Source organism: Lissotriton vulgaris, chromosome 4_1, assembly GCF_964263255.1.
Source record: "Lissotriton vulgaris chromosome 4_1, aLisVul1.2, whole genome shotgun sequence".
In the NCBI taxonomy this organism is placed as follows: Eukaryota; Metazoa; Chordata; class Amphibia; order Caudata; family Salamandridae; genus Lissotriton; species Lissotriton vulgaris.
The window spans coordinates 557,129,637-557,273,815 of NC_141691.1; the positions used below are offsets into that span (position 1 = coordinate 557,129,637).

At 44.0% G+C, this 144,179-nt stretch overlaps 1 pseudogene; it reads left to right on the forward strand.

Moving 5' to 3' along the window:
• Positions 1-26,364: 26,364 nt before the first annotated feature.
• Positions 26,365-100,728, forward strand: LOC147722251 (uncharacterized; annotated as a pseudogene).
• Positions 100,729-144,179: the final 43,451 nt, after the last annotated feature.

A 144,179-nucleotide genomic window follows, 5' to 3' on the forward strand; every position in this document is an offset into this window, starting at 1 on the left:
GATGCCAGGTCTAACAGATAGGTAACTGGGAGTTCCTAAAAACGAAATACAAGAGAACGTAAATGTGTTGAAAAATACAGCAACACCCAGACAGCTTTCTGTGTTTGAAAATAGCCACCTTAGGCTGACCAATATGGTCTTTTGTGTATGATAAGCATATTTTCTCCTCCATTTCTGTAGAATGAATATACAATGTGCATCAATATATACAAACATGTGCAATGTCCTATTAAGCATCTATTCTGTCCCTTCACGGGAACCCTTCGCAAGATATACAGTACACGATTTAGGAGTAGGGTGAATTATAACCCACCTAATAGAGTTAAAAAAGTAATGTATGAGAAATAGTTACAAGTTTGTTTTAAATCACGCAAGGCTTACGGGACACTTCTCTATAATTCCAAATATCCATAGCACAATCGTTTAGGAAGCTCAGTGTCTTGGCACACGAGATCAAACAACAATGAATCAAATTCCCAACTCCAACAAAATTGTAACTTGATTGCCTAGCAGGAATGCGTTGACCTTGAGGAAATGTATACTTGAAGATCCAAGATTCGGACAGTGTCTCAAGACACAGATGAGTTCATATCCTTCTTAGAGGTAGAATATCCCAAACGGTTAACCACCAGGATTTCATATAGCCACCTGGAAGAATTGTCGAGTTTCCAGCAGAGACAAAATATGGTACCTGCATCGGCCGATAGCTTTGAATTGTATGATAATATTATTGTCTAAAGGTAGAGCTAAAGGCAAACAAGGGTAAGCAGAAACAGGCCCAAGCAGAGGTAAGGACAGGAAAGCTTGGTTAGACAAAGACTGCAGACTCCGTAAAAGGTTCACAAAAGAAGAAAGGAAGAACCTTGAGTAAAATGTGATTATGAGATGGGTACAAATCTCGAGAACCTTAACAGAAAAAAGAAAAAAAACTGATCAATGACTAAAAAGGGCTCATAACGAGGGGTATTGGAAAAATGCTAGAAGCTATTTAAACACAAAACACAAAACACAAAAAGGTTATGGCAGCTCGTGCAACTAGGCTGCAGAAAGTAGACGGCTCCTTAAGATGTGTATGGAGTAGGCCTGGAGGAAGAATACAGGATAGCATGGTCTGAAAGAGAGGAGGAGATGAAAGAACTATTCCCCCGACAAATATTAAAGATATCATAGGGGCCTTGAAAGTAACCAGAGAGGCTGGGCCAGGAAATCTACCCGGCATTATAATGAAACCTAAAATTAATTGGTGGGCGATATTTTTCCATTGCACATTTTGGGGGATTCTTGTCCACTTGCAAGTTCCATGAGACGCGGAAGGGCTCAATTATTAGACCTTTACATAAGAAAAGTGATACAAAAAACTCCCAAACTTATAAACTGATCAGTCTACTTGATGAGTGGAAAAATTGTTTGCAAATGTCATTTTAGGAAGCCTTAAGGAATGGCTCGAACTCCATAACATTGTTCCACCACAGCATGGGGGATTCATGGAAGGCCTTTCAATGACAGACTACTGTTTTGTCTGTGATCATGTGCTAGTAAGGCAGTGGTACAAAGTGGTACATTGCTCTGTTGCTTCATCGACTTCTGCACAGCATTGGATTCAGTCGATCGGACATGCCTATGGGAAACGCTGGTTAAAATGAAAATCCCCCAAGTCTTCTAACAATAATATAGGCCTCAGTTGATTATCGACACAGATGGCAGATCAACCTGTAAAATTCCTATTGAGAATGGTTGGGTTTTGCCCCCCTTGCTCTTCTCGTCATTGCGGACTTGTCAGCTTTGTTAGCTGAAGCAGAAGACCTCACCCCAAAAATGGATGGAACCCATATGGTATGCTTCCTATATGCCGACCACCTGGTCATAATGGATATGATGGTACAAGACTTAGAAAACAAATTGAATTTATATTTATGGAGTATTGATATAAGAAAAAGCTTGTGATAAACATGGATAAGACCAAGGTTTTGGCAATTGGTAAAAAGATCATAAAAACTGCATGGCATTTGGAGTATAATAAATTAGAAACTGGGAATAAATATAAGTATTTAGGGGTCTGGCTTGAAAAGAGCCTGACTTGGAAATAACAAATTGAGTCCCTAAAAGAAAGAATTTTAGTATCAGTAAGGGGCCAAAAATGAGAGAAGTCCTTACAACCAGTGTTGACTGCTTACATGGCCATGATTTCATTGTGGAGTTCAATTACTATGTGTAAGTGGTAAAATGAATTGGGAATACGAAGAGGGAACTTGCTTGAAAAGCTTGCTGACACTTCCGAGATCATCAATGAACCAGGCGATTAGAATAGAAACAGGATTAACATCCTGGAGGCAACATCTGGATAGGGAAGAAGCGCTAAAGTTCTTGTTGAAATGCAAAAATGATATCCTGCAAAGTGAGTTGAAGTGCGCCAAGAGTGCCAAAGAAATCTGGGCAAAGTATGGGAGATCCTGGGGCCAGTGTGCCTCAACCAGACTCTGCAGACAGGGATCACAAAGGGCACGCTATGTCATCTGGATAAGAGCAAAACCAGATCACAAGATATGCAGGATCTCCAGGAGAAACTCTTTGTCAAATTCATGTTAACATCCTGGAAGCATGAAGATTCGTTTCTGAATATTGATACTCCACCAAATCCCAGACTAGGAGTGGAGATCTTAACAATAAGAATTGGAACAGACCCTGCCACATTAGTAGTAAAGCAAAAATTGCAATGAACGATAAGCAAGGAAAATGATCTTGTGGGTTACAGGTAAAGTGTGACTGCCTGCATATTCTTGTAGATTGCTTGAAGATGCAGGTACCTCGGAAGGCAGTCCAATAGCCACTCTTTTTCAAGTATGGTATTATGAACGGAGGCATGCTGTAATCTTGCTAACTGAAATGCGCTTTTTAGTTGTGACACACTCCCTAGGAAGCTTTGCGGTAGCTGTCAAAAGCATTTTATTATTTTTTAAATCGGGTGTCGCTCGGAGGCTTATTTTGTGAAGAGACTTCTTTTGGGGCATTGATCTAGTACCGGCAGGACTGCGAGGACCGGCAGCCCTTGCGGCAACGTTCCGTCCTCTTCCCGCCCCCACTGCACTTGGGAGCATAAAGCAGCGCCTCGCGGCTCCCGCTTCGCGGGAGCAGCTCGGAGGCTTATTTTGTGGAGAGACTTCTTTTAGGGCATTGATCTAGTACCGGCGGGACTGCGAGGACCAGCAGCCCGCGCGGCAACGTTCCGTCCTCTTCCCGCCCCCACCGCTACTTCCTTATATCATTGGGTCTGCATCCCGCTTCGTGGGACAAGCGCGGGCGAAGCCCGGGCCAAGGGCGGGACCCTTCTAGCCCATTACAGACCGAGCAAGACCAGACCGGGCCCCCCCTCTTGGCCCATGCTTCTCTGGCTGGCGGATCTTCGTGGATTAAGGACCATGTCAACTCGGGAATTGAGAAGCAGAGCCACAGTGTCGAGTACCATGGTGGCAGGTACTTTGGACAATTTTTTGATAAGAGCGAACTCACTGGTGACTAATGAACTAAATATCTTAGAAAGACGCCTCTCACAGGGAATTGAAAATGTTAGCAGATCTTCATTGGGCCTAATTGCTAATGCTAAATCCCCTGAAATGGTTGAGGAATCTCCCATTGCTCTTATTAATACCATTGACCAAACAATAACAACTGTACTTCAAGAGCTGAGGAGTAGCCCTGTTACGCATAGAGATTCCCTCGTGGTTATCCCTGAGGTTATTCCTGTGCAACCTAATGATAATAGTGTGTTACAAGGGGATAGGCACGATTCCAACTCTCTTCATCTACAAGGAATCCGGGAAGGGGCTGTCCCAAAAAGAAAACGTGGGCCACAGGCAAGGGGTGGAAAAAAGGCGGAATTAGATAAATGTTCTACTAATAAAGATTTTGCAGGCCCCATAGAAGATAGCGTGGTCCCCCAAACTACTAACGTTATTACTAATCCACCATCCAAACTATTGCCAGTTGTACAGCCATCTGCTTTCAGATTTGGAGATGATGCTCACGCCGGGGGTGATCAGTTTACTCTCGCCCTCGGAAACACCTTGAAATCTTCGATTGACCCTCTTGTTGCTAGACTTGATCGAATTGACCTTAAGCTGCAAACCATAGAAATGGCCACTGTGGCTATGGCAGACCAGCTGAAGATACTGGAAAATATGCAGAGGGCTTCCAATGCGACTAGGGAGGTTCTCTATCAACTAATCCCCCTCCTTTAGCAAATATTCCTGCTCAAGCAATCCCCATCGTTCCAGTACAGAACATCGAGTCTGTTGCATTGACTAATTCCCATAGGCCGGTCAACAAACCTACTGTGAATGATGAGCGAATTATCGTTGATGGTAATAGAGCGAGGCAAAAAAAGGTAATAAATCTACCCCCTGAGGCTGCTCCTCATGTAGTGGTTCTTGCTGGTGTCCCTGAGCTTAGTAACTCTACGGAAGAATCTTTTCCATCTCTGAGGAATAAAGTTGCTAGCTGGTTGAACATCTTCCGTCCCCTTCCCCCCCCCAAGCCTCAAGTGAAATTTTAATGGTTAGAAGGGTTCCCTGGGTGGGTCATAACAACAAAACAATCAAGGGTGACTGTATCCTGGGGAATTTTAGGAACCCATGGATTATCTCCCATATCTGCAACTGGCCGGACAGTAGTGAAGACACTGCAATCCAGTCGCTCCCATTGTCGTTCTTCTACATGCCTGCTAACATGCAACCTGATCCTGGGCTCGAAGATGGTTGGACAAGGGTGGGATCCAGGTGCCACACTAGAGGGTATAGGACCAATTTGTTTGAGCCCTTCATGACTACCCACTACTCTCACACTAACAGGTATAGTTGCTTGGACCAGGTAGACTGACTACACTAGTGTGGGGAGCCGTCCTGGGAGGAGGAGTGCCCTGAACCATCATAGCAGTCAGGAAGAAGACAGTTCGAGGAACACTCAACCAGGCATATTGGCGGGTGCATCATTTGAGCCTCCTACTAACAGAGAAGTTAGGGGGCAAGCAAAAACCAATAGGGTTCCTACTCCAGTCATTGAGGCTGAAGTCACTCTGCCAGCCCAACGATTGAGAGCAGATTATACCCCATTAAAAATCCTTTCCTGGAACATGGCAGGTCTGGGTAATAAATTGGCCTGCCCTAAGTGGGATTCTTTTATAGACACGAATGATGTCTGCCTCTTCCAGGAAACCTGGGCTAAGGAAGACAAATTTCGAGCTGGATTTGCATCATTTTCAGTTCCAGGCAGGTGAGGGGGAAAGGGCAGACCGTCAGGAGGGCTAATAATCTGTGTGGGAACCCATTTGGGGTGCAGTGTGAGGGTCATGGATACTAGATCAGAGGATGTGCAATGTGTGGTCCTAGAGTGGCTGAATGGCTCTAGACTCGCTCTGGTCAATATCTACTCTAGACCTCTCCTCCTTTCTAAATAACATCCCAGAGGGGATCACAGTAGTGATAGGGGGTGATTTCAACTCTCGCTTTGAGCCACTTGTGGGCTTAACGGAAGGTGTAAGCCTGGAGGAGGATGAGCACTGGAAAATCCCGCTAGTGGTGGGTCAACCTCCAAGGACATGGGCGCCGTTGGCTGTGCAGATTATGGCCCTGACCTTGAATCATTCCATTAGGGCCTGCAATGGCCGGGTAAAATCAGATATCCCCTCAAAGTGCACTTACAATAAACCAGGGTAAGAATCACGCCTGGATTATGTTTTTATTGAGTGCTGTGCTTGGTACAAAAGGTGGTACCTAGGGGCAAAAGTGATCACAATGCGTTGATCCTAGACTTTGTATCCCCAGGTATCCCCATGGATTCCAGTAGCGAAGAGTACGGATCAGGCAACAGGGCTCTCCTTTCAAACAACAGGCGTAGGGTTAGATGGGACAAAATGGTTACCCATCCGGAGCCAGTGGCAGAGCTGTATGCTCAGATAATTCCGGTATTGGAAGGCGTTTGTGCCTTAAAGCTGCAATACCCCCCGCATGAAGTACATGTCAAGCCAGCAAATTTAACGGCGAAAACAGAACTCCTTGAGGCGGTGAAACAAAATAATAACAGGGCACTGATAAAGCAAAGAAAGGTAGTATATCGTCAGCTAATCCATCATGCCAAGGTTGAGTGGGGTAATGAGAACTGGGCAAACTCAACATCGGCTCTGTCAACAAGAGATGCCCGGAATCTCTGGCTGATTGTGATTACGGGACCGGCTGACCCTGTAGCAGCTGTAGCCCCCAACATCTCGGCGGATGTGTGGGAAGAACATTTTTATACTTTGTATCAGGGGGAAAATCTTTCGGAGGACCTGGCACAAGATCGACTAGTTCCTAGTTCTAATCCACACCTGTGAGAGCGGCGAGAGCAGAGCAGAGGCACAGCAGAGGCGAGACGCGGAGCGGTGTTGCCGGAGCTGCCGGGGGCTGTGGGGATTGCGAGAATCGGAGAGGCCGAGGTGAAGGCACCCGTGGCGGGTAGCAGCAAGCGGCAGGAAGCGGCCATCAAACATGCCGGCCCACTTGAGCAAACAATTTTGGATTTCGGGAGCCAGCCAAGGAGCTGCTGGGAAGCTGCAAGGGGGCTGTGAGAGCTGCGAGAGCTGGGCGGAGTCGCCGTAAGGAGCTTGTCAGTTGGAGCTTGCCTCACCGCCCGCTCGTGTGGCAGCAGGTACCCACATCTGCACCTAAACCCACACCCACACCCGCATTTACACCCACACTCGAGTGGAGGCCGGAGGACCCGAGGAGTAAAGGAGCAAGGAGCCCGGATTTCCATTCTAAGCCCCGAAGATTGAAGTCCGCCCTCCCTCCATGGTGTCAGTGGCATTGGAAGTGGCGAGGCTTTCGGAGAGACCTGGAGAGACAGCAGTTGGGCGACAGACAGCCGGATTACAGTATCAGCAGCGTGCATCATCTGCACAGTGGCAAAAGACGTGAGTAATCTTAGCCACAGGCAGCGAAGACGCGATAAATAACCTATAAATACGCATAGTATTCAAGAAAAGCGTGACATGGAGTAAAACAGGGGGGGTAGGGCAGCTAGAGGTGGTGAGAAGCCACGGGAAGCTACGGGAAGTCCCCACCTTTACCAGACGTTATATTGGAGTAATGGAGCAAAAAGGAGGCGCTGTTGAGCTAGTGCCCCGGTAGCATTATAGTTTTGAACTGCAATCCCCCCCTGAATGAGGAATACATACTCCAGGCGCCAGGACTTACCGAAACATCTGTAACATTTGAGAAATTGGCAGCACTGGTCAGCCAACCAGAAGGAACAAGATTGACTATACAAACCAGGACTATGCGGTCAGGCAAAATTCGACAAGCACCAATATATAAAAACAAGAAAAGAGGGGTCAAAAAAGACCAAACCAAGGGTCCAAATAAGAAAACAAAGGAGACTTTAAGCACGGAGCAAAAGAACTTGATCCCAGTCCCCACGCCAGAACCATTTAAGTTTGGGGAGAACACTTTAAGGCATAAATTTCAGTTCCTAAAAAAACCCATGGAGGTAATCTATGCGTCAACGGAAGAAGAAAAAAGTTTACAAAGCCCAATAAAACCAATAAACTTAATTACACCAAACAAAATGGAAGGAAAAACCCAGGCACAATGGGATTCGCTGAAAGAAAAACCACACCACTCACAACAACCACAACTGCAAAATGAAAATAGAAAAGAACAGGAGGGTAACACTGGATCATTGTCACAAGAAAAATTTGCAATTAAGAATTGGTTGTTAAAAACTATAGCACAGATTCATGCACCAATTGCCCAACTTATGTCCACACCAGACAAGGCGAATAAAGAAGTAAATGGGAAAAGTCTGACTTTAAAAAACGATCAAAATCAAATCGGATGTCAAGTAAAATGTCAGGGAAGCGTACAAAAGACAGTCTGGTCAAGATCTTTCTCAATTTCTGAGGAAGAGGAGCTCATGAAGGTGTTAGAAATAAACACACAAAATGATGAGGATAATTTGGGGGTAAATAGAAAATTGGAAAACATAGATATAGACTCACCGGAAAAAAGGAATGAGGGTGAAAAATGGGAAGTTATTTTAACCCCCATAAAATTTACTCAGAGCCCAACCCGATTGAATGGACACAAAAATGGAAAAAGTGGCCACTCCCAAGGAAATATAAAAAAACAATCGCCAATCACAATTTCCTCCACCAGTGGTTTTGATTCCATGACAGGGCGCACTGATGCAACCAAATTCCACACAGTCAGTTCCCTGGAGCGAACCGTTATTAAAAAGTTTACAACAAGCAATCGATGTTTTGAACTTTCAATCGAATAAACTAGATGTCCAGGTAGATTTAATGAATTTAATCGCAACACATATAGTGGGAATAAACACCAAACTGGATACAATTTCAGCCCACATTTTAAAAGGAAGAATCAATGAAATCGAATCAAAAAAGAAATTAATTGATCAACACCGTGTTTGCGGGAAGATAATAGACAAACTGGCTTCACTACCAGAAATACTGTTAGAAATCCTATGTGTTACTGGTACAACAAGGTCATCTGGTGGAATCCTCACCCAAGAAAATAAGGGTGAAGTCTTAAATATTGAAAAGCAAAACAAAACAAGTTCAATTATCGACTTGGAAACTGGTACAAACTTGGCGGAACAAAGTGAAATAAAAGAAAACGGACAAGGTGAAGGAAATACATTCATGTTAACAGATAAAATAGAAACACAAACTAAAAGACAGCAGAAACGAGCACGGAAAGCCAGAAAGAATATTATTAGAACCAAACATGAAAGTCAAACTTATGCCATATTTTCTCAAAAGAGGTAAAAAGTACAATTGACCAGATAGAAGAAATCGATCAAACAGAAACAAATAACCAAGAGGCATTCACATCAGAAAATACGGGATCGCTTAGAAACTTTAGCCACAAAATGACACCGTTAAACATTAAAACGCAAACCAAAATATGAAGACAACGCAGGATTAAAGAAATAAATAAAATAAAAAGCATATCGGAGGAACCAGTAAACAATCAGAAGGTATTAGACCACAAGCAGCAAATATCCCTCGAAAATGATCAAACACAAAAAACCCAAGATGTTTTAAAAACGCCAGATCATGCAAATCCAACTGCAGGTGGAAATGATGAAATACAACAAAACCAACCTAAAAAAGAAATCAGCTTCAAGACTGAAGCAGAGCAACGCATAAATATGAACACCAACTTAAAAATTAAAGTAGGAAAAAATAGAAGGACATGTAATGCACTGCCAGGAAATACACAAACGGACATGGGGAGACCCATCATGAATCTCAGAACAGTTGATCCAGAAACATGGCACTATAAGGAAGAGGGGATTACACCGAGGTCTAGCCCATTAAAAAAACTCTTTGTCGAATGCTTAAGACAAAACAACCCTTGGGATAAAGTAGAGGAAAAAAGTGAACCTAGGCAGACCAGAAAAATCAAATGTCTCCAATAGAGTCGGGTTGTAAATTATTATTCAAACCAGAATATCAGACAAAAAGAAAGACACGCTGAACCAGGGTAACATATTGCGGTTATTTGGAGAGATTCCAGAATTAAGGGAAATAACATTGTATGATCTCATAGCAGTAGAATTTGTTCAAATGAATAAAGATACAGACTGGGAAATAAGTAGTACAACGTGGGCATCAAAAGAGATAACCAACCTCATCTTCTCAACAAGACAAGTCTTTGCAACATGGGGTATAATATTGGCATACCCAATGCCCACAAAATACCCATATCCACTGTTGAACAATGTGGCACCCAAAGTCCCAAATGTAAAAGGAAAAACATCCTCTATTTTAATAGGAGCAAGAAGTAGGTCAATAAATTGACAAATTAGCAGGGAATCCAGGCTCAACAGTTCAAAAGGACAACTAAACTATCAGTCCGAGGAAGATCAGGATTGGTCTTGGATACCTCATGCACTGAACCCATACCGATCCTGATGGAAAAATCGGGACCGAAAAGAGTAAAGTGAGAAACATCCATGTACAATTGAAATGTGAAAGAAAAAGAAAAATCTGCTCCTGGAATGTCCATGGTTTCAAAGAAATAGAACAAGATCAAGAAACCATAACCTTCCTGTGTAAATATGATATAATCCTTCTGCAGGAAATATGGAATACCACCCCAAGACATATTGTCGGATATGAGGAACATCATGTAATGGCGGAAAAGATCTCTAAGTATGGACATTCAAGGGGGGGTTATCTACATATATAACAAATGAATTCAATTGGAAGACGGAGACAATGGATGCTGAAGTAAACTGGATATAAGTTACAAAATTAGAAAATAATTAGCCTATAAATGGAGTTGGGTGGAATTTGTTGGTTTTAAACGTATACATACACCCCGAGAAGCATACAAAAGTAAAAAAACTGTCAGAATTAGTAAACATAATAAAAACACTACAAACAACACATCAACATCACGAGATGCTCATCACAGGTGACTTCAATTGTAATCTGACAAGTACCAAGGGAAATAAAAGCAATATCCATATATCATGGAACAATTTAGAATCGCTGGGATTAGTGACACTAAATGGAAACATGAAGGGAGATCAACCTGCAAGTACCACCTTTTCGCGTGGAAATAAAACCTCCACAATAGATTATACACTAATCAGCAAAGAGCTCATAAAGCTAACTGATCAGTTTAGCATTGTATTACGACCGGAGAGCGACCATTTTCCTCAAGAAACCATACTAAATTTGATTATCCTTAAAAAAATTAGTACAGCATCACTGGTAACAATTCCGGAAGTATTCAACCTAAGGAAACTAAAATGGAAAGGAACCATAATTAATGAGATAATGGGAACAGTGTATATGTACGTAGAGAATACAGCGTTCCTGGAACACCATTTACTGGTAAAAGATTGGGAGAATTTACATACATTGGTGCTAGACAAATTTCCTGCAAAATCAGTAGAGACTCGTCCACCCGATTCCAACAAAGAGGCATGATATACCTACAAGCTAAGAGACAAAAAAGGGAATATCGATAAAGAATTGAGACAAAAGGCCGCATTAAACAGAATGGGAAAAATATTTGACAATAGTGAGATACAAAAAATGAGAAAAGAATATAAAGACGAATGCAGAAAAGCAAAAAGGGTACATACAGAAAAACTATGTGAAGACCTGCTATGGACAAGTAAACTACCAAATAGCAGTGAATTTTGGGGCATAATCAATAAATTATCAAAAGGAACACGAGTGCGGCAGAATATAGGAATTAGTGAAACAACATGGCTACAATACATCGATAGCCTGTATAATACTCACACGGACCAATTCCCAAGCAAAGAATCAAGAAAAGACACTCCATTGGGAAATGAATTAAGAAGCGCAGTAACCTTCACAAAAAAACAAACGAACAGGAAGAAGAAATAACGAGCTGGGACCTGGAAGACCAATTTCCAATAACAACAGTGAAACAAACGCTCTCTTTGATTAAAAAAACTGAAAGCCGGGGGCGCCGCAGGCCCAAATGGGCAACCAAATGCCCTATTTAAACAAGATCCTGAATTCTGGGCAAGTTATCTCACACCACTCTTTAACCAACTGTTTCGGGACAATAAGATGCCACGGTCCTGGAGCGGAAACCTTTTTCACCCAATTTACAAAAATTGGTGCAGAATGAAACCAGAGAACTATAGGCTAATAGCCCTTATTGATGTAGAGGCAAAACTTTTTGCATCCTGCATATTACGTCATCTACAGGAATGGACAAACATCAATAAAATAATCCCAAAGTACCAAACCGGCTTCAGGGAAGGCATGGGCTCTATCACAAACCTTTCAGCATTGGCAATGTTAATAGAAACCGCAGAAAAAAAGAGGGTAGGATTACTGGCATGCTATATCGATTTAAAATCAGCTTTTGATAGAGTACCACGAGACCGCCTGTGGAAAAAATTGGAATCATGGGGTCTCCCGCAGAATTTAATAGAAACTATAATAGCCTTATATACGGAAACATGGGCCAAAGGAAAGTTAGGGGACGGGAAAAGAATATCATCACAAATAAAAATAAGAAATGGGATAAAACAGGGCTGTGTGCTCTCTCCAAGCTTATTCAATCTGTATCTAGTGGATTTAAACACCTACCTGCAACACGTAAATGGTCATCCGCCAAAATTGGCAAATGAGCCAATACAATTTCTGCAATACGCAGACGATATTGTTGTAGTAAGTCAAACTCCTATAGGCCTGCAAAGAGTCATAAATAAATAAATTGATTATTTTGACATATTAGGTCTGGAACTCAATAAAACAAAAACCAAGGTAGTGAGATTAGCGGGCCCAAGACGAGGAAAATTTAAATGGTACGCAAAGGACATACAAATTGAGGAGACAACCACATATAAATATTTGGGTGTTCAATTGAGCAGAAACATGTCTCCGGTGCACCAAAAAAAGGACATCACAGCCAAAGCCCAATCGTTCACCTTTGCCTACAAACAGCTGCAAAAGAAATTACATTGCCCCTCATATGGACATCTCTTAAAAATAATGGCAGCTCAACTGCTACCAACCCTGTCATACGGGTTGGAAATCTGGCACTGGAAATAAACTAATATTTTAAACAAACTACAGATAAAAGTTTACAAATCAGTTTTTAATCTTTATAAAGGATCATCCCAAGCACAAATACGTTTAGAATTCAGCCTACAAAACCAAGATTACCAAAGGAAAGCAATTTTTACAAAACGGTGCTGGAAACTCAGAGCATCAGAAAAAGGATCATTAAATATCTTATGTTGGCTAGAAATCAAGATACAATATGAGCAAAAAGAACCAAACACTTGGGGCGATTACTTGCGAATTGCCCTGGAAACATTAAACATCGAGGAAGTTTGGAATAGCCAACTGGAACGAACATCATTTAATAAACTTTGTAACTTAAATGCAAAATTGTTATCCCTGGCAGAGGATAAAAGGATATTAGCCAAATGCCGCCATGCATGGATTGTAATTAATTCGTATAAAAGATTAAAACCCAATTTTATCTAGAAGCTCACCTCCAGTTATCATTAAAAATGAAATTCATGGCATATAGATTGGGCGACCACTGTTCAAAAGACCTGATTCCTTCCTGGAAAACCAAACAGCAAGCCAAGATATGCCGCCTATGCGGGTACCAAACGGAAAGCTTGCTCCATCTAATGTGCACGTGTGAGGCAGTAAAAGAGGAAAGAAGAAAACTGCTGAAACCAGTGCTAAATAACCTAAAAATTCATACATGCAGACAGGCGGTAACAACTTGGATGGGTGCCACCTCGAACATTCTAATATGCTGAGGTGTAGAATTTATGACATTAGTAGAGACTTTACTCTTAAAAAATGAATAGTCAAAAGTTGGGAGTGGAAAGATGATTTTTTACGAAATTGCAAAAACTTTAAAAAAATGTATTTTTAATTTTTTTAATCTAGATTGTCATTTTCTTTTTTCTGTGTATACTTTAGGGTTGTGATAAACCAAATAAAGTAAATTTTTGGAACTTAGTTCTAATCCAGAAATGACAGAGCCAGAATTTACAGAGGGAGAAGTGAGGGCTGCTATTTCTAAACTCCCACTTGGTAAAGCCCCCGGGCTGGATAAGGTGCCTGGCGATCTTTTTAAGCACAAACCCAGGGTCTGGGCCCTTTACCTAACGGTAATTTTTAATGCCATTCTGGGAGGCATGGTGGTCCCAAGCACTTGGCTGGGGGCAGAGATAGTCCCTATCTTTAAGAAGGGCTCTCCTCTGCTCCCAGACAACTATAGGCCGATCAGCCTCATAGATGTCTCGCAAAAGCTATTCTCGAGGCTGATCTTAGATCGCCTCCTAGATTGGATGGAGGAATTTGACATCTTAAGCCCATATCAAGCGGGGTTTAGAAGGAAAGTATCCACTACGGAGCAGATCTTTCGCTTAACCCTGCTTTACTGGAAAACTGTCAAGATCGAGGGCGGCTCACTTTATACCATCTTTGTGGACCTTCGTGCGGCTTTCGACTTAGTCCCACGTCGGAAATTGTGGAGTGTGCTTTCGGAGTTGGGCATTCCTTCCGCTCTCTTGAATATAATAATCCGACTGCACACTGACAATTTCGCACAGGTCAGGTGTGGGAAAAATGGTTCTTTGTCATCTAGATTCCCTGATGGCAGGGCGGTAAGACAGGGGTGCGTTTTGGCACCCACCCTGTTTTGCCTTTTTGTCAATGGGGTAATCTCCCACCTGAACGCGGTCCCCAATAGTGATGCCCCAAGACTTCCTGGGTTCGGTGTCTCTGCGATGATGTTCGGGGATGATACCTTATTGCTCTCTAAGACCCCCATGGGTATCCAGCGAGTCCTTGATGGTTTTGTGCTTTTTTGCAAGGACCGGGGGTTGGAAATAATACCATGAAAACTAAATACATGAATTTCAACCCCCCAACAACAACTCGTTCAAGCCCTGTGATAGGTGGAGTCCGGCTTGAAAGAGTCCAGACGTTTGAGTATCAGGGTCTCACATTAAAAGAAAATATGACATGGGGGCAACATCAAATAAAACGGCAACTTGAGCTGTCCCAAAAAGTGGGGGCCATCACTAATCTTTTAAATAAATCTGCCGTTCTGTATGACGAAACCAACTTATCTGCTTGTCTAGCGAACGCCCAAATTGGTTCGCTGTCCGCCACGTTTTTAATGATTAAAGACTCTTATAAATTCGAGCCTGTTTTTGACGATGTTAGTCCTGCTGCTTCCAGGAAGTTGTATTTTCAATGGAGACACGGTTCTCTGCCAATCGGAGACTTTACGAGTAAGTGGTGTCCATCGTCACCGAAAAACTGCCCTGGATGCACCTCGGAACTTGAAAATGAATTGCATGTCATGTTCTTTTGCCCTGTCTATCGAAAATCCAGAAGGAAGTGGATTATTCCACTGTGCAAAAATCTGGGGATCATGCACTATCTGCATGCATACAGAATAAGTAAAACGGATCTCTCTCCTCTAATTGTTTTTGCTGTAACAAAATTCTTAGCAGCTATGTGGATAATTAGAAGGAAATTTGTGAACTCTGTATGAAATATGATCCAGTAGAAATAACTGCATAGATCCTAGGGACCATGATCTCTGATTCTAGATGGGCAGGGCGTTTTTAGCTGACAATGTACTTATTTATGTCTTTTAGTATTTTTTAGGCTGTGATGAAATAGTTCCCTGGATATGTGATGACATTGATTCTATTTTTATAGTGTATTTGAATGTAAAATAGCAACTTTCTTTTCTAAACTGTTCAATCAACATTGTCGAAATAAAGTTGGAACAGATTTTATTGTTTTTTAAATATCTTTATGAAACGAAGGAAATGTATGTCTAGGTGTGCAAAAGGTTTTTAATAACTTTATGTTAGCTGAAATTGCATACATGTGGTTTTAATCGTCTTTAACATGCAAGATGACAAATTTAACTTTCATGTAAGCTGATGATATTGTATAAAATGTGGTTTATATGTTTTAAGACGTTGGTCAAAAACAAACATCCCTTCTGGGATACGTAATTAAATGCTGCTGCTCTGCGTTACAACACATTCTTAGGGCCTGAGTAGCCTGAATCCACTCACTGCCAGTACTCAATAGTGACCTTCAGCCTTTCCTTCTCTGAAAGGCACTCAATGCGGATGGTTTCAAGGTGCTGCTTTCTCACACTCAAACCAGACTTGAAAGTAAGAGGCACCTCCGATCGCATCGTGAGAAAAGGCCAGCTCAGGCAATGGAGTGACATCTATCACTGCTCCATCATAGCAACTTCTTGGTAAGTTGGTGTCCTTTCAGAAAGTAGCTGTCCCAACAACGAGAATTCAGCATATGGACGTGAGAAGGGAGAACTTCCACTGGATACTGCTGGGTCTACATGGTGTTGCAGACAACCAGGGACCGTACTCACTGAACGGGTGGTGGAGCAGGGTGGTCAGAAGAGGTTTGTTAAACTTTGATCATGTAAGGGCTTGAAGGGTTGGGGTTACACTAACTCCTAAAGAGAGGAGAGTCCAGCTTTCTGCTACAGAACGTCTTCCTCTGACTAGGGAAAGTATGACATATCCAACAGACACAGGGATCTGTGCCAGATTGGAGGAATCCTGAAAGTCTAGAGGAGACTAGAGTTGCTACTGTTGTCTTGAGGAGAAGTAGGGAGATCGTTATTTTTTAATAAACCGTTGGCATTGTGTCCTGGACGAGGCCCTTGAAGATGTGTGGACATATGGAGCATTTGTATAGCCAACATGAAACCGATGAATATTCATTTTTCCTACTGCTATCCAAAAATTGATATTTGCGGCACAAGAGTGTATTTTGGCTTTAACGTTTTTTTCTAAGAACTACTTTTTTTGCCTTGTTTTACTGTAAAAAAATGTATAACTGTCCACCAACACAACTGTTTTTTGAAAAGCACAAACAGACCATTGCTGTGTTTCAAATTTTTGGTATTATTTCCTAATCCCTGCATCACATTTGCTTCAATTGTATGCCATTTTATCCAGTGAATTGTTTTCCTATTAACTCCATCAGCTTGATAATTATTTGGGAATATTGCCCTTCTATAATGTTGTCTTGGGATATTTTTATGTCTCATGCACATTTCTCTGAGGAAGACCGGTCTGCTCGTACCAAACTCCCAAGGCTGAGCTCAAACTCCCATAGAAATTCGCTTTTCAACGCAGGTGTCAGCAGCAGTGCAACATTACGTTATAGATAATTGTAAATAGAGGTGTACACAATTGCTAAGTTTTTTTTACAACACTCACAAATGTCTATGAAAAAGGTTGAAACTTGAGAAGTTTGCAAAGGTTTTGCCTTTTTCACATAAGAGTCATACTTTTTCTTATACTAGTAATTGATGTACTTATTTACCACTAACAAGATCTTTCTGCAATAATATATACTTCCTCTAAAACAAATAGGTCCGCAATACAAGTGGCTCATAAATTCCGATGGGCTAAGTGACAGGGTTTAGGCGGCTTACTGGAATTGTAAGTTATGTGTGACTCTGTGGGAACATGGATTGATCAGGGCGGAAACAGCTATTCCTGCATTCTGTTCCCCAAAATGTCCTAATCCACGCTATTTCATCGACCCCAGAATTAATAGGACACCCGTATCAGTAATAACGCTATGGGGAAATAACAGGGGTTTTAACCAGCCCCTCATAATGAGGACTGAAGTGGTCTTCAGTAATAATGTCATTGTGCATCGAAAACATCTTCTAATTGTAAACCTACCAAAATAATTTCTGCACATATTTTCTTGGCGAAATCTAATTAGAGGAAATGTTTTCTTGCTACTTGATCAAAATAATCAAGCAGAGTACACAAAAAAACTTGCACAGTTGGAGGTAAACTAGGAAACTTTGCAAACTTCATGAAAAGTGAAAGTATATTTGAACTTTGGCAAGCATTCCAAATGAAAAAATAGAGTAGCACACCCAGCATAAATTTCGTCAGGCACAAATGAGGTCAGGCGTCATACGACAGTTTGATAGTTCGTTAGCAGCAATAACACAAAGTGTAATACGACAGTCTTACGTGTTTCGTTAACAGTTCCCCCGCTATGGATCAAATGATGACACAAAAAGTACTGCTTCCCAATCTGGCCCCAGTACTGCCCTGTCTTGGGTCAGCATGGGCCGGGATCCGAGCCGAAGCAATGGCTTGCGCTGCTGACTGAACCGGGAGGCCGAGAAGGTGTCCCTCCAGGCCCGCACCCCACCCCAGGTGTTGATCCATGTTACTTGGGGGGGCACATACACTCTCCTCCCCGGCATAACCGACTTGGGCCTTGATCGATAACTCCGTCATGAGCTGCGACAAACTCGGGCCGGCGGCTCAGTTCTTCTTCCGAGACTCTCCTCTTCTCTGGTGCTCACGACAATCGGGCGCTCTTCACCAATGCTCCACTTGTACCTCAACATGCACCTTGCGCATTTGAGCCTCTCTTTGTCTCCCGGAAGACACAATGTCCAGGCACTCTTCACCAATGCCCTGGCTGCACCACAACATTCACACTTCCGTGTAAGAGTCTCACCTCTTCTCCCGGTGCACACTATGTCCAGGCGCTCTTCCCTAACGCCCTGGCTGTACCACTACATGCACTTTTGCACGTCAGGGACTCACTTCTTCTTTTGGTGCCTACGAGGCCCCGGCGTTCTTCACCAACAGATGTGCTGCACCACGACATGCACCCAGTGCGTCTGAGACTCATTCCTCCGTTGGTGCACATGATGTCCAGTTGCTCCTCACCAACGCCCTGGCTGCACCATGACACGCACACTGCGCGTCTGAGTCATGCTTTTTCCTTTGGTGCACACGAGGCCTAGGCGATCTTCACCAACACCCGGGCCGCACCACAACATGCTCCCAGCGCATTTGAGTTTCACTTTAAGCTCCCGGGGCCCAGGATCACAGGGCACAACTTGCCACGGTCTCAGGCTAGACAGAGCACGTGCACCCACGGAGTATCTGAGAGTCTTCTCTAGAAACGTTTATGTTCCTGTGTTTCCAAAGCAAGGAGCCAGCTCACCTCAGGCCCCTGGGGTTACAAGACACAGCGCAAAGCACAATCTTCTTCAAGCATGGGGATCCAGCGCTTCCAAGCACTGTCCCAACAGCCTCTTCCTTAGTTAGAACAGCAAACTGCAGATCAGCCCCAGATCACAAAGCAAGGTCCAAGCCTTTTCAGTCTCAATCCATATCTGTTTCATTTCCCGTTCAGGGGATTCAGCTCTCATAGGTATATCCCTTAACGTCTTTGAAGTTTGTATGCGCTCAGGGGTCCCTGCCCCTCCTTAAATCAGTTCTGGGTGTCTCCCTCCCAGTGTCACCTCTCTCCCTTTGATATGTGGGGTCTGGATCCTTAATCACTCAGCAGGGGATGGGTCAATTGGTTTATAGCACCAGCCCAGGCCTTTTCACCTCCTGGGCTTCTCCTCCCCCTACTTTCCAGATGCAGGTCAGCCTGATGCCATCTCAACCCCTCCCTGGGTCAAGACCTCTCCCCGATCCTCTCACCTTTCAGTTCCAGACAAGCAATCCATTTCAGAGACACACAGAAATGCACAGAGCATAGAACTCAGCCAGTTTCTAAACAAGTGCTTTATAAACACACAGTGACACAACTATCTTCACAGAAAGATGCATTATGACTCTGTGGGTTCATACATACCAGACTTTCCCTCTCCATTATATACTAACATGGAACTAGGCTAACAAGCACAACCCCCAGCCTCCTCCATTCTTTCCTATGGGCAGAATGGCCTTTCAGCAGTGAAAAACGAAATGGAGAGTTTTTCACTGTCAGAACATAACACATACCTCAGTTTATGTTCGGGCTTTTATCTACACTGAACCCTGCCCAGAGGTTACCTCAGCTTTAGTGACTAATCCATGGAAATGCAAGACTATATTCCACTGCTACCATGCCACCCTTTGTAGAAGCTTTCACATATGTTGGAAAGTTCCTGAGAGTCCATCAGTCCATGGGCACCCAATGCAATTTGCAATTAATAGCTGATCTCTCATTAATGATTTGCTCAGTTACAGGTGGGGCCTGATAATCCACATCAGTGTTTCATTAATATGACCTATTATAGGAGCTGTCGCGTAGACAGAAACTTCCCTGACTCACATATCAGAGCTTGAAAACACCAGAGATCATTTACCACTCTCTACGAAAGTTGGCACTACCATATTAACCCTTCCCAAACTAGAACCATATGGACCCTTTTCATATTGGATGGGTATTACCGCCAACAATTAGCTGCGTTGCTCTTAGGGCATTCTTCACAATCTGTTACTTTAAAAAAAGATAAGATTGAAAGAGAAGTCAAAGTGTCTTTATAGTATGTATTGATTTCCAATTATCTTTTGGTTTAACCCATCCATATCAACACTACAGTTTGTTATGAGGTTTTCTTGATTGGTTTCTTTTTTTTGTGTGTAGAAACACACAAGATATGGGCACAATTGATTAACATTCATTTGAGACACCAAGGAACTTGTAAGAACAAATAGGTGAAAGGGCCCCAAGATTTTTGGGATCACAGCTACTGGTGCTGACTTTTAGCACCCTATCATTCTGCATCCTTTTACTGGCATAGTTTCTGTAGACAACTAAATAGATAACTAGGAGAGAGGGAGAGGGAGAGAGAGAGAGGGAGAGGGAGAGGGAGAGAGAGAGAGAGAGAGAGAGAGAGAGAGAGAGAGAGAGAAAGAGAGAGAGAGAGAGAGAGAGAGAGAGAGAGAGAGAGAGAGAGAGAGAGAGAGAAAGAATGAGAGAATTATTAGGATTGACATTCTGCCCCTCCGGTTACTTTTAGGGATCAAGATGGGCAGTACTTTCGGCTTCTCTCTGATAGCGCAGACTCTGAATGAGGGAGACAGCTTTTATGCATCTCGCGAGTCAGGGTAGGGAGAATCAAAGATGGCCACTGTGGCGTCAGTGAGTTAAGAGCGCAGGGCCTCACTTGTCAGATGTATTAACATCTTTACAGATTTTTAATGGAACAGAAGCTCTCCTTCCTGTCTGCCATGTGGGGGGGCCACCCCCAGTACAGAGGAGAGAGCTTGATGACTGGCAGTGTCAGCACAAGCTCACTTGCTTACGCCAAGGGTGTAGTCACTCAGCTTTGTAAGGTAGGAAGAGTCCAGTGTGTTTCCTCACCTCTCGGAACACTGCCAGGTGTCTTGGGCCATTTTCTGCAACATTTGTATGTTGTTTAGATACTCAATTGAAAGGTAAGAGCCACTCCCATAGAAGGGAAAATACCTGGCTTGATCCTTTGCTGTTTGGAGTGAGGCCACCTGCTTACAACTCTAATTCCCTGCAGAGTGGTTAACTGTCTCCAGAATGGCCATCAAGGAGGGCACAGGCCAGGGTACCACAGCAAACCTTTCTCATACTAACATTGCTGGGGGGTAAGAGAACTGTTGCTGGGAAAATGACTACCTGCAGTAAGTCTGCGAAGGTGGAGAGTATGAAAACCTTCAGCCAATCTGCTGGTCTGGCCCTATTTGCTTCCCAGTTGGAGCTGCCCAAGCTGGACGATGGTGGTAAGGCACAGAGCACAAACGAATGATCCTGACAGGTCCTTAGAATACCCCGATTTTCCCAGGTACAAGCAACATGCACCAGTCCTCTGTCAGGAAACTATGGTTCAGTATATATGCCCTAATAGCGCCACACAAGCAAAAGGCCTGGGAGTGGCTAAATCTTTGATAAATCAATATTAAGTATCAGTGCTGGTGGAATTGAGGTCCTAGCTATTGGAACTGCCCACAGGCCTGCACTTGGAACAACCTCTGCAACTGCGCTCAAAAGACTGTACATTGCAAGATGGATTTAAATTACAAGGCTCCTACTGCCCCTCATGAGTGTAGGGAGAGTTTAACTGGTGTCAATAGGCTAGAACTGATTGCAGAAACCGAAGCGGGGGTGAGCCTTGCCTGATAAGTGGGCTGGTGACTCAGTGCACTTTGGAGAATTTGGAGAACATGTATGGGTTAACTTTTCTGCAGGGGGATGATATTTGTTATGGCGTTGGTCAGCGGGATATTGAGACTGGTGCAATTCATTAGGCAGGTTGCAGTTCACAGGAAACTGCTTAGAACTTTTATTCACTCTCAGAATTGTTCAGCTTGTCTAATTCAAGTTATCTGGAGCCTGACTTGGCGTTATCTGGAGCCTGGCTTGGGCGATAAAGTGAATTACTTGGAATCACAACAGAGTGGTACAAGTGGAACAGTTGTAAACAGCGTCATTGGTACTAATCCAACTTAGTTATGAGCGGGTCTCTACCAGCAATGGAGCTGGAAGTTTTGGTTACTAAATTTGTGCTCAGAGAGGATTGTATCCTATCTTTTCCAAGAAGGAAGAAGAGCTGCTATGAGACCCAGGTGGTCTGGAACATACACCAATGTAACCTACTTCCACTCACTGCTCGCAGGTAAACTCAAAACTGGAATATCCTCATTGGGTGACTCTCTGGGATGGTGCAGAGTAAGAACATGGACGTAAAAATATTGAATTGCACAAATATCAAGGTAAAAATATTTACGGGTCAGAAATATTGTCAGACAAACTATCGTGGTCAAGAATATCGATTTTAGGTAAGTAATTTCGATGTAAAAAATATCGAAGTATTTAATATAGTTTGTAAAAATATAGGGGGTCATTTCAAATTTTATTTAACATTTGCGTTTTTAGTTCCATAGCGGGTTGTGGGTTTATAGGGGAATAGGGTGGGAAGTAATTTAATTATATAACATGTATTGACTCATTTTAATTATTAATATTAGTTTAATTGTGATGTTATAGTGTTAAATGTGTAAATTAATGTATTAATAATTGTTTACTATTTAGTTGTGAATTAATATAAAATTAGTTAATTAGTAATTAATTATGGTAATTTTGTAATCCATTTTAGATGTGTGCTGTGGTGTTTATAAGTGTAAATGGAGTGAAGGGCGGATTAATTATTAATTATTTGTTAATTAATTTTAATCAATTAATTAGTAAATAATTATGGCGGAACGAGGGACCAAATCATCTCCTGTCCAGCACATCTTGCAGGTATTCCCAATTCACTGTGTCAAAGGCCTTTTCAAAGTCCATGAAAAGGAGGGCCAGGTATGGGGTTAGCCGCTCCCGGTGGGCCAGGGCCAGGTGGAGGCGACGAATGCAGTGCCGGGTACCTCTAGCCGGCATGAACCCGCATTGGTCGGGGTGGACCAGGTCTTGCAGGGGGGGGTCGGAGTCTCTGAGCCAAGATGGTGGCGAAGAGCTTAATCTCCATGTTGATCAACGAGATCGGACGGTAAGCCGCACAACTCAGGGACGGCGGCTGTGTCTTCTGGATTACCACCTGACTCAGGTGGGAACATGCCCGTCTCCGCCACTTGGCGGAAGAGATCCAGCAGATGGGGGCCCAGAATATATCGGAATACCGCATAATATTCCTGCGGGTACCCGTTGTGCCCGGGCGTTTTACCAGGTTGTAGGAGAGAGATGGCATCCTGGACCTTCTCGAGGGTGAAGGGGCGGTCCAGAGTGTCCGCAGATTCCTGAGAGGGTTGAAGGCAGCCGGGTACCAGTTTCGTCCATCAGAGCAGCCGGGGGTTGCTCACAGTAAAGGTGCTCGTAGAAGGGAGCAAAAGTTTGTGCTATGGCCACGTGGGGGGTCCCATCATTCGAGCGGACCTCAGGAATAATACGGTTGACTTTGGGTTAGGAAACAAGGCTGGGGAGGAGCTTTCCGTTCTTATCCCACCATCCATAGACGCGGGCTACCGAGGAGCACCAAAGCGTTTTAGCTGACTCCAGTGAGATTCAGCGGATCCCCTCATGGACCTCTGCCAGTTGCCGGGAAGATTTTTCCCAACCGTCAGAGAGTTGGGCAGTCTCCAGCTGTAATGCTTGGGATTCCAGCTGTACGAGCTGGGACCTCTGTTCTGCATGCTTCGCATGGACTAATCCTCTGGCCACTCCTCGGATAATGGCCTTGCCCGGCTCCCACAGCGTTCCTGGTGAGGTAACTGGTCCCGCATTGGTGGAAAAATAGTAATTGAGTTCCTGGCCGAGTGACTCCACTAGCTCCGAGTCCTGCAAGAACCAGGCGTTCAGCTGCCAAACCGCTCATGGACCCTTCGGAGGAGCCCCCAGCCAGAGGGAGATGGGAGAATGATCCAAAAACCCTCTGGGCAGAATCGTGGCGTCCAAGACCAGCTGACAGTCGGCTGCCGGCAGCAGGAGAAGGTCAATGTGGTAGTGAGCATGGTGGGACGCCGACGTATGGGTGTACTGATCTTTGCGGGGTGCCAAACCCGCCATGCGTCACAGAGATCCAGGGCCGGGGACCAGCTTGACACGGATTTAGAGGAGGTGAGATAGGCCTCAGACGGGGTCCCCTTCGTATCACGCTTGGGCTGCAGAACAGCATTAAAATCCCCCCCAACCACCGTGAGACCCCGCGGAAGGGAAGAAATCACTTGTGTGAGGTGACGGAGCGTTGGAGGCAGAAGGGCAGGGGGAACATGGAGGCTCAAAAGGTTTAGGAGGCGTCCCTCCATAGTACACGAGGCTACCACATATCGGCCCTGCACATCTGTCTCGGCAGCAGCCAGGGTAAAGGGAAGGCCTTTCCTAAGTAAGATAGCCACCCCTCGGGATACCCTTGTGAAACCGGAGTGCCAGACCCTTTCAAATCCGTATCGGGCTAGGAAGTTACATTGTGTACCCAGGAGGTGTGTCTCTTGAAGGAAGAGGATGTCCGGTGTGTGGCGATGGGCAGCGCGAAGGACAGCTGTGCATTTGATGCGGTCCAGGAGGCCATTGACATTCCAGGAAAGGATGTGGATGGGCCTAGTGAGAGTGTATGTCATCGGAGGGGATGGGATGGGGAGGAACGGATAACCACAGGGGACCACTGCCCGCTAGAGGATGATATCCACCCAAATGCAGGCTCGGAGAGGGGGCACCGGAAATGATGATCTGTGCGTCACTAGCAAAGGTCCAAAGAGAGGAGGGGGAACCACTGCCAGCAGCCATTTCCGATGGTGGGCCTTAGGCGGCCAAAAATAACAAAGTGGTGAAGGCAATGAGCTGTGTGTCAGCTCTGGACCTGCCCATGAGAAAAGGCTACTTTGGGGAACAGCAGCCCGTAGGCGGCTAAAAATAACAAACTTGCGGGAGACAACGCCCCCCCCCCTCCAACCCACATCTCCCCAACTCCCCCCACCCTACACTTCTGAATGGAAGCATCTTTCGCCCTGTAAAGCCCCAACTTCCAACTGCCCCACTGAGAGGCGATGCACTAATCTAAAACGGTTAGCAAGAAAAACAAACAAGCAGGATCGTGGCTAAAGTGGATCCCCCTTCATGTATACGGATGAATGCCAAAAGCTGAATAAAACAAAATGCAGAACTCTATGAGCCACAGGTGAACACAATGAATTAGGCTCGGCACTGCATTGGAAGGATGGGCCTTCAGTTGGGCCACTCAGTGGAGCTAGGTAGGACCCCGCTCCCAGGGGCAAGAGCAAAATTGCTGTGGAAAGTCGTGACATGTGGAACGCTACTTGTCCAGTGTACAGCGTCGGCTACACGCCCTCCTCTCCACCAGAGCCAGGGGACTCCCAGACAGGTCTGAGTCCAATAATGCCTTTCACACAGAGATATCCGGCCCGGGGATACTTCCCATATCCAGCTAGGAGGAAGCCAGGGTGGATGAAGAGGCGTCCTGATTCGTGGGCTGAGTGTGGGACCATCGGTGTTGCGCCCCCGGTGAGTGGGAACCCCCTCCTCTGCGGTTGCCCCGTCTTCGAGAGCTGGTTTGGCACCTCTGAGCCATGGGTGGTTCGTGAGTCGGCTGTACTAACGGTCTCTGTGCAGGGGAGGGTACCACTCCAGGCAGGAGGGGATGTTCCTCCGTGAGCCAGGTCCAAGCCGCCTGGGGGGTGTCAAAGAAGTATGTCTTATCTTGGAAGAAGACCTTGAGACGTGCCGGTAAGAGGAGGCCATAGCGAAGTCCCATAGCCCTGAGTTTTTGCTTGACCTCGTCGAAGGATCGGCTCTAAATCTGAACCTCTCTGGAATAATCCGGGAATACCATTATTTTGGAGTTCTGGAATAGCAGTGGACCCCATTCCCTAGCCATTCCCAGAATTGTGTCCCTGTCCCGGAAGTTGAAGATTCGAAGGATTATGGGACGAGCCGGGGCCCCAGTTGGGGGTTTAGGAGCAAGAGAGCGTGGTGAACCCGCTCCACCGCGAACCAGGGGGAGAGTTTCTCTTTGGGCATCCAGGAGCAAATCCAGGACTCAATGAAGGTGTTGGTGAGGCCTTTCTTCACCCCCTCCAAGAATCCCAGGAGGCGCAGGTTGTTTCTTCGGGCCCTGTTTTCAGCATCCTCAGCCCTGTGTGTAACTCCGAAGTCTGCGTCTGGAGGCGGGCCACCTGGGACTTGAGGGCACTCACGTCATCCTCAACCGTGGAGATGCGGGATTCCGCTTCGGCAACATGTGCCATGGCATTCCGGAGGTCCTGCCGAATCAGGGCCACGTCCGTCCTCACCTCCCCGATCCTACTCTCCACCGAGGCCTGGAACATGCTGATTGCCTGCAGGATAGTGGAGAGATCTCCCTCGGTGGCCCCACGGGCAGGCGGAGGCACAGTCTCGGGATCCCGGCCGGACATGGTGAATTGGTCCATCTTGTTTTGGGTCGTGGGATGGGGGTCTGAGTGTTCTGATTTTTGCCCATGGCCCCGAAGAGGAAGAGAGGGGAGGGACCAACGTATGTGCCACCTGAAACGATGGCCGATGCGCGGAGCGCAGTTCCTCGCCTGCTGACAGTGGAGAGATGCAGACCCTCACAGCTGCCACCCGGGACAGGTCGAGGAGTACAGGTACAGTACAGGTAGCGAGGGGGCCGTGCTGTGTCAAGAGCTCTGCGACTCACCTCCAAAAACAGCAAGACAGTTACAGGCCGGCCACCCTGTTCCACTCAGTGAAGGCAGGACTGCTGCACACCCCCAATCCGGTGTGTCTTGAGATACACAACTGCAGGTAAGATGGCAGCCAGCAAGGGTGTCACGCAAGTGTGGGGTAGGGCGTGCAGGTCTCACCCCAGTCTGTGCAGGGCCTCCAGTCTCAGGAAGCAGGGCAGCAGAAGCGTGGGACCAGCCAGGCCACCGGTCAAACCGCAGTGCCAGGTCAACCACCACCCCCAAGCAGAGGGACAGGAGTCACAGCAGCATGGGGGAGGTCAAGCCCCCTGTCACCACGGACTTCCTCCCGACCGCAGCAGCAGTTCCTCAGCGGCAACCAGGGGGAGGGGGAGACGCAGCGGCTCAGCCCACCACCCGGAATGGTGGCCGATCCCCCCTCACACCGCAGCTAGCATGAATGAACAGGGAGTCTCACCGGCATGTCGTCAGAGGTCCGGCCCATAGGATGGGCATGGAGGAACACCTGCGGTCGGGCAGAGGCCAGGACAGCTCCACGCCCACTCCCGGGGGAACTCAGAATGGCCAAAGTCCACCTGGCTCACACACCCAATGAAGCCAGCAGCTCCTCGTGCTCCCACACCGCGTTCTCAAGATGGCGGAGGGCGTGAACGTCCAAACATCCAAGAAGAGAATGCAGCCTCCATATGTAGCTCTTCGCCGGTCAGGATGGAGGAGTAGACGACTGTCAGTCTCCCGCATCTCGGCCCCTTGGCCCCCGGGGACAGCCCGCTTCTCAGGGCACCACAGCTCGGGCAGCACACATGGGAGGATGCACAAGGTTGAATCCCCTCTCTCAGCTCACCCCGCAGGGAGGGCGGGTATCAGTGCAGCCGGTGACACCGGTGAAACTCCTGCGGTGCAGGCAGCCTGCCGGATCAGGTAGACTCGGCCATCCCTCACCGCCTCCCGGGCAGAAGCGACACCGTTGGGGACCGTGTATGTGCCTCGGACAGTCCCGGGAGCTGGTCTGGCACCCTCGCAAGAACTCCACTGCCCCGGGGGGACCAGCGCACCTCTCCTCGTCACAGGGCGCCTCCACCACCCGCAGGAATCGCCTCTGCCGCCCTTCGGACCCGCCGATCCGGGGGGACCTCCACAACAGTCCCGGACTCCGGGACGAGTCCGCCGGTCCCCAGATTAGCCTTCCGCCACCAGGTGAGTCATCAGCAGCTTATCAGGGAGGGCGCTGGGCCACCCCGGCGGGGATTGCAGGGCTCAGGACAGGAAAGCAGGGGCCCACCATTTTGAGCAAGCGAGGCCTCAGAGGGAGAGAGGCTCAGGGGAGGCAGCAGATGCACCGAACAGTCCTCAGGGGGAATCGAAGCGCAGCAGGGTAGATGAGGAGTCCCCTTAAGTAGAAGCAGGAACCTGATGGCAGCTTTGAGAGGCAGATTCAAGGCGGATAATGGAGGGGGTCCAGAGCACTCTTAGAGTGCGACCGCCATCTTGACGCCTCAAGCCATGCCTCCCCACCATCAATGATTTTACCATCAATATTCTATCAGTGAACCCTATGGGATACTCTGAGCCTAGCTCCTTGGAGAGGTTCAGAGCTAATACCAAAGAAAAGGCTGAATGTATTGCCACAACTTCTACTCCAACCCCCCACACTAACTGCTTTTTACACACTTCTCCAGATCAATAGGGAGAAGTATAGAAAGGATACTCTATCCCTGAAAAAGGTACACTTGAAGATGCAGGTGGTGTTGAGAAAGATTTCTTGGTAAAAAGGGGCTAATTCCGCCCGCCATCATTGCGGTGACACCACTGCAATCACAATGAACCCGCCAGTATAGTGGGTGCATCCAGGGTATTTAACTTTGCCGAGGGTGCTCCTGGCTGCAGCACCATGCGCAATGTCAAAATGTAATGCTGATCATTTCCCTGCACTACGTGGCAGGCACCATGTTGTGCCTACCACGCTGTGCAGGGAAATGCAGGGGGTACCATGGGTACCCACCAGTGCAGCAACTCTTCCCCCGAAGAAAAGGGGGGCCCGCAACGAGCCCCCAAACCCAATCCCCGCCATCCTTTCCATGGCGGTTTCACTGCCAGGGAAAGGCTGGCTGACCACTCCGCCAGGTAATCCTAACAATTCCCTGTGGTGGAAGCTTTGCAGGCAGTCTTTGCACCCGCCACAATTGCGGAACGATTCACCCAGTTATCGTAATGTGGTGGAGGGAAATTAGCAATCAGAGGGCCTACCACCGCACAGCTGGAGGTGGCGGCCCTTCTGCAATCCTAATGATCCCCATAGACATTCTCCATACTCGTCTGGGAGAGTTAGAGGCATGCCAAAGGGATATCCAGAAGATGGCCAGAGAAAATAAAACTGATTATCAAAAGCATGAAACCCACCTGGAAGGACTTTCTTCTAAATTGGAAAGATCTAGAAAATAGAGCTCAGAGGAAAAATCTTCAGGTTCTGGGCATACCTACGTGAATTGAGAAAAATTATCCAAGACGCTAACACATCCGTCTCTTTAGAGGAGCCTTTCCTGCATTAAGTGATTGGGATATTGACACCATGATCCAGAGGGCGCACCATTTTCCATTTCGGCAGTCGAGGAAGGATGAGATTGCTCTTTACCCATGTGTGATTTTAATTTATGTGAGGAATTTTAACTTGCAGCAATTACGTTTCCAGGTGGCCCATCCTGGTCTCTGGCCAGAGCCTGTGGTGTGGAGTTCTTCCTCCAGTCTGACTTTAGTCATATTATAGTTACACTTAGGAGGTCTACTGTGTTTTGTGTAATTAGTTTAGTTGTATACTCAGAACTGCCCTGAGGGGGTCTCAGGTATTCTATATATATGATGGGTGAGGTTTTGGATCAGAAATTGGACGTTGAATTTGAGGTAATATTGATTATGTGGGGAATGAGTCTAGGGTGAGATTGAGGGAGCACTCCTGCTCTCTGCTGGACCAAGCCGGACTGAGTAACCACTTCTCCCTGATTGCTCTCTTCACCACCCTTAAAGCCTGCCAGCCTGATTGTGTATTGGAACACCCTAAACTGCCTTGATCTTCGGCAACAAACCCCTGACTCTGTCAAAGCGGATTTCCGGCATTGCCAAGCAAACCAAGCCAAAGTCTAAGTGTAGCTCGGATGTACTCTTCCTTTCCTGCCCTCCCACTAACCCTGCCCATCTCCCTGACCAGCCCGCCCTGCATAAAATGAAGTGTGCTGCATGGCCACAGTGAGCACTCCTGGTCTCTGCTGGACTGGGCAACAAATTATCTCTAATTTCTCTCCGCCGCTCTCCTCAAAGCCTGTCAGCCTGATCTTGTATTGGAAGGCCCTCAACAGCCTTGATCTTAGGCAAAAAGAACCCTGACACTGATGAAGTGGATCATCAGGGTTGCCTAGCAAGCCAAGCCAGATCCACAGTGATCATCTGACACACTCCTACTTTCTGACCCTCTCGCCCAAATCCCTGACCAGCCTACCCAGCACAAAATGAATCTCGCTGTGCGGCATCACCGCTGGTGCACCAAAGGCAAGCTATCCGCACCAATCCGGGCCTGGGTTCGCGCCTAGCACCAGGACCCCTTTACCTTACTAGAGAATCTGCTACTCGAGCACCGCACTCAAATCCCTGAACCTCAAAGGACCCAACACCACTTGCTGCTCCCAAACACCAGGAAACACAGAAGGTCCTTTCATTTTCCATCGATGAGGCTTCACATGCCACACCTCCAAAACCACATTGACAACAACCAAACTCCAGAACTGGTTACATTGCATGCAAATAAATGTCAGATTCCCCATCAAGCATTTCATGGAAATTTGGGACACCATCAACACCGCCAAACCAGATGCAGTCTTCATCGCTGAAGCAATTTTCTGCCTCAGACATAGCCTCCGCAACCCCCAATGCCTACCAAATGATCCATGAAGACCGCCCATTCAAATCTGGAGGAGAGATGGCAATCATCCACAAAGACACCATCAGACTCACCACCACAGAGGACACCTCAACCTCATCATGAAACACCTCAACTTCCAAATGCACATGAACCCCAACACAATTGTCAGGGTAATCCTTGCCTAAGAGACCCCCAGGCCCCTGCCCAGCATTCCGCAACGCAGGTGCCAAAATCATTGCTCCCCTGGTAATTGATTTCAATCAATACCTCTTCCTGGAGGACCTCAACATCCAGCTCAATGACCCGAAGACACACACCCATCCACCCTCCTGGAAAACATGCCCAACAACCGAGCCACACCCACAGCGCCATACACACCCTTGACCCTATCTACACCATCAGCACCAGAATCTGTTCTAGCCACACCTCAGAAGTCACCTAATCAGATCACAGCATTGTCCATTTCACCATTTCAGAAACACTCCAACACATTGCCACACCACACACGCCTGTCCAAAGCAGCTGGAAGAAAGTCTCATAAAACCAATGGATAACCGCTCTCAGTGCCCCAACCCTCCACACCACTGACAACGTGAACCACTCCACCCAAAATGTTTCCTACTGGATCACCGCCAGCACCAACAGCATGGCCCACACCAAACCTCCCAACACCAAGAGGTCCAACAAACATGCAACATTGTTCTCCCCAGAACTCCTGATATCAAAAACATAATGCAAATGATTAGAAAGATGATGGTGCTCCAGCAGAAACCCCACAGACCACTCCACACTAAATTCGGTTCTCAGGAATTATCACCACTCCCTCAAAGAAGCCAAAAACAATGCCATAGCCACATGCAGCAGTAACCACGCAAATTAACTTTTCATCATCATCTGGGAAACATTTCCCCCAACGGCTGTCAGAAACACATCCCCACCCACCCAGGACCTCTGTGACGCCCTTTCAAACTACTTCCACAACAAGATAGCAGACATCTATAGCAATTTCGACCCTCAACCCATGGAGCTCACTCCACCTACAACGCCTGCCAAAATCCAGCACAAAACCCCTACCAACTGGACAGCCCTCAACACCGAGACCACCACGATCATCATGACCTCAATGCAGTCTGGCACCCCGATGAACCCCTGCCCACATCACACATTCAACCTAGGGCAGGAGATGATCTGCCCTGCACACACACACTTCCTCGACTCAGGCATTAGCTCCGCCGCCACCTTCCCTGAAACCTGGAAGCATACAGAAGAAGGAAATCTACTAAAGAAATCCACTGCAGACTCCCAATGACTTTCTTAACTGCAGCCCCATCTCTCTCCTCCAATTGCAGGTAAAAGTCCTTGAGAAAGGCATACTCCACCATTTCACAGATCACCTTGAGAGAAACAACCTGCTGGATGCCTCCCTATGAGGTTTCCGCTCAATCCACAGCACTGAAACAGCCTTCATAGCCACAACAGGTCATGATCAGTGTCCAGTTGGAGATGGTGGGCAGGCTGGTGTCTTTGGGGGGCAGGGGGTCGGCTGTGTCGTCTGCTGTATGATCAACAAAGCTGTCATAGAGGGTTTTGATCTTGAGGTAGAAGTAGGTTCCAAGCTTGTTGTAGAGGTCTTGGGATGGGGTGATGTCTGTGGCTTCGCTGAATGGGTTGGTGAATTACTGAATAACACTGAAGAGTTCCTTGGAGATGGTGGAGTTGGTGTGGATTTTGTTGTGGATGAAGTTCCTCTTGGTTGTTCTGATTTGGTTGTAGTAGCCCCTCATGGCGTCCTTGTAGGTGGAGTCGTATTCGGTTGTTTTGGTATTTCTACAGTTTTTCTACATTTGTCTGCAGGTGCAACTGGCTTCTTGGAGATCAGTGGTGAACCAGGCGGCTTTCCTGGGGTGCTGTTTGTCAGGTTTGCGTAGCGGGCGAGCTTGTCTGTGCATTTCGAGGTCCAAGTGTGGAGTTCTCTGGCTGCGATGCTTGCGTCGGATGCCCAGGTGTGGTTGTCTCAGGTGAGGGTGTAGTTGAGTTGTTCATCTGTAACCTTGCTCCAGTTCCTTCGAGGTGGACGTGGGGCTTGTTTGGGTTCCTTGGGTTTGTTGACGGTGAAATGTACGCAGTGGTGGTCGGTCCATGGAGGTTGCGTTGTGTGGCTGAAGTGAATGCTGTTTCCTGCATCGAAGATGGGGTAGAGGGTGTGTCCTGCTTTGTGGATCGGTGTGTTTATCAGTTGTTTGAGTCCAATGTTGGCGAGGTTGTCACGGAGGGTGGTGGAGTTGGGGTCGCCAGGGTTGTCGAGATAGAAGTTCAGGTCTCCAATCAGTATGTAGTTCATAGATTCAATGGAATGGGGTACAATGAAGTAATTGATGGTGATGGCGAAGGTGGGCCTTGGGCCAGGGGTCTGTAGACGAGGGTTCCTCTGAGTGTGACATTGGAGCTGGTCTTGATCTGGAAATGCAGGTGTTTGGAGGAGGAGAGAGGGTGCTCTTGTGGGCCATGGTAAGGGCCCCCTTCCAGGTGGTTGGAGCGGTCCTTCCTCTGGATCTTAAATCCTTTTGGGATGGTAGTGTTGATGTCGGGGTTGGAGGAGGTGTTAGTCCAGGTCTCTGTGAAGAAGGCAATGTCGGGCGAGAGAGTAGGTTTCAGATTTCCACAGTGTGTTTGTGTATGGAGCGTACGTTAAGGAGGATGCAATTTAGGGTGTCGCCGTTGCTGGCATCAGCGGTGTTGGAGGCCGGGGTGGCGGTGAAGGTCTGGCAGCAGTGGAGGCAGGAGTATTGGCTGTGGGTTGTATTCAACAAGGCCTGTTGGCAGTGTCTGAGTCTTTCGGGGGTGAGTGCGAGAAGGGTGGCGATGTCGTAGCGATGGATGGTCAGAGAACAAGGGTTCCTGGTGCTGCTAGTGGTCGGGTCACGGGTGGGCGCAGACAGGCTTGCATTAGGCGCGCCTTTGGCGCACCAGCAGCGCACCTGATGAACACGTCTGCTACACAATCGTGCAGCGTCCGCAATTAGGTAGGGGAAGGGCCGCAAGGGCAGCAGCAGCGGGAATGGAGGCAGGGAGAAATGGAAAAACGGGCACAACAGAGAGAGACTCCCACTGGAGTCTTTGACAACAGAATAACAGTACAATTAGCAGGGAATTTAAATAACACAACAAGCTCTATGGCTACAGAAAACGACACAATTAGCAGGGAATAGAAATGACACAACAAGGTTTATGGTGACAGAAAATGGCACAATTAGCAGGAAATAGAAATAACACAAAAATACCAGAGGCAATCAGTCAGAGTCACCCAGAGGAAACTGCAGGCAGGGGGCTCAAACACCTCCCACGAGGAGGCAAGAGGCTCAGCGGCGGTGCAGTGAGGCGAGGAGCTGCTGGGGAGAGAGTATGCCTTTTACCAAGGGTCAAACTATTCACTGTTAAAAGCAGGTACAGATCCTGGGTCTTATGACCTCATGAAGAATACTCTCATTGAGGGCTTTGTACTCACAGCTGAGGAATATAGTATTAGATTCAGGGGGGCTCACACAATCCAAACCAAACCTGGATTGACTTTGTTGACTACTGAGTTAATACACTAGATGGATCGTTAACTGGAAACAATGTGCATGATTTCAATGGACTTTACAATCTTTTCATGAAAGAACATATTTTCAGTAATTGCACAAATGAAAAATTACATCAACATATGGTAGACCTAGACCTTGGTACCAAATTTCTCAGCACATTAAACCCACACTGATGCTAGTGTGAGATTTAATGAAAAATGCACTCAGGAGGCCTCTTTGAGGTGCCCCCTGAAAGACGACCTACCTCTAGTGTCCTGGCTCAGTGGCTGCGCATCAACTGCCACCACCAGACATGTTTCTGGACTCCTGGGTCAAGAGACTGCCGCTCTTGTGGTCCTGAAACAAAGCACATTCTAGGGCGAGGTGCCAAGCCTCCTAACCCAGGAAGGGCAGGTTCCACAAAGGGGAAGCTTTAAATCCTTGCCGCCTTTGTGAGCTAGCCCCGCCATTTGCTGCTCCTGGCAACTGGCCCCCACCGGTCCTGATCCCCGCTTTGGGTATGAGAATCGACAGGAAAACCAAAGTTAGGCGGCGAGGTATGCCTTCCTTTGCCAACCCCACCCCTCAGTTGGGGTAGGCAAGGCGAAGCCCAACTCTAAGTCCCTGCCATCTTGCAGATGGGGGTACCAAGCCAACCAGAGTGAGACGTAAACCCCCCTCTCACTGGTGAGAGGCAAATTTCAAATTTATTTTATTATGTTTTGGCTCTCAAAGAGGGCCACATAAACATGTACATACAAAGCAACACAATCAATAAAAAATTGCAAACTTATAAAACATAGTATTCAAGCCATAATAGGTACACTGCAAACCATCGGTCCCACAAGGCCAGAGGGACACCGTCTTCCAGAAAATTTAATAAATAGCTAAAAATCTTTTAAAAAAGTTAAAAACATAGGCGCAAAACATTTCATTAGGTGGGCAGTAAAGTGCATGAAGGAAATCTTGTAAAGTGACGATGCTGAGGCGTAGACAAATTACTTTAAGCCATCGATTGCGCAAGCTACGTAACATAGGACAAATCAAAAGTACATGCATAAAGTCCTGGTTATTCAATTTACATAGGTTGCACAGCGGTGAAATGCCATGCCATTTGGACAGCAACACGTTAAGAGGAATTAAGTCGTAACGTAATAAAAACCAGAACCTACGTATCCCATGTGGTAAGTTCCACAGGGCGTACGGTTGGGGCTGTTTCAACCTATAGGATGAGATAAGCAGCTCCACATTCCTTTTACCACTAACTGTTTTTTTGTCAGATAGAAAACAATACTCCCACGAAGCCTCCTTGAGGACCTGCTTTAACTGCGTGGGAGAGTAGGAGAAAAGAGCGCTTTCATCCAGTCTAAGGATTTTCACCGCCCCTCTAAAATTGCTAACGAGTTTGGAGAACTCCTTAAAATTGCCCAAAAGCTCATTTTTGAGTAAAACTCGCAGGGTTCCCTCACTTGCTCTGGCCAAACTGGCTACCCACCTTATTAAGGCGCACAGCCCCTGAACCCAGGCACTCCTGAGTCCAAAATCCAACCTACAGGCAGCCAGTGGGCAGGCATTATTAAGAGTCGAGAGGGATCTCAGGAGTTTTCCCTCAATCTTGTGGCAAAAGTCCCAGTACTTAATCTCTATTATTTCTATACCATACAAAACGGTAGCGGGGATTTTAGCTCTGAAAACTTCCAAAAGGCTAGAAAAATGTCTTTTCCCCGTTGCCAGGTATAGGGACTTTAACCCATTGCCATGGGCAAGAGCTTTGCGAGAGCAATGCTCTATATGGAGATTCTCGCTCATATTGGCCGAGAATATTTTCCCCAAAAAGGTATAACAAGTTACGACCTCCAATCTGTGCCCTCCAATGGCCCAACTAAAGTTTGTCGAGCGGCATTTCTTCCTACCAGCAATACACATCACTTTACTTTTATTAATATTAATCTTCATGAAATGCTCCCCAGCAAAGTCCTGAAGAGCCTGAAGCCGATTTGCCAGACCTACAGGAGTTAAGTCAAGCAATAACACATCATCGGCATACATCAGACAGGCTATTGGCACTCCTCCAAGCATCGGTGCAATCCCCTCACTGTGAGACACAACTTCAGGGAGGTCAGATGTATAAAGGGAGAACAGCAGGGGCGCCAATAGGCAGCCCTGTTTCAGGCCATTCTGAGCTGGTATTTTGGCTGAAAGCCCCCTTTCACCCCCCATTAAGACCCTGCACCAGGTCTCAGTGTGCAGAGCCCGCACCAATTCCAACAGGGGAGTAGGGACACCCAGCATCGCCAGTTTTCTCCACAGCGTTCTCCGATCTACTTTATCGAACGCTGTGGAGAAATCAATAAAGGCGGCGTATACAACACCCCCCCTCACCTGGACATATTTATCCGTAATAACCTGAAGGGCAGTCAGGTTGTCCAGAGTGCCATGTTCCCTTCGGAACCCAGTCTGTTCCATTGGCAAGATATTGCGCTCCTCGACCCAATCAGAAAGAGAGCTCAGGAGGCATTTTGCAAAGACCTTTCCGATGGAGTCGAGGAGCGCAATCATACGATAATTACTGGGGCTGTCTCTTGCCCCCTTTTTAAAGATAGGGACCAGAATGCTTCCTCTCCACGATGCAGGGACACATTTGGACTGGTGGCATGCCCTAAACAGGGGGTACAGGATTTTGCTCCAGATTAAAGGGTCTTGTTTTAGGACCGTCATCGGGAGCTCATCCGGACCCATGGCCCCAGAGGGTCGCATATTTTTTATGGCTAACTCGATTTCCTTCTCAGAGGGAAAGAAGACCGAGTCATCAGGGGCAACGTACGTAAAGTGATCCACAGCTGTGGGGTCATTCTCTGCATATAATTCACTAATGTGGGAGGACCATAGGTCTTCTGGTATAGCCATGGGAGTAGGGGAGTGGCGAGTACCACATCCTTTCCCTATTATTGCCCAGAAATCTTTAATGTTGCCATGCGCAGCAGATTCCCTTAGTTTAATCCATACTTCATCCTCCCTATCCCTTTTAATTTTTAGCTTAAGTCTGCTTCTCTTTCTTCTTAACCTAGCGATATCCTTCCCACGTTCCGGTACCCTTACGACGTACTGTGCACGGATTAGTTTGTTTAAATCCCTATTCAGTTTACGGAGGGTCAAAGGAACTACCCCTCCTTTTTTCCTAGGGGGGACAATTTTCTTAACATTCCATATAATCTTTTGCATGAATTCCTCAAAACAAACTATTTCTTTTCCGTGCCACTCTTCTATTTCCCTGAGGGTATCCGTCAGTAACTCCTGCACCCCGTTAATGGCGGCATTGTTCCAGAAGCATCTTCCAGATGTTGGGTGGAAGGTGACCTCCTTGCCGTTAAGCGACCAGGATGCCGTATTCAAAGACTTTACCGAAATTGATAGTAATAATATACTATGGTCGCTCAGAGTGGTGAGTATGATCTTTAGGTCAAGAATCTGGGGAAACAGACTATAGCTGGCGATAGCGTAGTCCAAAATGGATGATCCGAAGGGGGATTTATGCGTGTAATTTGCGGGAACGTCAGATTGAAATCTTCCATTTAAGATAATGCCATCCCCGATCGCAAGTTCTTTTAACAGAATCTTCCCCCTTTTATTTGTTCTTAAATTTTCAGGAAAAAGCGTCTGGGGGATGCAATATGCTTCCTCCTTAGCTTTATCCCTGAAGAGTTTTAGACTAGCGTTTGACACTTTACTATTCAAATCCCCAATAAGCAGAATTACTGGGAAGGGAGGTGAATTTTTTACCTTATCCATATACTGGAGAACCCGCTGCAGTTTATCGTTAAAACATTCCTCAGGCGGAATATACACATTAAAAATTACCAAAGAGTATTTTACATTGTCATGAAACATATTTTCCAATGTTATTGTGTGAAAAAGTCTACTGGGATCGATATAATGGGAAAACCTCCATTGGAACTTATTTGATAGTAAACAGGCGAGCCCCCCCCTAGCATGCCCTTTCTTAGAGGGCGCAGCCGGGACTTCCAGAACATAGAAATCATTTAAAGGCGTTAACCTATCTATGCACCATGTTTCCTGGATGCACAGTATATCAGCCTCCAGAGTAGATAAAAAGGCCATTTTCTCCGGGCTGCAATGAAATCCGGCCGCGTTCCAGGAAATTATGTTTAAGGCTGGGTTAAAGGTGTTGGAACAATTTGGGGTTATCCTTATTTTTTGTGGATAATGCACTATGAAGCCAATTCCACCGGTTATTATCGTCATTGAGTGTGGAATTCTCAACAAGTGGGAGAGGCTTCACGTGCGATACTGAGCGTTTTCCCCTGGAAACCCAAATTTTCAGGTCTCTCAGAGGAGAAGTAACCCCATTTTGCTCACCATCCCTCAACCCCAGATTACTGATAGGATTTGGCTTGCCTGGGGTGGCGATAGGCAGAATATCAATGCCTAAGCGTTGAAAATTTTCAGCCTGTTCAAGTATCAAATTTGTTATAATAGGGGAAAAAAAATGTCACCCGAATACTCAAAACCCGACTATCTCCCAACAGAGTCACCAGTTCTATGTCTCTAGACTGAATATGGTAGAGACATTCAACCTCGCTAAAACGCTTAAGAAGCCAGGCTCTATTTAGTAAGAGGTCAGTATCAAATAATGGGACAAAATCTAGAATACGCACATCCGCAGGTGCCTTAGACATACTTGCTCTAGGCCAGACCGGAGGGCAAGAATTTACAGAGTCAACTGTTACCACAAAGGGAGGGGCACAAGGGTTTAAGGTCCCGGGGGGATGAGAGAGTAGTCCTCCTAGTGCACTCCGAGAAGGAGAGCCTGGTAAAGAGTCCCCAATTTGTGGAAAATCTTCTTGGGAAGGCAAGCTGCCTTGATCATTTTCCTCCTCCACAGATGTTGATGTGGTTAGGTTCACATCCATGTCCACTTTTAAGGAAGTAGATGAGGGTTCCCCATTCCTTGTTTCATTCCCCCTTGCCTCTATGCATTTTTGAAAAATGATTCTCCGTTGCTTCTTCTTTCTATATTTTCGAACTGGTTTCCTCTTGCTGGCTTTGGTACTTATTTGTTTACCATTTTTTCTCTTTTCTACAATGACCTCAGGGTTGTCGGCCAGGAGATCTTTTCCGCCATCCGGGGCAAAGATAGGAAATAACTCCTGAGCCGGTTTGAGGCCGGGCAAGACTTTATCCTCCTCCTCTATCTCCAGGACTATATTCTTGATACAGTTAGGTGCTGCAGTATGAGGCACCTCCTCGAGAGAAGCCATAGGAGGCACTTCATTATTCCTAACTGGTTCGCTTCTAGTGGCTTTACATTTCCCCTCCAGTGCGGATTGTTCAGGCTTGGGGGAAGAGGTCTTACTTAGGTCCGGCACGTTCTGCAGCAATAATTTTAAGATTTGGGTAACTGATTCAAGGATACAGTCCGAGCTGCCTACAAATTTCCCTAAAAGCAGCAGAATTGAAGCAAGCAGTTGTTCCAGCGCGATCATAGACTCTGAGATCGGCTTTTCTCGTGCTTCCGCCGTACAAATATTATCCAGGAGATTGAGGTCGGGGCTCTTGGAGGAGTTTAGCAAGTCAGATATTTCGTGTCTATTTAACAACGGGGTGCTACTATACAGCATTAACCCTGAGGGAGTGGCACCCCCCTGAGCTTTAAATTGCTCCAGGGATTCCACTTTAGCAGGGCTTACGTAGCGTCCCCAAAGTTCCAGATCAATGGAGAGTGCAGACAGGTCCTCCCTCGGCCTGTCCTCGGTGGGTAACTGAGGGATCGATGAAATGTGCACTGGTTCACTTACAGTCATCAGCTTCTCATCTGAGTGGTCCCGAATGGGAGACCCCCCTACCATGGTTTGGGAGGCCCCCTGCTGGCCTTGGGGGGATCGGGGCTCAGAGGTAGTTGGTAAGTGTACTTCCTGTACTTCCAGAACTTTCGAATCAGGGTTATGTGAAGTCGCACAATTAAGTTTTTTTATAACAGATAGATCCCAGAGTTCAGATAACTGACATTGACCTTTCAAAGGTGGATTGTTTACTGACTTGGTTCTTGTGCGGATTAGAGTGAATTTCCGGGTAGGTTTTTCTCCCACTACCCTTCCAGATCGTAGAGTTTTAGACATTTTCCACAACAGCAGTTAGGAATGTAACAATTTAAAACGGCTAAAAACTGGAGTCAAGTCAGTCCCTGGCGAAACAGGTAGGACCGGGGTGCAGTGTATCTATCACAAGACTTGCATCAAATTACCCTCCTACTAAGATGGGCACGGATGCAATTTGAATCACAGAGCGGAGAATAAAATGTAAGGGACTGGGCCCAGCCCGGCCTACCTCGGTCACTGAGGGCCACAGAGGGCCCGCCCTTTGCCCGGGCTTCGCCCGGCGTCCCGCTTGCGTCCCGCAAGACGGGCTCTCCTTTGGTATTATAGAATGGCTGTGGGGGCGGGGCACGCAGGGGGGCGCTGACCGATGTCACGTGGTCATGCAGGGACTCCTGGGATAGTGAGTCCCTGCGCGCTTACCCCTGCAGCCTCCTCAGGTGTTAGTCTCCCTCAACCGGCTGGTGCAGTCCGCTTCGGCAGGGCAGGTCAATTTCTCCTCACAAGGGCGAAGCGGCTCCCGCGCAGCGGGAGCGGCGAGCAGTGGTCAGCAGGCAGAAAACGGCAAGCAGAAAGCGGAAATTACTCCCTCGTGGTTCCAAACAGCACAGGCAAGGGTCACAGACAGTCAAGACCCAGCGTCGCTTTCAACAGTTTGCCGGTGGGGGCGGGCACGCAGGGGGGCGCTGACCGATGTCACGTGGTCATGCAGGGACTCCTGGGATAGTGAGTCCCTGCGCGCTTACCCCTGCAGCCTCCTCAGGTGTTAGTCTCCCTCAACCGGCTGGTGCAGTCCGCTTCGGCAGGGCAGGTCAATTTCTCCTCACAAGGGCGAAGCGGCTCCCGCGCAGCGGGAGCGGCGAGCAGTGGTCAGCAGGCAGAAAACGGCAAGCAGAAAGCGGCAATTAATCCCTCGTGGTTCCAAACAGCACAGGCAAGGGTCACAGACAGTCAAGACCCAGCGTCGCTTTCAACAGTTTGCCGGTGGGGGCGGGCACGCAGGGGGGCGCTGACCGATGTCACGTGGTCATGCAGGGACTCCTGGGATAGTGAGTCCCTGCGCGCTTACCCCTGCAGCCTCCTCAGGTGTTAGTCTCCCTCAACCGGCTGGTGCAGTCCGCTTCGGCAGGGCAGGTCAATTTCTCCTCACAAGGGCGAAGCGGCTCCCGCGCAGCGGGAGCGGCGAGCAGTGGTCAGCAGGCAGAAAACGGCAAGCAGAAAGCGGCAATTACTCCCTCGTGGTTCCAAACAGCACAGGCAAGGGAGAGAGGCATAATAAGGGGGTGTACCCACCCCAAGGAAGGTACCCATTAGTCCAAACCTGTACCTACCTGTAACGCCCCTAAATTTAATATTTATTGCAATCCTGAACCTTGCCTCCTCAGGCCGAGCTGACAAGAAGAAGCAAGAAGAAGGACCGGACAGCCGTGCTGAAAGAAAAAGAGGAGGACTCCCACTGACTTGACCCCAGCCCTCCCGGCCTGTCCTGACCTCAGACTCCTCCAGCTGAACCTTGGTGTGCCCTGCAGTAAGCAGCCCTCAAAATCCCAGAGGACCTGCACTGTCTTTGCAACTAAACTGGGGAAAGGATTTAGCATAACGTTTAAGAAGGTTGACTTCAAATCTGGGGAACCAGATTTGAGTCTCGGCAATAATGCTCAACATACTGGGATTCTGGGCAAATCACTTAATTTTCCCATGCCTAACAAAAAAGAATGCAACTGGTGCTCATGTAAAGTGCTCTGATACCTGATTTTGGGTCAGCTGTACGCTATATTAAACTTCGGGGAAAAAAAATAAACAGACTGTCTCTTGTGAGCACCAGACTTGCTCAAAACTAACTGACTCTGACTCTGGCATATTCCGTGAGTCTCCTGCATTCCACTCCCAGTCCCAGCACCCTGAGCCCAAGCCAAAGTGACCCAATATCCTCAGGAGGGCCCCCCTGTGATCCTAGCCCGGATCCCAGTGTCTCCCAAACCTCTAAAAGCTTCTAAGCCAAATCTGCAGCCAACAAATGGAGGATTCCCTCAACCACGACCAAATGCGACCCCCTGACCAACTCCGTAACTGAAGTGGTCCAGAAAGACCAACCACGACTGTCTGACCGACTCCATCTCTGACCACTTGCGGGTCACAGGGCAAAGACTCCCAAAGGCCCCATTCACCTCATCAGCCGCTGACTGACTCTGAGGGACCCTCGACCGAATCTGCCCAAACTACATCCTACACCCAGCCACATCTGTGCTGCTGGCGGTGTAGTGCTTGTGTTGGCCATTTGGCTCCACCGGGCTGGCCTCAACCCCAGGAGTTTTTGTTTCCCAACCTGGTGGCCTGCTTTCAGCAGTCCCCACACCTACGACTGTGCCTAGCCTGTTGGCTAACATGCGGTCCCCGCACTGCACACCCGGCCGCCTCTGTGCTACTGGTGGTGTGACTCGAGTGCCCATCTGGCCAAAGCCTACCCACGGACCTGTAATTCCAGTTCTGTCTTCGCCGGACTAAATGTGGCTCTTGAGTCCTGTTGTAAACCTGTACTGAGCTTGCAAAACACATTACCTACTTTTTATTTTTCCTAAGAAATGCAGAAGCCTAGTATCTAGAGATACCTGTCTGTGTAAGAAATGTCCACAATAAGGGTGTCATTATCCCAGAGGGACAGGGTAAATTATAATCTACACAAAAAGAGAATCCCCCTCGTGTTGAATATTCTCATACTATAAACAACACTCTCATAACCATTTTCTATTCACTCCAATATTCACACACTGAACTTTTGTAATATGTAAATATGTCTCATTTGTTATAAAAAGTAGTTTCTGTTCATCAATATCATTATCTTAAAACAGTACTGCATAGCTTTACAAATGGAATTTCTACAGATAAAGATCCAATCTGTATAACATCAAGATTAAAAACACAATGCATATATTTCCATAGACAATATCACAATTAAAATGCAACAAAAATCTCATTAAAGATGTGCAGTTAGCTACATAGTTTCATTTAACATAATACATAGAAAAAATACCAAATACATTCTAGAGTTCTCGATGCAGCGTTTTCAGTGGATGGAGCTTGATACACACCACCTTCTTCAGGACAAAAACGTTTTTGACAACAGAGACCTCTCCTTCCCTGAGTTGCTTCATTAATCCTTGGGTCGGGTACAAGGATCCTGAGTACCTTTAACCCATCGGTATTTTTATGCATATTTTATGGTTGGGCTACACTACCCATTTATTAGAGTTTATGAAGCAACTACATTCTTTGCTTGCAAACTCCAAATCCCAGTTAATAAATATATATGGCAATTATTACCTGCACTCTGTTATTCTAAAACCACTTCATATTGTTCCAGTTGGTTGCAGAATGGTTTGGGAAATTTTGTATAAAGGCAAAGTTTGTGCCTTAGATTGATAAATGATAACACAGCCAGTGTAGTAGCCAACCTAAATTGATACCAATTTACCTTATATTTATTCCATGTGTGACAAAGCAGGTAGATTTACATTTATTCCTATCCCTTGGCCTCATCCAAATGTTAATTGTAGAATAAATCACTCTGTTCTGAATGAAATATACAATTATTGATCTGATCTCACTCCCCAATCTCAATTTCCATATATACCCTAAAACGCCTTTGCGGTCTTACCTATGCATGTTCCTTGTCCTCTTTCGATATAGGGTCCCGATTCAATTTCCTTTACTTGGATGTAACCACCGCCCATAGTTGCTCACAATTAGGACAGGAAGTCTACTTCATATACCTTTCCGGTGTGGTGTGTTGACAATATTGGAAAGGACTACATTAATCCCACTATTATTATGTCCATAAGCGTATCAAGGCTTATAGTGCTCTATAAATTATTATTTTACTTATATATAAATGGGAAGAGATATAGTCAATTCTCTCTTTTTAAAGAGTGGTCCATTAAAATATTGGTGTTTTTAAATGTATTTACAAAGTTCTAATTCTTTATAAGAATACACTTTGTGTCGCTTCTTAGTTACGGGTACACAGGCACTCTCTGTATTGAATTATTCTGCAATCACCACATTTTTAAAACAACCTCTACGAATCTTATCAGGCATATCCTCTTATTTCCAAAACTACATTATAAATCCTTCTCCATAGAGGTAACATCTTTTTCCACTGATATTGAGAATTGAATAGTTGCCCCCTTTCTGTGTCTGACCAAATATCTACCCTGAGGTTGATTGAATTAGAACCTTCTCACAGTCAGTATTTGCTTGCTACGATTTATCTATAACGTTACTAGCATTCCCGTTGCAGCAATTGTTGGTTTGTTTCTTCTAAAACAAAGCCTTTGCCGGAGTTCCCTTTTTATTACTACTAGCCACGTTACATGATAAATGCTGGGGGGTAAAACAGGCCCCTACAGCCCCTGCATTGCGGGGAGCCCAATCTGCAGGTGCCCCCCTCTGCACAATACTCAGGCCTGGGAGCACCAAATTTAGGGGCTCATTAGGATTGCGGTTAATCCGCATCCTCCGGGCCGGCGGAAGCCACCGCCGGCCCGGAGGATGTGGATTAACCGCTGCGGACTGAAAAAAGACCCCCGCCATATTAGGATGGCTGGGGGATCTTTTTTCCGTCTGCCGCTTTTCCGCCGCGGTCGCCTTCCGACCGCGGCAGAAAAGCTCTAACATGGCTGGCGGTGTCTATCAGACACCGCCAGCCATATTAGGATGTCATCGGTCCTATGCCTTTACACGGCGGCATTTCCGCTGTGGAAAGGCAAATTGACTTGTCTTTGGGGGCCCGTTGCGGGCCCCCAGGGGTGAAGGGGGAGTGGGGGTTGCACATGGGGGGTACCTATGGTACCCCCCTGCCTTTGCGTGCATGAAGCGGCAGGCACCACGCCGCTTCGTGTACGCAAAGGAAAACATGTTTTTTTAACATTGCGGCGTGTGCTGCTTCAAGCAGCACACGCCGCAATGTTAAATGTACAGGATGTGACCACCAGGGTGGCGGTCACATCCTAATTAGCACGGAGGGACCGCCGCTTTCTTGCGGATGGTCCCTCCTCCTCTGGGGTGGCGGACGGACGCAGGTCCGTCCGCCATCCTAATGGGCCCCTAAATCCGGAGCAGGCCCCTCTGTGTACCTTGCAGGGTGGCCCCTTCATCTTTCATAATGCCACATGGTCATTAGGCCGCATAATATTAAAATCAGGAAAAATTTTCCTCCTAGTAATGTAGCCCACATTACATATTAAACGTCCATAGTCATGGGGCATCGTTCTTTTGAAATTGGGTACACTTTTTCCTCATCTATATGGATTCATATTTATATTACAAGCAAATATATATTCGCTAATTGTGGAGCTATTCAATTTATTTTATCATATGAAAATAAAATAATTTGATTTACATTCCAATTATATATCTCATGTACTCCCATTTATATAAATCATCCAATATCCAAAATAGGCAGGTGTACATCTATATATATATATAAATTGCTGGATACATTTAATTAGTTGGGGGCAAATTTAAATCCTGGGATATTTGAATGAATTCATTCCTCTCCCTTTCCTGTTTCATTCAGCCACAATTAGTGGCCATCTTGGGAGCAGGCAAGCATCCTGTTCTTACTCATACATATTAATGTGCCTCACTTCAGTGTTAATCGATCACATAATATATTATGGCCTATTCAGTTATAACTATAGCTATCGGTCCCATTTTGTCTGATTATTTAATCCGGATTTATATGTATCAAGTTTGCTCAAATAAAAGCATTCTCTCTTTTTTCATTTATTGTCTACGTCCTCACCCTTCGCTGTACTCTTTATACATTCTAATATACACCACTGTAAATCACTTTCTTTGTGTTTATATTTTGCCCAGTGTTCAGTCAGGGGTGCATTCCTCTTGTTTGTTTCATAGCCGATTTTAGTCTGGTGCGTATTTTCCTTCTGGTCTCTCCTATATAGCCTCTGTTACATGGGCATACAATTAAATGAACTACATTCTTAGTTTTGCAATCCATCATCATCCTAAAGTAGTATTGTTTGCCTTTATGCTCTATGTTACTCCCTTTCATTATGAAATTGCAATTTCCACAGCTTCCACTTGGGAAATTGGCTGTTAATTTTTTGCCATCAATCCCACTAGTTTGTTGTGCCATGCTTACATCCTTATATGTATGATCCACATGGTTACGGATGGTCCTATTTCTCCAGTAGGCAAATAGAGGTTTGGGTAGACAGGCTTTCCCTGTTGTATTTAATAGGGACCAATTTCTATTTATTATATTCTTAATCTTAATGCTGATGCATAAAAGGGTAGTAACAAAGACTATCCTTTGTGTATTTTTCTGGTTCCTTTGTGCTACGATTCAAATACATTTTTCCTATTAATGTACTTAGCTCTCTTATAGGCGCATTTAATAACTCTTTTGGGTAACCTCTATTCTGCAAATTTTCCACAGTATATCTGCATGATTCTTAAAGCCTTTTTTGTTTGTACAATTTCTTTTTGTCTTAAAAATTGACCAAAGGAAATATTAGCCCTCTGGGAGCTTGGATGATTACTTGAATAGTGCCCTATGGTATTCCTATCTGAGAGTTTAGTGAATAATTCTACTTCCAATACCTTATCAACTGCCTTAATTTTAATGTCAAGAAAATTACAACAATGTTGACTTGACTATTGGTAGATTGTTCAAATGTTCATCTCCACTAATAATCCATTCAAGAAATTCATCCAGGGTCTCCTTGCTCCCATGCCAAATAAAGAGCACATCATCAATGAAGTGTGACCAGTGTGCTATAGTTTCGAAAAATAGTGCCACCTCATTAAAAATATGTTTATATTAATACATAGAGACAGGCCAGACTTGGGGCACAAGTTGCCCCCATGCTGGTCCCTTCAATTTGGCAGAAATATTCTCCATTAAATAAAAAAATATTGTTTTTTAGAGTACACTCAACACATTCAGTAATCAATTTAGCATGTGCTGATAGTTCCTCATCATTATCTTCTATCAGCTTCCTAATCAGTCCGATTGTGGCCTCTTGGGCTGTATTTGTGTATAAAGATTCAATATAAAGTGACACCAGCCAATCTCTTTAAGGGTCACCTTCTTTGCCTTCAGTTTTCTCAATTGTATCCATAGTGTCTTAGATATATGTGTCAGGGTTAGCGAGCAGCGTCCACAAATCAAGAAAAGACTACGTTACCCAGAATGCCCGGTAGGGTAACGTGATTTAAGCTGCAAGATAGCGCAGGAAGACACGCGTAATCTGTTGTTTGTTTCTGGGTTTTTTTTCGGCTGAGAGAGGATCAGAGGTATCGGAGGAGCTCGAGGACTTGGATTTCAATGTACTTTTGGTGTTCTAAACAACAGTGGAATACAACGGTGGTCACAACCGGGTATAACCATTGTCTGTGACATTGTTTGCTTTGCTTTTCAATTCTGGTTGGGAAGGATATGGAATACGAATATTAAACTACACTGGAAAGTGACTAAAGCACTTTCTAGCTCTCTCTTGGTGAAGTAACCTTGAATTGCTTTATGTAACCATTACAAAACTCTGATGTTTACCACATGATAACCCTTAGCAGCATGAAGAGAGAAAGGGTAGGGCAATACACCTTATTCTGATTATTTATACATAGAAGTAGAGGGAGAGGTACTCATGGGTTTGATTGTTTTTCTTTTCAGGTTATCTGATGAATGTAGGTTGTGATTCCATGTTCATTATGTTATGCAGTGGCAAAACAGGTACATTCTATAAGTCGTTTAGTGAGAATTCATGAGAGCAGATTACATGACTATATTTAACCATTGTGCTTATGTTGTTTTAGAGCCTTTGTCCCTGCTGACCCCTTCCATACCTTTTTTCCCTCACCTGATAATTCAAAGACCCTGGGGGGTAACCCCATGTCAGGGGACTTGGTAATGTCAGGAGGTGGACCATTATTCTGCTGCAACTGAATCCTGCGAAGCTGGGCCTGACAATATGAGTGTTGCCTCAAGACGAGGGGTCTCAAAAAAACAATCAAGTACTTGCTAAGTGACTCTGTTGAGGAATTAAGGCTAGATAATAAGGGTCTCATCAGGGGATCCGAGAGACTCCTTTGGACTTTGAGTAAGCCATAGAATGCTGGCACTATAGGATGGCTATTTAATAGAAATTCATACTTATCCTGTCAGATCACTTCATCCTCTCTTGCACACCTTAATATTCTAGTGAACTTGTCTTCCAGTTCTTTCCAGTATCTATTGCTAGATTTTTTGTAGTGTGCTTCTACTTTCAAAGGAGTGTACATCCTGTTATTGTAGCCAATAGTATGCATTATTACATTATTACCCCCCTTAGCTCCAGGTTTGATGGTTATATTATCACTTTTTTCCAACCCCTTAAGGGCCTCCCATTGATCTTTGAGTAAATTATTATTGTTCCAGAATTTTTGTGTGAGTAAATCTTCTACTTCTTTTTCAACTGTCCTCTCAAATATTTCTGCCTCTTTACCAACTAGTTGTCTTTGCGTTGTCCATACTGAACAAGGTTTTAGAACTGATTGATTATTGCTCTCTTTTTCCACCAAAAAAAATGCTTAGTCTTATTTTTCTAAAAAGATCTTTCATGCCCTTTTCGAATTCATATTTGAAAGGTGGAGCTGTTGGTACCAAACCTCAACCTCTCTCTAATAGTCGAATTTCTTAGATTTTTAGGATTCTAGTGGATAGATAAATTAAAGGGGGCTTATTCTTTTCTATTGTTCTCAGTTTTTCTGACTTCATGTCTTCATATACTGGTTTCTTTGGCCCCCATTCTGGTGTTGATAAACACCAATCCCCCTTCCCCTTCCTCTGGGGTGTTGGTTGTACCTTCTCTAATATTGATCTAAAAAAGTGTTGGAACTCTCTCTACTTGGACCGGGGCCTCCTTCTCTATTATCTTTTGCACATATTTGATTTAGTATGTTCTCCTCATCTGAATCTGTACTTGTATATGAGGTACATTCTTTTTAGGGCCCTGTTTGGTAATTGGGTACCGTTTTCTATTTTGTCCTACCTCATTCCAAGACTTTTCATATTAAACTTTCTGGAGATATGGGTAAACTATTTCTATAATATACTTACTTATATCCTTCCTAATGTTATTTGTTTTTTTATTTACCAGTTATTCTCTGCAGCCTGTTGTCTCATCTTGGATTTCATTTCATTTATAGTTTGCATCTTCCAATGCTGTACTTTCTGTTAGGTGTAATTCCAGGGTTTTAATCTCCTGTTTTTCTAATATTATTATCTCTTGGGCTGTCTCAATAATAAGTAGCATCCAGTCTCGGCTACATCTGTTTGCTATTAGTGTCCAGCGTTCTTTAAACTTCTCATTCTTTATAAATAGACCAGGCTCATTTTTTATTTGAATTCCTATAGGAATAATTCCTTTCTTGCAATATTCAATTACAAATTCAGAGTGTGTCTCTGTCTGTATGATTTTCCTATTAAGGTTCCAAAGTGTATTCCATTCATTATTATCACTTGTGGATAAAGTTAAGGTACTAATACTCTTTGAATTACTACCAATGATCTTATTAAATTGATCTTTGGTGAATCCAAACGTTTTTAGTGTATCCATTTGGTTTCAAATCAAGTAAAGTTAGGATCTAAACTAGATTTTGAGGGTTGATTACTGCTCTCCAGCTAACAAGCTGTAAATTAAACTCCACAATAATGTGAGAGGTACCCTTATCATCTGAAAGGGACAGGGTCAATTATAATCTACACAAAAAGAGAAACCCACTCTTGCTGAATATTTTCATACTATAAACAACACTCTCATAACTACTCTCTATTCACTCCGATATTCACATACTGAACGTTTGTAATATGTAAATGTTTCCTGTATTATAAAAATTATGTTATGTTTATTAATATCATTATCTTAAAACAGCACATACATAGCTTTGTATTTGATCACAAATAGAATTTCTACAGACAGATATTTAATTTATATTACATCAAGGTTAAAACCACAATTCATATATTTCCATGGGCAATATCACCATAAAAACACTAAAATATCACATTAAAGATGTGCAGTTAGATACATAGTTTCATTATCATAACACATAGAAAAAATCACAATACAATTCTAGAGTTGTCGATTCAGCGTTTCAGTGGATGAAGCTTGATACACACCACCTTCTTCAGGACAAAACCTTTTTTACAATGGGCATTTTATCCTTGTTTTTAAATGTAATTCCTGTTTTGAATCATATTCAATCAATCAATCAGGGTTTGTAAAGCACAGCAAGTCACCCGTGCGGGTCTCAAGGTGCTGTGGGTGGGGGGGCAGCAGATTAGATTAAATGATGAGTTCAGCCGAAGAGCTAGGTCTTGAGGTCCGTCCTGAATTGCGACAGCAAGGGTGATTTTCTGGGGTGGATGGGCAGGGTGTTTCATCTCTTCGAGGCAAGGTAGGTGAAGTACATTCCTCCGGTTCTGGTATTGCGGATTTATAAGTTGGTAGCCAGGGAAAGCTGGGTGGAGCGGAGGTGTCTGTTAGGTGTGTAGAATGTGAGGCGGTGATTCAGGTACTTGGGTCTGGCATTGTGAAGGGCCTTGTATGCGTGGGCGGGGAGTTGAAGGTTATTCTACTGTCAATTGGGAGCCAGTGGAGGTAGTGGAGATGTTGAGTGATGTGGCTGCGAAGGGGGATGTTGACGATTAGTCTTGCTGCAAAGTTCTAGGCATTCTAAAGTCTTTGGAGGAGTTTCTGGGTGACGCCGATGCAGAGTAAATTGCCAAAGTCGAGTCAGCTACTGAGGAGGGCATGGAGACAGTGTTTTTACTTGGCGATCCATTGGGAGCAAGGAGTCCAATATGATGCAGAGATTTTGTGCATGGTTGGTGGGGGTAGGGGGACTTCCTGGAGCAGAGGGCAACCAGGAGTCATTCCAAGCAGAGGGGGAGGCTCTCAGGATGAAGAATTCTGTCTTGTCTGAGTTGAATTAAGACAACTGTCATTCATCCATGCGCTGACGGCTTTCATTCCTTCATGAAAGTTGTTCCTGGCAGAAGAGGATCTTTGGTGAGGGAGAGGATCTGCTGTGTTTTGTCGTGAAGGAGATGATTTTGACCTCATGGTTCCTGGCGGTGACTGTGAAGGGAATCACATAGATTTTGAAGAGAGTGGGGCTGAGGGAGGAGCCCTGGGGGAATCTGCAGCAGGTCTCTGTTGGTTTCAATAGGTATGAAGGGAGTCTAACCCGTTGGGTTCTGCCAGTGAGGAAGGAGCAGATCCAGTTGAGGACTTTGTCTTGGATACCAGTGTTGTGGAGTCGTGTGGCTAGAATGTGGTGGGAGACAGTGCCAAAGACCGCCAAGAGGTCCAGTAAAACGAGGGCCGCTGTTTCACCCTTGTCGAGGAGGGTGCGGATGTCTTTGGTGTGGGCAAAGAAGGTGTTCTCTGTGCTATGATTGCTTCAGAACAAAGATTGGGAGATGTCCAGGATGTGGTTGGTTTCGATAAATCAGCAATGTTTTTTTCTATGAATTTGGCTGGGAAGGGGAGCAGGGAGATGGGCCTGAAGTTCTTGAGGTCCTTCGGGCCTGCAGGCCATTTCTTCGGGGGGAGGGGTGATCTCTGCATATTTCAAGTTGCTGGGAAAGGTGGCGGTCTCAAGGCAGCAGTTGGTGGTTCGGCGTAGATCTGGTGCAATGGCAGAGGAGGCTCTGTGGAAGATGCAGTGCGGACAGGGGTCCGAAGGTGCTCCAAAGTGAAAGCTTGTAATGGTCTTTATGGTGTCATCCGTGTCCTGAGTCGGTCGGTGGGAGGCGTCAGTTGTAGTGGTTGCTGGTGTGGTGGGGTTCTGGTTATCAAAGTTGTCGTAGATAGTCTTGATCTTGTGGTAGAAGAAGGTGCCAGGTCTGTTGCAGAGGTCTTGGGAGGGTGGGATGTCTTTGGTCTCTCTGTTGGGATTAGCGCACTCCTTGATGATGCTGAGGAATTCTTTGAACCGGCTTGCTTTCTTGATGTGTTATTTTCCTGTGGCTTTCTTGAGGGGGCAATGGTATTGGTGATGTTTACGATCCATTAGTGAAGGTTGTGTGTTGTGGTGTTGACGTCTGAGGATGTCAGTGGTGATGTGTTGTTGAGTAAGGTAGTGAGCTGATCTTCTTTGACTCTGTTCCAGCTTCTGTGGAGTAAATAGTAGGCATGCTGGTGTGTGGTGGGTTTGTTGAAAGAGAAGTAGATGAAGTGGTTGTCAGTCCAGAGGAGTTTAGTAGTGTGGCTGTAGGACATCCTGTTTCCTGCTGCCCAGACAGGGTCGGGATTGCGTCCTTCTGTAAACATGGAAGAGGTGGCTAGTTGTTTAAGTCCTATGTTGGCGATGATCTAAAGGAGGACGGAGGGAGAAGGTATTAGGATCGTTTTGGTTGTTCAGGTGGAAGTTGAGGTCTCCAAGTAGGATGTAGTCAGTGGTTGTGATGGCCTGAGGTGTTATGAGGTTGATGATGGCGTCGCTGAAAGAGGCACGGGGACCAGGAGGTCTGTACACGAGGGTGCCACGCAGGGTGGCTTACGGGCTGGTCTAGATCTGGTAGTGGAGGTGTTCCATGTGGGTCGTTGGTGGTCAGGCGGAGGTAGCTTTTGTGCACGATAGCGATGCCTCCTCCTGGCCAGATGGGATGATGATATTGTAGTCATTGGAGATGGTGGTGGTGATGTCTGGCACTGAACTAGAGTTCGTCCAGGAGTCCATCAGGAAGGCGATGTCAGGCGAGGAGGCCCCAGATCTCTGTGGCGTGTTGGTGGAGGGATGGTAGTTTGAGGAGTATACACTTGAGAGGCTTGGGTGCGGTGAGGGTCGTTAGGTTGGGTGAGGGAGTCGGGAAACAGAGGGGGTGAAGGTGAGGCAGCGTCAAGAGCAGGCAGTTGTTCTTGCATCCAGGGTTCAGATTGTAGAGGATGCTGGCATCATAGTGGTGGTAGGTCGAGGACCAGGGCCCATGGCACTGGGTGCATTATGGTCACAGACAGGTGCAGACAGGCTTGCCTTTAGCGCACTCTCTGCGCAGCCATCAGCCGGCCACCAATAAGTAGTGTGACGGGGAGGGGAAATGGTGCTGTGGAAGGGGGAGGGGTTTCGGGGGTCAGCAGCGGCAGAAAAAACATTGGAGGGCAAGAAAAAGAGGCAACAAGAGAAAAGATGCAAAAGGAAAATAAACTGAAATCGGCAAGAGGAGAAAAAAGGTGCAAAGAGTAGGAGGAAAGGAAAAGAGATAGCAAGGAAAAGACAGAAGCAGCAAAGGGAAAGAAGGCAGAGCAGCAGAAAAGCAGAATGCTCTCTCAGTGGACCACCAGGGATGAGGCACAGGAAGGAGCCTACAGGTGGAGGAGGGCTTTGAACACCTGACCCAGATGAGTCAGAGCGCACTCAGGGGGCAGCTACTTAGTGGTGGAGCTGTGCGGGGAAGAGCAGTGATGCTGACAGTTATTCAGCCAACACCCCCTCCCTGAACACAGCTTTAGGCTGTGTGTGTAGTGAGGGTTTGAAAGCAGGTCCTGGACTCTTACCAGGCCCTGCTCCCAGCACTGCTATGGGGATCAGCAATTGCCATCCTCGTCCAGCTGAAAAATGCCAAAAACCTTTTACTGTGCCTTCCAGTCCAAAGTTGTAATATCGTACCCAAAATGGTAAAAGGCTTTGTCACCTTGTAGCTCAGTGTGGATGGCACTGTGCTAATCCTATGCTTAAAAACTCGGCTAGAAAACCAGACATTTAAGCTGAGCAGATCTGGAGTGTGGGGTGTGCTGAAAAGTGCTCCATATTAAGGAGCTGTACTCCCTCTAAAAGTTGGGAAATACCAAGGGTTCCAAGCTCTTTTTTGCATAATCTATGCAGCACTCTAAGCTTAACACAGCACTATTTTGATTTGAGCTTTACTATCATGTGCTCAATATCATTTAGAAGAATATTTTCCCTGTGGGTGTAGATGACAATGTTTTGGCACAATTCTGTAATGTTATTTAAAGTGAAATCTTTTCTAGGTAGGTTAATTCTATGGCAAACACCTTCCTAAAATCAGAAAGGTACTTGGGTTCTAATTGCACTATTGACAAAGAAAAATGTCACACTACTAAAGTTTTTTTATTGTGAATGACCAGACCTTTGAATTGGTTCTTTACAGAGCATGTAAAAGCAAGACTCACCAGACAGTGAGATAAATGCATGGAACAAGTCAAGTCAAGTCAAGTCAAATGATTTATATAGCGCGCTACATACCCAGAGGGTCTCAAGGCGCTTGAAGAAGGGTGGGGAATTACTTGTCGAACATCCAAGTTTTAAGTTGCTTTCTGAATGCTAGGTGGTTCTGAGTGAGGCGAAGGTGAGTGGGAAGTGAGTTCCAGGTTTTGGCTGCCAGGTAGGAGAAGGATCTACCTCCCATGGTGGTTTTGTTGATGCGAGGTACAGTAGCAAGGGCTTGGTTGGAGGATCGTAGCTGGCGGGAGGGGGTGTAGAGGCATTCGGGTCCAAGTTCGTAAAGTGCTTTGTGTGCGTGGGTTAGGAGGCGGAAAGTAATCCTCTTATTAACGGGGAGCCAGTGGAGGTTTTTCAGGTGACCAGAGATGTGGTCTTTACGTGGGATGTCTAGTATGAGTCTGGCTGAAGCGTTCTGGATGCGTTGGAGTTTTTTCTGGAGTTTACGGTGGTACCGGCGTATAGAGTGTTTCCGTAGTCCAGGCGGCTCGTGACCAGTGCGTGGGTGACCATTTTTCTAGTTTCGGTGGGGATCCAGCGAAATGTTTTTTTGAGCATGCGAAGAATATTGAAGCAAGATGATGAAACGGCGTTGACTTGTCTGTTCATAGAGAGTGAGGAGTCCAGGATGACGCCTGGGTTCCGTGCGTGGTCCGTCAGGATGGGTGCTTTTCCAAGGGCCTCTGGCCACCAAGAGTCATCCCAGGCGGAGGGGGAGGTACCTAGGATAAGGACTTCTGTTTTGTCTGAGTTCAGTTTTAGACGGCTGTGCTTCATCCACTCTGCTACTTCTTTCATTCCTTCATGTAGGTTGGTTTTGGCAGTGTTAGGGTCTTTGGTGAGTGATAGGATCAGTTGAGTGTCATCAGCGTAGGAGATGATGTTGAGGTTGTGTTGGCGTGCGATGGCTGTGAGGGGGCTCATGTATACGTTGAAGAGGGTGGGGCTGAGGGAAGATCCTTGTGGCACGCCGCAGATGACTTCAGTGGCTTCTGACTTGAATGGTGGGAGGCGGACTCTTTGGGTTCTTCCGGTGAGGAACGAGGTGATCCATTCCAGTGCTTTTCCTTGGATTCCGATGTTTCTGAGGCGCTGTAATAGGGTGCTATGACAGACTGTGTCGAAGGCTGCGGCGAGGTCGAGGAGGATGAGGGCGACTGTGTCTCCATTGCCCAGTAGAGTTCGAATGTTGTCTGTTGCTGCGATGAGGGCGGTCTCAGTGCTGTGTTTGGCTCGGAAGCCGGACTGTGAGGAGTCGAGGGATTTGTTGGTTTCGAGGAAGGCGGCGAGCTGGTTGTTGACAGCTTTCTCGATGACTTTGGCCGGGAATAAAAGGAGCGAGATGGGGCGGCAGTTTTTGAGTTCGATGGGGTCAGCTGTGGGTTTTTTCAGAAGGGCGCTGAGTTCGGCGTGTTTCCAGCTTTCCGGGAAGGTGGCGGAGTTGTGGGAGCAGTTGATGACGTCTCGGAGGTGTGGTGCTATGATGGAGTCTGCTTTGTTGAAGATGTGGTGATGGCATGGGTCTGTGGGGGATCCTGAGTGGATGGAGTTCATCAGTCTGATGGTGTCCTCAGTGGAGATTGGGTTCCAGTCATTAAGGATGTTCAAGGGGAGTGAAGGTCCTGCAGAGGGTTGGGTGGGTTGGTCTCCGGGTCGGTTGTCGAAGCTGTTGTGGATGTCTGCGATTTTGTTGTGGAAGGATGAAGCTAGGGAGTTGCAGAGGGCTTGAGAGGGGGTGATGTCTTACATCCAAAATGGACCAGAGGGTTGGAGATGAGTATTTAATAAAATACAAAATAATATATTTATGATATATGTGCAATATTAATGTACAGGCTTTTAACAAACATGAAATACATTTAAAATGCTGATTTTATATTATGCAGCCATAATTAATTGTACTATGCCTCAAATGGCTTAAGCTTATGTTTCATTAGAAATTGTCTCTTAGTAAAATAATAAAGAAAATCTCATATATAAATTAAGCATTTAAACTGAACATGACCTTTCCTAACATACTTGTTTATTACCAAAGGATGATGTTCCACAGACATGCTTTCTTTTTGGTATAAAGAAAGTCCTGCTTTTACATAGATCATTGTTAGCAGAATATAGTTGATATTTAAAAAGTTCAACATGCAGTCAGATGTGTGAAAAGGAATTCTGCACGAGAAAAATGTTCTAAAAGAATCTAATCATCATGTTGAAAGTTATAAACATAACATTAAAATCTACGGACTACTTTGTATTTGTGTGAGAAGAAGAGGAGTGATTCTGTTCCCAGGTGAGCACCGAAAGCTGATTGGATGAGAGGAAGAGAAGATGTAACATGAACTGCAACATTGTTTTCGACTGTTTATAATAGTGCATGCTCCTGGAGTAGTTAAACACACACATACTTTATCTACAAAAGACTAAAAATGTTACCCAACCATACTTTTTGCCCCATCACTTTCCAGACCAACATGCCAATTGTCTTTTTGTGGTTGCTACTGCATATTTACCCAGCCGGTTACTCAGAGACTCTACTGAGTTTCCTGAACCTCTTTTCATGGGGAGTTCTGCTTGGATCGATTTTTAAATTAATGTATGCTTGATCTCACTCTCTTTAGAACCTGAACTCTTCATGAGTTCTAGCTGACACCGTTCTGTCTGATTCTTAGTATAGGGATTCTTTTCCTTATAGAACACACTTTTACGCATTTCATTAAAATTCCTGATTAATCATTTTTTTTATTATTGATTTCTTTATCTATTTTGATCAATATGAATAACATTTATGGCTTTGAATAAAAATAACTTACTAAACTTGAACAATAAAAACCTTTTAAGCTTACATTCAAATCTCATTATTGACTGAACTTAGAATGAAAGTTGTGATTAAGATTTCTGTGATCATTTGTTCCTGGTCCTTTCTAAGATAATGGCAAAAGTCCATCAGACCCAAGAAGAAGAGGCACAAGCGAGGATCTGCCCTTGTGATGGTAAATCGAGCTTTTAATTGTTTTCCGATCCAGCAGGATTCATTTGCACTAAGATAATAGAGCTACCCGCAACAGAACATGAACAGTGGCAGCCAGCAAACACCCTGTGCTTTTGCAATAGGCACGTTTGCCCCACATTTTTCAGAATTATGTGATTGGACAAATTATGTACGTTTCAGTAAAACGAAAATGCTGAAACTATTTACTCTGCCATACTTACAATTTCCCCCAGTCCTAGCTTGTATGATCCTTTTTGTTTTTACCTTGGCAGGTAGCAAGTCTGCTTCTAGCTGTATACACAACATACAAGCAACCTACCAGAGATTACCTGTTCTAAATGACATCATGCCTTGACCTTTCTTTTACACAAACCTGCTACTCCAAGCTAAGAGACAAAGAAGGAGTCTTAATACAAATCAACTTCACGACTCCATAATATTAATCCATATTTTTTTAATATGGCACATGAAAACCTACATAAAACAATAAAATGTGAGATTCTCAGCCTGCAACCTCATTCTTTATGATGTCACAGCATGGATACTAGATAGCTCCATGTAATGAAAGATGACATTTTCCAGCTCTTCTTTATTTTTATATCATTGTTTTATTTGAGATCCAGAATAAAAAGATTACAAAGTTCAACGTGTACCACACCCCAGTGCATAGACACAGGCCCGGATTTAATTTTATACCATTCAAAATCCATTGCTGAACAGAATAGCCCAAATGTTGTACACAGTTCATTGTTTGTAAAATATCAAAAGAATGGACTACACTTTTTCACCGTCCTCAGGGATTTCCACCATAAATTTAACCCACATTTTATTAAATCTCATAGCCTCTCCACATTGAAGACCATACAGACTTTTACTCTCACTTGTTTAATTTTTACCACCCATTCACTAATAGAGAGAATTGACTTAGCGTTTTAACCTTTGGAACAGCAAAGATCTAGCCACTATCATCAAGAGAAAAGGTTGTTTTGTAAATCGGGGAATTAATCCTACGGCGGGATCATTACCTATTAGCTTCAAATACAAATTGGACACTACTTTTATCTGCCAGGCTAATTCCAGATACTGAAATATGTCTTCCTAGAATTCTTGAATAGCGGCACGCTGCCCAGTAACATGAGACCAGTTTGCAACAGCACTTGATTCTCATCAAAAGCAGCAATTTGGTCATGCAGAATTAATTCTGCCCCAAAATTGCAGACTTCTACAAAGCAGCCATTTTGTTTAGAATTGCATTCTCCACCAGTTGGCCCCTCTCAGCACCTTAAAATGTAATTTACTGAGCAATATTTTCCATTCACCTGGTCCTCTCAAATCTGTAGCCTCAACCGGGCTCATAACCAAATTTTGACTGTCACAAATCGGACCAATATCCAAACACATGCACATCAAAACTCCTAAAGAGCCCAACAGCCAAAAACGACCCCAGATAAAATCTCTAATTTTGGACCAATTCTTCTACCTATCACCTACCATGAAGTTAGCCACCTTATGAAACCCCATTGCCTCCCATTTCAGGACTATGATTAGTTCCATCAATCGAATGTCAATTTATCTTCTAAAGGGGTGTAGCAAGATTTATATAGGGGATTGCATACCGCCTGTAAAAGTCCCTCCATTTTTTAAAAAACAATGAAAAATCTTATCACACTCTTTTTGAGGTGATTTTGTCAATTTTGAAACATCCCTGATAATATAATCCTTTAAGATCAAACCCATAAGATTGTTCCTAAAAAAATCTAACTAACTCATGTTTTGCATTAAATCAGAACATATATACAAAATATGCAAAGTAATAATCCTGCAAGTTGGGAAGTCCTAAACCCCCTTCCTCCACACCTTTATAAAAAAAAGAAAATTTAACGGGGGGAGGTCCTCCATTGTCAACCTCCCTGAAATGGTCAGGGGGAGTGTGTTCTATTGTGCAAACACTGTTTTTACATTTAAAAGTAGTGGGGGATAATTAAAATCATATAGGGCCATATGTATTGTACCAATTTGCGATTGCAAAGCCCGAAATTAGCAGAATTTTGACTTTTGCAATCGCAATTGGGTTCAATGGTATGTATGAAAGAAAAACTGCCTCGCAAAATAAGGAATCGCAAAATTTGCGATTCCCTATTTTGCAATTGCATTTAAGGAATCGCAAATTGCTATTCCTTTAATGCAATGTAAGAAGCACAGAAAAAGTGCAATTTGGCCTTAAGGAATCGCAAATTACCACCAACTTCAAGTTGGTGGTAATTTGCGATTTTTCTGAAAAATTCACTTTTTTGCTTTTTCCAAAGTGCTATGTGGCACACATACATGCTCTTAGGGCATGTATATGTGCCACATGTGCACACATGCACATTTCAGGGGTACAAGAGGGTGTCCTTTTGACACCCCGGCACCCTTGCAATTGTATTCTCAATTTGCGATTCTCTAATTGAGAATCGCAAATTGAAAATGTCTGACCATTCATACCTCATAGGAATGAATGGGGAGGTATTCCGTAATTGCGTATCACACTTTGCAATTCGCAATTAAGGAATATGTAGGATTTGCAAAATTATTTGCAAATCCTACATACATAGCATTTTGCGATTCTCAAATAGCGATTTGCAAAAAATCGCAATTTGAGAATTGCAAAATCAGAGTTTGATACATATGGCCCATTGATCTTCAATTTTCAATGAGTGTCTAATACCCAGATACAGCTTCGGCCTTCATTTACACAAGTAACCATATCTGGGAGCCTCACATTTCAAGGAATCACTTCAGTTTTCTTCCTAATAATTATGTAACCCCTAACACCTGGTACAGTGAAAAAACTCAAAATCTTTTCTTGTGAGCTCCGGCTAGCATCAAGCAACAGAACTGAGTCATCTGCTTAGAGTTTTTTTTTACCCATCTGTGATATAAGAGGGTTAATCAACCTGTCCTTCCATATTGCAATGGTCAATGACTCAATAAAGAAGGCAAAAAATATAGGAGATAGGGGACAGCCTTGCTGGGTACCCCAGTGAACTTGCACCATACCACCCTCTGGTGCACTGCTTCAGCGCACTCCTACATCTTGTAAATCAACCTTTTGATCTGGGAGGGTATATTAGACTTCTCCAAAATACTGAAAAGAGTCTCCCAGACCACGAGGTAAAAGGCCTTTTCTGCATCTAATAAAAAGACCGCAGTGGGTATATTATCAACTCTGCTAGATAATGTGTATTGATTCATAGCTGACGCCCATAGATAAAACCCTTCTGTTCCTGTTATATCACTTTCAATGCTATCCTTTTGAATATATTAGCCAATAGTTTCATAATAATCGCATAAACTGTGTTTAATAATGTGAATGGGCAGTATGTGTTAGGATCTTCCCCATCGTTACCTTTTATTTGAAAACTGACCTTATTCCCCAAATTAAAAGATAAAGGTATGGGGACGCTCTCCACCACAGAGTTTACTATCAACAGTAAATAGTCCAATAAAACACACAAAAATGCCTAGGAAAACTCAGGCGGGAAACCATCCATCAATGCCTGTTTAGCCTTCTCAAATTCCCTTCTGTACCCCTCTGAAGACAGCAGCAGAACTTTATCATGGACTTCCTGGACACACTTCTCCAGGACTAGCCTTTTTACTTTGCCATTTCCACATCTTTAGCTATCATCTGCCCACCCTGATACCTTGCCACAAACCGCTTAATCTCTTCTTTACATATCCTAACCAATCCCTCGTCTTGAAGGTAGTGCTTATTCTAACCAATCCCTCCTCTTGAAGGTAGTGCTTATTTAAAACCCACCTCCTTACTTGTGGATTGCACCTTTCCACTTGAATCTCCAACTCAAGGAATGCATGGTCTGAAAACCCACTGGGGTTAGTCTGCAGACCTTTAAAAAGCAGCGTTTACAAAAAGGGTTTACAAAATACATGAGGCAATTCAAAACTTACCTGGTAAATTCCCTCTTAACTGAACAGGTATCCTGACAGGGATTAATTAGAGAGTGGACTTGATAGTTCTGAATACCATTCGCTACTCTGGGTTTCTACTGTCTTATAAGACTTAGGGCCGTATGTATGAACACATTTTCCCATAGACATAGAATGGGTAAAACCCTTTGATACATCTGGCCCAGGAATCCTTCCTGACATTGTTCAAAAAGTTAAAATTCCTCCCTATGGTAATCCCCCCTGGGACATGCATTAGGGATTGAAATAACTCCTCGAATGGCCTGACATTGTCTTCGTCGAGGGCGTAATAGCTAATGAAAGTGATGCACCTTGAGAAGACTGAACAGTCAACCCAGCATCAGCGGCTCTGCATGTCACTGGCGCAATCAAAAACTTCTGCATTTAATCTATGGGCATGAAAAACGGCGACACCCCAGTGAGCCACTGGGGCAGACAAAAAGCTTCTTTACCCTGCACATTTCTTAAACACAGACAACTTTAACCACATGGCTGCTAAGGCAAATCCCCTCCTGTGCTGCAGATCCTCTTTCTCATTGTTTCATGACGAGCTCAGCTCATCATAAGCATATGCCAGTGTACTGCATGACGAGCTGAGCTCGTCATGAGCAGCGAAGGGATTAAAGCTTTCCCACCCGCACATGACAGATGGATTACGGTCCGCACCCAGTCTTCTATAGTTCTCATCTTCTTTCTATTATTTAGCCCTTTAACATTGATCAAAGACACCTACAAAACATTCGTAGGAACCTCACTCTCCTTCTGCTTTGCCTGGAATTACGGGGCCACCTAGGCGTGTTCCCTAGATCCTGTTCATCCGGGTCCGGCCCCACACCCCTATAGCTTGCAGCTGCATTCATGCACACAGCGAGAAATGGCATCCTGTGGGAGAGTCTTAATTTTTTCTCCCTATTGCATTGAGCTGCACAAATTTGATGCATGAGTTTGTCTGCAGCCTTTGCTCTCCCATAGTATGTTCATGGCTCATTATTACAGGGATGGTGAAGGGCCTCCTCCAGTATGTCGGCAGAGAAAAAGCTGTGTATAACTGCAGAAAGTGTGTGCTGAAGCTAGTGCTTTTGTTCAAGTAAGGGGGGGCAGTAGAGCCCGGGAGGAGCTTCAGAAGGGGAATTCTGCATAGTGGCGCCAGGGGCAGAGGGCAGCCCATGGAGCTTGGAGTGCTGCGAAGTTACTCAAAGTCAAATACAGCTTTATTCGATTGCTATTTCATACAATCATAAAACCACAGGTAAAAAACATGTGTAGTTAAAAACCAGAAACATCATACATATACATTGCTAAATCCATTGATTATACACTAAGTAAAAAATCATTAAAACTGGAAAAATTTGAAAAGAAATAGCAATAGCAAGAAAAACTCTACATTTTTGTTATCTATCGCTATTCCTGGTTTTCTTAGGCCTAGAGCTTTGCTTGCATGAAGTGCTGCATTGCTGGGCTGTTGTGGATCCTCTTTCCTCGAAATCACAACAGAGGTAGGGTAGCTTTACAAGGAGAAATGATAGATTGTTTCCCACATTTTGAGAATACTAGTCAAAGTCCAACGTATGGATGTCACAGAATTCCTGACAGAAAATAAAGGAAGTCCATTCTAATGGAAGAGGAAGTCTGTCACACAAATTGGTGTCCTGCTTCAACATTAGCAACCTCTCTCCACCCTGGAAGGATAATATCAGTAGGGCAGACTCGACCTCCTGTTGGACCATGACAGGAGAGAATTCCTAGAAATAAACTAATGGACAAAGACCGGATCCAGTTAAATAAAAATACATTGAGGTTCTCCGGTAGATTACCTTTTATAATGAGGTCCTCGGCTATACCTAAAGCCTGAATTGAGATTATGATTGAGGACATTAACTGAAATTGTCTCTCTTAAGCAAACATGTTTCTGCCCTAATGTGTAGCATTAACAGGTCTGGGGCATTCTTCAGGGCTGGGGATCCCTAACTTTCTCAGGCGGACTAATTGCAGGGAGACATAAATTAACAAACAAATAAACCAGGTGAGTCCTACTTGGGTGTTGAAAGGAATATTAACCCTTGATTTTACAGGGGTACCAGCATCCAGATCTGGGTGGGGAGCGATGTCCTTTATAGTCACAAAAACATCAAAAGGCCATTGTGTGATTATGGCTGGGCACGTCCGCTCCCAGCCTCCTTCCTCCATTTTCTTGCTGCTTTCTCGTTTGCTGCTCATGAACTTGGTGTCCGTCTCTTGTGTGATGGAAGCTGGCTCTTTGGTAGTCAAGGAGCATCAAGGCACATTAGGGAAATGGCAGCTAAATTAGCCAGATAACTAAAAAACATTCAAGTATTCCAGTGAGAAGAAGAAAACTTCCCTAGTTGAGTTAAGAAATGCACAGAAGAGTGTGCCAGGGTACACTAAGGCATTAGCGGCTGCCTGTGCTGCTTGAATTGAGATGGAAGAGTGGAATCGTCTGCCTGTTAGTATCCCAAGCTGTCCATCTGCCTCGGACTTGGAGGAGGTGGTGGCCCAAGACATTTTAGGAAATTAGCATGGGCCAGGTCTAAGGGGGCTTTAGGAACTCAGGGGGTGGTGGCTGGTGTGGCATCAGAAGTTTAGGTGCTGCAAGTGCAGCTATTGCCACAAGACCAGTCCGTGCTGGTTGCAGCAGGAAGAGATGATGGCCAAGGAAATGGGTGAAATACCTTGCTAGAAGGGAGGCAAAAAGGGGGCTCTCATATGGAGAAAATCGAAGATTGGATGTGTGTAACCTTTATTCCGACCAGCCAGTGCAATGCCAAGAGTGGAAGTAATTCAAGGAGGAGACACCTGGGCAAAGCTCATCCGAGCCCTTGTCTCAATTTGGATCCCACGTTTATTCGCTCTGCTCGATTAGATGAAATTGTGAGCAATGGTTTGGTTACTCAGAGCTCGATTAGCCCCTGGCAAAGGGAGCAGATGAACTCAACACAGTGTGGCTCCCCAGGGCTTTGTGAGTATACTATATGAAGAATTAAAAAAGGTTAAATTAATCAAGGCTATGCAAGCAAAAATAGCGAATGAATTAAAAGAACAGCTAGACTCAGTGTGTGCACAATTGGAGTGCCTTTCTACCAGGATAAATGAGATGGAACAAAGAGAGTCTGAATGTGAGGACAAGATACATGAATTGGAAAAAACTAATTAACAGTTGGAGAAGGAAATATCATGGCTCAAGGAGAAACAGGAGCTGATAGAGAAATGTGCTAGGAGGTCTAACCTTAGGATCAAGGGAATCCCAGAGCACAGTGAGGATGCTGCCGAATATATGCAATTTGTGGAAATCTGATTAAGTATTTGTTGATTCCAGTCTATAAACATGATTTGACAAATATGACGGCTCATCACATACCTTCACAGATTGTTTGCCAAGCCAAGTATCCTAGGACAATGCTGGTGAACTTTGTTGATTACAGAATTCAAGAGAGGATACTGGCCAAGGAAATGAGAAGAAGTCATGTCCGCAGACAACTTTGAGTATTGTACCTGTTCAGATAGTTTCAAGCAGCTGGGGCTCAGGCTTCGATAATTACATTTTCGAAACTCAAAGTTTTATTTAAAGGCACATTTCAAATATTTGGCAATGTTAATGAGGTGATTTTACTAGTTGCTAAAGTCAATGTCCTGGTGTGGGGTTTTAGTTGAATAATTGAGGGGGAAGGTGAATGGAAGAAGGAAGAAGTCGGTGGTTCCTGGCACTCCGAATTGGTGGCTAGCACGCTAGGACTAGGGCTGAACTATTTTGCAATGTTAAAGAAGCTGCTAGGCTTCAATGGCTTTATAGTCTATGGCCAGAGTAGGAAAGCAGGTTTCATGGGTTTAAGGCTGAGGGGCGGTGCTGAGAGTGGGAGCAGGATGATCCTGGTGCTCTGTCATGGTGCCAACGTCCATGTGGACGGTAAGGACTGTAATGTGAGGGAGGAAGGTGGGACTCCCACCGAGGCATGGATCAGGGAAGGGGAGGAATGGTGGGGGAAATGTGTAGAGGGATGTTTAGGGGTGCAGTATAAAATGAGAACACAGGGAAAATACACTACGTTGATGGAAAAAGTCAAGGTTGTCTCATTAAGGGGATTGAACACGTAGGATGTGTTGGTGTAGCCTTGTTTATGAACCCAAATTGTTCTAAGCTATCTGATGGGTGGGGCTTTTCCTTCAATGGGTTTAGGTTTGAACTCCAAAGTAAAAGAGGCTTTGCAGCACCTTTTCAATATACGTATTTGCCCTTTAGTATGCGTGTCAAAGTACTTTTGAGTGGCGGAGAGTGAGGTGTAGCATCAAGGTGTGGAGATGTGGGCTACCGGCTGCCAGTAAGCACGGGAAGCACTTTGGTGATTCCAAGCTTTTTAAGGCATATGTTGGCACTTTAGCACTTGGGCACTTTAGGCATTTTATGTATTTTGACTGAGTATCTTTAGTGCCATTTTCCACCTCTGACTGGCCTGTTAACAGCCTATTGCATTATGGAATTTGCGTTCCTCGCCTAAGAAAGTGGAACTAACACCTGAAAAGAGTGATTTGAAAAAGTCGTGGATTAAAGTGTGGTGTCCCTGGACACATTGGGTCTCCTCTTAACCTTGTGTCACAGAATTCCTTTGAACTTTTTTGGTAGCTTGACAAAACCTGAGATGTTACATTTAGTTACAACTAATTCTGCATGTGTATTGTGCATTTATTGCTTTACCAATTAAACTCGAAATACATAATCCAAAATAATGTTTGTGAGTAGGTCCCGCTGGTGTACTGACTCATTTGTAACTTTTTATATTTGCATATTGTTAATTGTTAATGACTTAAATGCGTCGTCCTTTCTTTTACAGCTAAATCCTATTTTATTAATTCGCAGTTTTATACTGCACGAACTAGGTCCAAGGGCATTCCATTAGTATCAGAATATATTACACCTGGCCAGATTCAGGTATCTATTCGTTTCAGGCACTGGGAAGTTAAGTGATCGGACGGGATCACAGAACTTTGAGCCGACGCCGAGACTTGACCCTGGTTTCCAAGTTCCAAAGTCGTCCACTGCGGCCGGAAGGCCACACACCCTCCTCGCGGGTAATGTATTCATATCGAGAATCTCTTACAGCAAGCTCAACTGATGCAGGTCCCTCCATTACCATTTTCAATACTCCGAACATTCATTCAGTAGAGATTGCTTTCTATGTCTAATTTAAAAGGATCGTAAAAATAAAATTGGCCAATTATACTCCTAACATCATTGAAACGTTTGAAGGTTATCCGTGATATATACATCAGCAATGTACTTCAGTTCTATAACTGCAAGCCCTTCTGTTCGAGTATTTCTTCTTTTGCTCTGCGGATTCTCGTGTGTGCACAAGATCACGTTTTCTGAGAAGAATGATCCAGTGCATTTTACTAAATAATACTAAATAATACTAGAGAGGGTGCCACAAGCAGGACTGCTTTTTACACCCCTTTATTATCAAATGCTCATAAATTACTAGACATGTGTACAATTTAAAGTCATGCACGCTAAACAAGCGTTGATACAAAGGGCATATTTTGTGAGAGTTGTGTCACGTTTGCACAACGCAACGTGGTGCATGCGAGACTCAAACCGCGAAGTCGGATTTTTGAAGCCACGCAAAGCCACTTTATGTGGCTCTGGGTGGGTTCAAAAATCACTTTAGTAATTCCACGCAGCGTAAGTATCATGCCCTTTGACAACGCAACCCCAGATTTACAAGAACCAATACACCTGGGGATGCACAAAAATCATACACCTTCCCAGGGGCGGCGTAAGGAGGATACATATCTCTATTTCTTCCTCTTGCAATGTGTGCTGCAATCTGCAGCACAAACAGGAGGGAGAATATATACCAGAAATGTTTTTGTGCATGAAGGTGGCCCGTCCTGCACAGAAACAATCCCCCATGCACACAGGCACCCTTGCACCATTTTGCAAGAGTGCCTGGCGTTGACATTAAAGGGCACTAGTGCAGAGGAAATGACAGGAATGTGCTGTATTCTTTTAAATACGCCACATTCCTGCTACACTCCACTATGTGACAATTCCCATAAATATGCCTCAAAGCAAATTGTGTCTTTATCATAGATATTTTTAGAATTTGTATTTTATTTTGACTCTGTATTTAGTGCAGAACTGGCCCAGAGAGCTAGGGAAACACTTTGCAAAGTAGAAGAAATGAAAGATGCATCTGATATCTTGGTTATTTTCAAAAACCTCTTTTTAAGTAACCTGTGTAACGAATCGTCCTGTCAAATGAGTGGCACACGCGATATACTCATGGGTTTATTTTAGTTTTGACTTCCTTTACTACTGTAATCACATTACTTATGCAAACAAAATACCCTATGGTGGATGGCAGGCCCCTAAAAGAACTTTTCATGTAGTTCCCCGCATTCCTTGACCTACAATGCATGCCCAGTAGCGTGCTTTAGCTGTCCAGCACAAGAGGAGGTGTATCTTCAATTGTTCATACATTTTACACTGCAGAAGTTAGTTATTCTATTGTGTGAACACTACCACAGTAAGCCAGGAAAATGTATTTGATGCCAATGCACCTGGAAACATTTTCAAGGATAGAGACAGCATGATGCTTAAGTACTTTAGAGGTCAATGACAGACCTACGAGAACGAGGTGACAGGGATTTACTTGCACACAACAAAAATAGTGACCCTTGTGGCACCATGAAAAGGTGTACTTATTTACCTTAGCAAGATACACAACCTATACCAGCCCCTCTGGTATTGACTGAATCCCTCGGGGCGCCTACCTCGTGCAAGTTCGATTGGAATTTGGTCTAATGAAACATAGTATTGCAAGAAGATACATTACCATCAAAACATGGCACAAAATACAGAGCAACCAAAACAGCCTATTAGCTAGGGTGTAATGGCAGTCATTGGACGATGACAATGATTCAACATATAGTAAATACTTGAGACCCCCACTACTAGAAACAAATACCATCAACCTATGGGACCTAAATTTACTACACTCCACATTGTGCAGACCCATTAACAAAGAAGCTCAATTGCATTCCCTTATTGAAGAAAAGAATAAACTGACATCAGATCCACATGCCTGGATGGTAATCGAATCCTACACTAGTTTAAAACAAGCAGAATACCTCAGTATGACATATCGAGCATATCTACAAAGAAAGCTGATGGCCCTCAGATTCAGAGTTCTGCCATCCTTAGCTGACCAACCCACATGGAGATACAAAGGCTCAAGATCGTGCAGACTCTGCGATTCCACGAAGGAAGACAAAATCTACCTATGTTAGAAACGGGGGTCTCTAGTTGACAATGGTTTGCACCTTTGTCCAAGTAGGGACCCTTGCTTCTAGTCAGGGTAAGGGAGTTAGCAACAAACAGCTCCACTTAGGGCTATTACTATATTGTGACAGATGAAAATCCCAAAATACAGAGCCAACCGTGAGGTGCGCGGCATTGGGCCCTTAGTCACATGGACCCCAAAGAACAGTATTGTGGCAGATAATAAAAACAAAGACGGTGCACTGCGTCGGGTGGTGATGCTTCATTGGTGCCGGGCGGCGGCGGTTCCTTATGACCACTGGGGAGGTGAGGCATCGGTTTCTTACTGAGATGCAGGGGAGGTGAGGCATCGGTTCCGTACTGTTGTTGGGGAGGCTTTGATTTATTACGACGAAGCGGGGTCGATGGATTTGGAAAGTCACTCACGTCAGGTATTGGCTCAGCGATGATGAAGCAGGAGGTCGGTGAGGTTGGGGCTGCAGTGCGATCCGGGGCAGTGCATCATGAGCATCACAAGTGGTGCCCTCAGCTCCAGTGGATGAAGCGACCTCGGTGACGGCGTCAGAGTCGATATGGTGCTGCATCGACAGGTATTGGGGCAAGTCAGGGCGGTGCATCGTGCACTTCACAAGCTGTGCCCACAAGTTTGTTGCAGGGTGTGGCCTCGCTCGCTGGTGTCGGTGTTGCTATTTCCCTCTGTGTCTGCTGAAACAGCAGTTCTAGGTGCAGGAGGACAAAGGAAACGAAGTCTTTGTGTTCTTGAGACTTCAGAACAGGAGACAAGCTCTACACCAAGCACTTGGAGATCTTCTTCAAGCAGGATACATAGCATACAGCAACGTCTTGGCCCTCTCCTTGGCAGAAACAGCCAAGTCAAGTCAAGTCAAGTCAAGTCATAAAATTTGTATAGCGCACTACATACCCAGAGGGTTTCAAGGCGCTAAGGAGGGGAAGGAGGATTACTTGTCAAATATCCACGTTTTAAGTTGTTTTCTGAATGCTAGGTGGTTCTGGGTAAGGCGAAGGTAAGCGGGGAGTGAGTTCCATGTTTTAGCAGCCAGGTAAGAAAAGGATCTGCCTCCCATGGTGGTCTTGTTGATGCGAGGTACAGTGGCGAGGGCTTGGCTGGAAGAACGTAGTTGGCGGGAGGGGGTGTAGAAGGATATTCGTGAGTTGAGGCAATCTGGTCCGATGTTGTAGAGTGATTTGTGTGCGTGGGTAAGCAGTCGGAAAGTGATCCTCTTATTGACGGGTAGCCAGTGGAGGTCTTTAAGGTGAGCAGAGATGTGTTCGTTGCGTGGGATGTCTAATATGATCCTGGCTGAGGCGTTTTGGATTCGTTGGAGTTTCTTCTGGAGTTTTGCGGTAGTACCTGCGTAGAGGGTGTTTCCGTAGTCCAGTCGGCTCGTGACCAGAGCGTGGGTGACTGTTTTCCTTGTTTCGGCGGGGATCCAGCGGAATGTTTTTCTGAGCATGCGAAGAATGTTGAAGCAGGAAGAGGATACGGCGCTGACTTGTCTGTTCATTGAGAGTGAAGAATCCAGGATGATGCCTAGGTTCCGTGCGTGGTCTGTCGGGATGGGTGCTTTTCCGAGGGCTTCCGGCCACCAGGAGTCGTCCCATGCAGAGGGGGAAGTACCTAAGATGAGGACTTCTGTTTTGTCTGGGTTCAGTTTCAGACGGCTTTGTTTCATCCATTCGGCAACTTCTTTCATTCCTTCGTGTAGGTTGGTTTTGGCGGTGTTGGGGTCATTGGTGAGAGAGAGGATCAGTTGAGTGTCATCCGCGTAGGAGATGATGTTGAGGTTGTGTTGGCGTGCGATGGCCGCGAGGGGGCTCATGTATACGTTGAAGAGTGTGGGACTGAGTGAGGATCCTTGTGGTACGCCGCAGATGACTTCAGAGGCCTCGGACTTGAATGGTGGAAGGCGGACTCTCTGGGTTCTTCCGGTGAGGAACGAGGTGATCCATTCAAGTGCTTTTCCTTGGATACCGATGTTATTGAGGCGTTGTAAAAGGGTGCTGTGGCAGACTGTGTCGAATGCTGCAGAGAGGTCAAGGAGGATGAGGGCGACTGTGTCTCCATTGTCCAGTAGAGTTCGAATGTCGTCTGTTGCTGCGATGAGGGCGGTCTCCGTGCTGTGTTTTGCTCGGAAGCCAGATTGTGAGGGGTCGAGGGATTTGTTGGCTTCGAGGAAGGCGGCGAGCTGGTTGTTGACAGCTTTCTCGATGACTTTGGCCGGGAATGGAAGAAGCGAGATGGGGCGGTAATTTTTGAGTTCGGTGGGGTCTGCTGTTGGTTTTTTCAGAAGGGCGGTGAGTTCAGCGTGTTTCCAGTCTTCTGGGAAGGTGGCGGAGTTGAAAGAACAGTTGATGACGTCTCGGAGGTGCGGTGCTATGACGGAGTCTGCTTTGTTGAAGATGTGGTGGGGACATGGGTCTGTGGGGGATCCTGAGTGGATGGAATTCATCAGGCGGATGGTGTCCTCAGTGGAGATTGGGTTCCAGTCATTAAGGGTGTTCACGGGGGGAAGATGATCAGCAAAAGGTGGGGTGGGTTGGATTCCGGGTTGGTTGTCGAAGCTGTTGTGGATGTCTGCAATCTTGTTGTGGAAAAATGAGGCTAGGGAGTTGCAGAGGGTTTGAGAGGGGGTGATGTCGTTGGAGTTGGCTGAGGGATTGGAAAATTCCTTGACGATGTTGAAGAGTTCCTTGCTGTTGTGGGCGTTGTTGTCGAGTCGATCCTTGAATGCTGTTTTCTTGGCTTTTCGGATCAGTTGATGGTGTATGCGAGTGGCGTTTTTGAAGGCGTCCTTGGTGCTAGTGGTTGGGTCTTTTTTCCAGGCCTTTTCAAGGGAGCGGCAGAGTTTCTTGGACTTCTTGAGATCGTCGTTGAACCATGATACCTTCTTGCTGCCAGGTTTGTTTTGACGTTTTTTCAGTGGTGCTAGGGTGTCAGCGGTGTTGGATAACCATAGGGTGAGGTTGGCGGCGGCTTCGTTGGCGTTAGAAGAGAGGGCTGGGGAGTTTCGGAGGAGCGATGCGGAGATTTGGTCCGTGGTGATTTTGTTCCAGTTTCTTTGCAGGGTAGGTTGGAGGTGGATGTTGGGTTTTGGTTTGTTGTAGGTCAAGTGAACGCAGCTGTGGTCAGTCCAGAGGAGGTCCGTGGTGTGGCTGAAGGAGACATGATTGCTGGATGTGAAGATGGGGTCGAGTGTGTGACCTGCGATGTGAGTGGGGGAAGTGACTAGTTGTTTAAGTCCGAGGTTGGCGAGGTTGTCCAAGAGGGTGGTGGTGTTGCGGTCGTTGATCTTTTCAAGGTGAAAGTTGAGGTCTCCCAGAAGGATGTAGTCTTTGGAGGGGAGCGCGTGTGGAGTGATGAAGTCCGTGATGTCTTCACTGAATTTTGTTCGGGGTCCTGGTGGTCTGTAGAGGAGAGTGCCTCTTAGTGTTGTTTTGGGGTCGATGTGGATCTGGAAGTGAAGGTGTTCGGAGTTGGCGAGGTTGGCGTCAGAGCTGGTTGAGATGCGGATTGATTTCTTGTGGACGATAGCGATTCCTCCTCCTGTGTGGCTGGTGCGGTCTTTGCGAGTGATCTTATAGTCTTCAGGGATGGCAATGGTGATGTCTGGGGCGGAGGAAGCGTTCATCCATGTTTCTGTTAGGAAGGCGATGTCTGGAGAGATGGTATCTAGTAGATTCCATAGGTCAATGGCGTGCCTGTGGACCGATCGGGTGTTGAGAAGGATGCAATGTAGGTGGTCGGGGTCGGGAGACAGTGGTGTGGTCGTAGCGGTGATGATGTCGGTGGCGCTGAATTTGCAGGAGAAGCAGGAGAAAGGTCCATGGGTGTGTCCAGGAGCAGCTTGGACGCAGTTGGGGGCGCGACCGGGGTTAAGGGCTAGGAGGGTGGCGGCATCGTAGGTAATGCGGGAGGACTGGACAGCGCAAGGGGCAGGGGGTCTGGTGCTGGGCGCGGTCCAGGCGCGGACGGGCGTAGACGGGCTTACCTTTGGCGCACCTTCGGCGCGAATTGGGCGCGGTCGCTGCGCGTGAACGCTGCGCGCGGGAACTACTGTCATATATGGATAGTGGAGGGGGAGGGGCGAGGGAGGGTCAGCTGTGAAGGCGGGAGCGGGGCGGAGACTCGGGCAGGGCGAGACAACAACAACATCAACAGCAAAATGGCCAGCAGCGTGGGACGGACGGAGAAGCAACCAAAGTAAAGCAAAGTGTGTAGAAGGCACTTAAATTAAGTCAGTCAAGGCAACACAAAGCGATGGCACAATAATATCAGCAGCCACTTAGTAGGAGAGGTGGTTCTGCGCTGTGAGGCACACTGAACAGACAAGTACAGAGAAAACGATCCTGCAATGTAAGTGGACCAAATTAATAACAGCGATCTTGGCAATCAAATTGGTCTTGCAGTGCGAGGTGATTTACACTAAATGCGGCGATGCGTGCAGCAATGTGGTTCTTCAGAGCGGGATATTTAAAATAATTCGCGGCGGTTTTATCACAATAAAGCGCTTCTACAGTGCGAGATAGTTAAATTAAATGCAGCGCTGTGCGCAATTAAGCGGTAATGGCTGGGAGTGTAGGCAGCTGGGGAGAGCAACGATACCAGTCTGTTAGAGGAGGCAGGTCGGGGAGCAGCGTGGAGGAGCGGCCGTGTCTGTTGTAAGCAGGACGGTCACAGCGCTATCTTCACGGCGTGGGCCTGATAGTCTCAGTGGGAGGGAGGGTCAGCTGTGAAGGCGGGAGCGGGGCGGAGACTCGGGCAGGGCGAGACAACAACAACATCAACAGCAAAATGGCCGGCAGCGTGGGACGGACGGAGAAGCAACCAAAGTAAAGCAAAGTGTGTAGAAGGCCACTGCTGGCCAACCCCACACAGCACACAGCAAAGGGGCAGTACTTCTTCTTCAGTTTTCCCAGCTCTTCTCCTTGGCAGAGGTTCCTCTTGTGTCCAGAAGTAATCTAAAGTCCTGGGATCTGGGCCCCAATATTTATACCTTTGATCGCTTGTGCTAGAGAGTCTCTTAGCTCAGTTCAAACCAGTTATGTCCTCTCTCATACAGCTTCCTAGCAGGAGGTGGAGATTGCATTGTGTAAGGCAGATCAGGCCTATTCAGGTGCAAGGAAATCTCTCCCCCCTACTTTAATGGCAGCCCAGGTCTATTCAGCCTAGCCCTGACTCTTCCAGTAAAGGCAAGACACACCCCAACCCACCAGTGGCTGTCTGCAGAGAATGTACATACCAAGTCCCTGTCACTTCAAAACCAGACTGTCAATACACAACTCAGCAGAGGCACATAGAATGGCAAAGCAAAACATGCCCACTTTCTAAAAGCGGCATTTTCAAATACACAATTTTAAAACCACTTTCACTAAAAGATGTGTTATACAATTCAGAGTTTAGAGAGCCTAAAATTTTACTTGTAAGATGTTAACTTTTATGTTACTCTATGGGACATGACCTTTCAATAGTCAAAAAAATACACTGTATTTCACTATCAGGACATGTCACACACAGCAGTACATGTCCTACATTTCGCATACACTGCACCCTGCCCACAGGGGTATCTTTGGCCTACCTTAGAGGCGACTCACATGTAATAAAAAGGGAAGGTTAGAGTCTGGCGAATGGGTGCACTTGCCAGGTCAACGTGCCAGTAGAGACTGTGTGCAGACACTGCAGTGGCAGGTCTTAGAACCCTTTGAAAGGCACAATCAGGCCCACTAGCAGCATTTGATTTATAGGCCCTGGGCACACTCAGTGCACTGTACTGGGGGGTTACTAGTAAACTAAATAAACCAATCATGGAAACACCATTCCATAATCATAGTTTTCAGGGGGAGCATATGCACTTTAAAACTGATTAGCCGTGGTAAAGGGCCCAGAGTCCTAAAACCAACAAGAACAGGTCAGAAACAGGAGGCCAAAAAGCAAAAAGTCTGGGGATAAAGCAACTGAAAAAGTCAGATCTAACAACCTAGTTTGACTTTGTCCAGCCTTAAAGCAACCCCAATCTCTATTACTGAAAAATGTATTTAACGAACGGGGAGTCAAACATGCCGGATGGCAGTAATTAAGAGCCTTGCCCCCACAGATCCCAAGATCAATTGCAAACTGTTGAAATTCCTTACACTGCACCAGAAACAAATCAACTCTGCTTGTCCTCCCAAAGTACAACACAAACTCTAAGTCACCCAGGCTATTCCGCTATAGAAACACTGTCTCCTTGAACATAAAACCAACAGTGGTACCACTAGGTTACTTTAGCCAAAGGATTACACCTTGAAATTTAGTGACGACTTTTAACAACTTATTGGGCTGATGTGTCCATTCATAGTCATGTATGCTCGGTATCACTAACTTGTAAGCTGAAGACTCATCTTTTTGCCTACCCATCAGGCAGCCTTGGAACAATGATACTACTATGAATATAAGCCCATGAACATTACTAGATACAGCGGGGCACTAACGTTGCCCTAGTGACACAAAGAACGCAAGATATAAACAGTATTCACAGTGGCACTTCACTCATTCTAACTATGATCGATTTTAACAGACTCCAGCACTCTATAATGAATTTTAAATAGTACATACAGTGTTAATTTTATTCATCGCTTTTATATGCATCTCAAAATTATTGTTTGTAATATTATGGTGATGGTTTTTATTAACATATAAAAATAAAAAGATTGATGATTGATTGATGACTGAGGCCTGGTTTTATTACAATACTAAAGAATGGAGAAAAGCTTCATCCCAGTTTACTGACCAAAATATGCTGATACCCTAGCAATGGTACTATATACTATATCGATACCTCTAGCAATACAATCCATTATGTATAACCCTCATTGACGAAACAGGCCTTAAGTCATAGGGATCAGGGACTTGTGATGCCATTATTATCATCTCAGGGTGCCTTTTCATTGTTATATTTGAAAACAAGGTAAATGTGTAAGTAACAGGGGTCTTTGGTTAAATTTATCTAGGGCCTCATTATCTTTTTCTAGACTAATGACGATACCAGGCTCAATCCAAAGCCTGCTAACACCAAAAGGGGTAGAGAGAAAAAAAGGTGAATAACATGCAGTGGCACAAATTGTGCTTTTGAGAACTACCCTCACTCACACACACATGTGTGTGACATGCTTCATCATCAGGTCTGCTTACAGAACACCCTGGTGCAGCCACGCACAGGATGGAGCATAGGGAGGGGGAAGACAAACAACATAGAAATAAATCAAATTGGTGACTGTGTGTGCTACAACCAGCGAATGGAGACAGTGGTAGAAAAAGTGCAGCAAAGAAAGTGATTAAAACTGGCTCATGGGTGCCCTATCAGATATATTTATTCCAGGGTCCCAAGGCCAGGATTAGAATCGTGAAGGATGGGCGTGTTATAGAGAAGGCTACGTCCTCAAAACACCCCAAGGAGAATGCTGGGTGTAGGACATTTGTGCCTGCATGGTGATTCTAGAACTTACCCACACAGAAATGTGAGGAAAATGTGACTTTGTAAGTAAATTTGAGGTTTGCAGGGGATTCTGGGTAAGAAAATGCTGGGGGATCCTCACAAGCCAAACCGCCAGCAGAGTCAGGACACACACACTACCATCCAAGCACACCACCAGCCAAGCGCCATTTGCGCAAACCGCCAGCCAAGCGCCATTCACACACACAACCAGCCAATCGTATCCATGCACACTGTCAGCCAAGCGCCATCCACGTACACTGCCAGCCAAATGCCATCCATGCACAGTCAGCCAAGCACTATCCACGCACACCACCAGCCATGCACCACCCATGCACTCCACCAGCCAAGCATCAACCCTGCACACTGCCTGCCAAGCAGGGCCAGACTGAGAACAGCAACCAGCCCTGGCAGATTGCTGCTTGACCTGCCCTGGCAGGGGGGACCGTGCCAGTAAAATGCACCGCTCTTGCTTTTGTTACTGGGGGGCGATATTGCAGCACTGCTGCACAATCGGCCCCCAGTGTCAACACCAGCTCCCATGGCCACAAAACGGGCCCCAACCCCTCCGGCCCACCGGGGAGGCTCCTGGTGCCCGCTATGGCCTGTCCGGCCCTGCAGCCAAGCACCATCCATGCACACAGTCAGCCAAGCACTGGTCCATGTACACCACCAGCTAAGCGCCACTTTACGCACACCACCAACCAAGCGCCAATCTACACACTGCGTCATCAAGCACAAGTCCATACACACCATTAGCCAAGTTCAGGTCCACACAGACAACCAGCAAAATGCCAGCCAAAGGTCAGTACATGCAGACTGACAACTTAACTCCAGTTCACACACACACACACAACCTCTCCTTGGTTTCTAGTGGTTTTCTGCCCCTGCTTGATATCACTGAAACAACCGAAATGTGTGCCTCAAAAAAAGACCCTTGCCTATGGGGCTTCTCCCTGACATGCCCATAAACATCTCCCTTTTGCCTAGTGGGGTTTCTGGCCCCCAGCTGGGCAGATAAGGGGCTATTGCCCCGATCTGCTTTCCGGGGGCAGAAATACTATTTTGGTGGTGGGGCATTAGCATGGTCATTCTTGTCATCCCCCACCCCTACGTGTGAAAAAAACAATATAATTCCTGGTGCTTAGTGGGCTTTTTGTCCCCCTGAGGGACAGATCAGGGATTATTGCCCCATCTGCCTCCTGGGGGAGGCATTAAGATTGTGTTCATTTTTTGGGGGGAGGGGGCATTGGCATGCCCATTCTGGGTAGCCCACAGCACTATGTATAAAAAAACATAATCTCTGGTGCTTAGTGGGCTTTCTACCCCTCTGGTGGGGCAGATAAGGGACTATTGCCCCCATCTGCCCCCCGGGGGCAGAAAGACCATGTTTATTGTTTTGGGGGTGGGGGCATTGGCATGCCCATTCTGGGTAGCCCCCAGCCCTATGTATGGAGAAACAGCACAATCCCTGGTGCCTAGTGGGCAGATCAGACGCTATTGTCCTCATCTGCCTCCTGGGGGAGGCAGAAAGACTGTGGCAATGTTTTTGGGGGTGCCCATTTTGGGCAGTCCCTACTTATAAAAAAAAACAATCCCTTGAGCCTGGTTGCTTTCTGCCCCCCCCCCCCCGGGGGCAGATAAGGGGTTATTGCGCCATCTGCCTCCTGGGGGGGGCAAAAATGCTGTGGAATATTTGGGTTGGTGGGGGCATTGGCATGCCGATTTTGGGCAGCCCCACCCTATACACATAAAAAAATCCCTGGTGCCTAGTGTGCGTTCTGCCCCCCGGGGCAGATTTGGGGCTATTGCCCTCATCTGCCTCACAGGGGGGGCAGAAAGACTGTGGATTTTTTGAGGGGGCATTGGCATGCCCATTTTGGGCAGCCCCTACAGCCGTAAAATAAAAACAAACCTGGTGCCTAGAGTGGTTTATGCCCCCGGGGGCAGATTAGGGGCTATTGCCCCTTCTCTCTCCCATGGGGGAAGCAAAAGCTCTTGCCCAAAGGGCCGTGCCCCCTCCCTGGTGTCTAGTGGGTGGATCCCTGTTCGGGGATCACCATTCTGAGGCGATCGCCAAGCAGGGATCGACTAGGGAGGGGTACCAATAGAAAAGATAGATTCTCCCCTTTCCAATGATACCTCTCCCACCTGCCTTAGTGCTCAGGTGGCTGAAATAGACCCTGAGCACTGAGGCAGAAGAAACTAAAACTGAGTTTGTGCGACGGGCGTGCCAATCATTATTTCAGTGAAAACAATCAGAACACCCTCAGGAGCTGGGGATGCTCTTCCCCAGCTCCAGGAGGTGTTTTGATTGAAAGGAAATCTCTCAGGTGTCCGCATCGGAGGAATTTACTTTGCCATGTGCGAGGACGGCCGGGAGTCGTCCTATGTACATGAGGACTGTGGCGTTGGACGGCTCGCGGCTGTTCGACACACAGAACGTAAATAACCTGCCGCTAACGAGTTTTCAATATGGTCTGTATATGAATAACTACTAGCATTGGGTTAATTCTATTAAAAGAGAACTATCTTGGCTGGTATGCTATTTTTCACTGTAATAAGTTAGGGGATTGTGGTTTTAATATTTATTATAGAATCTTTCATAATTATATTTTTTACGGTTGTTGTGTTTTCCTAACTGTATGTTTAATTGTATTTGTTTTTAATAACGAATGCTTTTGTGGATGTGAAGTATAATAAATTACATCATCGTTATTATTAATAGTCGTTGTAGTAGTAGTGATAGTAGCAGTAGTATTAGTATTACTAATACTAATATCATTATTATTATTGTAATCTGATGAAGCTGTTTCAGAACACATTGTGGGATCATTGCAAAATGTTCCCTTCAAATACACCTTAGATGTGAAGTATTCACCTTATAGAGGTAACCCTTGAATCATGATCTTAAGGCCAAGCATTCTTTTTTCTCCATGTAGTTGCAGATGCAGCATTGACCCAATAGTCCCCTGTTGTCACCATTCTAGAATTGATTTGATAGCTGATTCAATGGGGAAGGGTCAGGTAACATAAAATGAATAAAAATAGCAACTGTTAGACTTGACATCCTTAGCTTTGTATTCCCCAAAACATTTTTTTTTTAACCTTTATTTGGAGATAAGCAAGGAAAAAGGAAGTGCATACATGATACATACAGTCATAAATGGCTATTACAGTACAATGAAGTAATCAAAAAAGTCCGGAGTACAGAGTAGCATATCAATCAGTACAGACAGTAATGGATGAATGCACACAGCGTTTAGGAGAGTGATAACCCAGGGCGCACAGGTAAACTGATGAGATGTTACAGCATGGGTATGTTCTGTCAACGCAAAATAAAACAAAGGAGAAACAGAGAGAAGGTCAACCCAAGTAAGAGGGAGAGTATGCCTGTGCCAGCTGACACAAGCATATTCCATGCATGATATATTCCAACAGGCCCCCCCCCTCTTGCAAACTGACATCAGACAGGAGTTCGATCTCTATCTCCACCACCTGAGTGACGTAGAGGGAAGTACAGCCCCCTTAATCTCGCAGAAGAAGGATGCAGTTCAGCCGCCCCCCCCAACACCCGAGGATCAGCGAATGTAGAATGATATCTCAACCCCCCGTGCTGGTGTTAACCAACCCCTACTCGGTCCTCATGTTCAGAATCAGAGTCCTGCACAGCTCTAGTGAGGAGGTACACCTGTAGCGGGCTCCAAAAGTCCTTGGGCCTACACCTCACGGGCATCAGTTCAGAATAGACATTATATTGGTCCTGACAGTATATGAGATCGTTCAACCAATCCTGGAAGCGCGGTACCCTGCCACGACCCCAGCAACATGCCACCCTGCGTTTGGCCAGAAGCAAGGCCACGTCAACAAATCTACGATGGGGGGCAGGCACGTCCCTAGAATAACCCAGCAACATCACTAAGGGGTCAAACGCCACTCCATCCTCCGCCATAACCTGCAGGGCCGCATGGACCTGAGTCCAGTATTCCAGGACCCCCGCACAACTCCAAGCCAAATGCAGAAAGTCGGCACCTTCTGCTCGGCACCTAGCGCATCTGTCATCCTCCGCTAAGTGAAACCGAAGTTACCTCGCCGGGGTGTAATAGTACCTCTGGATAAATTTGTAATGGATGATTTTTAGGCGGCAACTGGAAGAAACATTGGCAGTAAGTCCACAGCAATACTTCCATTGCTCGTCAGTAATAGGGACCCCCAGCTCAACAACCCACTGCTCTCGCACCCGACTGGTCGGGACAGAGCGCTGTCGGCGAATAGCACCGTACAATTTCGACACCAGGTGACGCCCATCTGAAACCAGCAGCACATGGAGAGGGAGGGTGACCTCCGGCTCCGAAGGGAAATCCGGCAGCAAGGCACGCATGCCCTGCCTCAGACGAACATAGTAAAACAGCTCCAAAGGGGAGCAGACAGCAGCTCCAAAGAAATGAGCCTGGGTACGAAAGGCACCTTCATGAAACATGTCACCTCACGTAAGAATACCTAGCCGCCTACACAATCGTTGAAACCCCGTTTCCAGGAACAGAGACAAATCAGGATGATAGGATAGAGGGAGAGCTGGCGAATAAAGAAAGGAGACGCCCAATAGCCGCACCACCCGTTTCCAGGCATCCACCGTGCAGGTCACCGTCGTTTTTGGCGTGTCCACATCTGACACCTTGCCCAATACCAACCCCTCCAGTGGGAGCGGATGGGCAACCCAATGTTCAGTCGCTATCTGGGGCATAAACGGCGTGGGGCGCATCCAGTGATAAGCGTAATGCGTTTGAGCGCTAAGATAGTAAAGCTCAAATTCAGGGACGTCAAATCCTCCATCAGAATAGGGTAGCGTAAGGGTAGCCCAGGCCACCCGCGGCTGTTTGCCCCCCCAAAACAATCGAGTGAGCTCAGAGCGAAGTCTGCGAAAAAAATAAGCACCAGGGAGATACGGAAGGTTTTGAAATAGGTACAGAAATCGGGGCAAAACAACCATCTTGTTAAGCGACGCCCGACCGGCCATGGAGAGAGGCAAGGACATCCATCTAGTGACTTCATCTGCCAGTTTAGTAATGGCCACACCATAATTAAGTCTGATCGTTTCTTCCCTGTCCAATGACACAACAATGCCGAGGTACCGCAGCTCCGAATTGCACCACTCCAAAGGGTAATCCAGAGGAAATCTACCCACAGCCGCAGTAAGGGGGAAGAGTTGGGACTTCCGCCAGTTGATGTGGACACCCGAGACACCCCCAAAAGCAATCAACTCTCGCAAGAGCGCATTAAGGTTGTTCTCAGGATCTTTTACATAGAGCGTGACATCGTCCGCGTACAAAGAGATCCCGACCTGACGTTGAAGACAATTGAAGGCGCTCTGCTGGTGTAACTGACGAATCCTGCAGGCCAGAGGCTCAATAGCAATGGCAAATAGGAGGGGCGAGAGGGGGCATCCCTGACGAGTCCCCCTAGTAAGAGGGAACGGGGGGGATAGCACCCCATTCACCATCACCCTCGCCATCGGATCAGTATATAAGAGCTTAACCCACGAAATAAAGATCCGAGGAAAGCCCATCCGACAAAGTACATCAATAAGATAGCCCCATTCGACGGAGTCAAACGCCTTAGTGGCATCAAGGAAGATGGCGGCGACCGGGATATCAGGAGCAATGGTCGAAATAAGGGAAAACAAGGTACGAAGATTGTGGGAAGTAGCACGACCAGGCACAAACCCCGACTGATCGGGCAGAACAATAACAGGCATGAGCTCAGCAAGTCTCACCGCCAGGACCTTCGCGAGTATTTTGACATCGCAATTGAGCAATGAGAGGGGCCTATAGGAACCCACATCCAGGGGATCCTTTCCTGGCTTGAGCAGCGACCTCCCGCATGGAACACGGCAGACGCCCCTCCTCCAGGGATTCCTCCAAAACCTCGCGGAGAACGGGGGCCATAATGTCCACATAACACTTATAGAATTCAGCAGGAAGGCCATCCAGACCAGTGGCCTTCCCATTATTCAGAGACATGATGGCATTCCTGACCTCTTCCACCTCTAGGGGCCTACCCAAGAACGCCCGATGGTCATCCGACAACCAACAAAGTGCCAACTCATCCAGAAATCCGCCATATCGTGTCTCCCCAGACTGCTGCGTCGTGTACAGTTGTGCGTAATGGTCCATAAAGGTACGCTGAATCTCCACAGTGTCCCGACAGCGAGTGCCACCCGGCAAAACCAATTCCAGCACGTCCGACCCATGCCTTTGATGTCTAGTAAGTGCAGCAAGGACTTTACCGGGCCTCTCCCCCTCACAATACCTCCTCGCCGTCCAATACTTCCCCCTATGCTTAGCCTCCCTGGCAGCCTCCTCCTCATACTCGGAAAGCTTGGTGCGGAACTGGCTCAAAAGATCGGGATCAGAGCCAGCCTGCATCCTGCGTTCTAAGTCATGCAAGTCTCCCTCCAAGCCCTCGAGAGTTTGAACAATCAATTTAAGCATTCCACAACTTTTAGAGATAGTGACTCCCCGAATCGTAACCTTGAACGCCTCCCATATAACCTCGACACTGTCGACAGAGCCCTTGTTTCTGGGGAAGAACGCCTCCACTTCCTCGCCAAGCTCCGCCCTGAACACAGGATCAAGCAAGGCAGTTGAAAAAAGGCGCCAAGGCGGGCGCGGCCTGTGCAGCCCGGGAACAGATAGGACAACCTTCACCGGGCAGTGATCAGAATACGTACGAGCAAGATGCACCACCTCCCGCAGGCCAGCCACCAAGCCCCTGGAGAGGAAAACATAGTCCAGCCTCGCCCATGAGCGCGCATGTGCAGTGTAATGAGTGCCCTCCCTAGTGGCAGGGTGAGAATACCTCCAGCTGTCAATCAGCCCAGCCTCCTCCACAATCCCACGCAAAACTTCTCTAGCTTGCACATTGTACTGAGGACTCCCGTCCGACCTATCCAACTGAGCATGAAATGCAAAATTGAAATCCCCCCCCACACAATGTGAGTGGCATCAACAGCAAGCACATGGCCCCACAATGTAATGAAGAAGGTTGGTGTATCAACATTGGGAGCATAGCAATTAACAAACAGCACAGTGATCTGCCCAAGCCGCCCCCACAGTAGCACATAGCGTCCCTCAGGGTCTCCCATAGATCCCAGTTCTTGAAATGCGAGCGTTATCTTTTAACAAGGATAACAACCCCGCGAGCATACGAGGAGTATGAAGCAAACATCCTGGCCGCAGCCCACCGCCCACCAAAGCCGGGGGAAGATCCAGGTCGCAGATGCGTCTCCTGGAGGAGGGCTACATGAATAGCATGCCTGTCCAAATACTGGATCACATTACGACACTTCCTGGCATCATTAAGACCCCGTACATTCCAGGACAAAATTGATATCTTGTCTATAGTGACAGTAGACATGAGCCATATTCAGGGCCCCATAGGACCCAATGAGCAAGGGCGGCATGTCCGACTCCCAGCGGCAGCCAGCAGCAGGACACCAACCCAGGACGCAGTCGTCCCTCCACATACACTCCACACACATCCCAGCCATCTCCAAACCAAGCAACCAGAACTTCAACAACTCCCCCCCAGCAGCACCATCCGTGCAACAGGCACCCAGGAAACACATCGCGCAGCACGCAGCAAACACAGCTCATCCGGCCCACAACTCGCACACGCGCCCCTCGTGTAGCGCGCTCACCACCATGCGGCCGCCGGAAATAGCGGTCACGTCTCTCAGGCTCAAAGCGGACGAAGGCAAGGGCCCCAGGACTAATGCCATCCAAAATGAAAAAGGACCAGCCGAAGCAACGGACACGGAGCCACGCCTGCTCACACAGACAGCAATAGCAAACAACGCAACGGCCCATGAGACCTGGGCGAGCACGTGTCGTCTGCATCATCCCCACCCCAACCTCCCACCTGATGAAACCCCAACTATCAGGCCATGCAAACCCCCACCCCCCCCATTCCCTAACGCACATCCAGTCAACCAACAAAGGACTAGAATCCAAACCAAAGGTACAAGTGGGGTACACCCTCCGGGGAACCCTCTAGAGGTGCACGGCACCACTCCCACACACCACGCCAGTGTCCGAACCAACGAGTCCCATACGGCCCCAGGCGCAGCGCGGGGGGGTGGGTGCCCAGAGCGCGAAAACAAATAGCACCAACCTGCGGTCCCATACCGACCCCAAGAACCGCCACTCAAACATACAGTTGCAAACAGTCAAGGCAAAGCCCCCGCCACAAAAGCAGGTGGCAGCGAGGCCTCCGACGCAGTCAAGGAAGTCAATGCACAAGACACACGCCAATAATGTCTCAATAAAAAAAGAACAAGGTCACCCCAATCAGGCGACCTCCTCCTCATCCGCCGAATGTTCGCCCTCAGGGTCTCGATCGCCTCCTCGATCTGCAGCCGCTCGATCGCGCTTGAGGCGCTTTGCAAAGTCCTCAGCATGCTGTGGGTTAGTGAAAAAGTGCTGCTTAGCCCGATGCGTCACTCTAAGCTTGGCAGGGTAAAGCAAAGCATAGTCTACCTGCAGTTCCCGAAGTTTCTTTTTCACCCCTAGGAACTTACGACGCTGGTCCTGCACCATCGGCGTGAAATCGGGGTACATGGTGAAGGACACCCCTTCAAAGGAGAGGGCCCGATTAGTGCGGGCAGCTTGGAGGGCAGCGTCCCGATCGCGATAGTTTAGAAGACGTGCAATGATGGGGCGCGGTGCGGCCCCAGAGGCCGGCCGAGGCCCCAGTGATCGGTGCGCTCTCTCGACGATGAACTGGGACGAGAAGGCATCTGCACCAATGGCGCCTACCAGGAGTCTCTCCACATAAGTTTCCATCTTCCCCACATTCGTTGACTCCGGCACACCTACTATACGAACGTTATTGCGCCTACTCCTCGCCTCCAACTCCTCATTCTTAGCGGCAATCACCCGCAATATATTATCCATCCTCGCCAACTGCGTGGTATGAGTGGCAGCAGTATCGTCGTGGTCTGAGATGCGCTGTTCCGCCGTTGTCAGGCGTTCCTCGTGCACGTCTAGCTTCTGGACCACCGCATCCATGCGCGACGATAGTTGGTCGTGGCAAACCCTTGCCTCATCTCCTGCATCATCTGGTGAAAGTCCGGGGTTTGTGGCTGCGGCACAGTATCAGCGACAGGCAGGGGGGAGACCGCGAAGTCCCGGCCTCCTGGAGCAGTCGCGTTCCCCTCCCAGCCACCCCCGAGTCAAAGGATAACTTAGACTGTTTAGTGTCCGGTTTCCCCATGATAAAGCGCTAGTAGCACGGCGGGGCACAAAAGTCAAGAAGAGTTAGACTGCAGGTCTACCCAATCACTCGACCAAACGCCAAAAAACGGGGGCACGAGCAGGCATGGACGCCCCGCCACTCCCAGAGAAAAAAAAATGGCCGTCTCCACTCTCAGGCCAAAGGGTTCGCTCTCCAGGCGCCCAGACGATGATCCGTTGTGTCTCCGTAATGAATAGTTCCTGGGCAGGCAGAGGTAGAAGCCGAAAAACCAGTTCCAGGACAGGGGAGCACTCAGCAGCATGCCCGGCCAGCTAGCAAGCCCGGTGGAGAGAGGTAGAGCAGGGCCTACACCCCACGTGCGAAGCCGCGGGCTAGCGTGGAAAGTGACACCGGGCTAAGGAGCACCCGACATCCAGAGCGCAAGTTGGGGAAACTTGGACCCCTCGTAACTTCGGCCAGCAACCTCCGAATGGACCAGGAGTTGGACCGTGGGTGGCCAGTCGGTATCCCAGCAGATCTATAGGGTCAGATCAGGGCGCAGTGATGGTAAGCAGGATCCCTAGGCGGATAATAGCTCCGGGCAGCAGGAGCCTCACGACAGTGCGGCCATTCTGCAGTGCGCCCTCTAGCGCCCCCATATTCCCCAAAACATTTTACCTTTACTCCTCCTGCTTTGCTGAATTTGTTATGGTTGGAATTAGTGCTCAGTGCACTTTATCACTGCTAATCAATGCTTAAGTGCTTAAGTTCTCTCTTTTTTAACTAATTGATAGATATGTACCTAGCAATGGCACTACATATATCAAGTGGCTGTAAATTAACTGCTACTAGTGGGCCTGCATTAAAGAAGAGGGCAACCAAACTGACCCTTGCGATTATGAGCAGGGCCAGACTGGCCATAGCGGGCACCAGCTGTATTCAACGGTGGTCGCCATGGTGGGGGCCGGTTTTGGGCACTGGGGGTTGTTTTTGTTAACAATGGCCTGCAATATCCTCCCCCAGTAACAAAATCGGCCAAAACCAGTCTTTTCAAACAGCCCGGCTGCACCCCCTCAGCCCCACCAGGGGGGGCGACCAAGCAGTTTCCCAGGGCCGGTTTCGGTTCTCAGTCCAGCCCTGATTATGAGTAAAATCTATATTGAATGGTAATGAACTACTAAGGGAATCACTCATGTAAAAGGAGGATTTTATATATTTTAATTGAGTTGTTTGTCCCAAAATGTAACGATATACAATCAAACATAACTAGGTTTAATACAAAATTTGGGATAAAGTAACTTTCTCAAAAAATTAAAGAAAAAGAAAATGGAAAGAAGCGCATAGTAAAAGTAGATTAGAAAAAGCGTATTTGTATTCAATTGATAAAGTTGCACAGGGTACAAATTATGGAGTTCCATAACAACAATAATCTTGTAAAACTATTTTGAATAATTACACAAATTAAAGATTAATGTCTGAGAAGTTCACTCTACAAATTAATAAACAATTTGATGACGTAGAGCCAGTAGTTATATTTGGATAGAGTAGGACTTGGTGTCAAAGTTTAAGTCTCAGGTATGTAATCGGCGAGACCATCCTCAGGACAACCAGATTTTAGGAAATGTAACAAAGACCCTAATGTACTAAAATGTATTAAAATGGTTGTAAAATGAAATAGTACAGTATGCGTCAAGTTATTTAATTTAACACAACCTATGCTTCAAACATGTGAAAATTCAATGTACTAAGAATGAAAGAAAAGTGAAAGTGCTCAAGTACACCCTGGGAAAAAATGATTACATGAATGCTATAAAGAGTTGTTATAAACCAAGGGCACCAAAAGGACTTACTTCACGGAGAAAGGATCACAATACTCTTGGTCAGCAATGACAAATAATTCAGAAAGGCTGTAACCTAAGAAATGCATATTCAAAATTACTCTATGACCACTGAATTATGTGACAGTCGATAGTGATGAAAAGCTTACATATTTCTACAGATTAATTCAGTAGACCTTGAAATGAACTGGAAAAAGTAAAAAAACAAATAAAATCAGGAACTACTCATTTCACATCAGTATGTTGAAAAACAATTATATGTGAAAAAAACATTATATGTTTACCCTGGTGGAATGAATAAATGTGCGCCACATCTTGTATCTGTGATTTCAATGAAACTGACCACAGAAGGTGTTTCTGTATTTATGCATGCTTGTTGTTGGGCTCAAATAGGCTAGAGCAATGAATTAAGGTGGCCATATTGAGTGAGGGTGCATAACTTAACAGAATGTCTCCATATAAATACAATGATTTCAAATGAAAAGGAGCACACATGTGATTTCATATTTATGTGTGCTTTACATCAGGCTCAAGCCTAAATTAAGATGGCCATATTGAATGAGGATGCATGACTTAACAGAATGTCTCCATATAAACACAATGGTTTCAAGAGTCCCCATGGCGGCCATATTGACATGCTTTAAAATGTAGTAGAGTTAGGAATATTTATCAAAACCATGATGGATTATTAAAAGGTTAAAGTGTCAAGACGGCAAGAGGTGGTATTATGCACAAATGAGTCACCAAGATATTTACAATATTACAAGTTCATTTTAAATGATTTCCTCCGTGTATCATTCAGTTAAAATGCAACAGGTCAAAACATGTTCATATTCTAATAATTAAACACAATTAATTATTTGAGATACAATTAACAGTAATCTTAGGAATAGATTGAATTCCACAACATAAGGCGAACATGTTGTATAGTTCAACCTGTATTAAATAGAGATCACCATTGTAACTCTCAGATAGTGATTGAAGCAATTATTTTAAGTAAGAGCAAGTGACTCAGCTGGATACCTACAGACATAAATATTCATTTATGACAATTACTTACATGACTCGTTCTTGAGAATGCAACCGGATCAAACATGATACATTCTTATGAGAAGTAATTAACAGTGACATTAGGCAAGAATAGCAATCAGCACCATAGAACAAAAAAACACACTGAGCAGTCAAACTCATTAAATAAAGATGACCATACAGATTATATAGTGAAAGAAAAATAATTGATATAAGACAGGCTGTAATGATAGTGAAAATGAAATGTTGTCCTAATTAGAAATAGACAGTTGGAAAAGATGTTCTGATACAAATGGTCACAAATGCAAAACAATCATATTTTACAAGGTGGCTGCAGTTAACAATGTTCATTTTCCAAATCCATTTGTTTTTATGTATAGTTCATTGAGTTTCAGTGTTGACAGGTCTGACACTTGGTTTAATCAGATCAGTAACCCACCATGGTATATCCCTGGCTGATGGTGATATTTGGTGAAATATTCCACAAGGGGGGAATGTTCAGTTTTGCATCTAATACATGATTGCTGCTGTAAAATCCTCTTCCATATTGTTTGTGTGGTTGTTCCAGTGTATAAAAGATCACAGTGATACTTGATGCAATAAATGACAATAGAAGTGTTGCAGTTTGAAAAGTCCCTAATTGTGAAATGAAATCCATTTACTGAGAAGTTTTTAACTACTTTACATGTTTCACATGCTGTGCAATTTCCACAATGGAAATGTCCTACAATAGGAGGTAATTTTAGACTTTGGAGTAGAGTGTTTTTCTTGGGTTCAGTATAAGCTCTAACTTATCTATCCTTCAGAATAGAACTTCTTTGGAACGCAAACATAGGCTTCTCATGAAAAAATCGAGTCATCATTTAACAAATGCCAATGCTTGTGGACTATTTTTTTTATTTCATTTGATAGGGTACCAAATGTGAAAATACTCATCAGCCTAGAATCTTTGGGTCTTTTTTAAATCTGTAAGAGTGATTCTCCTCAGCTTTGATTGTGATACCCACAAAATTGAGTTTGGTAGAGGTAAACTCTAATGTAAATTGAAGGTTAGAATTAAGCAGGTTGAACCATGAATGGAAATGAGTTACTGATCAATGTTGCCATGCCAAATCATTAATTCATCAACTATGCATCTCGGCAATTTAGTGATTTGAGATTGAAAGGGATTAGAGCTAACAAAGATGCATTTGGAATCAAAATACGCCACATAGAAATTAGCCATATTGGAGGCAATAACTGTGCCCATAGCTACTCCATTAATATTTTCAGATGAAAAAACTGACAGCTAAGAGGCAGATCAACAAATTCCAAGATGAAGGAAGTTGGTACTGGATGAGGACGAGTTCTGGTTTCAAGTAAATCAGAGATGATCATTAAGACTTCTGACTGAGGAATATTTGTGTCCATAGTGGGCAATATAGTGTTACATGGATCAAATGGAAAGTGTTCAATGAGATTGATAACAGAGGTAGTATCGCAAATGAATGATGGATTATTTCTGCCAAAAGAATTACTGAAAAAATAAACAAATTGAGCAAGTGGTTTTAAAACAGAACTGCATCCATAAACTATTACCTTGGTGCATACTGTAATATTTAATTTACATTTTACAGTATTTAAAAACATTTGAGATCATATGGGGTCTTTGTTACATTTCCTTAAATCTTATTGTCCTGAGGATGATCTTGTAGACTTTGTAGATATGAGGCTGAAACGTCGACGCCAAGTCCTACTCTATCCAAATACTACAACTGGATCTTTATCATCAAATTATTTCATCTTGTGTGTGTACTAGTCTTTTCTAGAGTGGACTTCTTAGACATTAATTGTTGATTGGTGTAACTATTCAATAGTGTTTTACAAGATCAATGTAATTATGGAATTTCATGACTTGTACCCTGTGCAACTTTATCCATTGAATACAAATACATTTTTCTAAACTCCTTCTAGTACGTGCCTATTTCCTTTTTCTTTCTCTCATCTTTAGAGAAAATTACTTTATCACAAATTGTGTATTTAACCTAGTTATATTTAATTCTACATGTTTACCTTTTGGGACAAGCAACTAAAGTAGAATATATAAAATATTTCCTTTACATAAGTGATTCCCTTTTTAGCTCATTACTAGTGGGCCTGCAGCACTAACTGTGCCACCCAATGAGGTGGGCTTGTAAACCTGTCTCAGATCTGGTACTACAGCCTGTAGTGAAGTTTTAAACTGCAATTTCAACCTAATAAAGTAAACCTTTTTGCTTCCTTCCTTTTTGATACTTATAGGTAGCCCCTTAGGTAGACTCTAGATGCTCAAGGGGCCGGGTACATTGCATTTCAAAACTAGGACTTGTGAACTTTAGTTTTACGTATCCTGGCAGTCAAAAACTCCTAAAGTCATTTTTCACTGTTGTTAGGCCCATCTCTCCCATTGACTAACACGGGGTTACCTTATAACATTCAATAGGTGATAATTTTGGATTGGGAGCAGATAGAGATATGCTGTTTGCACTCAGATGAATTTTAATTTTAAATCCTCTTTAACTGTAAAGTCAGATTTTAAATTACAATTCTGAAAAGGCCACTTTTAGAAACGTGGCATTTTCTTGTCCTAACCATTAGTGCCTTCTGCCAGTGCTCTGAGTCATGACTGTAAATGGCTCTGCTGTTGGGGCTTGTGTGGCGCTTTCAGTCAGTAACACAAAGGGGGCTTAGGTGTGGACAGGATCCGCCATTCTTGCAGGCTGACTAGGAGGAGCTGTACCTAGCCCCGCTTACACTTTAAAGAGCTTTGCTTTCTGCACACAGAAATGAATTTCACACCAGACTAGCCCAGTCTTTTGTGACGTCAGACAGTTTGGCGCCTTGACAGGGGAAAGGGAAGAGTTTGTCCAATTATGCTGCAGCCCTGGATTTATTGATATTAGCTGACACGGGGAACAGGATTAAATGGATAACAGACCTCTGACTGCTTTTAATAGACATAGGCCTCAGGGAGGCCTGGGTTAGCCAGGTCCTCCCGACAAAGCAAGATCTCAAACGAGTTTATTGGGATTGGGTCCAGACAAACAATATTTTGAGCCCCAAAATGGGGAAACTTACCGAGGGGTTTTCGAACATAAATTGATCTGTAGACTGGAACGCTATCTGGACTTCATACAGGTGCCTAGGGAAAGAGCACTGTCTTTGAAGTTAAGATTAGGGACTCTTTCAATTAACAGTGTAACTGCCTCTTGGAAAGGGCTTCATTCGACACCCATGCCTTGCCCAGGTTGCGATTACCATAATGAGTCAACTGCGCACCTTTTATTCACCTGCCCAGCCTATAGATCGGCTAGAGCCAAGTGGCTCAAACCGTTCTGCCAATTGATTGGCCCAATGAACCATCGTGCTGCACTCCGCATTTTGTTTACAGATACATCTTCATTGTCACTGATCTGCAGGGTGGCCAAGTTTTTAGGCTGCTGGCTGATAAGAAATAAGATCTTGGCAAAAAAGGCGGTATGCTCTATCAGTTCCGCCACCTATGAGAATAGAGCTTGGGTCTAGAGTGCTATATGGTCAATTTAACTGCTGCTACATTTTTGCTATAGTGTTTTAGCTTATAAAATGGCCTATGTCTAATTGTCTTAATTTTGTTTTTAAATTAATGGATTTTTATATGTAAATTAGAAGTGTAAAATGTAGTATGATGCATGCTGTATCTTAAAATTGCTGTATAATATTTAATTCTTTACCTTTTTTTTATCAAACTGTATACACTATTATGATATTTTATATATCGAATAAAGCTCATACTACTACTTCTGCTTTCCAGAACCAGATGTGAGAGTCCTCCCATACAAATGCTGGCACCAGCTATAAATGTTGGGCTTCTACAGCTACTCTTCAGAATACTCCTAGACCTGTGGAAGTTAAAGAAGAAGGGCTGCCTTGCTGCCAGAGGACTGCCCTGCTGCTTGAAGGACTGCTTTGCTGCCTTAGATGAAAGACTGGACCTGACCTTCATTTCCACACTAACCAGAGTGATTCAAATTGTCAGTTGTCTGACCTCCTGTGTGTGCTACAGGGATACAACAAGCTTCAGAGGCCTCAATGCAACTGCCCAGCTGACCTGTTGCACCTGGATCTGCTTGGATCTGCTGGCCTCTGCAGTAGTGAGTTCCTGATTCCCAAGAGGTGCCGTCCCAGGTCCCAGACACTGGGCTGGCATCAGAGTGCACTCCTGCTCAAGAAAAGCTGAAAATCCTGTGTGTGCTACAGGGACAGAACAATCTTGGGAGGCCTCCCTGCAACTGCCCAGCTGATCTGGTGCCCCATGATCGGCTTGGACCTGTCTGAACCCTGCTGGCCTCTGCTGTAGTGAGTTCCTGATTCCCAAGAGGTGCCACCCCCCCAGGTCCTGGACCTTGGGCTGGCATCAGAGTGCACTACTCCTCAATAAAAGCAGAAAATCCCAAAGTCAGAGCTCCTTGCGACAAAAAACAGGGCTGTCCATGCCAAGACTCTGCTACCTGTATTGCCAGCCAACGTGTAGCTCTGGTGAGACATGCTCTTTGCATCAACAGCGACCGTCAGTAATGACCAGCAATGCAATGACTGCACTTCTCACTACAGCAACAAAAGCCTGTGCTGAACGTCAACACAAAGCTGCACAAATGAGCCTCCATGATGATTGACCAGATCTTTGTGGTGATGACCGTCCACGATATTCAAATGGTCATAAGCGCTAATCAATGACTATCCTTCATGGTCAGACTCCTCCGTGCAGCCTCCTCAATATGAATGGAACTCTTCATGCCAGACTTTGAAGGTAACTTTTCAGCAGGACTTACCTGGTCCCTGTATTCGACCCGCGCTCCACTTGAGACTTCCCCCGATCAAGCACAAACCGATGACCATGAATGGGTTTTAGCGCTTTTAGGTGCTCTTTCACTAAAATTTCTTACATTTAAATATCTGGTTCTACTGATTGGATTCTTGTTGGTCTGGTAGCATTTTATTTGTCAAATTTACTTTATATTTTCCAATTGGTTTGGGAATTTTCTTGTGTTGTGTTTTGACTTTGTTATTGTTTGTGTGCTGCATAAATACTTTACATGTTGCTTCTAACTTACGCCTGACTGCTTTTGTGTAAAGCAACTAGTGGGTTAGGCAAAGGTTAATTCATGGTTCACCCTGACAGGGATTGCAGTTGTTTCTTGAGTGAGGCTCTCCCAACCAATAACCACATTTCTTACAGCAACCAAAATGAATAAAAGAGTCATGATGTCACTTACAGTCACCAAAACTCTACAGCTTCTGTATCCAGCATCTATTAGTTCATTTGGGCCTTAGCTCGCTCAGTGGTGATTTTAAAGCTCCTTTTCAGTGATGTTTTGGGATACCCATTTTTAACAGTTTCATTTCGAGACATGCTGAATGAAAAATGATGTAACACAGCAGAGATGCTAAACCTAATTGCCCTTTTCACGGTGCAATCAGATACCAGCCTAGGCATCATAACAATATGAATGATGTGGGTGTGGGTTTGATGTATAGAGTGATTGTTGGGTTGGGTTGGGTGAAGACAGGGAGATTTACTGATAAATTCCATGGTATTTCAACTATAGTAGATATCCACTATCATGTATCCACAAAGTTTAACTGGCATTACCCTTGCATCCTTACTCAACAAACCCTGTGGCAATTTAAAATATGGGGCATAGAGACATTAAGGATGGGGTTATGCAGAAATATGAAGGGAAACAAATCCTGTCTACAACTTCTCTGCATTTGGAAACAGAATCATTCATAAACACTATGAGTACAATGGAAGAAAGTCTTCCATGTGTGAGCCACTACAGTTGGGTGGATCCACACATGATGAATCATTGAAGTTCATGGAGGACAGCACCAAAGCATCTGATAATTTAATAGACACAAAAGCATGCTATGTTATATTTTTCAGTTTGGTAACTAAACTTATTATCTGTAATGTCCACCATAGAGTCAGTACTTCTTTCATCTGATCTTGTCAAGGAGATGGAAAATGAGATCTTCAGAGCCAAAATAATGTAAGTCCACATACAGTTGCAAGATATAGTAGATACAGTGGCATTAAAGCAAAAATGAAGCAGTCTGAGATTAATTCTCACCTGTCTGTCATCAGATGTAGATTTTAAGTGCAGGAAAAACAATGCACAGAGATAGAGGACCCTAATTAGAAGATCAGTGCTTAGTTTAGGGGTTTCCATGTTACCATTTAATTTCATATTCAAATGTTTTAAACAATAAGAAAAAAGAAAGGAAATTCTAGAATTTAGTTTGGAGACTTTTCACTTAAAAACAACATAACAGTCACTTTATTCAGTGCAGACTGAGATAAACACAGCCTTAAAACCAATTGTAATTCAGTTATAGTGTGACAATTTCAGAGACTTAAATCCTGCGATTAGGATTCTAGGATTGACCTGGAACCTTTATTGACTCTCGTTAAGCTTCATCAGCATCCAAAAGCATTAATTGACCTTTCTGACTTAATCATTGGTTACACGGATTCTTCGAACTACTTGCAAATTAAATACTTTTACATATTATTTGACCCTAATATCTCGGAGAACAGCAATCAACCTCCCTTGGATGTATGACAGTATATCTCTTAGTTCAAAGCCTGTGGATAGAAGATTTTCTATGACATACATCAAGAATGATTGTCCTGGTCAGCAGCACCCCAAACATTTGTTTCCTAGCTTTCAAACCAGAGAAACTCCTTGCCTCCCTCACAGAAAAAGTAGTAGCTTTTTTGGAGACTGGGCCTGGAAAGTTGGAAATGCTGACTATTAATAGTTATGAGCTTTGTGGATGTAGAGTGTGTAGTTTGGGTTGGAATATTTCTAATCAGTATGTACCATGTGCCAGCTGACCTAAAAAGCTCGCAGGGATGGAGGGACATGCAAAGATGGAGATCCCTTTTGGCTCCTAATTTATTAGGTTCAATGTGTGAGTCTGTGTGATTAGGCATTAGGTGTTAAAAGATAAAGGAATATTGGTGAGAAGGAAAGAACCTAAGATAAATACCTGATATAGTTTATGACATAATTGCACAGGGACATTTATTTCAAAGTATCTCGGAATGTTAATGGCTTACTACACAACCATAAAAATCAGGCTACAAGAATTGGAACAGATATGATATTTCAGAAGATTCATCTCCCAAATCACTAATCCAGTCTTCTTAAGGTTAATTTGGCCTGTAACCGCAATTGCTACTGAAAAGGGCACTTTTGTAGGCACAATAATACCTGTTAGAAATGCTTACCAACCTTCGCTCTTAACTTTAAAAGTAGATAGGTTAGGAAGAGGAGCTTCTGTCTCGCTAAGAGTAAGAGGCTCATTATCAGTTTGGCAGTCCGACAGCCTTAGAACTGCATCCTGGAGCTGTGCCCAACCTACAGCGGTTATCCAATGGCAGTTGACCACCATGGTATGTACCAAAAATGTTCTTTGGCAAATAGACACATCTGCAAATCACACTATAAAACCCATTCCATCCCTTACCATAATCGTTTGCTTCCAGAATGCAGCACAGCAAGACAGACAGAAAGGCATTTTCAGCATTTTTTGAAAAGGCACCCTTTTTTCATCTTCCCATTTAGCACTGTCCACCATCTGTAATATTATTTTTTCACCTTTCTTGCCTCTATCACTTGTTTGTTTGTCAATCATGTACTCACTCATATTTTTGTTATCCCCATGCCTGGGAAGAAAAAAACATGCTTCACTGAGCAAGAGTTGACAGTGATGTTGAATGAAATCATTAGAGTAGAGCCACACATGTTTCGGTCCCAAGTCCAGCAGACTCCTCTCACTAGGAAAATCTAAAAGTGGGACGGGATAGTCAACAGAGTGAAGGCTGTTGGTACGACACTGCGCACACAGGGCGGCATTAGGAAGAGGTGTTGGTACTTACCATGTACAACAGCCACCACCTGGAGGCTTCAAGGACTGTCAGTATTCCTCCCAGTGAACCATTACAACTCTTACCTTGGGAGGAGAAGGTCTTGTCATCCTGCATGGGCCTGATAGGAAATGGCGAGGGGGGGTTGAATCTTGTAAGTTACAGTGCAATAATTGCCACAATGTCCTTTTTGCTCTCGACTTTGCTTTTGATATTCTGTTCTCTATCTATTTTCCTAAGTACAACAAAGTATCTAAGATGTTTGTTTGTCTGTGGCAATGTGCATTGTCGCATATAAGACCCTGTGTATCCAACTCCATGACATGCTACATGTTGCAATTCTCTCTTGAAGTGCTTTAGCATCAACATATCGATTCAGGACCCAGGACCCATGATATGTGTGAAAATGTACATGTGTGGTCCACCCCAAATGATTGTTGCCAACAGCTATGGTATACTGATTGTTTGTCAAGTGTTGCAAATATGATACTGAAATGACTACAACTACCATGATGCCTTGTGACTACAACTCTAATCAAGATGCTAGACTCCTTTTGCCCATTCTCACTTGTCTACCATGTCACTGCTGAAGTTTACTAGTCATGCAGGTACCATTACTCAAGTGTTGGGGAAGTGTCATTTAATTGAATTCAACTACCATGATGCCTTGTCACTCCAACTATAACCAAGATGCTACATTCCTTTTGTCTCTTCTCAGTTGTCTCTCATGTCACCTCTGACGTAAACTTATTATACAGGTTACCATTGATCAAGTGTTGCTAAAGAAACATTGAAAGGACTACAACTACCATGAGGCCCTGTGACTGCAACTCTAACCAAGATGCTAGACTCCTTTTCCCCCTTTTCACTTGTCTGCCATGTCACTATTAAAGTTGACTCAAAGATTCTAGACTCCTTTTGCCCCTCTCACTTTTTTCCCATGTTACTAATGATGTCTACTCATCATCAGCTGTGCAATTTACCGACAATGTTCCACTCAGATATATAGTCGTGTATCAAGAGGGAGAGAGAGGACCAGATAGCTAGCCCGTATCCCCGTTTTATATATAATTTAATAAAAAAGAGACTAGCTGAGGTAGGGGGAGGGGTTTATTTAAACAGAATTCTAGTTTAAAGGTATTTGTGACTCAATTTTGTTTTGTCAGAAGGTTGTGGCACTGCTGTTTTAAACCACCCCACATACGATGTTCTAGTGCGATTCTCACACTAATGGTACCACCAGTACCATTACACCTTAGCCGCTTATAGCCCGCACCCCCACGCTATTAAGTCGGCTGTCATGAGCTCTCATGTATACCTTTTAAGTGACTCTTTCTTTCCTTGTATGTTTTGTCCCTGTCCGTACTTGTTACATGTACAGGTGGTCTTGAGAAGGGAATCCCCCCTCTCTAGGGCGTGTAGACACATAGTCTGTATCACACGTCCACTAGTTTTAATTACACACACTTTTTAATTGTCCTGAAGAAAGCCAGCATATTCATAAGGCACTGGCTGAAACATGTTGACCTACCAAGGACGTGGGAGGTCGTAACTCGCCTCTAACGTCCACCTGCCTTATTTTTAACCGCTGACAGAGGCCCAGGTAATAAAGTCTGCTCTACCTTCGGGTACTGGGACCCCCGCCAAGCCGTTTTAACTCACATTCTAAACATCCTTCACCGCACACACAGTGATATACCTGCTCCGCTGTCACCAGGCGTCGTAGCACACCCGGGACACGTTAGGTGTCACTGGGTGGGCCCGATGATGAAGCATGCCACCAACTAGGTTGGTGGGTGAGGGCTTCATGAGCACACCTACCAGGTGCCACAACCTTCTGACAAAACAAAATTGAGTCACTAATACCTTTAAACTAGAATTCTGTTTAAATAAACCCCTCCCCCTACCTCAGCTAGTCTCTTTTTGATTAAATTCCACTCAGATATGTGCCTGAATACTCTGCTTGATGGTGTCCTGGACCCATCAACTGAAACTTTTGATGTCATGAGTGATACCATAACAACGGTGCACCTCTAAATATGTGAGCCATGAAGGAAACTCAGCTGGTTAACTGTGCCAGGTGACCCCTTGACTTTGACTTCTCACATGATGAACAAAACTAGGCCTTGGAATAGAACAATACACATGTTAGGACAAAATTGTGTTCGTAACAGAGCTTTGGAGATGTCATGTCTATCCCTAAAGCCAAAATGCCACATATCTTCACATGGTGATGAAAACTACTACATCTATTGAATGTCAACAAATGTCTAATACCCAAGTTCAACTCCACACAAATAGATGGCAATATTAATCTCTAACTATTTTGTTCCATTTGAGGTCCCCAGTTACCTTGACACAAACAACTTGGATGTAGATACCTTACTTCCACCATTAACAATGTTCTCTATCTCTCACACGGTCGATCCACTACTGCATCTGCACATAAGTTGGAAACCGAACAGAGTTCCTCTCCATCCAAGGAAAAAGCCCTCAGTTATGTCCCTGAAGAGGTGGACATGGATGACGGTCCTGGCCCATCTGGTCAGCCTGGGTAGATGCCAACAGTGGAACTCACTGTGCCCACTACAACACCTCCCACCACCGCTGAAACATGACAGCCAACCACTGCCCCCCCAACCTATGCTCCTCGCGCCGTCAGTACCATCTTATGAATCCCAGCCCTGGATTTTTCTACTTCTAACAACACCTGTGAGAGAGGGCCCGACACAGACTCCCTTGCAGCCCACTACTTACCAGGGGTAAATCCAGTGTTCCACGGGAAAATGCAGAGTATGCAGAGAACATCACAAACCTGGAAAATAAAAGAGAAAGAGAGGGTTAAACAATTTCTTCCAGTCTCTCCCATACAGAAAGGAGCAGGAGCCTACCCATGAGAAGGTTAATCCAGGATCCCACAAGGATAAGAAAAGGTCCTCACACCGAACCAGTAATAGTTTGTGGGGAGGGTCAAGATGTAGAGCAACAAGGAGCTGGAGAACGCCGAAAAGGGAAGCCCAATAGAAGTGCCGACCGGTGGAGCGATGGAGAACCAGAGGAAGACTTAGTGGAGTGATGACTGGTGGATTCACCCGAGGAGAAGTGCAGTTGCCACCGCAACTCAGGAGAGTTGTGACACGGGTAGTGAGTGATAAGGGACATTTTCTTTTTTACCAATGGTGATGCACATTGTGGGAGCAGGGTTGGGAACAGACACTGTTGAAGCGGGGTCACACACTGTGGGAACGGGGTTGGAAGACTCCAAGATGCTGTCACAGATTTTTGACATTGTTGCCAAATAGTGTTACAAACATGTTACTGGTGGCCCAATACGAAGGGCAGATTTTGTTTAAAACTAAAAGCAGGCATATTATTTCTATTTTAGTGATTTTTCCTCCTTTGCTTTACTTGGTACTGCCAGACAACTTGTGGGGTAAAGCCCCAGGAAACCGATTGATGAGTAATATAAGGCAGATAGGGGACCTTAGTGAATCAGCCATTATGAATCATTTTATTTTCTTCCTATACGTTGTTTGTTTTTTGCTTTTTTGACTCCTCAAGTGAATTAGCATTTGTTTGGAGATTTTCACCGCTATTTATTTTACTACAAAACTGTGGAAAAAGGACAAGGGCAAGACCCTCTTTCCTCCAGTACTTCTCACTTCCTACCGATCCCTAGAGAGTGTGTAAAATCCCATTCTTGAAATTTTTGGTGTGGTGAAGGACACTATCTCAGCCCTAGTCAGACCATACAAACCTCAAGATACTCACGGTCCTTTTATCTTCTTTAAAGCCTCCTGGGGATTTCCGTCTGGAGAAAAATGACGTGAAAAAGAAAAGAAAAAGTAAAAAGAGTGTCAAACAGAGAAAATAAGCAATCCAGGAAAATACATTAAACAGTTCCTGTGTGAAAGTCATTCTGTGAATAAAGAAGCAAGAATTGAGAAGCATATTAATCCTCCTATCTCTGTTTCCGCCCGTCTATCCCACAACATCCCATTCACGGAGGAACCAGGACCTAGTGGGAGGGTGCAGCCTGCATCAAGGGCACAGGGCTGTGGGGGTAGGCATTGTGGGAGGGTAACTGTGGGCCAGCAGAGTGAGCCCACCAAGGCCATAGTCAACCAGGCTGCAATCACCCAAGTCTTGGGCATCTACAGGACTCCCAAAGTGTCATGAATCAGGTATTGGCTGATATCCATGAAATGAAGGAGCTGCAAAGGAACACATACCAGGAGGATACTGACATCCACACTGAGGTGGTCGATATCCACACTGAGGTGGCTGGAAACCACACTGAGGTGGCCAGCATCCATACTGAGGGGGACTCCCTGGTTGGGGTGCTGCAGGATTTTCAGACAACCCTCTGCAGGGCTTTTCCAACTGTATCTACCCCTTCCTGTGGTCCAAGTACATCCCCACCATCCACATCTGCCGCAGCCCCAAGAAGGGAGGCTCTGCCAGAGGATGATACACCTGCAAGCTCCCCTGTCTCAGCAGCTCCAGAGGCCCCCTCTGGCAAAAAAGAGGGGACGTCCATGGAAAAACCGAGGAGCTCAGGATGGCAACTCAACCACCACTGCCAGTAAGAGATCTCAACCCTAATTTCCTCCTGTGGTTGCTACACATTCACTTTGCTGGACTAGTTCTGCCCACTTTTCATTTTCTGATGGGAGGAGTATGTTAGACTCCGGACTGTTGACCATTTGGACTATACTGCAATGGTTTCATCCACCATGATTGAAGACTTCACTTTTTGTTTGCACTGTTGAATTTTATGTTATTTTATCTTTGGCCTTGTTCACTGCATTAAAAAAATACATACCAAAGCATTGTCTCCTGTTGTAATTCTCACATATAACAATGTGAATGCACTACCAAGTGAACTTTGCAATATCAAAACTAGGGACTTTTGGAAGCATGGATATGCTGTATGTAAACAATGTATAACTCAGGATCACTACCATGCCACAACAACGCATACATACAAGTGTCTGTGCTGAGAACATCTTTATTTCATTGTTCAAATCATACGCTGACATGATGTCAGAAACGTAGCAAATAAGACATGACAGTAATTCTGAATCAGTAATAACATAATCACTTGCGAAAATTTACAACATCTAGGTGTGTGCCACATGCTGTTAGTGCTGTGTTTGCTTTCATAGGCGGCACTTAACCATTTCCTACACATGCATTGCACTTGGTTATGCTATTGGTTGTCCCTGATATTTTTCAGTTCCCAGGTCCAGTGCACATGGACTATGTAAGACGGGTGTGAAATGTAGTGTGCTCCAGGACCCCAGCCTTGTAGAGTTCTACCTGATAGAGGCATTTCTATCCTGCAGAGAGTGTTTCCATTGTGCCCTTAGAATGTTTCTCATGCTGATTCTATGTAATCCCATTGACTGACACTGTCTTTTCATGTTGGTGATGTGTGAGAGTCAATACAGAGTTGTAGTACAGAAGCTGTGTTTCCCATTAATGACACATCCATAGAGATGTGTCAATGACATCAAAATAGGTCCTGGCATGTGTGCAATGTGAGTGTGTCACATTCATTATAACATCTTGGTTGTAGTTGGAGCGACAAGGCCTCATGGTAGTTGTAGTCACTTCAATATCACTTTAGCAACACTTGAGTAATGGTAAGCTGCAGGACTAGTGTAGACCAGTAGTGACATGGGAGACAAGTGAAAAGGAGCAAAAAGAGTCTATCATCTTAGTTAGAGCTGCAGTTGCAAGGCCCCATGCTACTTGTAGTCACTTCAATGCCAGTTTCCCTACACTTGAGTAATGGTAAGCTGCATGACTAATGAACTTCAGTAGTGACATGGGAGACACGTGAGAAGGGGCAATAGTAATGTAACATCTTGGTTAGATGTGCAATCACAAGCCCTCATTGTAGTTTTAGTCACTTCAATGTCAGTTTCCAAACACTTGAGTAATGGTAAGCTGCATGACAAGTGAACTTCAGTAGTTTCATGGGAGAAAAGTGAGAAGGGTCAAAAGGAGTGTAGCATCTTGGCCAGAGTTGCAGTCACAAGGCCTCATGGTAGTTGTAGTCACTCCAATGTCAATTTCCCAACACTTGAGAAATGGTAAACTGTATGACTAGTGAAGATCAGTAGGAACATGGCAGACAAGTGAGAAAAGGAAAACGTTAGGTGTGACAGATATTAATAGGTGTGATATTGTTGGGGAGGTGGCGTTGTTGAACACAAAATACTGCACACATCACATGTTCATTTGTGCACAGTGTTCCTATGTAGTACCAATGATTTGGCCCAGGAGGGCATCCTACTGATGTATTTTTGTTGATTGTAATGAAACAATCCCAGATAGGGTCCCTCTATATGTGTAAATGACTGAAGGACGCCACCTCCTTGCTTGGTCCATGGCGGTGCATTGTTTTGCAGCGGAGTCAATGGCAACAGGTAGTTCTATGACTCACCACCAATTTGGTCTGCAACAGACTGGGTTTTGTAGGTGGTCGAGAAGGTAGAGCAGTGGCAGGGAGTGTTTGCCTGCGATGTTGAGAAAGCCAATCCGCCAAACTCGTACGGCGGATTGCTCAACTCACTGCGGTCGGATCTCCACCTCTCGTACAGTGGTCCACGAATCGCCAAACTCATAATAAGACCTTAAGTAATTAATGCACTACATTTGCAAGCATGTATGGTTTTACCTTACACAAGAAAGGTCGAATTAGCAAAGATGAATATTGATGGATACATTAAAAAATGAAACTTTGTGACCTAAGCTGAAGTGGACGGTCTATACTGTAAAATTCATATTTATATACCTCTATGGTAAAACTGTGTTAACTATTCTAGGCCATCCCTTTTATTTAGAGAGTTATAACTTATTCTCAAGAATTTACAATTTTTTGTGTCAAAATCCCTTTTTGAAGATGTAACAAACATAGGAACCTATCTGTCAGCAAGAGAAAATGGGCAGATTCAGTGAGAAATAAAGTAAGAAAAAGCTAGGTAGCCATGAATCAAGTTAAACATAAATTGGATTCACTCAATATTCTGTCGAGAACTGGGTATTTGAGGAAGCAGTTAAAGAGGCATTTGTAAACCCACTTTGTATCATCATATTCTGAACCGCCTATCAATGATCTGCAAATGGTTGATGGTTTTTGTTCTAAAATGTCAGTCTAATCAGTGGAATAAATAGGAAAAATTAAGTTTCTCAGCTGAATTTACGGAAACAGTAATTATGCAGACTCTCCAGAATGCTGAAAAAGGCCAAATCACCAAGCCCTGATAGACACCTCACAATGTCATGAAAATGCCTGGCTAAAGAAACATCACACTCATGCAATACACTTTGCCAAGAAGTATTTCTTATTGGCTCAGCTACTTTGTTATGGCATGATATTTCTGTACTTTTGTTTTGTCAATAGAGAAAGGGCCTTTTTTGTTATTCTTACAGGTCTATATCTGTCCAAAATACTGATTGTAAAATATAGTCTAAAATTCTAGTTCTTCGACTGCAGAGGCTCCTCCCCAGTTTGATACTCACAGATCAATAAGGTTTTATCAAAGCACGAAGTTTAGGTAAAATCATTTGAGATTGTATTGACTCTGCGGGTCATTCCTCCTGTGCACTGACTACTGCTTTGTGCATATAGGAAGGATTTTGATCTTTTTCACACTATGCTTTGTGGTTAGCATTGAATGCCCTATTTAGAATTCTCCAAGTGTTTAGCTACACATTACTAAGATCCAAGCACCATTATAGTACATGGGTGGAACTAGGTAGGGCTGTTCTTTGTCACTTCTGCTGTTCTCCCTATTCTCCCTTTTCACAGAACCAGTTGCAGCATCCTAAACAAATTCCATTATATGGGGAGTTCAGCTTGGGTCCTCTTGTCAAAAGTTGAACTCTACACTGATTATTGATTGGTCCTGGCCATCAATTAGATGGCAGTTACTAGGACTGTGGATGCTATTCTATATTTCATTTAATTTCCAGATTTAAAAAAATGAATATGGCTAACTTTGTAGCTTCTGTATTAAGGTCATGGCATGCCACTGATATTCTACTGAAACCGTTTTTTACCCATTTACTAGTTTTAATGATGTATGATTTTAGTAATGGTTTCAATTACCTGAGAAATGCATTTTGATTTTATTTTATTGTCTATGACCAAAATTATGGTGTGTCATGTATGTGCGGGCATTACTAAAACATTCACTCCAAAAGTTAAAGTTATGCATCAGGTACGAATATTAGGTGTTTTAATACCTAAGAAAACTAAGAATATAAATCAACTAATTTACTTCACTTAATGGTTAGATATTAAGCAATTATTATCCATTATGTTATTTGCTAGAATTAGTTCTGTAAGTAGGGTGATCCTCCTTAAACAGTTTTTATTCTAATGCCTCCCAACACATATATATGTCAAAGATATAAGAATAAATCCTGTCTTGATAATTGAATTTGGCAAAATAAAACGCTGTAGAAATCTAAGAAATAAGTCACACTTAGATGGAGGATGCTGGAATCACAGGCCTGGCTTTTAAAAATATTGCTGGTTACCATACAATTGTTATTAGTAAAACACATTAGGTGCACAAGCCAATTTAGCTGCTTTTGTATACCATTTTACTCAAGAAAGCTATAAACATTTAACAGTTTTAATTTTTTTAAAGAATAGGAAACTTTAATGACTGTCACCTGTCACAATGTGCATGTGCTTTCAAATCCTCTTTGGGCTCCTGAAGCTGTTGATGCAATTTTTCCTAGATCCATCTGACAATTTTACTACTTCTTTCACCCAAAAAGGCTTCTTACAAAATGTGCAGATAGGTTTGGTTTATAAAGCACTAGGAAAGCTTCACACAATGGTTGCAAAGAGTTGGTGTTATTACAAATATTTGTCAAGGACAATAGGAGGGCTGGGGCACCCTGCTGGAAGACAGTCTATGCCCTATAAACCCTTATCATTATCAGGTAGAGGCAAGCATGGTCTCTGTGATGAAGAGAATGCGTTGGTTTTTATGGGAGAGAGAATTAAGATTTGCATGGACTTACTATTGTCACTCCTATAAATTTGTCGCTGAACTCTGCTGGAAATTGAGTTACTGATTGAGTGGGCTGAAACCACACACAAGCAGCAGCCATAATTTCTGTCAGGGTGAAGTCACAAACAAACTCCAAATGCACCTGTGTTTAAGCCTCCGGTAGCTTGGCACAAAGCAGTCAGGCTTAACTTAGAGGCAATGTGTAAAGTATTTATCCAGCAATTCAAACAGAAATAAAATGAAAAGACAACACAAGAAAAGTCCCACACCAATTGAGAAACAGAGAGTAAATTTTGATAAAATATTTTACACCACAATGGCAAAAATCCAATCAGTTGAACTGATGATGTCCAATTTTAAGGATTTAGGTGAAAATAGTGCTTAAAAGTACAAAACACCAACTGTGGTTGTCTGGCTGTGCTGGACCAGGACAAAGTCACACGTTCAGGCAACCACAATGGAGCGCTTACCGGATATAGGGACAAAGTTACGCCTACTGAACAAAGTACTTTAAATCCTGGTTCCGGACGATTATGAGATTCGTGTTGAAGGGGTGTCGCTCAGCAGCAGTTCCAAGGAGCTGCAAGGCTACAGATGCAGAGTCATGCTTCATCATCAAATATGCTATTTATGGGAAGCTTGTATTGAAAAGGCCTATGTCAAGGACACATTGCTCAGCGGTGGTTCCGATGAGACTGCTGACTGAGATGAGAGGTCTGGCGGTGGAGATGCGTCCCACTGGGACAGCTCCGAAGTGGCTGCAAGGAGATGTGTCATGCTTTATAGGTTATGCTCAGAGTACCACAGCTGGGCTGGCAGAGCAACTTCAGGCACATTTCCAAGCGACCAGTACTGGAGTGGCACGACCTGGGGGGGAGGACTATAAACCTGACAGAGTCCAGGTTCTGGGTTTAATGTGTTTGTCCTTTTCTGTCGCTGAGGTGCTGATCAGGCTCCACAAGGCTGGATGCCCCTTCTGCAAGGATCCACTAAAGTAGATTTATTGCTGTGGAGAAGAATGCAGTGGGAGCCTCCTCAAAGTCAGGCTGACGGTCATGCACCTTGGGTGAAATGGTGAGCAGGGAGGTTCTGTCTCCTCTTGGTTCTCAGGGCACTTTGTGGCAGACAATTTCACAAGTTTTGGATTTGCGCTACGTGGGCACCTTTAGCACTACCTCTAAGGATTTAGGTCTGAAGGGGAACCACTTAGAGGGTCAGGACTCACTCAGGCTGGTTTCAGGTGCTGGGTTCAAGAAGGCTAGAGCCTTTTCTGTCCCTGAGGATCTGGTCAGGAGGCCAACCGACTAGACCTTGGAGTCACTCTGGTGGTCCTGGATGCAAGATGCATGCCCAGTCTTTTCACTCAGGAACACCGTAGCAGTGCAGCAGGGAAGCTGCGTACCAGTCCTTCTTGCAGAGAAGCACAGTAGTCCTCCTAAGTCTTCCACAGGTCCAGGGGTGTGCTGAAGAGTAGGGTCTGAGGGTTCAAAAGTGTTACCTGCTGTCAGTTTTGAAGTAGGATAAGGTTCTGGAGGTTTCCACCACCAGAAGTGTTTGGAATTTCCTGCCTCCCTGTCCAGACCCCAGCTTGTTTGGGATCACAAAAGACTAGTGTCAAGACCTATGAGAGTGTGGCCAGGCAGAACCTTTGTGATGTGCTAGTGTGGTAGGTGGCAGCTCCTCCCCCTCATCAAGTCAGAGACAGCCCACCCTGCCAATACCCATTGCCCTTTGCCCCACTATCTGAGTGCAATACACAAATACCAACTGTCAGCTACACCTAGTCATGTGTCCCAGGATGCAGGCTGCAGACACCAAATGGTTGGGACAAGAAAATGTAAACTTTTTAAAAGTGGTATTTTCAGAATTGTGACTTGCAATCTGACTTTAGCATTAAGGAGGGCTTTGGCTGGCAATACTTTAGACACCAAACTCGACATTCCTAGCTGCTCCCAACTAAATGTTAGCACATATTAAATGCAATAAGTTAACCTAATGTTATCTTATGGCAGATGCTGTCCTTGCAGTAGAGGAAAATTAATTTAGGAGTTTTTCTGTACCATGAGATGTAATGTATATGTTCAACCTTTTAGATATACTACGCCCTGCCCTCTGGGCTACTTAGGGAATACCCTAGGGGTGATGTATATGTATTAAAAAGTTAGATTCAGGCCTGGCAAACAGTTTATTTTACCAGGTTAAAATGACAGATTAAAACTGCACACACAAACTGCAATGGCAGGCCCTAGACATGTTGCAAGGCAACTTAAGTCGGTGGCAGAATAAATACTGTAGGCCCAGCATTGCGTTTGCAGGACCTAGGGTATATGTAGTGCCACTTTACTAGGAACATAGAAGTAAAGTAAATTTGTCAATTGGGTGCAAGCTAACTTTATCATGTTTAGAGGAGAGCTCACAAAAACATTATCACTTGATAGTAGATGTAAAGTGCACAGAGTCCTAGAGCCAATAAAACAGAGGAGGAAGGCACAAAATTTGAGAGAAGATCACCCTAAGGCTGTCTGGTGTAATAAACCCACAAAGAGAAGTCTCTAGAATGCTGTGCGAGATATGGTCCTCAGGATCAATGGTAGGTCTCTAATGGTCACAGCCTAAATATAAGTAAGTTGCTAAATGGTGTGTTAACATTAACTATTACTGGGATGCCCGTCTTCCATTGGTGGTCTGCCTGTGCGTTGAATACTAATGTACACCTAAGGTTTCCTCTCAACTGCAGTAAAACAAGCGAATAATTGTTTTAATGTCATAAACTTTTTTCTTGTGATCCTCAGTTACATTTGGTGCAATGCCTTTAGTTTTTGGCTTCTACACATGTTATAGACTTCCCCTAGGTTAGACCTGTCAACCTTAGGTTGGTCTTCCTCCAAACTATTTGCCATTCCCTTAATTTTATAAGTGTAATTTCCAAATGAGGAGAGATAACCCCTTTTCATTTTGGTGTCTGTGGAAACACAATTTAAAATCATAACTTATGGTAAGTCAGACTTTCAATTAAAATTCTGAAAATACACTGTTAGAAAGATGGCATTTTCTTGACTAAGCCATTTGGCGCCTGCAGCCTGTCTCTGGTCACATGACTAGGTGTAGCTGGCAGTTGGGCTTTCTGTATTCCTCCTAGTCAGCCACACACAATAGGAGCTTAGGTGTGACTGGGTGGGCCATCACAGGCAGGAAGGGAGAGAGGAGCTGGACTCAGCCTCACCGAACAACAGAAAAGGCTGTGTTCTGTCTCCACACAAAGGGTTTAACGACCCTGTGTTGTCACTTCAGCCACCCTGGAGCCAGAGCAGGGGAGGCTGAGATTCAAAGACACTGTCTAGAAGGTTCTCCAACCTTCCAGAACCAGGACACCAGTGTACAAAAGAAGGACCTCAGACACCCCCACTTCAGTACACTTCTGGACCTGTGGATACTCTACCAGTAAGAGTGACTGCTATGCTGCTAAAGGACTTCCACTCTGCAGGGCTGCTGCTCTGAAAGAGCTGCTGCCTTGCTTTGCTGACCTGCTGCTTATGGCCCTCTTGCTTGGGGAAGAGGAATTGGGCCTGCAAGTCCATCATGAACATTGCTCCACAACAGCTCCTGGACCCATCTTCAGCAAGTTCCTGCCCCCAGAAGGCACCTCTCAGGGCCTGGGCCCTTGATATGGCTCTCGAGTTGCTTTCGGGCCCTTACGAATGCGGGCGGACCTGTTCACGCTTGAACCATGCCAATCGTATAAGAAATCAGTGTGAGCTGCTGCAACTTTGTCTCTTTGCACAGCAAGCCTCGATTGCCCACATGGACCGCCAAGGAAAGGCTCGAGCTCGCCCGCCTGCAACACCCGACCTGCTCCTCACACCATGCCACCCACCACCAGTGACGCTCTCCTTGCTCCCACTGATTTTCTTTCACACAAATAGGATTCTTGGCTCAAAACCTGATAAGGTTAACTTTCAGTAGCACTAATCAGGGATTTTATCTGACCTGCTCTCCATTGCGGTCACCTTGAACTTTTGATTTTGGCTTGGTCCAGTGTGACCAACTATCCCCGGTTGGTTTTTATGCTTTTAGGTACTATTTTACAGCTTATTCTTTAAAAATTCTAGTTCAACTGATTGATTTTTTATTTTTTTGGTCTTGTTTTATTTTTTACTTTTTTCTCTGTTGTTCAAATATGGTGCGAGAGCTTTTTTATTTGGTGTTTTCACTGTTTTAATATTTGTAGTGCTGCACAAATACTTTACACATTGCCTCTAAGTTAAACCTGACTACTATGTGCCAAGCTGCCAAGGGGTTGAGAACTGGTTAAATTGGAGTTCCCTTGTACCTTACCTTGACTAGGAAGGTTGCTGTGGTTGCTAGTGGTTGCTGCTTGACTAGGGCTCACACCCAGGTCAATCAGTAACCCAATTTCTAGCATTGGTAATCAGTGGTGAGGATAGGACTTATGTTTGTGCAGTACCATACAGTGATCTGGTGTACACTACCATCCCATACCTAAGACCAATTTGAGTTTTACATTTTAAATTCTCATTGACTGACTTATTTTTGTCTTATTCTAAATTGACCCTCATTCCTGCTAATAGACTGTCTGAAACCATACCTGCAGCAATGGAGTTTGAGGAGGCCAAACTGGAGTGCTATACAGTGGCTGAGCTTCAACAGCTTTGCCAGGAAAGGGGACTACAAATGAAGAAAGGCACCAACAGGTTAGTCCTGTAGAAAGCTCAGAGGTCCCGGACAGAGGTCCACCAGTTGATGACAGCCAAAGAGGAGCAAGAAGATAATATGTAGGATCAGGATCAAAACCAGGACATGAGCCCTGAAATGCAGCCTCCAGGGAGCAGAGAGGACTCATCCCATGAGTTGGATACCCCTGCCAGAGCAGGTAGCAGTGTTTCTTTGCATGGCCTTTCCCAGGAGGAGCTGGTGGGCAGAAAGTCAGAGAGGGAGTTTCAGCTGCAAATTACCAAATTGAAAATGTAGGAAAAGAGACTGGCCATGGAAGCAGAACAAAATAACCCTTTCATAGTGGAGGGAGTATTGAAGCTGATGTCTGCACTTGTGGTATTAAGGGCACTGATGGGGAATTGTCACCCATGTGGGATTCTCCAAAGAGATAGGGTCTGACAGAGGCACTAACTTCATGTCAGCATACATGAAGTCCATGTGGGATAAGTATAGGATAACTTATACGTTCTCCACACCTTATCAACCCCAAACCAATTGCCTGGTGGAGATATTCAACAAGACCTTAAAGGTCATGATAATGGGCCTACCTGAGCCCATGAGGCAGAACTGGGACTACCTCCTTCAATGCTTTCTCTTTGCCTACAGTGAGGTGCTACAAAATGGAGTGTGGTTTAGACCCTATGAACTCTACCCTGTTAGGGTACCTCTAAGGCTTGTGAGAGAGGGGTGGGAGTGAGATCCCAGGAAGCCCCTTCAGGGTATGGTCAGCTAGCTACATGCTGGACCTCCACAACCAGATCCACAACTTATGGAAGAACGCAAGAAGTAATCTTTGGCCAGTCAAGAAGTTATAAAACCTTGCTATGACCAGAAGGCCACTCTGGTAGAGTTTCAACCTGGCCAGAAGATGTGGGTTATGAGCCTCAGGAGCCCGGTACTCGCCTGGATCGCTGGACAGGCCCATATGAGGTGAAGGCATAGAGGGGGAGTCCACTTACTTGGTGGATATCCTGCCCCAGAAATTCCTGGTTGGCACTTTACTATTTTAGGTGCTATTTTACAGTGTATCCTTTACAAATTCCAGTTCTACCGATTTAATTTACTTTTTTTGGTTGTGTTTTCTTTATTACATTTTTCACTATTTTTTTAACCCACTGTAAGATCTTTTGTGTGATATTTTCACTGTTTTACTGTTTCAAACATTGCCTCTAAGTTAAGCCTAACTGTTCTGTGCAACACCACTAGGGGATTGAGCCTAGTCAATTTGGTGTTTTCTTATGCCTTACCCTGACTAGGAATGTAGTTCCTGCTTGACCAGGGATCACACCGGGTCAACCAGTATCTCAATTTCTAACACCCTTTGTCTGTTATATAGAGTTTGGTGGAACAAGATCTACACCTTAAGTCGTAAGTTATCTCATCTAGGCTGTCTTTGTCTTTTCCCTTCACTATTTGTTAAGTGACACATTTTGCGCAGTTGATCAGAAGGTGGGTGGCTAGGTGTTACGTCTGATCCCAGGGCCATAGCCACAGAGGGGCATTTGAGGGCCAAGCCAGCTTATAATAATCTTAGGCACCCCCTCCCAAACTACCAAGGCAGCTGGAACACTATAGAGGTGCAGGAGTTCAGAAGGTGAATGAGCAAATAAAATCCCTTTAAGTGTTGTTTTATCTTGTTACATTTGCTGTATGTTCCAATATATGTTAAACATCTTCTGACAAACTGCTAGTATTCTTTTAATGTGAAAATGTTAAAATGTTGTTTAATGTTCTTTATTTGACCTGCAAAGTGAGAGAATTTTGTAAAGTGAACTATGTGACAGGGTAGGCAGCAGTGGAGGCCTAAATTATGTGGCAGTGTTGATTAATTTATGTGGCAAAAAACACAAATTATGTGGCTTCATGTGCCACATTTTGTAATAGTATCACTTAATTATTTTGCAATTTGTATACTTTTGCACTGTCTGAGCAAAGGTTTCACTTCATTTATGAATGGTCCACATCCAATAGCATGGGTTGGAACATTTTTAGTAACTTTTGACCTGTTTGAGCTAGAAACAAAATATGTTTTTCAGTAACATCTGCAGATGACGGATTATGTTGCAAATGCAGTCAATCCATAATTATGCTGAAAAAGTCACTGCTGCAGAATTGCATCGTTCCATGGCTGCAGAATCTCACAATTCCAGTGGCCTTGCATACAGGGAGTCCATAGAGAAATACTGTAGGATGTCAATTTGTTTTCTTTTTTCTTTTAAACTTGTTTTTATATAGCAGTGGCACCACAATACACACTATGTCAACATAGCACAGATGTTGATGACTCAGAAACGATAATAATACAATCCATACAGTCATTAATCAAAAGTAGATGAATCACACAATGTTCGACCAGTTGGGGAAAGAGGATCTGTTACAGCAGTCAATTTATTTCTAATTCACAACAAATTGAAAAACTTGTAAATGAACTATACACACATTACAACATATACCAGCAGTTAAAAAAGCACAAATGAAGTACATTTTGTTTTACAATTCTGAAGTGTTATGGAAACAAAGATTTTACAAGGACCAAAACAAATCTTGGTCATGCGAGTAATAAAATTGTGTTGTATTGCTCATTTGTACAGCGCTTACTACCTCTATGTATGGCACTGAAGAGCTTACCTACATGGGCGGCATATAGGGTGGGGTGTGGTTAGAAGGATGTTATCTTAGTTTTGGGATCCAATTACGTTTCCATGTTGTGCACGATGACCACTGAGGTGCATTTATTGTTATATGGGCTGCAACATGTAGCAGTGTGGGGGATGATGAGGTGTAAGAGACACTGACAAATTGGGCCTGATTCACAAAAGGAAAACATAGATGTTTGGTTTAAAATTAGACTAAACGTCTAAGTTTATGACTTTGGGAATTTACGAGTTCGTACTCGGGGCAGAGATCTGGCCCGAGTGCGGACATAAAGATAGTACTTGCAAATGCCCTTTGTTGATTCCCAAAGTTGTAAACTTAGGCCTTTGTTCTATCTCTAGACAAATGTCTAACTTTACCTTTGTGCATAAGGCCTAATGTATTTGGTTTTTCAGCACAATGGCAGCTTTGATCAGCTCTGCAGGCACCATTATGGAATTTCCTATGACTAAAGTCTGCTTAGTTGGTTACTGCACTGGTTTGTCCAATCAGACATTTTGGGGCATATTTACTTACATTTCACCCAACGCCCAAAGGCAACTTGCTGCACTGTGTTGCATGAATGCAGACAGCAGAAATGCACCATATTTACAACATTATTGCACATTTCTGCTGTCTCTTAGTGCTGGTGCACTGTGTGTTGCCTAGCACAAACGCAGGCACTCTTGTGCCACAGTGAAAAGGTGCCTGTGTTACAGGCAGGATTGTTTGCACAGGAAGGGACAACTTCCTGCACAAAAACAATCCTTAGAGGCCTATTTCTCTTTCTATGCATGTTGCAGAATGCAGCACACATTGAATAGGTGAAATAACACGGAGAAAAAAGATATTTCTCTTCATTGTTCCACACTGGGAAAGCCATAGTATTTTGACACATTCCATGGTTTACTAGCTTTAGTAAATCTGGGAATGCACCAACATCACCTGGCGAAGCATAGGTCAGCTCTCCTTAACTTACCTAGTTATCGAAAGTAGTTTGCTGGTTGGGTTGTTTTCCTACTGTGGATTGTAAGCTCAAGATTGAGCCAGAAGGTGCAACTGTCTTTCCAGGTTCTGTGGCCGGGATGTGTGGTGATGTAGTTGTCTTAGAAATAACAAGGTTTTCAACTGTCTTCGGAAGTGTATAGACTCCATGGTGCTTCTTAGGCTGGCTGGTAGTGTGTTCCAGAGCTTGGCGGAATATTCTGAGAAAGCAGTGCCTCCTACAGATTTTTTATGGTAAGGTGGTATGATAAATGGTGCCAGCTGGAGCGCAATGTCCTGATTTGTTTATATTGCTTGTTTTCAGCTTGTAGTTGAAGTTGTTCTTTTCCTTGAAGGCTCTGTAAACAATGCAAAGTGCCTTGACATTGCCATTTGTCAATAGGTAGCTAGTAGAGTAATTGGAAGACAGGAACTGTGTTTATGTGTTTCTTGGGTGAAGGCGGAGAAGAAATATTACAGCAACATTTTGGATAAGTTGTATTTTTTTTCATATTTTTGTTATTGAGAGTTCAAATAAAACAATACAATGTAGAAAACAGGGAATAATTGCAATCCAATTGAAACAGTACGAGACAAAAGAATATTAAAAACATCTACGCAATTTATCATTTTAACATTTAAATTATAGAGTGCAAAATTTATAAAAGAGCAGTCAATCAATCGGCGAACACTGATATTCAAAAGATTTTGTTGGAATTAAAACAGTACGTACCATTTAAATACAATGAGCGTCTTCTCAGTTAATATTTCATAGCTAAGTTGTAAAGTGCAACGTGCGGAGTCAAGGCAGTCCTAATAGACTAATAAATATGTTCATGGTAGTATGGATCGGGTTGAGTAATAACAGGAAAATTAAGAATCAAACACACTCCAGTACTTATTATATTTTTTGAGAGCCCCTGATCTTAAAGCATATTTTCTTTCCCTGTCCTGAATTAAAAGTAATTTTGCCTTCCACGCCTGGAAGGATGGTACAAAGTCTGTTTTCCAGGACTGTAGTATAAGGGATTTAGCTATTAAAGAAGCTATGAAAAGGGACTCATCATGTTGGGTTTTGGTGGGAGAGCAGCCTAAGATGGGAATTAGGTCGTTGAATACAATATTAGTTTTAAGCACGATTGAGAGATATTTTTCTATTTCCTTCCATAATACCTGGATTTTTGAACACTCCCAGACAACATGTTTCCAAGTGCCTTTTTCTTCACACCGGAAGCATTTGTCGGCTACTTGGGGGAAAATATTATGTAAAAAGGACAGGGTTCTATATATTAACCATTTATTATAAAATTGCATGCGTTTAAAATTTGCTCCTCGAAAAATGGTTTTGTTGAATTTATTTTTTTTATCCCATACCTGTTGATTGATTATAATATCTTCCCTCTTTTTCCATCTCTCAATATTCCTGCTGGTCTTTGCTTTCTCTTAATATTTTAATCCAAATACTCATTTTATTTTGTGTTTTGTTATTAATAGTAGTGGAAATATTTTCTTTATTAAATTAATTTCCTATATTGAGTTCTTTAAGTTTTGGATTTATCCTGATAAAGGACAAGTTCAGAATTAAGTGTGAGTGGATTAACTGGCTATAAATTTCATCCCAAGATTTCCACCTGTTTCCCAGCAGGAAGTCTTCAATTTTCTCAAAACCATTCTCCTTCCAAAGAGTTAATATATTTTTGTCCATACAACCAGCATCTCCCAAGCTAAAATTTATTGAATTTGTCTTATTACTTAGATTGGGTAAGTCATAAAATTTAAAAAAAACGAGTTTTCACCTTAAAAATCCACTGCAGAGATTTATATCGTACTTTTTTTGGATCTTTCGTGATTCTGACCGGATCGGAGATTTTTAATTCCAACAGCATCCTTTTCATAAAAAAATTATCTGCCTCATGAGAATCTAGGAAAAAAATTATGTAACTATAATGTTCAAAAGACGCAAAATAATATTATCTGATATTTGGAAGGGACAACCCTCCTTGAGTGGATGATAAATATAAAGTGCTCAGTGCAAGTCTGGGGGATTTTTTTGCCCATAAGAAAGAGGAGATCAAAGCTTCTACTTTTTTAAAATAGGAGGCCTGGATTCCACAGGGAATTGCACTAAAAAGGAAATTAAAAAGGGGTAGCACCGACATTCGAATTAGCGATGCCCGTCCCATAAGAGATAGGGGTAGTAAATTCCAGCGATCTAAAAGTGAGCCCGGCTTTTTTAATAGAGGTAAAAAATTAAGTGTAAAAAGGTCATCTAGACTATCCGATATAAATATTCCAAGATATCTCTTTGGATCCGTGTTTTTGTCCGCCTGAATTCTGGAGCTAAAGTGTCTATAGTACAGTTAGCTAGAATAATTTCCGTTTTTTTTACGTTTATTTTATAACCCCATAGCTTTTGAAAGTCAGAGAAGATTTTTTAAATCTTCAGTTGACTTGAGGGTTTGGAGTCTATGAAAAGGGCAATATCATCCGCATATAACTTTATGTTTGTCATTCCTAATACTGGGGCAGTGTCAGCCTTGGTATTCCTGATGGCGATCGCCAGAGGTTCGATAAATAATGCGAATAAAATTGGCGACAAGGGGCATCCTTGTAGCGTGCCTCTAGTGACCTGACAGGACCCAATATTAGTATTATTGACGATGATTTGTACCCTAGAATTCATATACAATTGTCGTAAAAGAGAAATAAAAACATTTGGGAAATTAAAACTACGTAGAATTGCAAACAGGCAATCCCAAGACACTAGATCAAAGGCTTTCTCCGCATCTAAAAAACAAATTTGAGCCTTCACCTTATTAGTTTTAAAATAATCTAGTGCCTCTAATAAAAATTTAGTGTTGAAATGGAGATGCCTTCCTGCAATAAAACCACACTGATCGTGGGCTACCAGAAATCCTACTATTTTATTTAATCGGTTTGCTAAAAGTTTTGTAAAAAATGTATAATCTGTATTCAGGAGGCTAATCGGTCGGTATGAATTTATATTTTCCTTGTCCTTTCCTTTTTTTAAAATACTAACCACCACTGCTGTATGAAAGGAATCCGGTGGGGGACTTCCTTGAAGTAATTAATTAACTAATATCAAAAGTTCTTTACGTAGAGTTCTCCCAAATTTTTTTCAAAAATTCAATCGGGAGGCCATCCTCACCATTGGCCTTGCCATTGGCGAAGGACTCTATCACCTCGTCTAATTCTAATAGTGTGAAATCTTGTATAAGATAGTTCTTACCCTCAGCATCTATTTTAGGTATTTCAAGTGGCTGTAGGAATTCCATGATAGAGTCAGGTGTAGCACCCTCAGTCGCTTGATATATCCCCTCATAGTGTTTAAGGAACAGCTCACCGATGGAAGTGGTGGTCTTAACTTGTATATTAGTGATGGGGTCTGTTAACTGATCTATTCTATTGTGGACCTGCTTTTCTTTAGATTGCCAGGCCAGAATATTTCCTGTGTACTCACTATCCTCATATATCTTTTGTGCATGAAGGTTACTCTTTATCTCACCTAACTCATATTAAAAATCCTTCATCTTGCGCTTCGCCTCGGAGAATTTATGTCCAGAGATCATAGATCTGACCCTATAGTGCTCTTGGGTTGCCTGAGAGAGTTCTGTTTGGAGTTTGGTTTTCTCCTCCCTTCTTGCCTTCAGCTTGGGGATTTCTTTAGATGTAATTATTCTACGCAGAGTGGCTTTAAATGCATACCAGATTATATTTAATGGGGCTGTACCTCTATTCTGTTTAAAAAATTGCTCTATCTTTTCATCAATATCTTTACACCATTGTTGGTCAAGGAGGTTACGTTTATTAAAAAACCATCTACTTGTAGGTCTTGCTTCATAATTCCCCAAGTTGACTCTATGCAAAGAGCTGCGTGGTCTGAAAAAGCATTGGGTAGATGGACGTGGTTGTATAATTCTAGATCATGAAATGATAGAAAAAAATCTAGCCTTGACGCAGAATTTTATTTTGCTGAGTGGCATGTATAATTGCGCTTAGTAGGATTTAAATTTCGCCAATGGTCAATAACATCAGGGTCTATTTTACAACTTCGGACAGCTAAGGCAACTTGGGGTTTATTCTGTCGACGGTCTGTCTTGGAGGAGTCCAATCGAGGGTTTTGTAATAGATTAAAATCTCCCCTCCAAATTATTGGCCCAGAGAGACCAGTTAATGCCTGCTTTACCTGTAGAATAGGTTGAGGGTCGTCCAAAATTGGTGCATAGATTGTGGCAAGGATAACATTAACATTGTTTAATTTACCATGTACAACTGCCCATCTGCCTCTGGGGTCTATGAACGTCCCTTCAAGAATAAAACCTACGTGTCTCCCTATTAATATGGAAACTCCTCTCTGAGCCGTCCCGGCAACAGCAGATATGTTATAGCCCGCCCAGCTTTTGAAGAGTTTTGTTGTCTCTGCCTGATCTTTATGATGGGTTTCTTGCAAATAGATGACGTCTGGTATAAGGTTTTTCAACTAGCACTCAATAGCGTTCCTTTTACGAACGTTATTCAGGCCGTTTATATTTAAAGAGATAAACTTCACCATATTATTTGATGTTCAAGATAATACACGTAACCCTCAATTTGTGCAAATGTGCAAGTGTGCAAATGTGCAAATGGGCAATCAGCAGCAGCATATATAACTGATAAATAATGTATATATATAATAATATAGTATAATAGCAGCAGATATTCATAGAGATATTCATAAAGAGGCTGAATTTCAATGTGCAAATATGCAAGCGAGCAGCAAGAGTATAAAGTGATGTTATTTGAGTAGTCATACCATTCATTATGTATTGTAAAACATGCAGATAGTCAACACATTGTAAGATCTTAGCTTATAAAGAAAATACAAATAGACAGCATAAATATATAATATCATCAGATAGAAAAAAACTGACATTCTCTGTGCAAATATGCGATTAAGCAGCAAGACTGTACAAATAGCAGCGCAAACTTGAAGGAGTAAGTCCCCCCTAATGCAAAATAGACAAGTATACTTATAGAATCTTGTCATCTTATCATGATCCATGTGAGCTAAAGTGGCGAGTGCGAGATATTATTTTGTGCAAGATAAGAAGAAAAAAAAGGAAATAAAAGAATAACATTGCTTGTACCGTCATCATGAGTGTGAAAAAAACATATATATATTTCGCCAACCCCCTTTTTTGCATTTGAACTCTCTTTTTCCCCCTTGCGACACCCCCCTTCACCCCCCTTCCCTCCCCCCTTGAGTGGACGGAGACCCCAGTGTCCCACTTCCGTCCTTCTCTGGTGTATCTTCTTTTTGGATGCCATCTCATTGCATCCTTATGTGCTTCCTGTTTCCAGCAAGTGTCTGTCGTGAGGTAATAGTAAATTCAGCAAAATTCAGTAGCTTATTTAATTATGCCCGAGGCCGTCGAGGAATGTCTGGGCTTCGTGTAGGACGGAGAATATAACATTTTTTCCTTTAGCCAAGACTTTGAGTTTCGATTGCTGCACTATCATGGCTTGGGCTCCCTTGCTCTTAAAGGAGTCGATGAGCTTCACAAAGTCCCTGCGTCTGTGAGCAGATGCTACCGACATATCACCAAAAATGCGAACATTTTTCACCCCCTCCACGTTAAAAGTTCTTTTAGAAAATGCGGTATTTAAAAAAAATTCTTTTAACCTAAAGTCTGAAAAATTGAGCAGGATTGTACGGGGGTATTTCAAATTATTAGGTTCATGTGCAGGGACTCTGTGCGCCCTTGTAATAGTCAGGTCACCGTGCAGCTGAGGGATAGCTTTTGTCAATAGAGAATCTGACCACCTGACTACATCCTTATCTTCAAGGCCCTCTGGTATGCCTACAAGTCGTAGATTAGATCTCCTATTATAATTCTCAAGGTCCTGGAGCTTTTCCTCTAAGTGGGATTTCTCTCTATTAGCCTCCACGAGATTTTTCTGAATTGTAGTCAAGGAGTCCTCTAGAGAAGATATCCGGACTTCGGCCTCAGAGACCCTCAGAGGAATATTGCCAAGGCACTCCTCCACCTTTGTGAGCCTGCTGTGCAAGAGTGAAATTTCCTGAGCCTGAGAGGATTTAAAGTCTCTTAATTCCTGGAGGATAGTAACTAGGATATCTTCCATCGTATTTGCTTTTGTAGCACTCGGAAGAGCGAGCAAGCCGTCATCTTGGGCGATCAGGGAGGCTTCTAGACTTAGGACTTGACTTGGAACTATCGTGGTTTGCTTGTTGCTTGGGCCTGGGCTTGGGCTTATAGCCGATGGCAGCAGAGGGTGGGAGGGAAGGGCAGTATTGGAAGAGATCGCAGTTGAAACCGTTGGTATGGGTACTGCAACATCTTCTATCCTTGTTGCCCCTCCGGCACTTGGCGTCGGTGTCTTTTGCATTGTGGAGCTACTTGCTTTCCCTCCAGTGTTGGAGACATCATGTTCTAAAATGACACTTGTACCCCCCTGCTTTAACTTCCCACGTACAGGAGTGCTCGAAAATTGTCCCTGCTATAGTAGGGTTTTGAAAAGAGAGGGTATTGTTTGGGGGTAGATCGATTCTCAGGGCAAGTAGTAGGGGACATATTAACGGCCTTAACCGGAGGATGAACGGCTGACGTGGACCCACCCGCGCTGCCGCTGTGCTTCCTGTTTCCTTGTTCTGTGTAGCCACGCCCACAAGCAGCAACGCCACCGCCGCTCCTCGCTAGATGCCGGAGCCAAACACTGGGGCATTGGAGCTGCGCGCTGAAATTGAAAACTACCAGGAGAGTTTTACATGATCCAACGGGCCCCCCGGAGTGTTTCTGCTATCCTTGGAGGTTACCGCCTGTGTTTTTGCTCGGCACTCCGACCTGTGTAGCCGACATACGGAGAGACTGCAGTGACTGCAGTGACTGAAGTGCCTGCAACGCTGCTGTTTCTGCTCGACGCCCTGCCTTGTCAGCTGACACATGGAGTGACTGAAGCGCCTGCAACACTACGGACTCCGCTGATGCCTTGACGGCGAATTACTGGGAAACCGGGGGCACTGGTTGCTAGACGCTGGTCGCTGGTTTGGACGCTGGTCTGCTTTGCGAGGTAAGGCGCGCTGGGTTTTACCCTGTTCGTGCTCGCTTTGCTTGTACCGCGCCCTTTTCTGCGACTCCTCACTGTTGCGCTGACTGTGAAAGCTGATTGCGAAACTCTGAAAACTTCGAAGGGGTAAAGCTGACTTTTCCTCATATCCATGAACTTTGCTTGAACATAGCTCTACTCTACGCTTCCTCACTCATTAGCGCTCTGAAAAGCTGTGAAGGGGCAAAGCTGATTTTTACAATACCTCCTTAACCTTGCAATCCGGAGCATAGCCCAGTGTGCCTTATAAGCCAACGTTTGTAATTTACGAGGTTTCAGATGGCGGCAAGAGCGAGGGGCAAACAGTCCAAGCTAGAGCTGGGAAAGGAGGTAAAACTCCCAATTCCGATCAGATCTCCATCAACCACAAAAGTAGAGAGAAAAAAACAGAAGGAAAAATCAACAAAAGGAAGCCCTAAAACAGAAGGCAATGGAATCTACTGACTCATACAGAAGAAATAAGTATAATGTATTAAGGAAACAGGTCGAGGAAGACAGTGATGACAACGAGGAAAATGATCAAGAGTCGGGCGAAGAAGATGAAGATGTAGAGAGCCTGACCTTGTCCGAACTATCAGCAGAATTGAGCTTGCTTGCTGTTGGCGACAAAGGAGAGGAAGGTGGGAAAGATAAGGGATAAGTTGTATTTTGTATATTATGAATGAAGCTGTGCCAAGGTATAGGCTGTTGACATAGTCAAGGCTGGAGATTATGAGTGAAATAATGGCTTGAAGTTTCTGTTGCTATCCAAGGTATGGGAGGAGGCAACACAGTGCTTTCATTGTGTCAAAGTCACTCTGTTTTATTTTAACATGTGGTATCAAATATAGGTCTGAATCCATGGTTACTCCTAAGTTTCTGACTTCTCTTGAAATTGTTGGAGGGGCCTCATGTTCCTTAGGCCACATAGCAGTAGGCTGGTAATCTTGTAATTGTCCGCAGGTCAGAAGCTCTTTTTTAGGGGTATTTAGGTTTAGAAGCTTATTCATTATCCATGTGTTTATGGCCCGAAGTCACAACTTACAATATATACTATGTGCACATCTCCTTGATGAATGTGTTACTGCAGGAGTCACCAATCTTGATCAGACCAGGCAGTACAAGGACAATCCTAATAGGGTGCAACATTGTATATGAAGGTAGGTAGGACCTTACCTTTAATGTTTGTACATGTAGTATAGGTTGGAGATCCTTCTAGAGCCGTTAAGAATGCCCAAGACTAGTTCTAGCTAATAAGAGGCAGAAGCATTTTGGCAAAACTAATATTACATCTAATAGCATCTTCTGAGTATACTTTGTAGTATTTGTATTCATACCAAAGTTACCACCTAATGAAGGAAATCCCTGTGACATACCTTAAGGTTCTTTTAGATTAGAACTGGATCCCTAAAATACTATCCATAATATTATATTTTAAGAACTCCCTCCAAAAACTGTGAGGTTGAGTCCACCTTGGTAGTATTATCTCACCAGGGTTCCATGATGTGGCTGATGATGAAGCATGCCAAATCACATGGTTATGATGGAGCGTAAAAGTTAAATGGCAGTTGCCTTTATCAATTCCCACAATCAAATGAGTTTAACAAAAATAATTTTTGATAGAAAACTTGTAACATGGTTGAAAATGAAAAACATGAGATTTTCTACTGCACCGTAAAAGCATGCAGAAATGTTTTGAAACGTGGAAATGTTAAAAACGTAAATAAAGAGAGAGAAAGTTATTTGCTTATCTATATATATAAAAATGAATGTATGTCTGTTTGTCCTTTATGCATTACTACACCATTCAACCGAACGGCATGAAACTTTGGGAAATTGTTGAGTACACTCCTGTGAAGGTTTCTGTCCCAAAAAAAAATTATTCAATACAATTAAATAAAAAATAAATAAAAAATAAAAAAATGTTAAAAGTTGTTGAGTAACTCCTGCGAAGGTTTCTGTCAAAATGAAAGGAAATATTGGCCCCACGGCCCTCCAGGGCCCTCATAATCTTTCCAATACTGAACGTTTACAGTTTCCGGTGCGACTTGCCTTTGCAATGACCATTAACAAAGCACAAGGACAATCGCTGCAAGTGTGTGGACTAGATTTGGAGAATCCATGCTTCTCACATGGATAACTGTATGTGGACAGCTCACACGTTGGAAAACCTTCTGATTTAATTTGTGTACGCACCAGACGGAAAAAAAAATACTGTGTATCCACAAGCATTCGAATAAATAAACAGAATTAAAACAACCCTTTAAAAGGTTTTCCATTTTAAAATGAATAAGTTTCAATAAAAATGACACAATGTAAACTGAATGTTATCATAACAAATTTCCTTAAATTTCCTTTCTTCTGAGATCGCAGCAATGCGCGACGGGTAAGCTAGTCTATATATATAAAAACAAAAGTATGTCTGTTTGTCCTTTATGCATTACTACACCATTCATCCGATCACTATGAAACTTTGGGAAGTTGTTGAGTACGCTCCCGCGAATGTTTCTGGCCCAAAAAAATAAAAAAATAATAAATAAATAAAAATTGTTAAAAGTTGTTGAGTACACTCCCGCGAAGGTTTCTGGCAAAAAAAATGTGTTAAATATCGGCCCCCCGTCGCCCCAGGGTCCTCATAATCTTTCCAATACTGAACATTACATTTTATGGTGCGATTCGCTTTGCAATGACCATTAACAAAGCACAAGGACAATCACTGCAAGTGTGTGGACTAGATTTGGAGAATCCGTGCTTCTCACATGGACAACTGTATGTGGCCAGCTCACGCGTTGGAAAATCCTCTGATTTATTTGTGCACGCACCAGACAGAAAAACAAAAAATACTGTGTACCACAAGCACTCGAATAAATAAACAAAATTAAAACAACACTTTAAAATGTTTCCATATTAAAATGAATAAGTTTCAATAAAAATGACACAATGTAAATTGAATGTTATCATAACAAGTTTCCTTAAATTTCATTTCTTCTGAGATCGCAGCAACGCGCGACGGGTAAGCTAGTCTATATATATAAAAACGAAAGTATGTCTGTCTGTCTGTTTGTCCTTTATGCATTACTACACCATTCATCCGATCGCCATGAAACTTTGGAAAGTTGTTGAGTACAGTTCCGCGAAGGTTTCTGTCAATGTGTTTTTTAATCGGCCCCCCTGGGCCCTCATAATCTTTTGAATACTGAAATAGACAGCAAATTTGCGAGCATCGTCAACAGTTATGACCCCCAAACGATATTTGATTGGTCAATCTACATCAGAAGCATGAAAGAAAAAGGCATTATGAGCTTCAGAAACAGACGAGCAACGGGAAGCAAGATTAGAAGCTGTTTGAAAACAAACTTCTCAAGCCCGAAATGCTGTTCAAATACAAACTGCTCAAGCTCATAATTCTCAAACGAACGAGCAAAGAGAATCAAAATTGGAAGCCGATCGAGCACGCACGGCTCAAGCCCGTTCTTCTCAAACGAACAAGCAATGAGAATCAAGATTTGAAACAGATCGATTACGCACTGCTCAAGCCCACTCGAATGAAACAGGAGAGCAACGAGAATCAAGATTGGGAAACGATCAATTATGCACTGCTCAAGCCCGCTCGAATGAAACAGGAGAGCAACCAGAATCAAGATTGGAAGCCAATCGAGGACGCACTGCTCAAGCCACACTTAGAAATGTTTTCAAAAATAAAATGAATAAGTTTCAATAACAATGACACAATGTAAATGTAATGTTATCATAACGAGTTTCCTTGAATTTCCTTTCTTCTGAGATCGCAGCAACGTGCGACAGGTAAGCTAGTGCTATATAAACCAGTGTTTAAGAAACTAAACATTAGTTAGCCTAATAAATTTACTGTTAGTGACTACTAAATGTGTTGAATGAGATTAATACTTATGTAATGCATATTCAAAAACAGTTAAAATGCTTAGTATATGAATACTTGATAACATGAAGTTTTGCAGTTTTACTTTAGTATTATGTGATACAAATGTGAATAACAAAAGTGACATACACATTAATCTGTTTGAAAATTAAATAACGTGACATGTAATTTCTAAAGGAAGAATAATGAGTGAATTAACTAAGAAAACTGAATTATTCAAATGAATGTGTGTTTTATATTAATCATAACGTGATAATGATTCGGCAAGTTTTCACGCAGGCCTCAAATGCTTATTTTTCTTTATTTGAAAAGCAGAATCTAACTGATGTAGTCATTTTAGGCGCTGTGAGAACTTTTTAGAACGTTTGTTTTTTATGTTCACACACAAAAGACTCTCTTTTGATTCAGCAACACTTTTGACAGAAATGTATCAATACAATTGCAAACCAAGAGAGCGCATCTGGGAACTGACAGACAAGTGAAAAAAGTGCATTTTCTTACTTATGAGGAAAGGATGGAAATATAAAACTATTGAATTTGATGATTTTGCAAAAGGATTACTTAATGCTTCCGGGTTTCTTAGTAAGGTGTCAATCACACCATGAGCAGCCCACTGCAAACAACCAATGGAAACCATATTGTATGATAAAAGGTTACTTTGTGGGAGTAAACTGAAAACATTTGGAAGCATAATTGCCCCCTTGGAGGAGGAGTTGGGGCTGGTTGTCACTTTCAATTTTCCTGCCAGGCATGCTGTCGGGCTGACCTCTAATTTTCCTTGCTATGCCAAACCCATTTGAACTTAACTTTCTGATCTGACTCAAACTTGTCCTTTACGACTTGTAAAGTGTGCAGGTATAACTCTACAGCTGAAGAGTGTATGGACTCTTTCCTGTGACTCATTGCGCTTCAACACTGCATAATTGGTTTGTATAAACTAAATGCGGAAATTTGATTATTTCCATGTTCTCTCTTCTTCTCTTTCCTAGCTAACTAGCAAAGGTTTATCTTGTTGAAACTGTATGACATTGTGTGACTAGTTGTACTAAAGGATATCTATTAAATCTGTTTACGAAATATGATTTATGTTTTTGACCATTTAAATTGAGACTTAGAGAAATGGTTTTCATGAGCAAAAATACCCTACATGGGTAATTTTCGGGGTGAACCTTCTAGTTGATAGTCTTATTGTTTGTATGTGTTAAAGAAATAGTTATATGTTGTTAGCATGAATTTGGCACTGTCTTATTCCAGGTCCTCAAACGAATTTGCCTCACATTCCCTAAATATCCAAGACCCTGTTAGCTCACATAAAAGAACCATTGGAGGACAATGGCAGTTTAGTGATATATTATAGGCTCCAGAGAGGAAATAGATGACAGAGGAAATATATGTGATGTGAGTATAAGGAAATGTTTGCCCAGCTTTTCACTGCATCAGTTGAGACCACCTCATGCAATATCATAAGACTCTAACCTGGAGTGATCACTTAGAACAGTCACACCATTTCAGAGAGAGAGGAGTAAAAGGTCCCAATTCACTCCCAGAAAACAACCTTACAACATTTCTGTGTAGTTATTCAATTTTTGGAGGCAACGCAGTGATTGAAGCCTTCATTTCTCCCTTTGTGATAGCAGTATGACCCGAAGTGAGCCATCAACTTTTAAACTGTAAAGGTCTTCCAGACCATCCATTAAAAAATATGTTGGTATCATCTACATAGTTGTACCAGGTGACCCTGACTCAATTCATTAGATTTGGTAAGGAAGTTAGGTAAATGTTGAACAGTAGAGAGATTAGATGGAACCCTGTGGGACAACACAGTGTTGTGTGAGAGGAGCTAGTGTGATAGGTGACATCAACAGTAGCTTGCTCTCACAGCTGAGAAGCCAAGATTTCAATAGGCATTAGCTGAACTCCCTTTTCACATTTCACATATGGTATGTCAAACAAGAATTTGCTGTGTGAAGGGATTGCACATCTGTACAGGACATTAAGCCATGCTGTTCGTAAACCAGCAACTTTCATAACATTTCCTATTCCTGAACATACCAGTCATTCTGAAGCAGTGTCCAATCAGGAAACTCCAGATTCCAATATGGCATGGTGCTTTGATTATGTTATTATGCTGAGGCAGAGCTATCACAAGTCAGGTATGATTTATATTTGACTGACATTGCTCAATCCTACACTGAACTATTGGGAAATATAGCCTGGTGAGATCATGTATCTGCTCTATAGATTGTTATTTTGTTTGCAGGAGTCAGATAGTTTGTTGGGTTAATGTGCCTGCTGCAGAGTGGTGCAGATACCCTAACTAGCAGTAGTGTGAAACGGAAATGATGCAATATATCTGGACATGTCCCAAAGGGCTGCTATAAAAGGCTATCTTCAAAAACGGTTTAATATCTAGATATCCTTGCCAGGGTCAACACACTGAGGATTCATCTGCTTGAACCAAATAAGAAAAACCATAAACAGGGCATCTGAGGCCGAAAGCATTTGCATTTTAATTGACCTCTCTAGACATCTACACAGAATATTAACAAACATTTTCAGATTTTTCTATATTATAATGTAAGATCTGTGTAGTATGATCCTGCTTTTTGAAAGTTATTGACTACTTTGAAATTCTGCTTAATCTTTATTTAAATTGTGGTAATATGAAATGAATTACTGTCATGAGGTCGTATTTAATTAATGTACTAATTACATATTGTTCGATAAATATTTGGGGTAGTGGTTTTATTGGGAGAAGTGTGGGAACGCTGGATGGTATGAACTGTTGGGATCCCCACAGATTGTGGAATTTTCCTTCACAGAAATAGGAGGGTAATCTCAATTTAGCCAAAGTTTGGTGTTTGCAGGGCATTCTGGATGAGAAAAAGAATTGGGATCCAGCAAACTACACCACCCCAAACTTCACCAGGTACCTTGTTTTCAGAAATATCTGGGCCTGGCAGGTTTCCATCGGTGCAGACTGATCCCTGGCCTAAATACCACAGCTACCCACATCGCCAGAACTGGTCAATTTGCAAGGCAAAATCTTGATTTTTCCTTTTATCATAGGGAGCTTTTATTTTACAGGCGATAGCACAGACACATGAGCGGGTACTATTGATATCTGGAGAGGTTTAGGAAGGCTGTGTGATGGGACATTTATGGATTCCCATAGAATCCATTAGCGTCATCTGCTGTCACATTTGTTTCAATGTGCAACATCAGTTTGCACAGCTTACTGTGCAATGCAGCAACATAAAAAATCAAACTTGGGACTCATGGGAAGCATTTCCCTTGCATGCAGACTTTAATTTTGAAAAGGAAACGTTTCTGCTGTTTTACCGGAAACATTATTTTTCCCAGTACTGTGGATGACCCCGTTGAAGTCCACTGCACTATCAGTAGTGTAGTGGACGTCAACAGGCTGTTGTCTGCCCTAAAGCAGTTAAAACCCACCAAATCCATGCAGCCAAATTTCCTGTCCATCAAGAATTGACAACAAGCTGCAGGGATATGATGTCCACATTGAACGTCCTTGTTCCATTATTGTGGATGACTTCTCCAGTTTAGGAGGACCCCAGAATGGCAGACTTCATGGACTGGGGAACAGCAGAAGACAGAGTGGTCAAAGAAAGGTGATAGGTGCTGCTAATGACCACGCACCCCCAAGAGAAAGTTTTAGGTGTCATACATGGTCTATGTAGAAGAGGGCTAGACAGAGAATACACATTTTGAGAAATACAAAGAAGATAGAAAAGAAGATAGAGAGATATGGTTCTAGAAAAGAAGAGAAGATTAAGAAAAAAGGAGAGTAAATAGAAAAAGCAAACGAGAGCCGGAGTGACAGAAATGGGAAGATAGCGGCAACAGCAAATAGGAATGGATAGTGGGGAAGAGGTTGATAGAGGCAACTGGGGCAGAGATTGGGAGTGAATAGTGAATGTATGAGAGAGCCTGAAGGAACACAATTAGAGCTAGAAACATGTAGAAAAAGGGTGATTGGAGATTTTAAGTGGAATCTATAGCATGTCTTGTTTTGGCCAATACAACATGCCACTGCAATTTCAAAGCACAATTTTGCATTTCATTTTCTAAAAATTATTTTAGTGTAAGACCCAAAAATCATTTTGCATAGTGGTATTTAAATTCCTAATAAGGTCTACTCATTGCAACGTGATCCACTTTGCTTTTTACAAATTGTTTAACAATAAAGCCCCCTTGTTATTTGTTACTATATGCTTTTCGTGAGAGGTGCTGATACCTTTTCTTTTAACACATATGTCTACACTTACTGGTATAGTCGCTGAAAAGTACAACCCACTTGCTGAGAAGTTAAAGTTCTATTAAGGAAGGCTTTCTAGTGTACATTTAAATATGGCAATATCTTAACATAAAGCCTGGCTGTAATCTGCACATGTAGTAATGCGGGATAATCCCTCTACAAGAATACAAAATCCATTTCTAGTACATATGACAGGCTGCCATGCGTTATACATTCACCATACAGAAATGTCTATGCCCATCCAAGAAATGTTAGCCACTTTAATGATTCTATGCAAGGAGTGTACTGCATGTACTGCACGTAAAAGAGTAGAGAATACCCATAATTCTGAAAATGGAGCTCTCTGCACCATCCAAATGGGAAATACCATGCAAGCAGCATCAAACGGAGATATTACCACAAGCAAGGTCTTGCTTGTAAACCGTGAAACCACTATTCAGACCTTTAAAGGAATTACAGCTGCTAGTGTCCTTAGCCAGGCCACAGGCCTCAAATTAACCCACCCCCGACTTGTCATAGCCTGCTTCAAGTCCATGCAGTTTGGATTGGTGCTTCTTATAAAATGTAATTGAGCTATCTATCTTTTGTCACATCCTTACAGTAAAATTAATTGTGGAACCTTCTCAAATTTCCCTGGAAAAAACCATTTAAATTCCATATAGTTTTCACTATGGTTGCATCCCTCAAATGCTCAAAACACACTGTGCACCACTAATTTCTCAGCTCTCTGTAAGGCTATTTTAAATGAGTGGCAAGTTAAATTAAAACTTCACTTACAAAGTTGTTTGGAATTAGGAAACTCTATGCTTTATGAAGCAGAGGGAGTTTCCAATAAATGATACGTAAAGTTTATCCTTTTAGGCCTTCAAGGTGTGAGTATTTCCTGATGCAGAATGTCCAAGGTAAAACATCCTTCAGAAAAAATCTTTAAGTGTAGAGGTTGGACATTCATCACCTGAGGTAATGGGTTTGAGACGGAGGGTTCTGAACTGAGCCACGCTTATTTTTATTTAAAAAAGAATAAAAAAGGAACTTGATAACGTTTGCATTGCACAAAGTTTGGAACGTTTAGAAATCCCACAGAGTTGTGTCAGCCTAATTTACTGATTTAGATACTTTTACTTTATATCCTATCTAATTGGTATGATTTTAAGTTGGATTGTGAAAAGTTGATTGGGCTTGCCTTAATATGTACTTTGGAAAATCCACATATTCCTTCACACTGAATCACACAGTGTGCACCTTAATATTGAAATCAGAATATCGATGGCTCAGAATATCAAGGACTTAATATTGAATCCAAAATATTGAAAGGTAAGTATAGTTTTTCTATACCTAACTGCACATTTATGTATGTACATAATATATATATATATATATATACCTTCAAGGTATTTAGATGTGGCGTCAGGAGTGGTAAATCTATACTTCACTACAAACACTTATCTTTAAATATTCTGTCCTCGATATTCACATACATCTATATTTTGTAGATCGTTATTTAATAGTGCAACCAGTATTTGTTAAGGAATGCAGCAAGAGAGCACAGTTTTAATGGATGTACGACGTTACAACGTGTACTTTTACAACGCGTGCCGTTACTACGCAACTTTTACAATGCAAGTCGTTACAACGACTTGCGTTGAAGGGTGCTGGATAGTAAATATTTTAATTTACTATTCCAACTCCAGTCCCCGTTGATAGTAGGGAAGGAGTTGGATAGTAAATGAAACTATTTACTATCCTGGAGCGCCCCCCAGCGCAAGTCTTTGTAACGACTTGCGTTGTAAAAGTTGCGTGGTAACAGTACTGCGTTGTAAAATCTTCGTTGTAAAGGTTGTTCCCCGTTTTAATGTTTGGTCACAGCTGAGGGTCATGCCCCTCAAAAAATATACTACTGTCAATTGGCCTGGCTAATCCTACCTGGGAGTTGGATTTTGTGCTGGCCTGCTCCAGGGTTAGAGGATGCCCAGCAGGACCAGCATGTGTACATGAAACAAATGCAAAAGGGCATATCCAAACAGGAAGCTCGTGCAGGAGCCCTAGTGGAATGTTACCTATATTAGATGGGACATTTCTCTGTAACAAAACAAACAGCTTGTACTGGGTGTTGGACAGCAGCATCATTCACTGTCTCTGGCCTGCGGTCTGTGATCATCTTACATGGATAACACAGAAAAAGGAAATTAATGTTAGATCTAGCTTTTCCTAATTACTTCTTCATATAAGTTTTATTGGTGGTCTAGAATCGCATAAGGCATCTTGTTAGATGGACATTTGTCTTCCATTCTATCTAATGTCAGTAGCTTGTTGAGTCCCTGTACGCTGTCAGGAATCAAGTAACTGTCCATGCAAACCTACTACATTATAACAAATGCCCTTTTAAAGAGTAAATCTTTCTTTAAAATCATCAAAGTAGCAGATCTAACTATTTTATAACAATTCTCCCCTCATCCCACATGCATTTCATTTCTATCTTGAGATGTGTATGTTTGCAATCAAAAACAGCTTATAGCCCTGTGTATGGGGATACTAGGTATTATAAGGCACAGATTCTGTGTACTTTACGGGGCAATAGGGCGCAATAGGCTACAGATGTGACGACACCTGATAACTACTTGTAACCTGGCATTTGCTATTTACAGGGTGTAATCAATACCTCCAATTCTGAGTTCTGCATTTCAGAAATAAACATTACATGCAGATTTTATATGTATTGCCTTAAAATCCACGTTTTGCCTTTTTACAAGGCCTTTTCCCTCTATCTGTTTAATCAGGTGAAATCTGTCATTGGAAAACATTGGGGTGCAAAATTCTCTTTGTGCATATATCAGAATCTACCACCCTACTAGGAAGCAGAGCCTGAATCATACTTCTTTACACATCCATATCAATATTTCAATCAATAAATCAAAAAGCTTTATTTTGGCAACAAAACGCATCCATAAATGAACAATACAGAAATAACTCAAATGTATTCACATCATTATAAATTATGAGTATACATAAAACAAATATAAAAGGCACATCTTAAAATTATTAATACATTGGTTAAAAAACATTTAGATAAAATACCCAGGGAGATCGTCCAATAGGAATATTTTTCCTAGATTAAATGCAAGCCCAACTGACAGTCTGGCCCAAAATTACTCATTTAATGATAAAGCTTCCCTGTACAATCAAGATGATTAAAATCTAAAATAAGATTGATTTTCTTGTTGGAATTGATTAAAAAAAACAGACCATTAATACAGAGGGTAGGGGGGTTTAGCTGTTGCAAGTATAGCAAGGTCTCGCCACATCTTCTCAAACCACTCTTTCATACAATGGGAATTTAAAACATCTTAGTGTACGCATTATAAAAGTGACAAAAGAGGGTAAAATGGAACAAGCTCTTGGGGGCGAACTGGTCACGTGGGCGGATTAACACTTTGCTTGGATCAAAATGGACCACTGGGAAATCCAGGTGTCCCCTCACATATCCAAGTCAGAATCTCGTTAAAAGGACTCTGTCCCAAGTATTATCATGCCATCCTAAATATGGCTCCACTGTAAGGGTAGTCAGGAGCTTGACATAATACCTGACAGTTGACTTTAGGGTCTCAGTTTCCTCTATATGTCAGTGTTTCATATTTTTCAATGACTTCTTGACCCAGGCAAGGTCAGATTTAGACACAGCAGTGGGGTTATAGAAAAGTTAAGGCCTCACCAAGTTAGTCATTTGGGGGCATATTATCAAGAACGGCGTTAAAATTATCGCCGGTTTAGCGGCAGAAAACTGCAGCTAAAGCGGCGGTAATGGGCTTGATAATATGCTCTGGAGAATTCCAATAGAAGCCCATGTTCACACAAGAACATGGACTTCTATTGGAATTCTCAAGGGCATATTATCAAGCCCATTATCGCCGCTTTAGCCACAGTTTTCTGCTGCTAAACCGGCGATAATTTTTAACGCCGTTCTTGATAATATGCTTCTTCATTCTTAACATATTCTAGCCAAGGGATTTTCAGAACCTTATCATGAGTGACACAGTCGGATATGACCTCCATACTAAAGCCAGCATGCATATTTGACCAGATTGCATACCACAGCGCAAAGTGGGAACATTTGATGCTGTCCTTCACATTCTCAACCCCAAGCTCTTTGTGCACAATGAATGTTGAGCAAGCTGGGGGGACTCACACTTATTTCAATCAATCAGTCATTGTACTTACAAATTGCGCTACTTACCCGTGAGAGTCTCAAGGCGCTGAGAGGGGGGGGTGCCGCTACTGCTCGAAGAGCCAGGTCTTGAGGAGTCTTCTGAAGGTGGGCAGGTCTTGGGTCTGCCGTAGGTGGGTAGGGAGGGTGTTCAAGGTTTTGGTGGCAAGGAAGGAGAAGGATCTGCCGCCGGAGGTCATTCGTTGGATGCGGGGGACAGCGGCTAGGGCGAGGGTGGCCGAGCGGAGCTGGCGGGTAGGGGTGTAGAAGCTGACCATCTACATCCTACCATCTACCATCTACAGAAATCCATCACATCCTTTAAGCACCCCTACTCTCCAGGAGGTCTTCCAGACGCCCATAGGTCCAACTTGTCTTCAAACATCTTCTTTCTAGTGTGTTTTAGTCCTGCACCAATTCATGCCATTAAGGAGCTAGCGCCACAAATATTATATCTCCACATTTAGGAATTGAACTGCCCCTTTTTCATATTGTAGTTTTTGAATTTTGTGGATTTATCTATTCTTCACTTTTCCAATCTCACTTCAATACACCTAATTAATGGGTCTTTGAAAGGAAAGATTGGATGCAAACAGGAAGCCCTTAAAACAGAAACAAGGATGATGCAACTTTGTTTTTAGGGTAGTTCTCTCTGGTCCATTTGACCGAGACCAGTCAGTTCAATTAGAAACCAATGTTGCTTTTTATGACTAGTATCATAATATTCACATTAGAAGGCAACCGTTGAACTCATTCATGATGATCCTATTGTACATGGTAACTGTGCTTCCTTGCATGTGTGTTCTATTTAGGCTTCAACAGTATTATCATTTTTGTAAACACAACAGGTTTTATTCACAAAAGTAATCACGCAAAAGTAAATCTACACATGCACACTTACGCTTACACTTTTAATTAACCCTGCTACTTTTGGCTATGCACCATTTATAGAGAAAAAGTTATTGGTTTATTAAACTAACAAATAAATCAGTAAATCAATTAGTACAAATGTTTCCTTTCAATTACCAATGTCAATTAATTTAAGATATTTTGTTTTTAAGTAGACCAAAAATGCTACATCATTCTTAACTTAATTTTGAAATATATATTTATTTATTTTGTAGTAATAGAGATATATTTGGTATACATAGAATTGAGTAAAAACAATGTATTTATTTAAAAAATTAAAACTGAATTAAGGATACATTTATATTAAGGCCACTAATATATTTCATAATAAACTAGCATCCACGTTTCATTTCTTTTTTTTTAACATTAAATTACATTTGTTCATGTTTTTTTAAAAGTTAAAATATGTGAATTTAATATGAGTTCCTATGGGCTTTTATTTGAAGTCCCTGCTTTCATCTATACTACAATTATAAAGGAAGAACTTTGAACCTTTGAGGCGGGTAAACTCGGGAACCAGAGCGCCAATCCACACACCCGATACATCGTTGAAATTATCATGGTGTGCAGATGGACGTAGGCTATGTAAATTAAAAAAATATAAGTTATTTAAAAAATTTCAGAGAAAAAAAAAGTAGTCCCATGGAATTAGCGCCGGCCGCGACGTGCGTGCTGACATCAGGGGCGCGGGGAGGAGTGGCGTCCAGGAGCACGAGGAGGAGCGGCGGACATGAGCGCCGGGAGGAGCAGTGAGGAGCGGCAGACAGGCTGAGGGGAGCGGAGAGGAGCGGCGGACAGGCGGGGAGGAGCCGTGAACCAGTGAACTCTGAAGCAAGGGGAGGTGCGGCAGATGAGGTAAGGCTCCGGGGGACCCATGGACAATGTCGGGGCAGGCGGGGGCCCTGAAGCCAAGGTCGGGTGGGCTGCTACTCCGGGGGACCCGCGGACAATGTCGGGGTGGGCGGGGGCCCTGAAGCCTGATTGCTCCCGGAAGCCAAGGTCGGGACGGGCTGCTACTTCAGGGGACCCACGGACAATGTCGGGGCGGGCGGGCGGGGGCCCTGAAGCCTGATTTCTCCCAGACAAGGTCGGGACGGGCTGCTAGTTATTTTCTATAATAATCATTTACAAGATCAGTGGCTAGCCATTTGTGGTCTTGGGCTTACTCAAGCTTTGAGTTGGAGTACATTTACAACTGTTGTGGGTCTTTTTTTCACTGCACTAACTAAAAAAGTTCAGTCTGTGAGTAGGAATGGGCTTACTGTTTTGTGGGTGGATGCATGTTGCTCCCTAAAGCCCTCTCCAGCCCTTCCTTAACCCTTCCTTACTCCTCCCTAACCTCCTCCCATTTAGATTTAAATATTATAAATATTCCCCATTTTACAGCTATTTTCTCATCCCTCCCACATTTACTACTAAAATGTATACTTTTATCGGAAGTCAGGGATGCAAAGAGATCTCCACGCAAAAAATAGGAGAAGTGGAGGTGTAAACCCTGCATGGTGCATCTTGGATAACATTTTGTACTATGTTAGTAGAACTATTCTAGTACTACTAAACGTACTACAAAATGCAGTTTGTAAATAGGCTCTTTTTAGCATAGCACAAGCCTTCACTGAACAAAGCTACGCCCACAGTCTACCCACATCTATTGTGATCATGAGTATTTGTCTCTCCTTAAGCAGCTACTGGAACTGATGATTGAACAACATTGCAGAAATAAAATACTTTTTACCTGTACCTCTGAGTTGGAGGGTGGAAATTTCACGTTCTCCCATAACAAGGTTTCTTCTCTTTCACGCTCATGTGCTGTGGATTGTTGCATGTAGTGTGTGCTCTGTGCTTATGTTAAGTGATGCCTTTTTGAAAGTTCAACTGTTGTGTATAAATATTCTCTTCGAGGGGGAAATGACTGCAGTGCAAGATGTAGTTTCAACATTCCATTTTATTTACATGCAACCTGAATTTAACTTATTGCCTGAAGCTCTGAAACCCATCTGGAAAGATCAGGGCAATTCTCATTTGTATTCCGTAAAGATAGAGAACAAATGAACTGACCTAAACTAGTTTTGCTGCCTGTAACTCTGTGCCCAAATTTGCTTAGCAACAGCCTATAATGGATCGGAACATACAGACTATGGCTCTTCAAACGTACATCCCTGTGGCAATCGGTGATTGGTAGACATGGGGGTCTCTTGTTGGCAGTGGTGTGCAGGATACACAACAAAGAACCCTGTTGAATGGACGTACACAAATGTCAGTTACTCGGAGATAGACCAGTCTGACTGTACTGATAACTATTCCAATCCCTTAAAAAAATTTTGAGGGAATACTTCACTGCTTAACGTCCCAATTTAAATGTTAAAAAACAGCCCACCTTCCTTGACAGCGACACAGAACAACCAAATGCAGATTGTCTGACCCTCCACGGTCAATACCACATATCCACAACAGCAATGTTGGATCAATATATATATAGAAAAAATGTGTGAGAGAACAAGTGACACCTCACGGAAACACCACCAACGGGGAAACTGGAATGTAATTTCCAGACAAGCCCCTGTCTCATCATCAGTAGTCACTTGTTTCTCAAAGTAAGAAGCAAAAGGAGTGTCCAAAACAAACAACCAAAGGGGTGTAACAAACAGTGGGAAGCAGAGACATCTGCTAGTGACAAACAAAAAGCATAAAGTAGTGCACAAAACACAGCACCCAGATCCCAATAACCAATTTTATTCGTAGGGGAACCGGTGTGCTGAACCAATAAAAAGGCTGGTAGCTAGTCCTGCATACCATTACCTATTTAAAATGCCGACATGTTTCACTGCCACTGCAGTTTTGGCAGTTTCATCAGGGCTGCACTATATGCTGCCACTCCACTCTTGGACACTTGTTCTGTGTTAACCAGAGTCAGCCATGGTTGATCATACCGGCCGCCCCGGGGTAGGAACGAATGTTGGGGTACTCCTGGTGTGAGTCCTCACTTTCACTTGGCTTTTAAGCTCGTAGTGTCTTCCAGCGTGTCTCCTTGTCTCATCCACAAGGAGACACGCTGGAAGACACTACGAACTTAAAAGACAAGCAGTAAATGCAGGAGAGTGACTTGGGTGCTGCTACCCCTACGGACTGTCGGCAGCCATCTTGCCCCCAGTTCAAGGTTATTATATAGCAATGAGAGTGATGATAATGAATTGGTTGAGGAGGAGGAGGAGGAGGAAGAGGAGGAAGAGGAGGAGGATGAGATGGAATCATCGATCACTTCGTCTGTTGGGTCGGAGAACTTTTCATTGAGTGAATCCCAAGAGTCTGAGACTTGTTCCCTGCGTCTAGAGAAGGTGCAGAGCAGCGCGGTGAAAGAAAGTAATCCGCAACCCAAAATTAAAAGCAAAACTCATATGACTAGGGGAAGATCCCGGGTAAGAAATAGCAAGATAGGAACTCTGCCGCAAAAGGGCATATCTAAAATGCCGGATTGGGATAAGTCAGGTACAGACCCGCACAAGGATAGATTTGATCTTTTACTCTCCACAATGCAACAGATACAATGGGAAGCCCGGCTGGAAAGCCAAAGAGCCAAGCGGGCCAATAAGAAAATTCAGAGATCTCTCCACAAAGTACAGGAAATGTGTGCTGAAGCTACAGGCAGATTGACGGAGGTTGAACAGAGGACTGGCAAAATGGAGGATGAGATGGTAAAGATGCAAGAATTTAGGCAGATGCAGGAGAAAACAGAGTCTGACATACTTTGGAAGCTGGAAGACTTCGAAAATCGGCAGAGGAGAAACAATATAAGACTGCTTGGAGTGGAGGAAGGCAAGGAAGGAGGAGATATAAGAGCCTTTGTCGTAGATTTGCTGAAAGGCGCGTTTCCAGAGATGGACGCATGGGACTGGGACAAAGAGGTGCAACGTGCGCACCGTTTTCCCCTCATACAGAAAAAGGGTAGTACAGGCGCAAGAGCAAGGGCAATCCTTGTGTATGTGGGAAACTATCTATTAAGAGAGGAAGTGATAATGAAGGCTAAACCCAAGAAACGAACTTATAAAGACATAACTTTTTTTGCCCGCCCAGACTTCTGCCACACAACAGTGGAAAGAAGATAGCGTATGCGGCAACTCATAGTACCATTTCAGAATATAGGCTGTGAAGTCTACTTGCTGTTAACTTCCCGCCTCAAAGTAGGCTTTAATGGACAGTTCAGAGTCTTCTTTTCTGAAATCGTTGCGCAAGAGTATTTGACTTTTCTTCGAGAAGAGAGAACACACAGGGATCGAAATATACAAACTGATCGTATAGAGAGCTTAAAACAAGTAGCTTCTATTACAAAGAAATAACTGAGCCTTTTTTCGAATAACATGAATTAATTTTTCAAAATGACGTACTAAGGGGGAGTGGCTGGGGGAAACTCCCCGGGGGGGTGCGGCTGTCACACATAGGTCAGGATTGACCTATTTGCCAGTAAGGGAAGGGGGGGGAGGGAGGGGAGAGAGAAGGGGGAGCGGGGTGGGACTCAGGGGGGGAACAGGGCACGGCAGGACACACAATAGAGAGATGGAGCTCAAAAAGGGCATTCTCAAGACAGGGGCAACAGGTGGGGTGGCGAAAATTCAAAGGAGGCAATATAGGAAAAAACGTCAATGGAGTATTGATAATATGCTAGATAATTAGATGGATAGTGAACAGAAGAGATTGTAGGAGGGAAAAGATATGTGACAATGTGTACGATGGGCGTTAGGGCTGTAACATGGAATGTATGTGGGCTAAATGATCCCCAAAAAAGAGCAAAAATTGCGCTAGCCTTGAAACAAATGAATCTGGATTTTGCTTTTATACAGGAAACTCATATTATGATAACACAGGCACACTTCCTGACTCAGCTAGGATTTCATCTTCTAGTACACTCAAGCCAAGGGGTTAAAAAAAGAGGGGTAGCTATTTTAGCTAGGAATAATAATATTTTAACCAGGAAGAAAGCACAGGACAAATGGGAAAGATGGGCCATGGTTGAGTGCTTTATTGATGGAGAGTGGAAAACGCTTGTAACTGTTTATGGCTCAACAGAGGATGATCCTGAGATTTTTCAATTTTTAGATGTTGAGCTAGCGACATGGGCACCAAAAATTATATTGGGAGGTGATTTCAATATTAATGGAGCAGATGGATTAGGTCTGGGTTCCTTTGGAAAATATAAAGGCAGGAAAAAGAAAGTAAGCCAGGCACTACATAGTTTAGTTTTAAACAATGCTCTCTCAGATGTGTGGGGGAAAAAGAGAATGGACAATAAAGGCTTCACATATTATTCTGCTCCGCACCAAACATGTGCAAGATTAGATTATTTTTTCGTTTCAAGTACCACTATTTCAAATTCAAAGATTGAAAGGCTGCCACGGATCCTTAGTGATTATAACCCCTTAGTACTCACTATGGCAACAAAAACAAATACTAGACAATACACAAATTGGACCTTCGAAAGAGAGCTATTGAAAGACGAACAATATATAGAACATATGAATAAATGGATTATTGATTTTTTTACTTTTAATAGGGACACAGCAGAAACGGGAGTGGTATGGGATACCTTTAAAGCTGGAGTATGAGGGGAAACAAAGAGCTACAATTCTTATAAAAGGAAACAAATTCAGCTGAGGAATTCAGAGCTAGCTCAGAAGGTCCTTAAGGCAGAGGAGAACTTAGAAAATAGTGTTTTGACGGGGAGGGATTTGGAAAAGGCTTTGATAGAACTAATGAAAGTAAAAGGTGAGGCAGAGGGCGAAATTGCTAGTAAGGCAGCGAAAATTTATAATACTAAAAGAGAGAAGTGCTATGAGTTAAGTGAGTCAGTAGGCAGAATTTTGGCTACTCGGACAAGGCAACAAGAAGCTGTGGGTATAGTTAGAGAAATTAGGAATACATCGGGCATGGTTCACTCAGACTCGAATGAAATAAGGGAAGTATTTAGGACATTTTATGAGAAGTTGTACGACGATGAACTAGAGGGTCGAGATTCTCAAAGAGATAATGAGGAAATGAAGGAGTATCTCCAAGAGATCCCTATAGACATAATCGAGGAGGAGGAAGCAGACGGATTAGAGGGAGTTTTGCAGACGGAAGAAATCAAGGAGGCAATATGGAATCTGCCCTCTGGCAAAGCAGCAGGTCCCGATCAAATTCCTATAGAGTTTTACAAAGTATTTTGGGACTCCTTGATAGAAGAAATAATGAAGGTTATGCAACTGGCACAGCTGGGCAAATCACTACCTAAATCATGGGGGAGTGCTGAGGTGGTAGTAATATTAAAAAAAGGGAAAAACCCGGAAGATCCAGGATCGTATAGGCCTATTACTTTACTCAATGCGGACGTAAAAGTCTTCTCCAAGGCATTGGCATCAAGGCTTGCAAGAGTTATTGATCAAATAGTCAGTAGTTGCCAACACGGCTTTATACCAGGGAGAGGAACTACCCACCAACCCACCATATACGAAAAGTAATAACGTTATTCGATGTTACTTCAGTCACAGGAGACCCGATTGCAGTGATGTTACTTGATGCAGAAAAACCATTTGATCGGGTCCCCTGGGGCTATCTTTGGCATGCCTTAGCAAGAACAGGTATTAAACAAGGTTTTATTAAAGCCCTACAAACTCTTTATCTAAAACCGGTAGCAACTTTACGAGTGAATGGTGGAAATACGGGCCAATTCCAAATAAAAAGAGGTACCAGACAAGGGTGCCCTTGTTCACCGTTATTGTTTGCCATACATATGGACCCATTAATACGTAGAATAGAGACATCTGAGATGATTGCACCCTTAACAACACTCATCGGGCAATGTAAAATCTTAGCTTATGCAGATGACATTGCTGTAATCTCTCCAAATCCCTCTGAATCTATAGAACACCTTGAACTTGAGGCGATGAAATTTGGAAAGATATCGGGGTATAAATTAAATACATCTAAAACGCAGATAATAAAAAATGTGTTTACTCCGTGTATAGATAATCGAGTGGTGCAGGAAGGCATGTACTTAGGGGTTATCATAATGCTAGATCTGGATATCTTAGTAGAAAAGAATATCAATCCTTTGATTAAGAAAGTAGAGAAAGACTTGGATAGGTGGGACAATTTGCATATGTCAATAGTGGGGCGGACAAATATAGTAAAAATGTTGATACTCCCAAAATTTTTATATTTATTTAGAGCAATACCTTTATTAGTTGATGTTAAAATATTTAAAAAACTAGAGTGTATAATAAATAGATTCATCTGGGCAAAGGGGAAAACGAGAAGAGCCCTTAGATTCATGACACTGCCGAGAGAAAGGGGAGGTTGGGGAGTCCCAGACTTAAAATCTTATTACTGGGCGGCGGCTCTATAAAATATGATTGGTATGCTGGGAGGGGAAGAATCAGAAGAGTGGAGCAAATTTGGATCACTAGCAATCTATGGATTAACCTTGGGAATGGAAGTGAAGGATGTCTTGTTGAAATTTACAGAGGCTAGCTATTATAAGAGGACAAAGTTTAAGAAGCTTATAGCAGCATATGAAATTTGGAAAAGCTTCTCTAAAAAAATAGGTTTGGGGAAATATAATTCGTATACTAGACTCTCACATAATCTAAATCTTCCACAAGATATCTTCTCGGGACCTATATTTGCAGAGTGGGAAAACAGGGGAATTAGAACTATAGGGGATGTAAAGGGGGATCAGGGGATTCTTCAATTCTCAGATTTACAAGCTAGATTTAACCTAGAAACTAGGCATTTCTTTAAATACTTACAAGTCAGGAGTTTTCTTCTGAACAAAAAAGGAGGCGTTTCGGGATTCAGGCGCAATTCAATTATAGAGATAATTCAAGGCGGGGAAGATTGCACAATTAAAAGGCTCTATGCTGAACTGATAAAATCAAAACGGGATGTCTACCAAAAATGGAGTGAAAAATGGAAGGATAATCTTAATATTAGTTGCGAAAGTTTTGGTATCTCCCTAGAAAAGGGTTACTCTTTGTTATGTTCAGCACCATTACAGGCGCAACATTATAAAACGATATATCATTTATACTTTACACCCGCTAAAATAGCACAATGGGGAGGTACAGTGGGTATTAAGTGCTATAGGTGTGGAAGCTTGGATGCAGATTTACAACATGTGTTTGCTACGTGTCCTCATCTAGATTTATTAAAAAAAGATATTGATCGTTTCATAACCAATATTTTAGGAACTGAAATTGTGTTAACTCCCAGAACTATATTATTAGGAGTCAATTTTGAGGACGCACGACCATTCTTTGGGAGGGAATTTCTATTTGTTGCAATATCTGTTATGAGATTATGCATAGCCTCTGCATGGATTGACCCTATACCACTGACTTTCCATAAATGGCTGGCTAAGTTATTAACAACATACAATGTGGAGAAAGAGATCTATGCAAGGAAGGGAAAAAGGGGAAGGAAGCTGGGCAAGATAATATGGGATCCTATAACGCGGTGGAAAGATGATCTAATAGTTTAAAATTTGAGTTTTGTCTGAAATTTGGTTAAATGAGGTTCATATATGAGATATAAACGTGTATGTTGGTTATAATGAGAGAGCTTTATCTGACTGTATGGAAATATTAGGAAAGTGTAACTCTGTTTGATTACACTCAGGTTATACAATCTGGAATAACATTTAGGTTCAAATTAATTTATTCCTTTCTTTTAACTGGATGTTGCTTCCTTTATTATGCCTGTTGATGTTTTATTGGTTGTTTTTCCTCAATGTCATGCATTTATTTTTCTTTTTTCCATTCATATTGCCGTGCCCTGTATATAATTGTAAAACATCTCAATAAAAATATTTAAAAAAAAAAAAAAGGAATAGTTATCAGTACAGTCAGACTGGTCTATCTCCGAGTAACTGACATTTGTGTATGTCCATTCAACAGGGTACTTTGTTGTGTATCTAGTTCTGAGTGGAGGGCGACCCTGTTTGATTCCCTCTGTGCTCCCATTGATAGTTGGGCAGTGGTGTGCACCCTGTCCAAGTATGGACCCTTCCTTCTTGTCAGCGTAAGGTAATTACGCACCCAAGATAACCCCTGCATACCCCCTTGGTAGCTTAGCACGAGCAGCCAGGCCGATCTCAGAGGCAACGTGTAAAGTATTTGCGCATAAAGCACATAGTAGCACAGGGAAAAAACTACAAATGGACACCACACCTGTTTAAAAAAATGAACGATCTTTATCTAAATCAACAAAATTCCAAATAACAGAACTCAAGATATCACGTTATAAGGGTTTAAGCAATTCTGTTCATAGAATTCTATGGATTCAGTGATTTTAGTACAAAGTTAAAAAAACAGCTGCAACAAAGAGAAACCTCGGAAAACACAGCAATGTGTTGATTCTGGAGTCCCAGGGGAATGGAGGCAGCAGTTGTGCTGCACGCAGGAGAAGTGTTGAGTTGATTCCTTACTGTGAGGAGAAACAAAGCGCCAGAATCCAAAGATGGTTCTGGTCTACTGGGCGATGCATTGGAAACTTGGTGCACAGGTGGAATGCATGGAAAGATAGGCTTCATTGATTCTTTCAACCTCAAAGCAGGGTCTGCATCAGAGTCAGAGCGGATGTCTTGGATGTCGAAGACACAGTGCTCTGGACTTAGGCTATGGTGGTTTTTAAGGCCTCGGACAGGAGCTGAATCAATTTTTCAGCCGCAATGCTTTGGTTTTTTTACCGCACGGCAAGCTTGTGGTGAAAAAACAGCACTGGAAGGGCGATGCATGAATTTCCAAGTCTTGAAACAGCAGAACCACTTCCAAGGGCCTAGAACTGAAATTGGCCCCACTTGGCAGGTCAGAACTCTCAGCATTGGAGTACAGGGATGCTGCAGGGGAAGTCTATGATGGCCATGGGACTTCTTAACAGGAGGCAAGAAAACACATGCCCTTGGAAAATCTGTTCAAGCAGGATATAAAACAGTAAATTTCAGTCTTTGTACTCACCAAGGCAGAAGCAGCCACTGCAGTCCAACCCAGCAAAGCAACACAACAAGGGGTAGTACTCCCCCTGACAGCACTCTAGCTCTTCCTCTTGGTAGAGTCTTCTTTTGATCCAGAAGTGTTCTAGAAGTCTGGCATTATAGGTCCAATACTTTTAGCCTCTTCTGGCCTTTGAAGTAGGCATACTTCAAAGGACAGTCTTTGTAGTGAGCAGACCATGCTTTGTCCTGTCCTGGCTCCAGACACACTACAACGGGGTGGAGACAGCATTGTGAGAGGAAGAACACAG